Consider the following 144,179-nt stretch of genomic DNA (forward strand, 5'->3'; position numbering starts at 1 on the left):
AATGCCTTACTTCTCTCCTGCCCCTCTTTATCTTTTTAAATGTGTTACCTCCCCTTCCCCCTTTCTCTTCATTGTTGTTTTTGTTCTTGCTGTTGGAATGAACTGCCCCATTGTAGTATTTGTATATTTCAACTGTGGGACTTTTGGGGGCTCTGCTCACCCAATAAAGGCACTCATGATGCAACTATCATGCTGTAGTGTTTACACAAGTGCTTGGTAGGCATCGCATTGATGAAATTATTAAATGCATTTTATTTTTGAGAAAAATATGGACTAATCCAATAAAACTAAAGCCCCAGTTAGCAAAGTAATTTTAGCAAATTATTTTAAAATTTATTAGCAGAATAATTTTGATTAAAAAAATAAAATCAGTTCTACAGATTTAAAATTTTAAAAACATTTTTATGTCTTATTGAGGTTCTGTAATTCACAATACTGTTATTGATGGTTTCCAATGCACATCATTTCAACTCCACATCATTGTATTACCAGTTCTACAAATTTTGGACTTATTGAACCGCAGACTTTCTTTTTTGGTTTTTGGGTGACACCCAGCAGTGCTCAGGGGTTACTCCTTCCTCTATGCTCAGAAATCGCTCCATGGGGCCGGAGAGATAGCATGGAGGTAAGGCGTTTGCCTTTCATGCAGGAGGTCATCGGTTCGAATCCCGGCATCCCATATGGTCCCCCGTGCCCGCCAGGAGCAATTTCTGAGCCTGGAGCCAGGAATAACCCCTGAGCACTGCCGGGTGTGACCCAAAAACCAAAAAAAAAAAAAAGAAATCGCTCCTTGCAGGCTCGGGGGACCATATGGTATGCCAGGATTCGAACCACTGTTTTGCATGCAAGGCAAACACCCTACCTTCATGCTATCTCTCCAGCCAGATTTTCTAAAACTTAAATGGTTTTTATTCCAAATAAGAACGAAGTCATATAATGTATAGTATGACTCAGTTTACACACACACACACACACACACACACACACACACACACACACACACACACAAATAATTACAATAAATGTTCTTGTTTTTTGGTGGAAACTTGGGATCATATCTGGCCATGCTCAGGGCATATACCTGAATTTGTGCTCAAAATCGACACTGGTGTAGCCAGGGATTCATATTAAAATGTAGCGCCAGGCATTCATACTATTGTCTCAGTCACTGTTGCTATATTCAAAGCAAAAACCTTACTTCCTGCACTGCCGCTTCAATTCCTGAAGTGAAAGTTTAATGAAGTGACTCTGATTTTGTGGAGTGCTGATATTTTCTATTCTAATTTATGAAAGAAACTTACTAGACATTATTCTATTAACTTAACCGTTAAATAGTGAAGTGTGTGTGTGTGTGTGTGTGTGTGAGTGTGTTGTGTGCATGCGCATGCGCATATGCATGTATGTAAATTGCTGAGTTCATCCCTGGGATTCCAATTCCTAATTTTCACCTTTGAACTATAAGAACAGTGATTTGATGAGCATTATTCAACTTCTCTGTCACTGAACTTGAGTTTCATGATGACTCATGCAGAAGAGACACAAAGTAAGTCAGGAAGACTGGTATGTAAACAGAAATTAAATAAAAGCCCAAAGGCAGACACCAGCATAGTGAGAAGTAATGCAGCATTGGGCAGGACCAAAAACAATGATCTATGTTTATACAGAGGTCTCTAATGCTGTACGTTTTTTTTTTTTTTTTTTTTTTTTTTTTTTGCATCTTTAAGCTTAATTCTCTCATCCTGGGCACAGAAGACCCTCAGAGGGAAATAATACTGCTGCTCGAATGCCAAAATTATGGATGTACATTCAATATCCAGATCACATTTCTTCTGATTTAATAATGATGTGAATAGAAATAGTTAATAACAACAAGTAATAACTGCATGATTTTCCAGGTGATCAATATGATATTTTATTTCTTTCACAAATCAAGAAATGGAAACTTGCAAAGATTAAGTGATGCTCAAAAGCACATCATTAGGAAGTGTCATAGCTAGAACTTGGATTTCTGTCCACAGGATCCATTATGTTTACTCAATCACCATGAATTTTTGTTTTATGAAATTGGCCAGAGGCTTTGGATATGAGTGTGTTCCCTAAGAAGCAATGTCTTCCACTCATTTCAGATTTTTTTTTTTTCAGTATACTCTAGATTTTTTTTTTTTTTGTCTTTTGTTTTTGGGCCTCACCTAGAAGTGTCCAGGGTTTACTCCTGACTTCATGCTTAAGCTTCATTTTTAGTGTTCTTTGAAGGACCAGATGTGATGGTGGGATTTAACCCAGGTTAGTTGCATGTAAGACAAGTGCTTTACCCAATGAACTAGCTCTCTAGTCACCTCCATTTTAAAAATTTTGTATCCTATAATACTAGGATCTTGTAATAATATTACAAGATATTTAGAAAAACCAGACTAAAGACCTTTCTTTTAAGAACATTTTTTTCAAATAATGAGGGAAATTTAAAAATTCTCTAAAGAGAACCATCATATTTCTAATTCACTTCTACCAGCAGGCTTTATATAAGCTAATTATTATAGGTGATAAAAACCATACTTTATACTTATATTTTCAGAAAGCTTTATTTAAAAATTTTTAACAAAACAAAATATTAAAATTTGGCTTCTATATTTAAAATGCACAATAGAACATAATCATAAAGGACAGAAACTATTTAGCATCATCAATAATAATCGATGTAGACTACAGGTTTTTCCTAAATGAGAACAAACTCAGAAAAATAAATGTATGTCCAACTTTTAATCTTCTAATTATATGTCCCACTGATAGAATGAGGCTTATCATCTGTGTGGGTGGTATTTCATTATTTTATTAGAAGGAGAAGAGGCTATAAAATGGTGCAATATTTCTTCTTAATCCACAGATATGTTAAGACTGAAGTTAGTAATTATGAATAAAATTAAAATTCATTGCCTATTAGAGAAAATAATATATAAACTTAATTATATTTTCTAGGTAGCAGTTGTTAATTCTATTCCATAGCATTCATCATTAGAGAAATGAAATACTTGACAAAGCATTACATTTGAGAAGGGGAGATACTAACATAATCATAGCCCATTGAGGTTTGGTTACGTTTTAGCAGTATCACAGATTTCAATTTCGTTGTTGTATGAGTAGGGTAAAAAAAGGGGGAGAGAGAGCAAGAGAACTGAGTAATTAATTTTATAGCTCCTTTAGTGAGGTCATGGCAAATCTACCTAGAAAGGCAGCATCTCCCTGCACCCAGGCTGGAGGGCAACTTGGAATAATTTTTCAGCCTAACGTCAGATTGGGCAGATTTTGGATAAGAAAGCAAAAGCAGTCTTGATAGTAGAAATCAAGTGTCCAAATGCAAAATTATGTCCTTCCTGATAGAGTCACAAATATTTGCTTCCTTGTTTCACCTACATGTCCTGTGAAGCTCTTTAAGAACAATATATTCAGTCAACCAAATAGAGTTTCTTCTGCCACATATTATGATCAAACCTATTACTCCTCTAAATTAATAGTGAAAGGCTCAGTAATCTCAGGACAGTCTGGCAATAAGCACCATTAAGCACGGACTATTTGAAGTATGAATACCAGCCTGGAATAAAAATAAGATGCTCTCCAGGTTGATGACCTTTTCATGAATAAACAGAGTCTCTGACAGCGAATCTCAGCACATGTTTTTTCTAAACACGTGAGCCACTTGTTTTTGAAACAGAGTGACATGCTGAAAGCCTCAGGGAAAAATAGCACTTAAAACAGAAAAACACAGAAATTCCTATTGAGCAATCCAACCCCATTCACAAAGAGCCAGAACCACATGTGTTAATGGCCTACAACATACACATAAGTTTTATATGGATGAGATATGGAAAGATATCAAAGATAGCAACATCAAGCCAGTCTTTGTTCTCCCAAGAAACTCAAACTTTAACTCTCCATTGGCTTTTTTTGTTCCATAAGCACCTTCAAATAATAGCTATCTTTCTTTATAGAATATTCTTCCCTGAAAACCAGGCATCGAGCCAAGATCAATGAGTGACTTTTCCAATGATCTAGTGAGAAAGTCATTGCACCCTTTTTGCAGATAAGGTTTGGAGAGCTCTGGCATATAGACCAGGTTTATTGAAAAACCAGATCAGCCTTCAAACTACTAAACAAATAAACAGTACCATTAGTGCTGTTATTATTTCCCTTTAGAAAGAATTGATTTAAAAAAATGAGTTAGCATGTGTTTTCTCTGACAGTCTGATCAGTAGCAGAGAAATAGAAGATTCTGGAAACCTGGTCTTAATTCACAACCTCTTTCTGAGTTAAAAAAAAAAAAGTATTGAGAAAGAAGCAGCATCCTTTATTTAGCCATTTGGTTGAATGTGCTGTTATTTTATAACTAAATGTTTATGTGCTTTTTTATGTCAGAAGTGTGCTTAGTTATTGGGTGGTTTTCTGACTCTTGGATGACATAGCAGCTCTTCAACTGTTTCTGACTGATTATCTCCAGTTTATGACTGTAGAGATTAATTAATATGTACATTCCATACTGACTGAATTTAGAAAATAAAATTCTTAAAAGTTAATGGACTAGTTTTATATTTCATCAATATATCTTTAGTACAACTCTGGGCAACAACATTTCATATTATATTGCTTAGTGTAACAGAAAAGTAAAAAGAAGTTGATAGCTATAATCATTGTTTATACCCTGACTTGAAGCTTCTTTTTCTCTTTCTTGACAAGAGGTCTGAGCTTTGCAGATATCAGAATTTTGGAGGCACAGGCCAAAATGGAGGTGTGAAGTAAAGGTATTGACAAAGTAGGTAATTAGAATCTGATTGGGGAAGTTTGGCAATGGTGTTAGTCCTGAGTTTAATTTCCTGTCTTGTTCCATTTTAAAACTATTTTACCCTTGAATAACACAGAAACAGAGGACAATTCTCTTATTCTTTGAAATATTACTCAGGTGTGTCAAACAATCAAATGAACACCATAAAGATTAGTTGGAGAGAACAACATAATTAATTACATAGGTAGGGATATCTACAAAAATGAAGATTTTTGAAATCAATTGGACAAAATGAGTGCAACAAACCTAAGCAAAAAACTGGGATATTTTAGAACTTTAATGCAAAAAAAAAATGTGGGTCTCACATGATGAGAAAAAGATGATGCTTTTGGCAAAGAACTCACACTCTATAATTAGACATTTGCATTGTTATGTTGATATTTTCTCTAGTAAAGTTGTTTCTTAATTTTCCTCCTGCAAACAAACCCCTTCATTCTGGGTCATATCCTACGTTCTCATTCTCTTAGATCACGAACACAGTCTTATTTGACGTCAATTTAAAACGAGCCATGTGCCCAGGTGACATATTTTCTGAGAGTTTTATTCTTCAGCCACTTGAACGGTCTGTGTGAGTTTCCACATCTGTTGAACAGGAATCATCACATTGTGAGGTCAGAGAGGCTGAATGTGCTCAGCCTGTCCAAAACAAGAGAGAGTTCAGTAAGTGATAGTTACTAGTGGGTATGTAAAATAATTGAAAAGTGGCTTTTTCAAGTGCTGGCTTGACTTGGCCTGGCCTGCTCCAGCCTTCTCAAAGACAGCCTGGCCAAAAGCTTCTGATTGTTCTAAGGTTCTTCCTCTACCCTTCCTTCCATTGAGCTCATTGTTGAAGTGGCTTTTACAAGAATTTGCAAGGAATTATAATGTTAAATACAATCCTATTATTCAGACCTATCTTTTTTGTTTTTATTATCTTTCCTTTCCCTTTATTGTTGGTGTATGTTCTGGGGTGACAGACATGTTTGATTTCAGTCCTTGCACACTCACTGAGAGTAGCACTGGACCTCATGTGGGCAAGTGAGGTGCTTTTTGTGTGTTTATTTTGGTCAAACCTGGCAGTGCTCAGGACTTACTCCTGAACCTAGTACTCAAAATACAGCCCTGGTGGGGCTCAGAGGACCATATTGAGTGGTCGGGATCAAACTTGGGTGTAAGGCAAGCACCATATTCTCTCTATTATCTCTCTAGCCTCATTGAACCACCTTCAAGCCCTGGGCCCTCATGGTTTGTAATTTTTTACACTTGCTAGTGTTAAATTAAGCACACAGGGAATTGTGCTGTAGACATTAGATTTTATTGAATGAAAACACAGGGCAGATATGGGGCATGCCCCATATCTATGAATTGAGGATTTTACCTGTTTGAGAATGTGGAGCATCAGAAAGAGAAAGAATTGGCTCTTCCCAAGAGTGAACACAAGAAATAAGATTTAAAAAAAATCTAATACTGTTAAAAAAAAAAGAAAGTAAACTCAGTAAAAATCTTATTAACTGAACTAATATTAATTTGAAACTTGTAGAAATTTTATGTGAGTTGAACTATATTGTATTTGTTAATTCTTGGCTCTCTTCAAGAGAGTCAAGAATTTACTGCCAATTTTAAAAGTTTTATTTTATTTTATTTTAATTAAAGCTGGACTAGCTGGACTTCTTTTCGTGGTTCTGAAAATCCAAGCCATGCAGAAATTTGTAAGCACTTACTTCTGTGCTGCATCACAGCCTCTTGAATATTGACTTTATTTTTCTATATTTGACAATACCACTCAACTAAGCTCATTTGAAATTATATATATATATATATATGTATTATATAAAATGTTAAAAAGTTCTAAAGCTAAATTAATGTTTGTTTCTTTGTCTCTGGGCCACATTTGGTAGTGCTCAGGAATTACTCCTGGCTTTGTGGTCAGGGATACCTGGTGGGTAGAGAGGACCAGATGTGGTGGTGGTGATTTAGCAAGAGCTACTTACATTAACAGCATGCTACATGCCTCAATCCCAGTACCATCTCCCTGACCTAATTGTTAGGGTCCAGAGTCGAAGGACGAGACCACACAATTGAAGTAAAGCAAAACAGAACTTTATTCCATCTACCATAAACCACAAACAAACTGACTAGTCAGGGCCGTCTCCCAAAGGAGATGACCTCTGCCAAGGTCACTATCCAGTTTATATAGGGAGGGGTTTAAGAGGATTCTAGCTTCTGATAATCTTTAAGACGATTGGCTGTTGTCTAGGGTAACTTCCTACCACTCCTTTGTGTCCATTCTAGATAGACTACCTACCTAGTATGGCCAGGTAGTTTGGGGCAGTGTTAATGGAAACTTAGATTTGAGGAAGAGAAGCATAGTATGTGGTCCTTTACAAAATGACATCCCGCCTTGTTCAGAATCCAGGGCCCCATACTAATAAAGCTACATTTCTTTAAAATTCTAAAAATACCATGCTTACAAGAACTGAGATTTTCCTGTAAAAAAAGAATAGATTCTACAATACAATTGGGGCTTTCTTCCTTTCGTGCAGCCAACCAATGTTCAATTCCTGGCATCCCATTTATCCCCTAAAACCTGACAAGAGTAATCCTTGACGGGGCTGGAGCTGTAGGACAGTGGTAGGGCGTTTGCCTTGCACACAGCTGATCCAGGATGAACCTTGGTTCTATCCCCGGTGTCCCATATGGTTCCCAAGCCAGGAGCAATTTCTGAACTCATAGCCACCAGAGTAACTCCTGAGTGTCACCAGTGTGGCCCCCAAAGCAAAATAAAACAAAACAAAACAAATAAATCAAACAAAAACACCCCCCCCCTGAAAAAAAAAAGGAGTAAATTAAGTTACTTCTGAGTATGCAGCTAGGAGTAAGCCTTGAGCACAACGAGATATGGGCCTCAAACCAAAACCACCACTACAATAACCATAGCCACACAACAGAACAACAAATAAAATAAAATTTAAAAAATCAACACACTGTTGGGTAAAGTGAATGCAATAGTAATCTATAAAGTAAAACCTATAGATGAGGTAGAAGCCAGACAATTTTTCATGTTTCTGTAAAAATTATCTCAGGTGACAAACTTGACCAGAAACGTGATTTTTACTGGTTGTTGCTTTTTAGTAGTAGTCATAGGTTTAAAGATAAACTGACTCGGTAACTTCTTCATACTTTAATGAAATCTCTTGGTTTGTTATAACTGAAAATAGATTTCTTTACTCTGAAATAGTGAGCACTTCTTGCTTTAGAATTCATTTTCACTACTTGGAGAGACTTAGAAACATTTGGGTTCTTCTAGTGGCAGAGGAAAGAAATGAATAATTAAATACAGACATGGGCTTCTTAGTAAAGAATCTTATAGTATATGTTAAAATATGCAACCAATTAAAAATGTATAAATTAGTGTAAAAAAATAAATACAGACATGGTCAAAAAATTAGGTTGGGTGCGGTGCTGGAAAGGCAGAGTAAATAAAGATGATGGTATCTTATTTCTGAAGTGTATTCAAGATTTGAGTGTGGTTTTGACTGAATTCAAAGATTTCTCTTCGTCTCCTTAACAATGACCCATCAGTTTTGACTGGGCTGATCTCAAAGCCATACACAGGGTTTGGGTTTGTAGAAAGAAATCACAGGGATTTTCAGGAGGTGACCTCACCACAGAATCAAGGTATCTGATAAATAATTTAGGAATGGGAAGCAAGTTCATGGCATGAGTTCCCGTCGATATTCTTAATATTTTGTCAACAGGGCCAGACTTGCAGCTGAACGGAAGCAATGAACAAAGGCAAATGAGTTGTGAGACAGTGGATGGGTCCTGTACAGTGCAAATTTGGACTTCTCAAGGTCTCAATTTCCTCTTGACACAATGTGGCAGTTGTCTTAGCCAACATCCAAGTTTTTCCTTTCTATGTTACAGTTCTGGGTGACTAGGCCAACAGTCCTCCCAGATCTATTATGTAAGATCAAAGTTGGCCTGGGGCAGGCCCTTTGACTTTTCACCCTATGTTTGAGAAGAGAGGATGTGGGTGGAGTTGTCAACCTAGAAGCATAACAATGGACAAAATTTCAAGTTAGACTTCACCCTTCAAGTTAATGGAAGAATTTTTTCCCTTAGGATTCTTGCTTGCATAATTACATCAGAACCCCTTATCCCCTTCAAATTTACTTAATAAACAACCAATATCTATTGAGAAGCTACCAAGAACCAGAAGTGAGTTGATGAGTTTTATATGAGCTCTGTCTTATTTAATTCTCATAATCACCCTTTAAAGTTGAGACTAACAGCCTTGTTATTTTTATAAACAAATAAACAAACAAAAAATGGAGGCCTAGCATTAAAGGATAATCAAAAATAGGCAGAACTCTGATTCAAAACAAGCAGATTCAGTTTGCATTATGATTAACCACTTTCTTGTTATTGTTTGTTTGCTTGTTTTTGAGCAACACCCTTTGTGCTCAGGACTTACTCCTGGCTCTGTGTTTTGGGCTTAATTAGTATTAACTGGGATTGAGGGACCATATGTGGTGCTACATGTGGATAGAACCCAGTTGGCCCCATGCAAGGCAAGTACCCTATCCACTGTACTATCTCTTCAACTTTAGGCTGTCTTTTAAAATCTCAAGATCTGGGGCTGGAGCTATAGCACTGCAGTAGGGCATTTGCTTGCACGTGGCTGATCCAGAATGGTCCTTGTTGGATCCCTGGTATCTCATAGAGTCCCCCAAACAAGGAGCGATTTCTGAGCACATAGCCAGGAGTAACCCCTGAGTGTCACAGGGTGTGGTCTAAAAAGCAAAAAAAAAAAAAAAAAAAATCAAACAAAGAAAGATCCCTCAAGATCTAACAAAAAGCAAGTTAATTGAATGTAATAAAAGGCAAATTAATGGATATCATTACTGGATGCAGTTTCATCCCTTGTCTGGGAGGATTATGTAAGTAACAGAGAAAATGCCTTTGTTAAGTAAGAAAAAGGAGAGTGATAATAATTATATTCCTGACTCAATAAGGGTTAGAGTATAACTTGTTTTATCCAAACAAAGGACTTCCCTGCTTCTTGCTCCCTATTTAATCCCCTTTTTACATGTAAAAATAGAAAGGGGTAAATAAGGCAAAAATAGGTATGGGGGAACAATGCATGTGCAGAGGCACTTGGTAATATTTTCATGAATTGGTGGCCAGATTATGTGTGATCATTTCTCTTCCTTCTACTTTCTCTTTGGTCAAAGCTGTTTGTGTAATAAGAAACAGCATAAGGCATTTTCAAACTCCAAGGAAATGAATTTCTGGACTCATATGTTGCTTGTAAGAATTTGGTTTCCAGCAGGTTTGCTGATGAAGAGCAGAGAATGTAGTTACCTGTAACAGATGCCAAGGTGTTTTATGTCCAAGGAGCTAATCCCTATTTCTCAATATTCTCTAGTGTGCCATGTTTTGTATATATATATATCAGAAAAGGGAATCCAGTATTTGGATTACCTTGCCTTGGTTACTCCCTGTGTAAGTAGTGTGGATTTCTGACTGTCTTTTTGATTCTAGTTGAAGCTGCTTGCCACAGGCATCTCCTAGTAGATTGCTTTGTGATTTATGCAGGTCTAAAGGAGACCAAGGATCATTTATCTTCAAACCAGGAAAGAGATGAAAGCAGCTTGGTAGTAAAATTTCCTGTGGAGTTAGATGAGAGCATCAAAGGGGAAAAAATGTCATTGTTTCATGAAAAACTAGGAAATGTGAGTCAGTTTCTAATGTCACAGATATTTTCCTGTGAAGAGTTCACGTTTTTGAAAAATCTCCACCAAAGGATAAAAACAACTGAAGCGGTGAATTAGTGTGACTCAAAAGTTACTACCACAAAACACTGCCTTTTCCAGAAGGTTAAAATGAAAATATCGAATAATGTGGTGAGAATTAAAAGCTGACTTAAGCCATCTGTAATTATTTTTCCCCTGACTAAAATCTAATTTTCTGCTCTTTATGAAATATTTGAGTTATTTTAAGAGGTAAAAAGCCCCCAAAACAAAGAAAAACTACCAATCTTCCAAATGATGTATTTGTAGACCTGGAAAGTCTTTGCTCTTTCTTTCTCATTCCTTATTCTTTCTGGCTTTGGATTCATTGACTGTCTCTGTACAAATAAGGCTATTCCAACTGCACCATGTCCTCTGCTAATTTATACTGTGGCCTCTGTATTCACTAAGTGGTGAGACTTCATTCCTTTCAAATGTATTCCACAGATTCAGAGATATTTAAAATACTGTGAGGCCTGGAGAAGAAAAAAAATGTTATGATCAGGCCATTTGTCACTTGCATAGAAAAATAAGATTCCCACCAGACAGAAAAGATATTAGGGGTTTCTCTCTGGCTACTGTACATGCCATAAGTAAAACAATGATGCATGAAGTTGAGCTGACTGCCAAAAATAGATCAGGATGAAAAATGTCTCCCATGACAATTGGCTGTGATCCTAGGGATTTTCCCTTTTACTCTGAAACTTCATGTAGAGAAATATTTCTTTTTTCTCTCTCTTTGCTCTCTTCTACCCTCTCTCTTCCCACCATTCTTCCCTCCCTCCTTTCCTCTCTAGTTTAAACCCCAGTCCACTGACCTTGATTTGAATTCTCGGAAAATATAAAGCAACATCTATTGTGTGACTAACTAATCAAGTTAGTCTGAGCGCATAAGAATTGTAGCAGTCTTTCAGTGGAAATGTGCCTTTAGTTCTTAGACTTTCATTCATTCCTGATCAGAAGAATCTGGCAGCTCTGAAGTGTCATATCAGTCCTTGGAGGATGTCATCATTCAGGAAATATTAAATAACTCGGAAAAGAAAGGATTTCCTCTAAGCGAATACCTGTTAGGTAGAAATCTGATCATCACACAACCAGAACCAAACAGTTAAATTCAGACAGAAAGAACATTAATAGCACTATTGCCACTCCACTGCCACAGTATCAATGTTGTTCACCTAAACTGTGTGCTGGACATAGCAGTCATTCACAAATAACGTGGAGGATTTAGAAGTTAATCTCTTCTGTCACTGTTTAAACTAAGGTAGAAATATAGAGATTTGGGCACAGCATGGTGGTTTGTGGGTTCTAGAAGGTAAGTGAATTGAGGGAGGATCTTAATTTTGACACTCACTACTTTTGGACAGTATAGTCAACTTTTGAAAATTAGAAAAATATTTTCAGACCATGTAATGCTCAAAATTAAACCTAAACTTCTTCCTTACAGAATAAACATTCTATCTTGTTGGTCTGTCTTATTTTGTTTTGTTTTGTTTTATTTTTTATTTTTTGCCCCAAATTACACTTTTGGAACTCTTATTCTTGTTCTGAGACCCTAGAATAATTGTATTTTGCATTCTACTTTTGTTTTCCACTTGTTGTCTATCTTTGCTTTATTCCTTTCCTTTCCACTAAATTCATTGCCCTGTGAGTGAGAAGAGAACTGTGTCTTTGTTTCTCAAAGTGCATACCATGGGGCATTTTATTTAGAGTAATAGAATGTAATTAATAAATGAACTCCAGAAATAGTTTTCTGTTGTTTTCAGTTGGATTTGAAATTTATCAAAGTGGGGCCAGAGAGATAGCATGGAGGTAGGGAGTTTGCCTTGCATGCAGGACAGTTGTTCGAATCCTTGCATCCCATATGGTCCCGAGCTTGCCAGGAGCGATTTCTGAGTGTGGAGCCAGGAGTAACCTCTGAGCACTGCCGGGTGTGACTCAAAAACCAAAAAATAAATAAATAAATAAATAAATTTATCAAAGTGACTAAAGCACAGAATATAACTTGAGAGAGCAGATCAGACACCTGGTAAAGCAGTTTTTAAGACTTCAGCCTAGAGGTAAGGAAGATCAGTGATCTTTAGGGTGGGAAGTAGAGGGCATGTGTGTGTGTTGTGTGTGTATGTGAGAGGATGTTCACACATGTACATGCACATAAACATGCACTATGATAATCTAGAGAAAAGAAAGGACAGTGAGACACAGTATGAAACTAACCTGGAGTTAAGAATGTATATGGAAATTTAAGGTGATCAGGTTGGGTCATTGGTGAGAGTTGAACAGAGGCAGTCATCTGTCAAGGGTTTTCTTCTGCATTCAGGTGAGTAACCATGGGTGTGTACAGATAAGAATATTCAGAGTTCTTTCTAAGTGGCTGAGTAGAAAGAATCCAAGATAAAATGCACCAAGAAGGTGCTAAAGAGGGAAGGAGCTCAACTTGCATATGTCTGACCTGGATTAAATTTCTGACACCCTGTATGATCCCCTGAGCTCTGGTAGGAGTGTTTGCTGAGCAAAGAGTCAGGAACAAACCCTGCATAAAGCTGTATGTAGCTTACAAACAACAAAAACAACAAATTACCAGAAGTTGTAACCTGTGAGTAAAAGAAAACACTTGCTTTATTATTATAATTTTCATGTCCTTATAAAAGTAAATGGATCCCCTCACATTCAGCTCCTTTCTTTATGGGATAATTTTGGCCATACATACCTTCTTCTAGTTGAACTTTTTAAGTCTTCTATCCTGACACAGTTATGCTGCACCTGCAGAGAACTTACCTTTCAGGTTGCATTGATGAGATATTTTTTTGACCATCACATTTTTATTCATGGACATATCCATGATTGAATAAGAATTCACGAGTCCTGTTGGTGATTTGTGGATGCTTACTCTTATAGTTGAGTGTCATTTGAGTATCATCAACCCACCATGTTTCATTACTTTCATTTTTAGCAAGTGATCATGCAATATTTAATGCTTTCATTTTTTATATTAAGGTCAAACCATTTCTGCATTCATTGGCAGAAATTTTTCCACATGATTTCTTAGAGAAACATATCACCCAGGCTTTCAATTCTCATGTCAACTTATAAAGCATTATTGTTTTATATTTCACTCACTGGGAGGGTATGTTAAACTTGTCCATTCTGGAGGATTGACTTTTCTTGTAATTGTGTTCATTTTTCTATATTTTCTAGGGTAATGATTCTGAATACATGAGCCTTCTGACATTTAAGAAAAAGGTAATTGCAATGCTTGCAGCAAGATTAATAACTATGCATTATGGGGTCGGTAGCACAGATGGAAGTAACAGCTAACCAAGTATAAGAAACAGTGGGAAGGAAGAAACAGAAGCATTACGGTTGCCAGCTCTTTCCATTACAGGTAGTGCTGGGTAGTGATAATACCATATTTTCCGGCGTATAAGACGACTTTTGAAACAAACAAAAAATGTCAACCGAAAATCGGGGTCGTCTTATAAGTCGAGTATATCCCAAAAAATGTTTCAATATGCCGCTAAACAAAAATTGTTTGAATATTGGCACAAAACGAATTTTCCAACTCAATCCTGCACCAATCACTGCAAGGCTGCTGGGACCGCCTCTCTAACTCAGCCAGCCCAAGCAGGCTTTTGATGCATGCAAATTAAACAATGTTCTGGACCCGAATCTACACTGTAAAAAGCCTGCTCAGATTGACCAGAGTCAGAGAGGAAGTCTATTACAGTATAACCTTTGAACTTTTGCTTGTTGTGATTGGCTCACTGTGGTACATACAGTTGCAGCACAGGAACGTTCTGTCTGATACAGCAAATATAGGCCTAAACCTATTTTTTAACTGCAAAATTAGGGGGACGTCTTATATGCCCAATTGTTTTATACTCTAGCAGATACAGTAGTTACAGTAATTAAAATAATATAAGGAATTAAAAAAAGTTGCCTCTTCAAGTTAGGATTGGTCTATGCTGCCATGTAATGTTCACTAGGGGTAAAATCAACAAAGAGAACAACACAGAGAAATCTGGGCCTGTTTAAATAAGGGAGAATTTTTAAAAGGTTTTACTAAGAAAAAAGGGTCTTCAGGGTCTTAATGGAAAAGAAGAAAAAGCCTGTTCTGTGAATTATATAGATCATCCTGTTGATTAAAATATGAGATATTTTAGTAGTGGAATGGCTTTTAGAGTATAACAGTGACAGAATCATGGAGGATCATATGTGTGTGTGTGTGTGTGTGTGTGTGTGTGTGTGTGTGTTTGGCCTGCAAGCAATGGCTGCTGACAACTGCTAAATAACGGAAGACATGATTGGACTTATATAGAAACTATTTTGTTTTGCAATATTTAAAATGAATTAGGAAGAGCAAATGCAGGAAAGTCAATAGGCTTTGGTTGGTGTATCCCTGAACTATAATAAGCATCTGACTATAACAGTGGTAGAAATGATGAAAACAAAATAGGGATAAATATTAGTGCAATAACAGAAAGAGAATTGATAGGATTGAATAAAGAGCAGAAGGAAAACAGCAGTGAAAATGGCTGCTGGTTTTGATTTTGCTAGACTGATAAGGTGGTGGCAGTTTGAAAAAAAAAGTAATGTAGGCAGACATTGGATTTGAAGTTTTTAGCTTGGGGTTAGGGGTGTCTAGGTAGGACTGGTTGGCAGACAGCTATGAATGCAGAATAGGAACAGGGAAAGAGAGGTTGTCATTAAAAAATGAGATGGAATCATCTGTATTAAATGAGTGGCAAAGCTATGGAAGTTGATGAGATCACCTAGAGATACAATAGTGAGAGAGAAAGGTCAAAGAAAAGTACTTTGGGTCAAACATTCATTTAGTAGGCAAGGGGTAAGCTGGCAAAGGAAATTTCTTCTTTTTTATTTTTTTGCATAACACCTTAGAGAGATTTTTCTGTCTTTCTGGAAGAAAAATTTATAACTATTTGGAGAAATGATTGCTTTAAATGGTTGTGCACTTCTCTTACATGCATGGAAGTATGCATTTGTCAGAAAGGAGGATTTTGCAGGATGCATGTGCTAAAAGTAGCAAGATGTAAGAGGCCTTGTGATTAACTTGTGGAATCAAAGAGCACACCAAAAGATTTCATATAGATGTAGGAAATCAGCAAAAAGCAAAGCACATGACAAAATAGACTTTCTAAAAGATCTATATATGTAGTTGTAGCAAAGTTATCTAGGGAACATTATCAGGTGCTTATATCCAGTTTAAGTATAAATGTTTTTTTTCTTTTCCTTTTTTTTGTATATTCTAATGTCTCCTTTTCTTTTAAAGTGCCAACTTTAGAGCACTTCTAATTGTTCAAGTAACACTTTTCATATTTTTTGTACCTGAGACTTTTAGCCTATGCTATTTTTTATTTTATTATTTTTGGGCCACACTTGGTGATGCTCAGGGATTACTCCTGGCTATGCACTCAGAAATTTCTCCTGGCTTGGGGACTATATGGGACGCTGGGGATAGAACCCAGGTTCTTCCTGGGTCAGCCGCATGCAATGCAAATGCCCTATTACTGCACTATCGCTCTGGCCCCTAGCCTATGCTATTTTATTTGATCTTTTCTCACTCTTTTTTATCCACAAATCGAGGTTTGGACACAAATGGAATTTGCCAATAGTTGTGCTGGGATTAGGACTCCTGTGGTTGATCACTTTAGGTTGTTACTAAGGATGTATACTTCAGTTCCAAATCCTGGTTTAAATCCATCTTTCACAGTTCTTCTCTTCATTGCTTTTCTGTCCAAGGATCCTAATAATTCACTTTTTTCTTTCTCAGATGTATGGAATAACCATAATTTTTAATTTTGGGGGTGAGTCTGGGCCACACCCATCTGTGTTCAGGGCTTATTCTTTGCTCAAGAGGTCGCAGGTAACATTGGGTATCAAACCGGGGTCAGCTGTGAGCAATCCCCTGTACTATCTCTCAGGCCTTATGATATCTATCTGTTGTGAGAGTTAGTGATGTATACAGATAAATTGTTTATCTGCATCTTATTTTACTAGAAAAAAAAACAGATTTGAAAGGTTCAATGATAGTTTTCAAGTGGGTTGGCCACCTTGCTTAATGTTTTGCTTTCTTTGTGTTCTCTCTCCCCATCTTCCTTTCTACCACTGTCAGTAATATGCTGACTGCATAGGAGGTGCTCTGGAAATACTTTAAACACGGTTACACTTAATTAAAAAGGATGAATTAAAACCAGAATTTGCAACCATGGTTTTTGGGGTTGGAAATTTCAATGTGTGGTAGGGTAGCAGGATGAGAAGGGTCAGAGGGAGGAGGAGCTGGCTTTGTTTACATTTGCAGTAGCTATTACTGAGAAGAGGGGAAGCACTTTTATTTCCCTGGTGGACTGGCCGTTCATTTTGCTGTAGCAGCTGCTAATGGAAAATAATAAAACCCATTTTCATCAGGAAGTATCTGGAACACTTACAGGTCAATTCAGTGCTCAAAACAGATTGTTACAGAGCACATTAGTTCGTCATCAACATCCACTTTGGTCAGGGGATTTTCACCATTGGAAATTGAATTTATAGGTCATGGTCTGTTATGATTCCTGAAAATCATTGAATCTTTATAAGTTAGTGGAAGCACATAGCCAATTATTATAAATGGATACATATAGCCTTGCCATTTGTTAGAATCACAAAGATAGCAAATTAAACTGTGGAAAATTGAAAACTAGAGCAGCTGCAAAAATGTGACTTCACTAATATTAAATCCTATTCTGTCTATTAATTGAAGAATATGGTCCCAGATCTGTAATAAATTCCATCCTATAATATAATACTAGAAGGTAATGTCAGCACTATTTTTCTTAAAGAGGTAAAACCAAAGCATGAGACATAATTCAAGAGCTATTACTCCCTTTTAGACATATGCATGCATTCATTCTTCTTTGTGGATGGTTTTCTTTAAATGCAGGGTTAAATGAAATGAACTAGAATACCCCCATGGATTGACTGTTATGGTGTAAGAACTCTGCCTAGGGTGAGGAATGCTAACTTTGCTATTTGCTACTTGGATGATCTTGGAAAAGCAGTAAGGTTTTCCAAGTTTCCAGTTTCTTTGATTTAATTTTTCTAGAATTACCTATCTTCTTGCATATTACAATGGGTTGCTATAGTTTTCTTTTTTTCTTTTCTTTTCTTTTCTTTTCTTTTCTTTTCTTTTCTTTTGGGGGGACACACCTGGTGATGCTCAGGGGTCACTCCTGGATATGTACTCAGAAATTGCCCTGGCTTGGGGGACCATATGGGACACTGGGGGATTGAACTGCTGACTGTCCTGGGTTAGTATGTGTAAGGCAAATGCCCTACTGCCTGTGCCACCGCTCTGGCCCATGGTTGCTATAGTTTTCTTCTGATGATTCAAAGTAACATGTGGTGAAGAAATTTCAAGCTGAAAAGAAAAAGTAAAACTCATATGCAGTATTATGATAGGCATACAGATAACAGTTTGATGTATATTCTTTTGGCCACTATAGGTACATATATCTATATACCTATGCACTTGTAAAAGGGTATCATTTTGTATACACATAATTTTCTACCTACTTAAGTTTTTTACTCAAGAATAATGTGAAATAGCCTATTAATTTCTTTGGCATTTTTTTTAAAGGGCTATCTTCCAAAAGTGCTTGGACCAATAGTACTGACTTGACTGTTTAGTACTTGGCCCTGGAGATGCAGAGGACCACTAGGGTTAAACCTAGTGGTACTTGATGGAGTTGAGTGAGGTGCGGGGTGGGGGGGGGGAGGGGAACAATATGATGTCGGGGATCCAACTCAAGCACATGCACATAACACTTTACAAACCTCACCCTTGCTGCATCCTTCTTCAGGCGTCTTGAGAGACTGCTAGAGACGATTAGGCTTCAGCTCCCCACACACCCTTGTTATTCATATTCACATAAATATACATATAATTTCTTGTTTATGAATTATTAATCAGTTTTTCTAACCAACACCCTTTGATTAACTTGGATTTAAAAATTTTCTGCAAGCTTTCACAATATTATAATAAAATTTCTTATGGCTAAATCTCTAAACATCTTCAAATTCTAATCTTAGGGTCAATTGTCTAGAATATAAATGCTGAGGCAAAAATTAGGGCTATTCCTTAGGTGTCTAATAGCTATTTCTGAAGTCACCTGAAGTTTAAATAATATGATATTGTATTTAAATTGTATGATTTGATATTGTACTCAGGAGTTCTGAGTGTGAATACTCCCTAATTCATGTATGTATGTATGATGTGTCTGAGTTTATATATACACACACTCAAATGTTTTATTTATACACATGCATATCTATGTAGATAGTTGGATTTTTAGCCTTTATGAATGATATGGACATTGATCTGACATCATCTAGGAAAATCATCCCTACCTTCTCCAGAAAATACTATCACAAAAGGAAAGGGCACTATAGAGTTCTAAGTTTTCTAAAAGCTTCCAATACATTCATTAGACTATTTCTTGTTCCAATAGTTCACCAGAATGTATATTTTATAGTAGTACTTTCATTGAAAACTTACTGTGTGCTTAGTGATTTAGGCATTTAGCATAAAGGAGTAAAAGATTATGCAACAATGGCTGCATTCTGAAGAAGCTGTTTAATGAGGGGAATAGATACTCTAAGAATTTAGGATGGCCAATAAACTAGGGACAAAAGGAATTGAATGAGGTTTAATTTTGTTTATTTAATTTTTTTGTTATGTGTTTAGACCATACCTGGTTGTGCTCAGGGCTTACTATTGGTTCTCTCCTCAGCGATCATTCCTAGTGGGGATTCGGAGATCACATGGAGTGCCAGGGATTGAAACGCAGGTGAATTGCATGCTAGTCAAGTGCCCTGACTGTAGTACTGTCTCTCTGACCTGGAGTGAGGTTTTAGAAGACACAGTGAATTTCAATGCTTTGGTTAGCTCCTAAGTCAAAAAGCTCCCCTACTTAGTTCAACAATAGGAATGCATTAACTTGCTTCTATTATTTGTACTTCAGAAACCCTGGAATGTTTATTTTTCTCTTTTTTGTTCTCTAGGGGTTGGCTTCAACCTATCAAAATTATTAGTCATTGTCTGGAATTTGGGGTACAAACTGCTTTTGCTTTATGTTTCTCTTTCTTTCTTTCTTTCTTTCTTTCTTTCTTTCTTTCTTTCTTTCTTTCTTTCTTTCTTTCTTTCTTTCTTTCTTTCTTTCTTTCTTTCTTTCTTTCTTTTTTCTTTCTTTTCTTCTTCTTTCTTTCTTTCTTTCTTTCTTTCTTCTTCCTTCCTTCCTTCCTTCCTCCTTCCTTCCTTCCTTCCTTCCTTCCTTCCTTCCTTCCTTCCTTCCTTCCTTCCTTCCTTCCTTCCTTCCTTCCTTCCTTCCTTCCTTCCTTCCTTCCTTCCTTCTTCCTCCTTCCTTCCTTTCTCCTTCCTTCCTTCCTTCCTTCCTCCTTCCTTCCTTCCTTCCTTCCTTCCTTCCTTCCTTCCTTCCTTCCTTCCTTCCTTCCTTCCTTCCTTCCTTCCTCCCTTCCTCCTCCCTCCCTCCTCCCTCCCTCCTTCTTTCTTTCTTTCTTTCTTTCTTTCTTTCTTCTTTTTTTTCTTTCTTTCTTTCTTTCTTTCTTTCTTTCTTTCTTTCTTTCTTTCTTTCTTTCTTTCTTTTCTTTTCTTCTTTCTTCTTTCTTTCTTTCTTTCTTTCTTTCTTTCTTTCTTCCTTCTTCTTCTTCCTTCTTTCTTTCTTCTTCCTTCTCTTCCTTCCTTCCTTCCTTCCTTCCTTCCTTCCTTCCTTCCTTCCTTCCTTCCTTCCTTCCTCCTTCCTTCCTTCCTTCCTTCCTTCCTTCCTCCTTCCTTCCTTCCTTTCCTTCCTTCCTTCCTTCCTTCCTTCCTTCCTTCCTTCTCCTCCTTCCTTCCTTCCTTCCTTCCTCCTCCTTCCTTCCTTCCTTCCTTCCTTCCTTCCTTCCTCCCTTCTCCCTCCCTCCCTTCCTCCCTTCCTCCTCCCTTCCTTCTTTCTTTCTTACTCTTTCTTTCTTTCTATCTTTCTTTCTTACTCTTTCTTTCTTTCTATCTTTCTTTCTCTGTTTCTTTCTTTCTTTCTTTCTTTCTTTCTTTCTTTCTTTCTTTCTTTCTTTCTTTCTTCTTTCCTTCTTCCTTCCTTCTTTCATTCTTGTTCTCCTCCTCCTCCTCCTCCTCCTCCTCCTCCTCCTCCTTCTTCTTCTTTCTTCTTGCTTTTGGGCCAGACCAGCTGACGCTCAGGGTTTACTCCTGGCTATGCACTCAGAAATCACTCCTGGCTTGGGGACCATATGGGATGCTGGGGATAGAACCCAGGTCTGTCCTGGGTCAACTGCGTGCAAGGCAAATGTCTTACCACTGCACTATGGCTTCAGTTCCGTGCTTTATGTTTCTAAGGCCTTACATTCAGAGAGAAAAAAATGTCTCAAATCCAGTTCGAAAATTCTTAAGTGGAAATCTGGTTGGACTGTGCAGTCTACACATGGAACAACCTGGAATAGAGATAGAATATATATTTCTTCTTTGCACACCTTTTGAATGATATTTTTTGTATTGAAGAAGAGTAGAGTTGGGGGGGGGTTAAGAAATTTGCTGCACTATCAGAAAGGAAAAAACTTCTGTATTGTATAATTTGGAAGGTTATTTTTTGGACCTGTGGATATTATTAAATCAATTTATATGAAAACATTTTGTGCATTTCTAGTATCCCAAAGTAATCTGCTATATCATATCAAACAGCTTTATTTTATTTTCAGTTATGGGGAAAGCTTGAACCTTAAGAAGAGGGATCTAGGGATGTAGCTCAGTGGAATGCATGCAGAGAATAAATGAGATAATTTCCCTGTACATGTTAGCATACACACACACAAATATCAGGTAAAGGACTTCTTATATGTGGAATATGTAGAAGTTGAACTCATAAAAATAGAAAAAAGAGGGACTGGAGGACAGCTCAGTGGCAGGGCATTTGCCTTGCATGTGTTGACCTGGGACAGACCCGAGTTCAGTTCTCACCATCTGGTCTTCTGAGCCTGCCAGGAACAATTTCTGAGTGCAGAGCCAGGAGTAACCCCTGAGCATTGTTGGGTGTGGCACAAACAAAAACAAAAACAAAAAGAGAAAATAATGGTGGTAACAAAGTGTTTATAGCTAGGAGGTAGGGTAATGTGGGGGTGTTGGGTAATGTATAAGAGGAATATTTTCTAGAAATTAAATATATGGTAGCTATAGTTAAAAGTACTATATACAAAAATGTTGCTGAGAATAAGCTTTTAAATATTCTTACTCTAACAATGATCCAAAAACAAGGTGAAGGATATATTGATAAACCTTATTATAATACACATTTTGCTATATATATATATATATATATAGCCTATCAAACCTTCATATTATCATAAAATTTTAGCCCAAAACATATATAAAGTGATATCTTCATAAATTATATTTTAATATTCTGGGTAGAAAAGATGAAAAATGTATTGGGAAGATTAAACTATGATGGATATTTCAGAGAATACAGATTGATATAGATGACAAGTTGGACAGGCTAGATCAGAAACAGGTGATCAAAATACATTTTTTAAAGGAATAAGAAATTTAATAGGAGGGCATAAAACAGTTGGAAATGGTCCTTTTTGATAACTAGAATTTTACTTTATCCTTTTCATCTTCATCAAATCTTTGGGATATATGACCATATTTAGTAGATAAAATAAAAAACTAAATTAAGACTTGCTATAATAGCTAGTTATTCTAATATATTAAATAGGATTTTTACAGTCATGGTCTAGGAATCTCAGACAAGTAAAAATCAATGGGGCTGGAGAGATAGTATAGGAGTTAAGGTTCTTGCCTAGCATGTAGATGACCCTAGTTCAATCTGAGTCATCCAACATGGTCCCCTGAGCATTGCTGGACACAGCTCTGCAGGCTTCCATGATTCCTATGCTATACTTGGGATATTCTGTACCCCATACTCCCAAAATCTAAAGGATGAATTCAATAGAAAATAAACTACTGACTATACTAAACAAAATAATATAAGGATACTCAAATTTTCAATGCTGGAGCCATAGTACAGTGGGGTAGGGCATTTTCCTTGCATGTGGCCAATAGGGTTAATCCTTAGCATCAAATATGGTAACCTAAACACTGCCGCGAGTAATTACTTGAATGTAATGCCAGGAGTAACATCTGAGCATCTCTGGATGTGACCCCCAAACTAAAACAAACAATATAGAATACACAAATTTCTTTTTTTACAGTTTCTAGAATGTCACTAGACTGTATCCTTATGCCTGTTTTTGTTCTTATTCAACCTAGTCTGTAGGCCTCTGTCTTTAAATCTATGTCCCCATTTGATTGCATTTCCAAAGCACCAAAGAATTGGTCTTGAAGAGTCAAACTTTTCATATATATATTTTTTTTAATTTAATTTAATTTAATTTAATTTAATTTAATTTGTGGTTTTTGGGTCACACCCAGCAGAGCTCAGGGGTTATTCCTGGCTCCAGGCTCAGAAATTGCTCCTGGCAGGGGGACCATATGGGATGCTGGGATTCGAACCGATGACCTCCTGCATGAAAGGCAAATGCCTTACCTCCATGCTATCTCTCTGGCCCCAAGAGTCAAACTTTTCTTGCATGATCGGGAAGAAGGGATTCAAGCTAGATCCAGTTTTATGAGAGGATTGAGGAAGGCTGTTGAAAGTTCTCCGTTATAAATTTGGTTCTGACACATTTTTTTTTTTTGGAAACATGGATCTCTTCCTCAGTTCTGTGTGTTTTCTTGCCTCCATTTTTCTGGGGAGAACAGCAGAGTTAGATAGAGAGCAAAGACTAATCTGCCTTCTTGTTATCTACAAAAATTTACCATTCCTGGCTCATAGTGAAATATCAGATGACAGAGTTATTGTCTGATTTCTTCATTGTTTGCTATGCTCTACTTAGTTTTACATAGCAAAGTCTGGTATTCGGGGGTTCCTCATTGCGTACTGATAAATGTGTTTTAATGTCTAAAAGCCCAGCTGATGTTCTATTTTCTCTACTGTGTATTCTCTTAGGCTTCACAGAATTCTCTGTAAATATAGTGTTGGAGCTATAGAGACAGTAGAGCAGGCAAGTTGCTTGCCTTGTATGTGGCTGACCTGGGTTCTCTTTTCAGTACACCATGGTACTCTAAGCCTTGCCAGGAGTGATCTCTAAGCACAGAACTAAGAATAGGCCCTGAACATAGCTGCATGTGCATACATATATACATTCACACAAATATATATTTACTTAGTTTATTATATAATAATTATTTGATGATGACTTGTAGTATATTGTTACTATTTTTATTTATTTTTTTACTCATTTTCCCAATCCAGTAAATCATTGGATACCACCCAATTCACTTATGTATCTTTTCTAGTGTCCATGATGCCTTTCAGCACTTAGTAAGTAATCAGTAAACATTAAAAAAGGTAAAAAAGGGAGAAAAAGTGAATGATTTTTTCACAAGTAGCTATGTACCAAACTAGAAGCACATAACACTGACTGATTGATTAGGGAGCAGGAAAAGAATGCTGTAAGTACTTGAGTGAGGGATGACATGTTAAAATTTATGATTCAAGTGAGTAGATGTGGCAGCAAGATCTGTTATTTGAGACTTTAAGGCCTTGGAATAATTGCTGGTGTTTTGACAGTCTTCTATAGCTTTGGAGAAATAAATGGAACTAATGGGAAAGAAAATTCTTTGGGGAATTTATAAGAAGTTAACTAGTACAGAGTCAGCAAAACCAGGCTTTAGAACAGAGCCTAACATGTTACTTTATGCCCTATGACTCTGAGACTAGTTTAGAAGAAATGCTTTTTCCTGTGGTAAGCGTCGAGAATTCTTATCAGTGAAAACTTCCCCTTTGGTTTTTGATTTCCTGTACTCTGTCTTCTTTCTGTTTAATTTTTTTTTATGTATACCACTTTAACTAATGACAAGGTGTGCAATATGATCTTTACTAAATTTACAACTTATTTTTGTTGCTGGTTTTTGGGCCACACCTGTCAGTGCTCAGGGGTTACTCCTGGCTCTGTGCTCAGAGATGCTCCTGGCAGGCTAGGGGGACAAAATGGGATGCCGGGGATCAAACTTGCTTGACGACTTGCAAGGTAAAATGTCCTACCTGCTGTTCTATTGCTCCAGCCCCTACAATATTTCTTTCTTTTTTTTTTTTTTTTAGTTTTTGGGTCACACCCGGCGGTGCTCAGGGGTTACTCCTGGCTGTCTGCTCAGAAATAGCTCCTGGCAGGTACGGGGGACCATATGGGACACCGGGATTCGAACCAACCACCTTTGGTCCTGGATTGGCTGCTTGCAAGGCAAACGCCGCTGTGCTATCTCTCCGGGCCCAATATTTCTTAATAGTAATTTGGTTCTTTTCTCATAGCTTCACTTTTGACATACTCTTTTCAACCATTCTAATGAATTTAACCTGTTATTTAAAAATTAAATATTCCTGGTCTAGAGGAGTTAAATTTGGAATCTCCAAACTTGAATTCTTAGTGCCTAAGTCATCCCAACAGAAGTCCTGCCATCCACTGTCTTGGCACGTTCTATGAGCCTTTTCACATAAAACCATGAAGGCACAGTTTATAGTTGACCATATAGAGAAAACTGAGGCTCAGTGGTGTTAAATGACTGGTTAAGATACCCCAGATATAAAAACAAGATCATATTTTAAGGCTCGGAGCAGTGGCACAAGCAGTAAGGCATTTGCCTTGCACGCACTAACCTAGGATGGACCACAGTTCAATTCCCTGGCGTCCCATATGATCCCCCAAGCCAGGAGCAATTTCTGAGTGCACAGCCAGGAGTAACTCCTGAGCTTCACTGGGTGTGCCCCAAAAAAGCAAAAAAGAAAAAAATCAAAAACAAAAACAAAACATATTTCAGTAGAACTTAATAGAAGGAATACCAGTAGTTTAGGAAATGAGGTTAGATATATTGAGAGATATTTAAAAGAAAGAGGACAGAGAGATAGTTCAAAGGGTTGAAGTGAATGCTTTGCATGTGGGAATCCTGGGTTCAATCCCTGACAATGAATGGTTCTACTAACACCATTGGAAGTAGTCCCCAAACAGTGTAGGATGTAATTCCAAAACTGAATCAAATAATTTATGTTTTGTTCAATGTTTTCAGAATGACATAAACTACTGATACCATTTGAGATCTTAGAATTTGACATTTTTTTTGAGATTCTATAGGAAAAGATACAATTATTCTCCTGAGCCAGAATTTGAAGTATAGATTCAATATTTAAATATTTGAAGCACAGGTTTAATATTTAAATCATAGTTTTTTCTCAAGCCCACATGGAGCCTTCTCCAGAATAGGATTCAAATCTAATCTATTTAAGACCACAGATGTAAGGATCATTAGAAGCACCCTATCAGATCACTATGCAACCGAGGTCAAAATAGATTGCAAGAAGAAGCAATGCAGAAAAACTAAAATCTGGAGATTAAACAACATGCTATTCAACAACAGCTGGATCAAAGAGCAACTCAAGGAAGAAATAAAAAGATTCCTTGAGACAAATGATAATGAAGAGACGACTTGTCAAAAATTTGTGGGACACAGCAAAAGCAGTAATTAGGGGAAAACTCATAGCAATACAGGCCTATGTCAAGAAAGAGGAAAATGACAAAATCAATGGTTTAAAGGATCATCTCAAGGAATTAGAACAAAAGCAGCAAAGAAATCCAACCACAACCAGAAGGCAAGGAATAGTAAAAACCAGAGCAGAAATAAACAACATAGTAACTAAGAAAACAATACAAAAAATCAGTGAGGCCAGGAGTTGGTTTTTCGAAAAACAAAAACAAAACAAAAACAAAAACAAAAAAACAAGATAGACAAACCACTGGCAAAACTCACCAAAAAAATGAGGGAAAACACCCAAATCAGTAGGATCACAAATGAAAGAGGAGAGATTACAACAGAACCCCAAGAAATACAACATATCATGAGATAATATTATGAACAACTATGCTCAGTTAGGCTAGAGAACCCAGTAGAAATCGACAGGTTCCTGGAAAACTACCATCTTTCGAGACTGGAAAAGGAAGACCTAGAAAGCCTAAACAGACCAATCACTTCAGAAGAAAGTGAAGATGTAATTAAGAAACTTCCTAAGAACAAAAGCCCAGGCCCAGATGGATTTACAGGTGAATTCTATCAAACATTCCGAGAAGAGTTACTACCACTTTTCCACAGGCTCTTCCAAAACATCAAGAAAACAAAAACAAACAAACAAACAAAAGGAATCCTCCCCAACTCCTTTTATGAGGCTAATATCACACTCATTCCCAAAGATGTCAAAGACATCACCAAGAAAGAAAGCTACAGACCAATCTCATTAATAGATGCAAAGATACTCAACAAAATCTTAGCAAACCAAATCCAGCACTTCATCGAAAAGATCATACACATGACCAAGTAGGTTTTATTCCAGGAATGCAAGGTTGGTTCAACATACGCAAGTCAATCAACATCATACACCACATCAACAACAAGAAAGACAAAAACCACATGATCGTATCAATCGATTCGGAGAAGGCGTTTGACAAAATCCAACACCCTTTTATGTTGAAGACACTCAGCAAGATAGGGTTAGAAGGAACCTTCCTCAAGATAGTTACAGCTATCTATGAAAAGCCCACAACCAACATTATCCTTAATGGTGAAAAACTAGAAGCATTTCCACTAAGGTCAGGAACTAGGCAAGGCTGTCCACTCTCTCCACTCTTATTCAATATAACCTTAGAAGTCCTTGCAATAGCAATCCGACAAGAGATGGGAATCAAAGGAATCCAAATTGGGAAAGAGAAACTCAAACTATCTCTTTTTGCAGACGATATGATGATATACATCGAGAACCCTAAAGAGTCCACAGTAAAACTCCTAGAAACAATTAACCATTACAGCCAAGTGGCTGGATACAAAGTCAATACACAATGGACAGTATTGTTTTTCTATACAAATAACAAAGCTGAGGAGAGAGAGATTAAAAATATAATTCCATTTAAAATAGTATCAAAAAATAAGTACCTAGGAATCAACCTTACAAGGGAAGTGAAGGACCTATACCAGGGAAACTTCAAAACACTCCAGAAAGAAATTGAAGAGGATCTAAGGAAATGGAAGAACATCCCATGCTCATGGGTAGGTAATCAAAATGACTATCCTACCCAAACTTCTATACAGATTCAATGCAATCCCCATTCAAATCCAGGCATCATTCTTTCAAGACTTAGAACAATCAATCATTCAATGCAATCCCCATTCAAATCCAGGCATCATTCTTTCAAGACTTAGAACAATCAATCATAAAATTCATCTGGAACCACAAAAGACCCAGGATAGCCAAACAGATACTGAAAAACAAGAAGCTGGGTGGCATCTCTTTACCTAACCTGAAGCTATACTATAAAGTCATAGTGATCAAAACAGCATGGTACTGGAACAGAGACTGGACCTCAGACCAGTGGGTCAGAACAGAATTCCCAGACATAAACCCCCAGATATACAGCCAACTAATATTTGATAAAAGAGGCAAGAACCTGAAATGGAACAAAGAAATTCTCTTTAACAAATGGAGTTGGTGGGGCCGGTGAGGTGGCACTAGAGGTAAAATGTTTGCCTTGCAAGCGCTAGCCAAGGAAGGACTGCGGTTTTGATCCCCCGGTGCCCCATATGGTCCCCCCAAGCCAGGGGCAATTTCTGAGTGCATAGCCAGGAGTAACCCCTGAGCATCAAATGGGTGTGGCCCAAAAACCAAATACAAACAAACAAACAAACAAACAAAACAAATGGTGTTGGTACAACTGGAAAACCATCTGTAAGAAACTGAAAATTGACCCATACCTCACTACTTATACAAAAGTCAACTCAAAATGGATTAAAGACCTTGAAATTAGACCAGAATCTATAAAGTTTATTGAGGAAAAAATAGGCAGAACACTCAAAGACCTATATATTAAGAGTCTTCAAGGATGAAACACCAATGGCAAGGATTTTTAGCATCAAACATAAACAAATGGGATTACATCAAAGTAAGAAGCTTCTGCATGGTGCTGGAAACCCAACTTAAAACAAGAAGATAGCTAACTGAATGGGAAAAAATTTTCACACTTAACACATCAGATAAAGGGCTGATAAGCAGAATATAAAAAGCACTCAGAAAGCTGAGTCCCCCCCAAACCAAATAAAGCCATAGGAAAATGGGGAGATGAAATTAATAGACACTTCTCCTAGGAGGACCAAAAGATGGCCAAGAAACACATGAAAACATGCTCACCTTCACTCGTCATTAGGGAAATCCAAATCAAGACAACAATGAGGTACCACCGTACACCAGTGAGGATAGCTCACGTCAAAAATAGTGGGAATAATCTGTGTTGGCGGGGATGCAGTATGAAAGGCACTATCATCCACTGCTCGTGGGAATGCCCCTTAGTACAACACCTCTGGAGAACAGTCTGGAGAGTGCTCAAGGAACTCAGAATTGAGCTGCCATTTGACCCAGCACTTGCTCTCCCAGGAATCCACCCCCAAGTCAGAAAGACATTCATCCCAAAGTATGTGTGCACCACTATTTATCACAGCACTCAGCATAATAGCCAAGTCCTGGAACCAACCTCGATGTCCAACAACAGATGAGTGGATCATTAAGATGAGGTATATATACAAAATGGAATACTACATGGCAGTCAGAAATGATACAGACTTTACAGCAACATGGATGGACCTAGAACATATTATGTTAAACTAAGTTAGCCAGAAGACGAAAGATAAACACAGAATGATAGCACTATTCTGAAGTACCTAGAATATACACCAGATATACAACCAATACCCCGCAATTAAATAACGGGGTAACAGGATAGAAATCTCAAACACTGTAATAATCACCATATACTGGGGAGTAGAGCCCAAAACAAAGGGAAGAGAAACAACACAAAGCCCGATTACACATTATATCATAAAGAAACCAGCAACAGCAGAAACAGCAGCATAGAGAGAACAGGGGTTCCTGGATACAAAGGGTGAACATGCTACGGTGGTACCTCAGTGCTCAGTCACGTGCTTGAACCATAAAAATGGCCAGATAAAACTCCTTAGCATACCCTTTATCCTAGATTATGCCTTCTTTTAGGACCTGAAGCACATGACCAGCCAGATCACCGAAGCAACAACCGTGACCTACAGAGTTTTACTACAGGGCCTAAGCATCGAACACGTTCAACCAAACTAACATGCACTTGCTCTTATACCCTCTCTTCTCATTACTTCATATTTTTGTTGTGGTTGTTGTTTGACTGTTGTTTGTTTTGTTTTTCCTACTTTCTCTTCTTGTCTCCCTCTTCCTCCACTTTCTCCTCCTCACTATCATCAATTCAACTTATGTCCAATAAAAATCACATGGTTACCCCCTCTATAGGAAAGAAAAGCTGACATATAGGGCACTGTGGACAATACTGCAAAGGGTAAACACTTATATAGATAGACCTCACTAATACAATGATCAGTACCCAAGACACAAAACCTATACATATCCAAAAGTTGAACTATTAGTTTTCTTTCCTTACTTACCTATCTTTTTGTACTCAGCGCACCTCTTGCCCTCCTGACCTCTCTACATTAATATACACTTAAGCTAACTTCCATATGTTTATATTTGGGCAGGAGCACATGGAGATAGGAATCCTCCTTAAGGGACAAACCTAAACCATAAACAACCTATACCTATACCCTATATAACCCCTCCCATATACTATCCACTCTCCCTCCCCCAGAAATCTGGCTATCCCTTCACCCCTCAATCCCACCCCCGATATCCCCACCACATTATAACTCTCCACCCTCAGTTCTTAATCCATTAGGCATCAAGACTGACCTCCTACCCCAACGCGCCAGTTCCCACTACACAAGTGAAGAGACACCCATCCAAATTCTCACCTCGTTCCTGGCAAGAAAATACAACCAACACCCTGACTGATCCATGCAGTGTGGCCTCTTAATCACCTCTCCCGAATATGGACTGTGGCTTGATACCGAAACTAGCTCCAAAGGACCCCCACTGCAAGAATTCTACCCAAGACCTCCCTGCCTGGACCCCACACTTCACAAGGAAATTTCAAAAGACAATGGGGAAGCCTGTACTTTCATCATAGATATAGACATATATAACACTACCTCTTATCCTGTTTCTCCCCAAATATAATCTCCTGTATCACTTTCTCCCTTTTTCTTTGTTTTTTTTTTTTTTCCTTCTTTTTTCTTTTCTTTTTTATCCTTGTTCATTTTTTTGTTTTGTTTTGTTTTAGTTTTTGTTATTTGATTTGTTTTTGCTTCTTTTGGGTCACTCCTGGTGGCACTCAGAGGGTGCTCCTGGCTCTATGCTCGGAGATCAGCATAGACCAAATGGGATGCCGGGATTTGAGCCACCATCATTCTGCAGGAAGGACAGACGCCTTGTCTCCATGCTATCTCTCCCGGCCTCCCTTTACTCCTTTAATTACGTCTTTTATTAAATTTTTTTTTTAAAAAGAAACTCTTTTTTTCTTCAGATAGGTGTGAGCATATATATATATTCCTAGTTTTTCTCAGGTGTCTGTTTTCTTCTCTCTCCACCCCCAAATCCACCAGCAATATAATGTAGCACCACTTCTTCCTGTAAAGACATATTAAACAAAGGGGAAATTTTATGTGTAAAAACTAGCTCTTATCTACTAGGGATAAGAATTAATTCTTGTTTACAACACAGGGACATTTCCTACCCTGAACGTATGTTAATGTGGAAACAACTTAGACTCCAGGGAACTAGACACTGACCATCCAGCCTTGACTCCTGGACTCCAGACATAGAAACGACAGAGTTCTCCACAACAGCTCCAGGAGCCAAATCCCCTCCAGGGCATGCATAATGCTGCTCTGACATCAACATGTGCCAGTGCTAAATTGATAACCTGACAATGAGGAAATGGGAACAACTTGATCTAAGAGCAAGCTGTCCTTCCTCATCAGCCAACGATAAGACAAAATCAGAAAACATGTCACCCTTTGATCTGTGCAAAAGCCAAAATTGCTATATACAGATGACTGGATGTTACAACCAGGACCGGACAGTACACATCCAGGGACCAACAACAACAACAGCATCAAAAAGCTCTAGCCTAGCTTTTGGTCTACGATCTGTTCAACAAACAAGAGCTCCAATTCCAGAGGTCTGACTGAGACAACTTCAGTTGAACGCGTCTTCCGGAAACATAACGAAAGACTTTATCCCAGGCTCCTAGGAGCAACATAATGACCAAGACCACCAACTTCAGAAGATGAATTAAAATGACAGTGAAGAAGCAGAACTGCTAGAACCACAAAGAAAGACTTCAACATAAGCTCCATTCCTTGAGCTGCACAGTCATCAATATCTCTAGATACAGAGGTCTGATTTTACCATCCATGACGAAACAGAAGTCTTCCATACACCACGAAAACACCTAGGGGAGAGTAAATGATCATGCAAGGAGTCTATAGTTAATCCCATGACAGTACACTTCAGGGGGGAGAAACCTGTATCTCCTAGGCCAAGGGACCTCCTTTTATAATATACCCAATAGTTATTGTGCCTATGCATAAAGAAAAGGAAAAAAAAAGCACAAAACAATCATTTTCCACATATTTATTTATCGATTGATCGATTTTTTGACGTCTTTATATTAGTGTAGAGATTGAAGTTGATGTCTCCAGTATTATTTTATTTTATCTTATCTTTCTCTTTCTTTTTGCACTCCAGCATGAGTTGATTTCAGAACTGAGACTGTTGTGTGGTGCTTGTCTTTATTGCTGTGGTGCTCACTGGATATTTAATTTGATTTTTATTTCTGTATTGTGGTGGTGTTTCAATTGCCTTTTTTACATCCTCTCTCAAACAGAGGTTGAAATCCTCTGGAAGGACCCCACCTATTTTCAGCATATTTGACTTCTTTTTTTTTTCTCTCTTATTTTGTACTCCAATCTATTTCTTTTCTTTCCTTCAAACAAAGCCACATAACTCGATTTATCTAGCTCCACTTCTTAGATAGAGGGGGAGACAGGGGAGGGTACCAGGACTAAACAGATATATGATCACTAATAGTGAGCAGGACAAAGAGGGGACCACCTACTCTAGCAGTCTGGGGGGTGATGGTGGGGTATATGGGTTGCAGAAGGGGAAGTGGGATGGGGGGAGGACAAATTTGGTGATGGGCATTCCCCTGATTCAATGTTGATATGTACCTAAAATACTACTGTGAAAGATATGTAAGCCATTATGATCAAAATAAAAATTAAAGTAAAAATTAAAAAAAATCATAGTTTCTATGATTGGAGGTTGGGCTTTCTGTAAGTTGGTAGTTGGCTCTCTGCAAATATACAGTTTGCAACAGCTAGATTAAAACATTAACTTAGATCATGACCTGACATTCCAGTTTGACATACAATTTTATCTGAACAGTTCTGATTTATAAATATGAAAAATTCAACTTGAATAATCCATTTGTTCCAGGGAGTCTGGTTATGCTCCGGGATCTAGAAGGATCCAAAATCTTAGAGCTCACAGCTATGCAGAGGGAACTATATGAACAGTGAACAGGTAACAGTCACCCACTCTGGATATTTTGGAGATAATTGATTTGCACTAAAGAATGCATAAAGAGTTTTGTTGTCAGATGCTGGGTCTGTATCTTAGTACATGCTTGACATGTAGGAAATCCTGTGCTTTATCTCAGGTAGTGCAAAAACTAAGACAAAAACCTGAGTGCATTGAGTGAAGGAAGATGAAAAGAATAAAGGCATGGAAAAGAACATGGAGTTGTAAACAGATGTTATTTTGACATGAGTCATCAACATCAGCATTTAATATTTTATTTATCTCAAAGTAGACATTTTCATTGATTTCTAATTAAATATTTTATATGCCTATAATTTTTTTCCATCCCTCAAATATGTTGGTGCCTCTGTTGTGGCTCGTTCTTCCTTTCTTTTCTGCTCTTCATATTTAGATGTACCTTGCCAATTTCCATAGGGAGGATAGAATTACAACCAGAAAAAAGAATAAACATAGATTAAAATTTCATGCATAAAAAGAGTTTTAAGTAGGCAATTTGATTCAGAGTCACATAAATCAAAGGCATGGAAATGATGTACAGCAATCGACAATGTGAAGAGTCAACTGGAAAATGATTGAGATTAGGTTTTGATTCTAGCTGGCATTTAGTGATTTGTATTTTGTGGTCTGCCTATTTCCACAAATCTCATATTTTATAATAATTTGACCAAGACTATATTCATACAAACAGCTACAATTTAGGGAGGTTTACGGATTTTGGGTTTATATAGTTGTGAGTTACAATCAATTTTAACTTACTGCTTAAAACTTATTTTTTATTAAAGCAACATTGCACTACTAACTTGTGAATTTCAGGTTTGTATCATTGAAATTTAATTGGGAATATACTTCCCAATTATATTCATCATCGTAAGTTTATCTCCTTGGTTTCAATTTATTTGCCTTCCTTTCCCATTCCCTGTTGGTAAACACTTATTGGTCTTTCAGCTTTCTTCTATATTTTTAAAAAATGTTGTAGTCTCATTGTTTTTGATGTGCAAATCCTTCTCTTCTTTAGTTAAATTTATTCAAATTTATTAAATAATTCTTTTTGATAAAGCTACAAATGGCATTATTTTCCATATTTCTTTTTCTATTATTTTGTTATTGCATTAAGAAATGAAACAGATTTTTAATATTAATTTTGTAGCCATGTTCTTTATTATATTCATTCATTGTTGCTAATGAATTTTTTATAGGAGTCTTTGGGATTTTCTATTATTGTGTCCTCAGCAAATAGTGATGGCTTAATTTTCTTCCTTTAGAATTTAGATTTTCTTTATATTCTTTCCTTTCCTAACTGAATATGATGAGTATGGATTTGTTACACATTTCCTTTATTATGTTGAAAAATATGTTTGCTTTAATTCTATTTTGTTGGGAGTTTTATTAATCATTTTTTAATCAATAAAATTTATCTATTCTTGCTAAATGCTTTTTTGCATTTATTGAGGCAATTATATTTTTTTATCCTTCCCTTTTTGCTGTTGTGTGTTGTGCTTATTGATTTTATATGTTGAACTATCTTTGCATCCCTGGGATGAATTTCACTTGATAATTATATCTAGTTCCTTTAATATGATGTTAAATTTTATTTGTAAATATTTTGCTAAGGATTTTTGCATCTATGTTTATTAGAGGTATTAGTCTAAAGTTTTTATTTTCTTATGTGTTAATTAGAGATATCAGTCTATTGTTTTTTATTTCCTAGTGATATTCTTGTTGGATTTAAATTGACAACTATTTTTACTTTAAATTTATAAACTATTTTCTCTGAACATGAGGTTCTTATTAATAAGATGAAAAAGATTATCTAAGTGTCATTTTGGGGACAAATAAAAGTGATGTTTATTAATGGTAAGAACAACTAAGAAATAAAAGCTGCTAAATAAATGTTTCTCTTATAAATTGAGATCTCATTTCTTCAATAGTACTGCGTAGGATAGAACACATAATCATAGAGTTTCAACTTTATAGTTTGAGATACAGATTAGTACATCATCAATTCTTTTATTTGTCAATAAGAGCAAATCATTCATAAATGCAATTTGCACTCTCCATAATTTAAGTCATTCCCTGTTACATAATCAGATATTCATTTGTTTCTCAGAGACAGTCTAGCCCAATGTTTTTGTTTAATATAAAAATATATACAAAATACATATATTATATGTAGACCCCCCCCAGGTTTTATGCAGACAACACAGTGGCCACACAAGTCCTATCCTCATAATGGCAGGGAGGATCCTGTCTTAATGGAAGTTTAGAGGGGTTCTGAATACCTTTTAGGAGCTTGAGCTGATGTTTGAGCTGCAGCAGTCTTGGTTTAGGATTCACTTTCAGGCTTTGAATTTGTTGTTGGCTAGCAGAGTCTGGGTACTTGGCAAAGTCTTAGGGGGTACATGCCTTTTCTCCAAGCCTGGGGTGAGCAATGTAGGTAAGTCTATTGAGCTTGTCTGCTCCCCTTTACAATGAGCCTGATAACCTCAGCACATGTATTCATTGCCTTGGGATTGTTGTCCAACATCATCTTCAGAACCTTATTATTGTGTGTGTGTGTGTGTGTGTGTTTGTGTGTGTTTCTAAAAGCATGTTCTTGGAGTTTAGAGTTCTACTCCTTTTAGAAATTTCTGTTTGTAACCAGGCTGTTTCTCTTAATGCTATTTCAGTGCTATTTTCCAGGACTAGCTTGTGTAGTTTTTAGACTTGGGAATGAACAAGGTTCCCTAAGCACAAGAACCAGAAGCGTGGTCTGTGCCAGTAGTTGGAGATATACATGAAGTTACTTGAATTGCATGTGAATGAAGGCAATGAGGGAGGCCCTTAAACTAATGCTTGCAGCTATTTGTAGTAGCACTGTCCTTGAGTAGTTTAGAACTCTGAGTGGAAGGGGAAACTACCACTTCCTCAGTGTTTCTGGCACTTCTCTCAGTAGAAGAAAGTGATACCACCAATAACGCAAACAAACTCAGTTTTCTTCCTCACTCAATAGAACATTGTTACAATATTTTCTTTGGAGTAACATATATATATATTTCTAAGTATTATAGCAGGTATTTGACCTGCCCTCCCCATTCCGCGATCCATGACTTTCCAGAGTAGCATTCTTCAATTTAGAAGTGCGGGAAATTTTCTTAGGGAGAGAAACCAAGATCTGGAATGATGGGACCATTTGGCTACATGAAAAGGAAGTATCAGCTTCTCTTGGATAGCAAAATAATGTGGTAGGACATTTATTATTTATTTATTTAAAGAAAATACATCACATAGTTGGCATAGTTGATCATAATATATTTGTTTCCAGTAAGCAAAAACAGTGTTATTGAAAAAATAGAAAGAAAAAATCAAATGGAAAAAAGAAGAAAATATAAATAAAGAAAAAAAGAACAGTAGCAAGCACACCTGTGAAAAATCATTGTATCTTCAATGAAGTCATTAATACGATGGCAAAAAATTTAGTAAGCTCTTGTTTTTATATGTTCATTCTGTTAAATTTGGGTGTTCCTTTAGGGATGACAGCATGAAACAAATGAATTTGACCAGAAATGCAGAGCACTATTATTGATACTACAACTTTTAGGAACATGTAATCAGCTGCCATGCCTCCTGAAAGAAGGAAGAGATGGGGGTGGGTACCAGGCTCACTTCAAAAGAGCCCTGGTGATATCAGCCCCCAAAGCAGTGTGCTTGAAGGATGGTCAGATTGATGTCCTTGAAGGGAATTGTAGAGGGTCATTGATGAGGCAGGACCATTGAAAAACAGTGACTTTGGGTAATGGAGGCAGCAAGCATGTCTTTGGCAGGGTGGGGGCTTGGCCTATCCTCTCCTCCCAAAATGGCTTGCTTTCTGCTGTGTGGGGTGGTGAAGTCATAATCTTTCATGCTCGGTTTACAACTCATTCGAGAAAAGAGAGAGTCATGGAGCTTACCTGGTTCGAACATCTTGAATATTATTTATCCTGCCAGCACAATGGCTAAGATTGGGGAACTATTAGCTTCTCATTTGGCAGGTTTAGGGGACTGAGGTTGTGGTTGGTATGATATAGTATTCTTTGAACATGTCTCCCACAGAGCTTATGTTTGGGAAGCTTTTTCCTTTCTCTGGTGAAATTGATGAGGCTGGAGTTCAAGTCTTAGAGTTGACTGCAATTTATAACTCTGTTCTCATCAGAGACTTGTTTTCATGGCTACATGTGATCTTCCTGCTCTTCTGGAACGCCAGTCTATAGCGAATGACCACAGTCAAAATAACCCCTATAGATACAGGGATATAAACTATTGGCAAACTATTAGACTTAGTTTTAAAATTGGATTGTTTGATTCTGCTTTGTTAGACATTAAATTAGTAACTTAATTTCTCCCTCATCTTGATAGGCATCTGCTTGCACTCTGATCTTGTTTTCTGGATTTGTAGTAGGATTTTGGGATCAGCAATGATAACAGAACACATAGTGATTCATAATACCCTTGATAAACATCTAGAGATAAATCTCTTTGAAATTCCAGACAGTCATTTTTTCAGTATCTAATGAAAGCATACCCTTGGAATTTGACCACAAAACAGGTGACTAAGTGATTGGTGGGGGGAGGTTTGTAGCAGGGAAGAAAAAAGGCAGACTAGAAATGAAAAAGATAGCAATGGAAAGTCTGTGACAATTTGGGAAGGTAGAGGCACAGTGATTTTATTACACTTTGCATAATGTTACCACTGTTTTATGCCCAAAATATAATGTCACTACAATTATACTACATTTTGAATCTTTTTTGAAATTGAGTATCTTAATTTTTTTTTTTTTTTTTTTGGTTTTTGGGTCACAGCCGGCAGCGCTCAGTAATCACCTCCGGTAGGCACAGGGGATCATATGGGATCCTGGGATTCAAACCACCATCCTTCTGCATGTAAGGCAAATGCCTTACCTCCATGTTATCTCACCAGCCCCGAGTATCTTAATTTTTATTTAATATTTTAAATTGGATCACTGTGAAATATACAGTTACTAAATTGTTCATCACTTATATTAAATTTATTGATAAACTCTAGTTGAGGAATTTTTTTTTTTTTTTTTGGGTCACACCCGGCAGTGCTCAGGGGTTATTCCTGGCTCCATGCTCAGAAATTGCTCCTGGCAGGCACAGGGGACCATATGGGACACCGGGATTTGAACTGATGACTTTCTGCATGAAAGGCAAAAGCCTTACCTCCATGCTATCTCTCCGGCTCCTCTAGTTGAGGAATGTACAGTCTGCATCGAGAGAAAGGTGAACCTACAAATGTAACCACTGTAATAAATACTATAGCAGAAGAGAGATGGTAGTAAGAAATTTGGTCCCAGACAATCAGGGATTTTTTCCCAATGGCTATGTTATGTTACTAGCACTAGAGATAGCATGGAATAAGAGAGACTTACAGAAGTGTTGGTAACATTGCAAAACATTACAGGTTGTGTGTGTGTGTGTGTGTGTGTGTGTGTGTGTGTGTGTGTGTATGTGTGTGTGTACACGTGCCTGGAATCATAATAGTAGTACAGAAATTCTGATAAGTCCTTGCTTACTGTTTTCTAAAAATTTGATCAAGATATGATGTTGCTTTAAGAAGTATGTAAACTCAGCAAGTAGGCTTGGAGGTGAAGAATATAAATAAAACTCATGCCTGTTAGTCAATGTTCCCCAAAAGTCACTGTGTGGGATGCTCTGGGCTGGTGATAAATAAAAGTGGCCAACATGAGACTTCAGGAGAAGTAAAGGAAGAAAGTCCTCAGCATGTGAGGATAATGCTGGGGTCCCAACCTCAAAAACAAAAACAAAAATAAAACACCCATACTTTTTGAAAGTTAAACCCAGTCCCTAGGGCCTATGACATCAGTCATATCATGATTGATATCAAAATCATAGTAAAATATTCATAGAAACCAGTTTGAGGAACCTTTACAATCAGACATTTATAGTTTATAAAGCATGAAATATGGCACGGATTCTGAAGTACGTTCCACCTTGTGGTGTAATAAAAGGGGAGAATATTGGAGAGGTTGGGAATTTTAACTCCAGGAACTTAGAGTACCAGAAAACAAGTATGTACCATGTGGTCACTTTCTACATGTGCATTGCTTCTAGGTCAGATCCCTTTTCTTGATGTGGTCTAAAAAATTCTTGTTATTCTATTTCCTGCTTCTTTTTCTGATGTTTTTCTCCAAATATTCCTAATCCTTTTGTTCCTGATATCCTTATGTTTCCATACTCTTGTACTACTTAAAATGAACATTGGTAGGGTTGAAGAGATAGTACAGCATGTAGGGTATTTGCCTTGTACACAGCTGGCTGGGCTTCAATCCCTGGAATTACATATGGTCCCCTGAATCCCACTAAAAGTAATTCCTTAGTATATGACCTAGTAGTCCCTGAATACAACCGTGTATGATCCCTTAAAATAAAACTAAACAACAAATAATGAAGATGGGTGTTAGAACATTGCAAGTCTGAAACTCAACCGTCAACACCTTTTTAACTATATCTCATGGTGATTCAATAGAAGACATTAAAAGTAACAAATTATTACATGTTTACAATGTATCACATCCTGTGATAAGCATTCAGTGTAAGTGATTTATGTTTTCTGTTTCTAGTGATTTTATGAAGTTAGAGGAACCATTTAGGAATGTCATTGAGGGTCAATAACAGAATAATTTTCTTTCTTTTTTTTATTATTTTAATTATGACAACAAAGATGCAAAGAAAGAGGACAGGGTAAAGTTACAGTGGAAGCACAATCACCCATAAACAGAATTCTCGGTAGTCCCATCGGTGATATCCCAGCCTTGAACTTTCAGCCAAAGAACATTAAGAAAAACAAAACTGAACCCATGTACAATACAATTACTTTGTCCCTCAAATCCCCAGTTGTAGTACATACTATTTCTTAGCAGCACACAATATAATCTAGAGATATTAGACTTATGTAACTCCTTAAACATTGAGGGCAAAGTACATTTATCTAGTTCCATGCACATGCTTACTAGTTTAAGTTAACCTCAAAAGTTTTAGTGGGTTGTTTTTCTTAAGGATTGGAGTCAAGGGAACATAGTAAAAATGGTGTTAGAGTGGCATTTGTTTGCATAGGCCCACCAAAATATAAGGGACATGGAAAGAAAAATTATGGTCTAAATACAAGGAAAACCTACCCCTGAAGTTTCCTGGCACAGGACTGACTCTAGGCTCCAGGCAAGCTAGTTTGTCCAATCCAAGTCATCGTCTGTAGTGGCAATACACCTCCATTCCTCACATAGTCTCTGTTGTTGGTATCATGCTTCTGTATTAAAGATCCTAGAGTCTGCATATCCCATATTGCAGTCAGGATGGTGCAGAGCATCCAGAATAATTTTCTAATGGTGATTTAAAATATATGTATTGAGCCAGGTAGATAGTTCAATAGACTGAGTTCAATACTTGGCATACATGAGACCCAGGTTCAATCCCTGGTACCACATAGTCTCTTGAGCACCATCAGAAGTGACCTCCTGGTACCACATAGTCTCTTGAGCACCATCAGAAGTGACCCCGTTACTCCAGAGTGGGAGTAATCTGGAAGTAGCTCCTAAGTACTTATGTATGTATGTGTGTGTGCGTGCATAGAAAACAAATACATTTTCTACATAAGTCTAGAGAGAATAATTAAATTGGGTTTCAGTGATGTCACTGGAGATCCAGATTCTTTTTGTTTGTTTGTCCTACCATCCTTAGCCTTTGACAGTTGTTGTCATGTTTTGGTTTTATGGTCCAAAGTTGGTTCCTTACTCCTGGGCATGATGTTGACATTTTGATTCTAGTGCCTATGAGGCACCTGAGGGTGAAGGCATTTTTAGAAGTTTATAGCTCTTTTTTGTTTTTCCATAGCAACTTAAAGAAAAAATTTAGACCCTACATGATAGTCATCAGGGATCAGTTCTGGTAGTTCTTAGAATACCATATTCCAGGAATAAAAACAGAATTGACTGCATGCAAGGCAAGCACCTAATCTCTATACTTCTCTTAAGCACTCAGCTGTTTTTGGTTTTGTCTCATTGCCAGCATCTGAGGCCTATATAGCATTCCAACTGGAAGGAAGTTGGAAAATTGAGTGCTTTAACTTTCCAGTCTTCATAGTGGAGGAAGTCAAGGGTCAAACGAATTAGAAATGATTGTATGAAATTGATGCTGGTAGGGACTGGTGCTGGAATGTAGTATGAATAAAATGATTAAAATAATTAACTTTGTAAGTAAGTATCTAAAAATTTTTAAAACAAAATAATTAGTGTTGGGTCTGCTGAGAGAGCATGCAGTTATTTAGAGTACATGGAGTTTCTCTTATTGCTATTTCCAGATTAGGTGACAAAGCAATTTAGGAGTCTAAGTCTTCTTGGCATCATTGTTTTAACAGTTAGGGTATTCCAGATAGACTCAATTGTATTCAAAAGCCTGTGAGAGCTCCATTACTCTAATAGTACCTTTCTTAAGTTTTCAGATTCAAGTCAATGTAATTTATTTTTTCTGATTATCTACTTTACAAAGCTCTTTATAAGGATCACAAATGGATACTGAGGTGAACAAAACATTTTCCCAAACTACAGGAATGAATCACCCAGATAGAAAGAAAAAAAAGTGCACATATGTTATGAATTCAAGATGGATCTTAAAAACTAACATCATCAGGGTACAAATGACACAATGTGGTACATTAATATAGAAAAAGGAATTCTGTACATGAAATTCTGAAATGGAGATGGCTCCTTCAAGAGAGGTTGGATCTGAGCTTCCTTCTTTCCTCCCTCCCTCCCTCTCTCCCTTCCTTCCTTCCTTCCTTCCTTCCTTCCTTCCTTCCTTCCTTCCTTCCTTCCTTCCTCCTTCCTTCCTTCCTTCCTTCCTTCCTTCCTTCCTTCCTTCCTTCCTTCCTTCCTTCCTTCCTTCCTTCCTTCCTTCCTTCCTTCCTTCCTTCCTTCCTTCCTTCCCTCCCTTTTTAAAATGAACATTGGTCTTTTTTTTACACTATGTTCAACACATTTTATACTGAGTTACTTCAGCATTCTCCTATCTTATATCAGCTCAGAGATATACTCTTTGAAAGCAATCAGCTTATCATGATTTTAGTTTTCTAACTTCATATTTCCAAAATGCCTATAATCTTATATGTGAAACTAAAATGACATATAGTCTAGCAATATGCAGTTCATAAAGACAAATATTTCCAAATCAAAATACACAAAATATAATTTAAAAATAAACACAGCCCATTATATATTTTTTCTAAACAAGTTGAAGTGTAGGTTGCATTTTTTTAATATTCAGTTACACAGGAATAAAATGACAGATGAACTATTTTTTACCTCAACACAAAAGGTAATGTACTATTCTTTCAGTGAGAGAAAAATTAGTTATAACGAATTAGTTGAGTGAAAATGAAGTGAGAGTATTGTTAATTATAGATTTTAGTTCCCCAAATTCAAAAGATAAAGTGCAAAGAGATGATCAGAACATTCAAAAAAACATTCTAAAAATGATTAAATGCCTGTAAAAAATTGAAGTCATAGAGAAATGCAGAGGAAAACAAGACACGATTTTCTTTTTGTTAAATTAGCAAGGAGTTTAAGAGGATAAATCCACTGGCAAAAATTTTTATGGCAATCTCATATTGTTGTAGAAATTTAAAATGATATTATTTTTTCAGAAAGCAATTTAGCAAAGTATGTCAAGAACCTCAAAACATTAATTTTTTTTAATCCGGTAACTTCATTTTAGAAACAAAACCTCTCCTATGAAAATAATTTAAAAGATGCACAAAAATACTTACAACAGAATTATTTACAATAAAAAGTATAAATATATAACCATAGGGGTTTGGTGAAGCATTATAGAGTGTCTACAGGATGTAATTATCTAGGCATTATTAGAAATATTTTTATTTTTAAAACTTAATGACCTGAGGTATTTCCGATATAATGTTTCATATATAAATAGCACAATTATAATTTCAGAAAAGTCTGGAAGGAAATCTAAACGTGTTAATAGTTTTTCTGGAGCTGTGTTAATTCGATAATTTTATTGTGGTTTTTTTTTCATATTTTTTGTACTTGCTAATTGTTTTTTGTTTTTGGGCCATACCAGGCATATTTAGGCTTACTCATGCCTATTTCTGTGCTCAGAAATCACTCCTGGTGGGGATCAAAGGACATGTAATAATGGTAAGGATAAAACCAGGGTCCACTGCAAGCAAGATGATTGCCTTACCTATTGTATTCTTAAGACCTAACCTGTTAATTTTTTGAGTTTCACACATGTTTATGATAAGAACTATGAGAGAAAGCATGGCCTAACTGCAGGTAAGGCCAACTAGTATTAGTTTCTTCTCTGAGAGACATCATCATCAGCCTGGCTGCTGATCCTAATAAGATAGATGACAAGCTAGGCTCCAAGTGATCACAATTTTCTTTGGGAGAAGCAGTGTCTGTTTCAATAGTATTAGTCACTTGGCAGTATAGGATTCTTGAGGAAATTTGAAAGGACAGCATTTCAGCATTTGAAAGGACAGGCTAGTGAGCCATAGTGACCATGAATTTCACACTGTAATCAGGATGCAGGCCTGGATGCAGACAGACCACACCGGGTCTTCTAGCTCAGAGATAAAGCTGACTTGCCAGCTGTGTGCTGAGAATACAAATGTGCTGCTAGGACTGCCTGTTGCTCAAGAAGACACCTTTGTAGAGTGTCAATAGCCACACTGGGAGTGCATTAACACTTCTCTGGGCTGATAGGACTCTTGAAGACTTCTGCTTCTCACTAGCTGGTGATTCAGGGCTAGCCTTGAGCAGACTGTTATAAGGAGGACAGGATAGTTCTAGGGCTCACCAGCCCTAGGATTGTGAAAAGCTTGATCTCCCAAATCCAGATTCTAATGAAGCTTAAAAGGATCAATTTATTCATTCTTTTGAATCCACCCAGATAGTTATAAAAATGATAGTCATTCAGAAGAGATGCCAGGTTCGTCATCTACAGATTTCATTTAATTGAGTCACTGGTATAATTAGGAGATTGATATGGTGGATGAGGTAACTGGCCTAATCTGACTGAATTTCAAGAGAGCATATCAGGGTTTTGCTGTTACCTTCTGACTACCAAGTTCATCACACTGTAAATCTATATGATAGTATTTCCCAAACTTTAGTCACTTTAATTTTATTTTTTTTATTTTTTTTTTTTGGTTTTTTTTTTTTTTGGGTCACACCAGGCAGTGCTCAGGGGTTATTCCTGGCTCCAGGCTCAGAAATTGCTCCTGGCAGGCACGGGGGACCATATGGGACGCCGGGATTCAAACCGATGACCTCCTGCATGAAAGGCAAACGCTTTACCTCCACGCTATCTCTCCGGCCCCAGTCACTTTAATTTTAATGTGTCAATTTTTTTTTTTTGGTTTTTGGGCCACACCCGTTTGACGCTCAGGGGTTACTCCTAGCTATGTGCTCAGAAATCGCCCCTGGCTTGGGGGGACCATATGGGACACCGGGGGATCGAACCGCGGTCCTTCCTTGGCTAGCCTTTGCAAGGCAGACACCTTACCTCCAGCGCCACCTACCCGGCCCCTAATGTGTCAATTTTTAACCAAAGCTATATACTATCTATATCACATTGGTTGTAAATTTTTCTATAAGTCAATTGACATTTTTCAAATGCAATATACTTTGCCTCATTTCAAGCAATAATGAGGCATAAAATAATGGTTTCAACATTCTTGTATATTTTCTTTTTCTTCTTTCTCTTTCTTTCTTTCTCTTTCTTTCTTTCTTTCTTTCTTTCTTTCTTTCTTTCTTTCTTCTTTTTTTCTTTCTCTTTCTTTCTTTCTTTCTTTCTTTCTTTCTTTCTTTCTTTCTTTCTTTCTTCTCTCTCTCTCTCTCTTCTTTCTCTCTTTCTCTCTTTCTTCTTTTCTCTCTTTCTCTCTTTCTCTCTTTCTCTCTTTCTCTTTTCTCTCTCTCTTTCTTTCTTTCTTTCTTTCTTTCTTTCTTTCTTTCTTTCTTTCTTTCTTTCTTTCTTTCTTTCTTTCTTTCTTTCTTTCTTTCTTTCTTTCTTTCTTTCTTTCTTTCCCTTCTTTCCTCCCTTCCTTCCTCCCTTCCTTCCTTCCTTCCTCCCTTCCTTCCTTCCTCCCTTCCTTCCCTCCCTCCCTCCCTCCCTCCTTCCTTCCTTCCTTCCTTCCTTCTTCCTTCTTTCCTTCTTTCCTTCTTCCTTCCGCCCGTCTTCCTTCTTTCCTTCTTCCTTCCGCCCGTCTTCCTTCTTTCCTTCTTCCTTCCTCCCTCCCTCCCTCCTCCTCCTCCCTCCTTCTCTCCTTCCTTCCTTCCTTCCTTCCTTCCTTCCTTCCTTCCTTCCTTCCTTCCTCCCTCCCTTCCTTCCTTCCTCCCTTCCTTCCTCCCTTCCTTCCTCCCTCCCTCCCTCCCTCCCACAGTGACACTCAGGGGTTACTCCTGGCCATGCACTTAGAAATCACTCCTGGCTTGGGGGACCATATGGGACATTGGAGGATGGAACCACAGTTCATCCTAGGCTACGTGGGCAAGGCAGATGCCTTATCACTTGCACCACTGCTCTAGCCTCACTTGTTGTATATTTTCAAAGGCATATGTAGGTATTTAAAAAAAGCCTAAACAATAATTTAATCGTAAAGATCTAAAAAAGAAACCCACAGAAGACATGTACTACCAGTTTTGGAAAACTACATTATGTGTAGAATGGAACAAATGGCTTAGGCTCCTAATCATTTGCTATAAAAAGTGGTCTTTCTGCCTTTGGTAGATTCTGAAGATTGTTAATTGCTGCCTTTTGAATTATTTATTTCAAAGCAAATGGTCTCTCATAGGAATTCCACCTTCTATGGCCTTCTACTGAGAACAGATACCCAACATGAGTTGTCTTCTGTGGGACAAACACCTACGATTTAAAGAGCCAGTAATTGTGGGCTTAATTTTTGGTAATATAGCAGTGCCATTATTGGGAGAATTGAGAACACCTCGCACCATTTTATTTTGCTTTCTGTGTAGGAAGGATCTAGCAAGCCTGCTGGATACAGTCTATCATGAGCTAGGTCATTTTTCTGATCGAAAATGTTGGAGGAATAAAATTAATATCACTTCACTTTGTGCTATAAATGAATGACACTTTCACTATAGCAGTCTTAGATTCAGACAGTCTGAGAAAAACCTGGAAAGCAGCAAATGTGCCTTCTATTCTGAAGATTAACCTTGGGGATTGGAAGTGGGGAGGGCAGCATTTCAACTCAGCTGTCAGCTGTGCAGCTCCAGGGAAACACCATCTTTTCTGGACCTCAGTTTACTCTACTCATCTATTAACAATACCTCCTTCACAGGCCTGCTGAGATGAATCCAAGTCCACGAAACCTCTGGTCCCGTATCTGCTGGGGTGGTCACCGCACTACATTAATGTCTAAAATAAAGTGTCAGAGCAGTGAATACTTGTACTTTTCCCAGCTCTTAGATGCTATGACTGAAAAAAAGAAGGGACAGAGTGTTCTTTAGAACATCACACAGGCATGTTTGGTTAGCTGAATAAATAATATGGATGGCACCATCTTCTGATTCTATCCGATTTTAGAAATTTGTTATTTTCATTTGTTTTTGGGAAACTGCATTGTGGCAGAAATAAAAGAAAGAGAAATTACTGAACATTAAACACAGGCTAGTTTTTCTTACCCTGAGGAAAATGCAAGAACTCTATATGATCAAGATAGGAACTAACATGAGAAATTAACCACCAAATAACTACTGAATTTCCTAGTGAAAACAAAGAGATCTTTTGGTCAAAGCTATTTTATACTGGGCAGGGCTCTTGTTTTAGATGTGGCTGACCTGGGTTTGATCTCCTGGTATTTTTTTTTTATAGGGTCCCCTGATCTCTGAATGCAGAGCTAGGAGTAAGCCCTGAGTATTGTCAGGTGTTTGGCTCAAAATCCAAAAATCAATCAAGCAAACAAAACAGAACAAAGCAACAATAAAAGCAAAAAAAAAAAAAATCCTAAACATGCTGGAAAATCAGGCAGAAAGACCCAGTAATCACAATACTCAAGTTTCCTGATGAACTGGCAACGAGGAGGACTTGTCTGACCTTTAACCTATCTTTTTGTCATAATGACGTCACTCTGATACCAGATCAACAAATCCCCCAATTTAAGAAATGATGATTTTGTTAGTAGTTCTGACATTTTTCTGGCAACAGCTACATGCAGAGCATTTTAATAGGAAAATTATAATTTCAAATCCTCATTACAATACTGGAGGCAGGCCCATCACCGTGTTTTTCTATTGAGAAGAAACGAGTGGGGGAAGTTTAACTGTGTGCCCAGACCAGCTGCTTAATATGCTGTAGAACCAGGGACTCAGAATTTGATCAATGTGTCTTTTTTTTTTAATCAACATGCCTTCAAAACTGAAGCTCATTGGTATATACTACCATCCTCTTCACCCAGTGATTCTTGAGTCAGAAAGGTTAAAAACCCAACTTTTGTTGACTTGAGTGCCAGTTTCTGAGAGACTATTAAGACAAGAAAGAAAAAAATGTCATTGAGAAACTTAAAGCTTATTGCATTAGATATCATCCAAATTGGTTTTGGAAATCACTTATCTAATTAGCCATTATGATTATTAGTCAGCTGTTTCTATGGAAACCACTCTATCTTATTACTCAAAATAGACACTCATGTTTGTGCTTATGTCTGCACAGCTGACGTCAGTATCAGACATCTCTAACAATAGGAGATTCCTGTTCTATGAGAAGTCTAGGGGCCAGAGAGACAGTAGAGTGGGTAAGATGTTTGCCTTAAAAGCAGATGCCTGGCACCCTATATCACCCTCCAAGTCCTTCAGGAATGACCCCTGTGTGCAGAGCCAGGAATAAGTCCTGGACACAGGTGGGAAAAGCTATTGCTATCAGTTGGTGGGGGGTGGTGGTCTTGGGGCCACAATCGGTGATACTCAGTGTTTACATTTAGTTCTGTGCTCAGGGGACCAAATACAGTGCCTGGGATCAAACCCAGGTCAGTCATGTGAAAGGCAAGCACCTTACCCACTGTTCTATCCCTCTGACTCAAGAGTCTGTATTGCAAATACTGTCCTCAAAATGGATTTCTTCAGATTCAACCCTGAAAAATGTCATAGCTGCAAATCAGGTTCACAGGTTTAGTATATGAGCTAAGCACCAGCTGCCTTTACTTTCCTCAGGTGTCTCCAACCAACATGTAAGTCAGAGTGCCCCTGCTCTTTGTATAAACAGTGGCAACAATGTCTTCACAGGCAAGATGGTATATTCAAGCCCTGGAGAGAGCTGCTCAAACATTAGGAGTTTGTAAAAGCCCTCCAGGTCTTTCTAATATGTAACAGGTCCCAATTCACTGATTCACACCTACTAATCTTGGGAGGAGGCCTCAGGCTCCAGTTTATGATATTTATGCTACATTAATTTCCAGTAAGGTCTAATGCCTTCCACCAGACTTCTTTCTGGTTCTGACATTTAGAGTTGAATAGTGAAAAAAGTCCATTTAAATCAGCTTTTCAAGCAGCACTGGGTTGTGCATCTTGCCAACCTGAGTTACTCAATAGCCACAGAAGAGGCGATGAGAGAATCTTCAAGGGCAGGGAGGTCTAGTTTGGATGATCTATTTGGCCTTGTTTCCTATAATTCAAAGCCTTATTTCCTTCATAGAAATGAAGGGTTTAAAACAACAATAAATCAATGACCACATCATATTATATCGGAACATTGAAAGTACTCCAGCTGCTTCATAATGTAAAACAACGATGCTTGTGTTAAATTCAGCAGTAAGCAGTTATCTGTAATTTGAATTTCTTTCCATTATTTTGGCCTGATGGTGATTCTCCTTTCATCATAGGAGCTTGCCAGGTTATTCCCTCTCCCCATTCATATTGTAATAGTGCTGAGTCCACGGTGGCCCCTTCAGCATAATGAGAAAGAACTTTTCTAATGATTCAGAGATTTCTAAATTAAACCCAAACTGTTTGCTGCAGAGATGCCAGGCACACATTATGTATCACCGTTGCTATACAATAATATCATTCAGAGAGAAATTATCTTTGCAAATGGCAATCAATTTTTTTTTGCTACTACTTTTTGCTTCTTGACAATCTGGTCAGTGGGCTGTGGAAAAGTGCTTTTGCTTGATTACTTACACTGTTGATAATCATTGTGGTTTTTGGCAAAGCACAGACATTATTTCACAGACTTGCACTGCAGTGGGGAAAGGGTGTAACTTGAAAACTCTGCCAAAGTTCCTGTGGCTTTAGCCAACACCAAGGAATGTACAAGCTCAAGCACAATTCTGAGACTTCATTCTTTCAAAGTGGTTTGCAATGGGCCAGTCCACATACTGGGACAGGGCAGAAAGCTGTGTCTATCGAGATCTGACTGGGTGCCCTGTATCTTGAAGAGGCCCCTGCTATGGAGGCCTTGGGAAACAGCTTGAGAGTCTCACCTCATACCCACAACACTCATCTTTCTACTTGGAATTTTGGATTGAGAAAGAAGGAAGCATATTTTAAAAAATATTATATTTCAAAAAATACCATGCCACTATGTTATGATCCAAAGGGAAAAGATTCACTATTATAAGCAGAACATTTTGTTTGGATCCAACTGTTGCTTAAAAAAAAAATGAAAGGAATGGAGAAAAACTAAATTAAATTATTAACTGATGCCTCTCATCATTGATTGTGTGTGTGTGTGTGTGTGTGTGTATGTGTGTGTGTGTTGGTGGCAGGACACACTGGTGCTGAGCTGTGGAGTTGAAGGACAGATCATTAGACTAGAGTTAAGCCTAGGCCTCTTACAAGCAAAACATAAGCATTAGCCCTTTGAGTTCTCTTCCAGCACTAACATTAATTTTAAACTATAAATCTCTCTTCTTTCTTTTTTGGAGGGGGAATATCCAGCAATGCTCAGGGATTCCTCCTGGTTCTGCACTCAGAAATTATTACTGATAGGTTCAGGGGACCTTATGCGATGTTGGGGATTGAACCCAGGATGGCCTGGTGCAAGGCAAACACCCAACACTTTGTGCTAATCCTTCAGCTCCTCTTTTTCCTTCCTTCCTTCCTTCCTTCCTTCCTTCCTTCCTTCCTTCCTTCCTTCCTTCCTTCCTTCCTTCCTTCCTTCCTTCCTTCTTCCTTCCTTCCTTCCTTCCTTCCTTCCTTCCTTCCTCCCTCCCTTCCTCCTTCCTTCCTTCCTTCCTTCTTTCTTTCCTCCCTTTCTCCCTTCCTCCTTCCTTCCTTTCTTCCTTCCTTCCTTTCCTTTCTCCTTCCCTCCATCCTGCCTTCCTCCTATCCCTGCCTCCCTTCCTTCCCCTCCCCCTCCTTCTTTCCTCCCTTTCTTCTCTCCCTCTCTCCTTCCTTCCTTCCCTCCTTCCTTCCATTCTTTCCCCTTTCCTCCTTCCTTCCTCCCTCCCTACTTTCCTCCTTCCCTTCCTTTTTACTATCACATTTCCTTTCCTCCCTCCTTCCTACCCTCCTTTCTTCCCTCCTTCCCGTTTTTCCTCTCTATTCCCCCTTTCCTCCCGTCTTCCCTCCTTTCCTCCCTCCTTCGCTCTCCTTCCTCCCTTTCCTCCCTCTCTTCCTTCCCTCCTTCTTTCCTCCCTCCCTCCTTTCTTCCCTTCTTCCTTTCTTCCTTCCTTCCCTCCTCCCCTCCCTCCTTCCTTCCCCTCTTTCCTCCTTCCTTCCCTCCCTCCTTCATTCCCTTCTTCTCTCCTTCCTTCCCTTCCCCTTTCCCTCCCTCCCTCCTTCCTTTCTTCTTTCCTTCCCTCTCCTTTCTTTCTTCCCTCCTTCCCTCATTCTTTCCCTCCCTCCTTCCTTCTTTTTTTCTTTTTGTTTTGGGCCACACCCAGTGACACTCGGGGGTTACTCCTGGCTATGTGCTCAGAAATCGCTCCTGGCTTGGAGAATCATATGGGACGCAGGTGGATTGAACTGCGGCCCATTCTAGGTTAGCAGAGGCAAGGCAGACGCCTTACTGCTTGAGCCACTACTCCAGCCCATGCTCTCCTTCCTTTTTTCCATATTTCCCTCCTTCCCCCTTCCCTCCTTCCCTCTTTTCTTTCTTTCTTTCTTTCTTTCTTTCTTTCTTTCTTTCTTTCTTTCTTTCTTTCTTTCTTTCTTTCTTTCTTTCTTTCTTTCTTTCTTTCTTTCTTTCTTTCTTTCTTTCTTTCCTTTCTTTCTTCTTCTTCCTTCCTTCCTTCCTTCTTCTTCTTCCTTCTTCTTCTTCTTCTTTCTTTTTTCTTTCTTTCTTTCTTTCTTTCTTTCTTTCTTTCTTTCTTTCTTTCTTTCTTTCTTTCTTTCTTTCTTTCTTTCTTTCCTTCTTTCTTTCTTTCTTTTCTTTCTTTCTTCTTTCTTCTTTTCTTTCTTTCTCTTTCTTTCTTTTTTTTCTTTTTTCTTTCTTTCTTTCTTTCTTTCTTTCTTTCTTTCTTTCTTTCTTTCTTTCTTTCTTTCTTTCTTTCTTTCTTTCTTTCTTTCTTTCTTTCTTTTTCTTCTCTTTTTCTTCCTTCCTTCCTTCCTTCCTCCCTCCCGCCCTCTCTTCCTTCCTCCCTACCTCCCTCCCTCCCTCTCTTCCTTCCTCCCTTCCTCCCTCCCTCCCTCTCTTCCTTCCTTCCTTCCTTCCTTCCTTCCTTCCTTCCTTCCTTCCGTCCTTCCTTTCTTCCTTCCTTCCTTCCTTCCTTCCTTCCTTCCTTCCTTCCTTCCTTCCTTCCTTCCTTCCTTCCTTCCTTCCTTCCTTCCTTCCTTCCTTCCTTCCTTCCTTCCTTCCTTCCTTCCTTCCTTCCTTCCTTCCCTTTCTTCCTCCCCTCTTTTTCTTTACTTAATTATATTCAAGGATTACTCCTGGCTCAGTGCTCAGAGAATCACTCCTGGTGGGGCTCAGAGGACCATTTTCAATGCTGGGGATAGAACTTTATTTCGCCACATGGAAAGCAATCACTGTGTCTGCTCTACTATGGCTCTAAAAATATAAGTATTTTAAATTGATCAACATGTCATGGCTTAATGAATATTTTAAAAATATGTTAATTAACTCAAGGACCCAAACTGATTTATTTTCTTTAAAAAACAAGACATATCAAATATTTTTTTTTTATTAACAGTGATGATGCAATGGCATACCTGTCTTGCTAGACCCTGAAAAGGACTTCTAATTCATTTGGCATAAGTCAAGGAACAGCTGTTGGGTTTGGGACAAGTTTCTAGTGTTGAGTACTGTGACTTTGAGCTAGGTCCCTATTATCACTGCCCTAAACACTAAGGGAGATTCTAGCTTCATTATAGAAGCAAGCATAACACTACTGCAGTTTAAGACTGTACTAGCTCTAGCAAGTGTTCAGAATGATCAGCAGTTTTGAGTTCAAGTAGTTCTTTTCCCAGATAACTTTTGATTTGATTCTCCATTCTATTTAGCAATACTACCATTCACCAAGTCACTAAAATCAGAACTTGTCATTATCTTTTATTGATTGTGGATGATCTACCTCTTATCTGTTTTGGGAATCCACTGTCTTGTGCATTAGCTTCTTCTGATTTAAGGTTTCCATCCATTAAGCATCACCTTCCTTGAATAGCTAGGAGCCTTTTAATTCTCTCCTATACATTCATTCTTTAATTTGTTGTCATATTTCCATCCAAAGCCAGAGAACAAATAATCTCACTGTGATGTCCAAGTTCTTACAAGCCTTGTCAATGATGTCTAAGTGCCTTATGTCACTTTTTTACCTTGATGATCCATTCATTCTATCTGGCTCAGCCTCTCATTTCACATGCATACACTATTTTGGCTCCAGTTCTGCTCAGCTTCTTTTACTTCTGACATCATAAGTAGGATTCTATCTTCAACAGAGGAGGTTGCACTTGATATTCTGTGGAAAAGTCTTCCCTCTCTTTCTTCAATTATCATAGTTCAATGGTTCTTACTAGCTTATATCAAAGCCCTTCTTCTCCTACCTTATGTTTCATCACAAACAGTTTGCTTATTATTACACTTTCCCCCCATGACTCAATTTATTCCATAAATACATGTGAATTTAGGTGATTTCGCAGAATTTCCTTGGCTTCCCAGTATGTTGTGTCCATGGTAGATGCTCATTCAATGTTATAAATGATCTCATATAGTGCTAGGCATTTGCTTAATAGTTCATGGAAGTTCATTATAAACTGGGTCATGGAGATTCAACACAGTTCTCCAACAGGTGTACTATTGTCAGTAACATGGGACAATCTCTATACCCTTGAGTTCTTCATCAGACTAAAAATCGGGGGAGGAATAACCCACAGTGACCTACTGTTTCTTTCCTGCACTATCTGTTCAGACAAGCCTCTACCATTTCATCCTTTACTCCTGGTGTCCCACCTTTGTTTCTGTGTGTGTACCATCACAACCACTCCAGTGACTAGCTCCTCCATCCTTTGACTATAAGCCTTATTTTCTGGATTCTGTTCTCTGCCGAGTTTCTGTAGGAATTAAAATTTTTTTATCACTATTCATCATTTTATTACATACAATTGTACTCTTTGCTATATATACTTTACACTTGGCAAGTTTTTTTTCATGCTCAGTTCAACTGAAACTATTCTAGCATAACTTAATATTCTCTTTTAAAAACATATTTATCTATTCACCCATTTATCCATTTGTGTATCTTAAAGGAAAACACAGGAGAAATGAAAAGATTGAATCCCATTCTGGTAAGAGTTGCTAGACCAAACTTTGACTAGATATCAATATAGTATCAATTCTCATTTTTCCCACTCCCATTTTATTTATTTTTATTTTTTTATTTTATTTTTTTTGGTTTTTCAGGCCACACCCATTTGATGCTCAGGGGTTACTTCGGCTACATGCTCAGAAATCGCCCCTGGCTTAAGGGGACCATATGGGATGCCAGGGGATCAAACTGCAGTCTATCCTAGGCTAGCGCATGCAAGGCAGACGTCTTATCCCTTTTGCCACCACTCTGCCCCAGTTCCTGTTTTTAACATTAAACTATAACAATACTATATAATACTGAGATTTGTATAATACTGAGTATATACTATATATAAACTATATAATACTGAGATTTGTATCATAAATTAGCATCTATAAATTAACATTAATTTTTTGCTAAAAATTCAGGTCTGTCCCTTGTCATATAATTGATACCTTTTAAAAATATTTTTTATTAAATCTCTATGAATTACAAAGTTATTCGTAGTTGAGTTTCAGGAATACAATGTTATAGCACTAATCCCCTCATTGGTGTCTACTTCCCTCCACCAATATCCCTGGTTTCTCTTCTACCCCCCAGCCTGCCTCTATGACAAACATATTTTTATCTTTCTTCCCCCTTTCCTTCTTTTAGGTACTGTGGTTCACATAACTGTTACTGATCAGGTATCATGTATATCTCTTTACGTTCTTTTGGGACCCAGTCCTGGTTCAGAATGACTACTACCCTCTATCATTGTCATAATGATCACCTCCCTAACTTACTCTTCCCCATCCTAGTGCAAACTTCCGACTAAGGACCAATTCTCCTGATATTTGTTTCTTTTGCCTTTGGGCATTAGTATTCCTTTCTATGATTATGTATATCCCACATATGAATTAGATTATACTGTGTCTGGCCTTCTCTCTCTGCATCATTTTATTCACTTTAATACCCTCCAGATCCATCTATGTATCAGCAAATTACATGCCTTCGTCTTTCTTAAGGCTGATTAATATTCCATTTTGTATGTAATTGATCTTTTTTTATTTTACTAGATTTATACCTTCCGCTTTTTTCAAGAGAAACAATACAGTTCTTTATTGGAGGTTTTGGCTTTGTTATTCCAGATATACACCTCTAGCAACCTTTCAAAACTTGTCTAGACTTCAAGTAGAAAAAGGGTAAAAGAGCAGTGCTTCTTTATTCAAAATTTACAGCATGTTACAGAATGTACCAGAGGCAATTTATTTGAAGTTCTCTGTCCTAAGAAATCTATATCTTAGTTAAGAATAATATTAATAAAAGTTTGTTAACCTTGATTTATGATCTATCTAAAGCCTACATAAATACTGTCTGATTATTTGAAATTTTTATAGTATTTCTGAATAACTGTAGTAATGAATTTGGCAAAAGTGAAACTCCACTTGGTTCTTGGAACTATTCTTCCACATGAATGCAGAAGAACAAGGTAGGGGCCAAAATGATGATTTATTTAGTGATATCTTGATATGCAATTAAACCATAGAGTTTGTGAATTGCACTAAAATGTACACGTAGAGTGTGATTTATAAAATACTAACTAATAAACTCAGTGTATTTTGGTTCCATCATACTGAGACTATAAGGTCATAGAGATAAATCTGAGCAATTTCTTCCCAAAGATGTTACAATTTACTCTTTCCTCTTCTGAAAGAAAAATACAAATCTAGTTTCTCAACCACCTAGAAACCAAAGAATGAAATCTCTTTCTTTTCTTTTCTTTCTTCTTCTTCTTCTTCTTCTTCTTCTTCTTCTTCTTCTTCTTCTTCTTCTTCTTCTTCTTCTTCTTCTTCTTCTTCTTCTTCTTCTTCTTCTTCTTCTTCTTCTTCTTCTTCTTCTTCCTCTTCTTCTTCCTCTTCTTCTCCCTCCTCCTCTTCTTCATCATCATCATCATCATCATCATCATCATCATCATCATCATTGTGTGTGTGTGTGTGTGTCACATCCGGCAATGCTCAGAGGTTACTCCTGGATCTGCACTCAGAAATCATCCCTAGCAGGCTCAGGAGACCATATGGGATGCCGGGATTTGAACCAACATCAGTCCTGGGTTGGCTGCATGCAAGGCAAACACCCTATTGCTGTGCTATCTCTCTGGCCCAAACCATTTGTTTTAAAAGCATTCCATTGTGCTTTCTTTTTGGTGAGGGCACACCCGGTAATGCTCAGGGTTTATGGGGTTACTCCTGGCTATGCACTCAGAAATCACTCCTGGTTTGGGGGATGCTGGGGGATCAAATCATGGTCAGTCCTAGGCTAGTGCAGGCAAGGCAGACGCCTTACCCCTTGTGCCACCCCTCTGGCCCCTCCATTGTACTTTCTTAATTTGTTATTTCTCATTCTAAAAAAATCCCACTTATCATGACAAAAGTGCACTGTTGGAGGTCAGGGGAAAAACAATATAATTTTTATCTTTTACAGACTTTACTTGTTGGGCCTCAAGCCCAACTCATTTGAACATAGCTGTACCCTAAACTTACTTCACTAGTTAACGATTCCACTTTTAGGCATTCTTTTGGCTTATTTGTTTCTGAGTTTTCCATTTCCAGATGAAATATTTTATTGTGCTGTAGCAACAAATCCTAACCTAGTTAAACGACTAATTTTTCAAGACCATTTAAAGAGCCAGTAACTTATTGAAAAAACTTCACCATTTCACTGCTGGATGTGAGGCTTGTTCTATATACAATTTTAGTGTAGGTAAAGTGTTGTCATTAACCCTAAAGTTCCCCTTGCAGGGCTCTTTTTAACCTTGGGGAGTCAAATCTACAGATTTTTATCTGGTGACATGTTCTTATCCAGGTTGCTGTACTTTAAATCTCATTAAGGCATTACTAGCTCCTTATGGGTTAGCTATTTGTGTCTAAAGCTTGGATGACTCATACTTGAAAATATGTTAAGATCATAAAGAACAGAATTATATGATAGGATGACTGGGGCAAATATATTTTTATAACAGTGATTAATTTTTTTGTCTAATAATTAGGGAAATAGACTTTAATTCCTTTTCCGCCAAAGTGTATAGATCTAACCACTTGGACTTTATGTGTCTGTTAACATGTTTCCAATGACCAAGAAGCGTCTAATTGTTCACTGATCTGGAGTTATTCTTGACAAAACATAGACAGTAGGGAAGAAATAGTTTTTCCCAAAGATAAAGAGTTAAATGCTGTTATTATCAGTGCAGGGTAGTCTAGCAAGCTGGGTGGCAGTTTAGCACAGGAACACAATATTGGGGACTGTTGTGCTGGAGAGAACAGCTGCTGTGAACTGCTTTGTGTGAAAATGAGAGCACATACAGCCACTTGTTCTGCTGGTATCTGTCATTCAGTTCCTTTCATTGTTCTTCAACTTACCCATAAAAGTCAATGTAAAAGGACTGATGTCTTCCAACTTTCTCTTCTTCTAATCCTTATAGAATATAAGGACAATTTCTGTCTAGTTCACCAGATATTCCCCAGAGATAGGGGAAGGCTTGCCACTAGTGGACAATCAGGTTGGTGCTGTATGGGCAATGAGAGTCACTAAGAGAGGCATTTTCTGAGCTTCAAGTCAGGTTTCTATGTTAATGTCTATCTGAGGCCAACAGACCTGCCCAAATGCTAGGGACCTGAAGAGGAAGGGTGGTTCCTGAGACCTCATTGCTAAGATACATCACAATCCAGATTTTGTTTCATGGTCATGCTAGTACTTGTTCCTCTACCTCCATCTATCCATCTGTTCTCAGGCACACCCAACCGATGGGTAGGTCAACAGTTGAGCCTTAAGAATCTGGTAGATTTCTCGGGGATTAAAGGGCAAATTGTTCTGTGGCTATTGTGATGTTGATGCAGCCTTTGGGGTGGTCAAGCACAAGAAATTCTCTTCCACAGTAGAGTTTTGTGGAATGTTCTAATCTTAGCTCTGATGTTGGCGATTCCCTACTTAGTGATGCTTGAGAAGATAAGATGTGGTACCAAGGAGTGAGCTGGGGAGCATATAAGGTATGCACTCTATACTCTATATTATTTCCCCAATCCCATACATTTCCATTCCATAGGCACCTGCCAGAATGTACTTTTGCTATTCATTTTCAAGTGTCTAATATAATTTATTCTAATTACTTATATTTTCAATACATATAACATTTTAACTAAAAGCTTATTCTACATTTGAACCTAAATAGTCATTATGAGAGCATTGTTCTATGAACTCCAGGACTTTGGGAAATAATCCCACATATAAAACATAAAAATTTTGCTATTTCTATATATAGTATCATAGTACCTCTCTGTGTTCTCCAGAGCTTCCTAGATCATTTCAGAGAAAGAAGAAGATTGGGCATTACATGAATATTTTTATTTCCTCTTTGTTGATAGAGAAAAGAAAGGAGAACTTGGGGCCGGAAAAACAGCACAGAGGTAAGGCGTTTGCCTTGCATGCAGAAGGACGGTGGTTTGAATCTTGGCATCCCGTATAGTCCCCTGAGCCTGCCAGGAGGGATTTCTGAGCATAGAGCAAGAAGTAACCCCTGAGTGTTGCCTCATGTGACCCAACAACAAAAACAAAAAGACAAACAAACAAACAAAAAAAGAAAGGAGAACTCACTATTTGGAGATGTCTGTTTTAGAATGATAGTGATATACTTTAGAGTAATCATTTATACTTTGGGTTTTTCTAATTTACCAGGTGAGATAAGAATTCTTTCAGCCTCATGTGCCTTTTAGTGTTACAGTATTAGGCTTATTCCATTAAAATGCCAGCAAATCTGAGATCTATACAAGTATTTATAGCTGTTCTTTTGTTTTTATTTCAATTGAGATAAAATTGAGACTTGAGCATCTATGTGGTATAGTTTTTGGTATCTAAAACTAATAATTTGGCCATTGTCTATGCTAAACAGAGATGTATCCATGAAAAATGTCAGGATATTAATATAATTTCAGGCTTTGTATTCTGCAACTAGCATTTGTTAAGTGCCAATCTTCATAGCATGGAGCTGATCTCTGGGTAGAAAACGGGCTAAATGAAGTGGAATTTTTAGTGACAAAAGATAATTGTTAGTTACCATTTTTATAGTCCATATTTGTTTTATAGAGAATATATGTATATAAATATATTTATAAATATATGACTATATTTAGAATATGTATGGCATATATAGAATCACTTCATTCTTGAATTAGGGAGGAATCTCAGTTCTGGTTCTATCTGCAGGACAAAATCATTGTATGACTTGAAACATTCACTTAGTTTACGTATAGATTCTTCAAGAGGAAGATTAAATTTGTGATTGCAAGTTTTGATTTTCATCAGATGATTGTTTGGTTTCTTGATATGGTATAACTTCTTGAAAATAGGGCCATATATAATTCTTCAATTTTTATGAAAACTGTGTTCCTTGAATCAGTTGCTCAGAAGTACAGTGCACTTACAGTGGGGTTGCTAATCTAACTCATCTCATGAAGACACAAGAAAAATGCAGTTTCTTATTTTTTAATGGCTGATTAATCTTTCTCGCAAACATTTGGTCTGTTAGGTACTGAAGAATATATTAGATCTCAATTGTTGCCTAACACATTTCCCTAAAGTATGATTATTTAAAATGAGTACCTATTTTGTCATGCTTATGTCGAGTCAGAGTGTAAGCTTTGCTTGGCTCTTTGACTCAGGATTTCTCAGAAGGCTGCATTCAGTGTGCTCAACCTGAGCCTAAATTTATGGTGAGCAACCACTGGGATTGTTGGAAATGGAGTAGTAACTGAAATGTGGGACTTTCAGAGCTCTGAAAAACTGGACTTCTCAGAACTCTGGAAAAGCTCTAAAAATTGAAATTAATTGGTTACTTTGAATAGTGAATTGATTTCATTTCCAGTATTTTTTTTTTTTTTTTTTTTTTGGTTTTTGGTTTTTGGGTCACACCCAGCATCACTCAGAGATTACTCCTGGTTCTGTGCTCAGAAATCAGTCCTGGCAGGCTTGGGGGGACCATATGGCATGATGAAAATCGAACCCAGGTCCGTCCTGGGTAGGATGCGTGCAAGGCAAATGCCCTACGGTTGTGCTATCTTTCTGGTGCCCTCCAGCCTTTTTTATATTTTAATTTTTTATTTAAACACTCCAGTTATATAGTTGTTTGTAATATAGTTCTTTTTCCACACAGTTATCTGTTGTTCATAATTGAATCACAATCATACAATGCACAACATTCACCAGTGAGCATTTCCTGCCATTAATATCCCCAGTTTCCATCACACAGTTGATTGAGCAACAGTCTTCCAAGATCATCAGTACCATTGGCAGAATTAGGTCCTAAAGGAGTTTTTGGATGAAAGATTTCAGTTTCTTTATACAGATATTTCTATGGGATGGCTTATAAACCTTGATTTATAAAAGTAAGTGAAGGCAAAAGGAAGAGAGGTGAAAGGAAGCCAAAAACATAATTGTTTTCAAATTCATTCTTTAAAGTCACCTTCCGACACTCCTGTCGTATTGGATTTGTTAGAAACCAGCCACTAGAATTCAAAGCAGTTTGGAAGGAAGGGGATGGGGTCACAAAAGGGTCAGCATTACTTGGGGGAAACTCTTAGATGCTAGCTATTCTGAGAGAATATTTCACTTAACTTTCTTTCAATTTAGCTTACTTTGGTAAATACATATCATTTGGTTACTTATTGTTTTGAGCCCATTTCCTCTGCCATTTCTGAGCTTGTTTCTCAGGAGGAAGGCTCAGGAGGAAGCTGACTGATCTGGCCTTGGGAAAGAAGTGCTGGGACAACAACAGTAGTCCAGCCCTTCCATTCTCTGCTGATAAGTTTATATTCAAGTGACCAGAGAGATAGTACAATGGATAAGGTGCTTGCCTTATATGTAGCCCACCTACACCTTTTTTGATCCCTTTATCTCCAGCAGGAGTGATCTTTTGAATGCATAGCCAAAAGTGAGCACTGCCACATGTGATTCAAAACCCGAAAAAGATAAAAATATGTTTTCAAAATGCCAAAAAAAAAAACAAAACAACAACAAACCTCCCCTGTTTACACACATTTTTCATAGCTGCAGGTAACTTTCACAGCTGACCTAGTGGAGTTGAAGGTTGTGCTCAAAGACAACTAAGATGGGCTAGACTTTATTTTTTAATTTTTCTTAGTGACATTGCTATAAATCCAACTTTTATTTTTGCCAAAAGAGTAGGATTTTCAGGGGTTAAGGAATAATCATATGTATGTAAGTACATATGAGAAATAGTTAAATATATGTGTATTGAGGTGGGAGTGGGAAGGCACTTAAACAGAGAATTGGGTTCGGGACAGAGAGAACAAAAGGTAAAACACTTGCCATGTATGCAGCTAACCCAGGTTCTCTCCTCAGTATCCCATATGGTCCCCTGAGCTCACCAGAAATGATTTCTGAGAGAAGAGCTGGGAGTAACCTCTGAACATCTCTGGGTGTGACTCCAAAAGAAAACAAAGCAACAAAGGAAACAAGGATAGCTGGAGTAAAGAGGTTGGAATGCAAGCCTTGCAGGTGCCCTGCCTACTTCAATATTTGGCATCATCTGGCCTCCCAATCAAGGCCTGGTGTAGTCCTGGAGGCTACTGCAGGAATGGCTGTGGGGTTCTCTGGTATAACAGGACATAACAACATTGCATCCTTGTTCCCTAAACTGAATCACTAGTTCCATTGACCTAGTATCTCAGGGAATGACCTGCATGTCTTCTGAGGACCATTTGGAAGGGTCCCCATCTCACCCCTCAAAAATAAACAACAGCAAAAACAAAAACAAGTAAAGGAAATGTAGTATGCAGAGAGAACAGAAAAGCAAATTAAAAATACACACAGTGGAGACACAATGGTTAAATAGTTCTCCCCTCTGGAGCCTGTCTTAGCAGCTGTATCCAGGAGGGAAGTTTGCCATGGAAACACAGGAAGCGTCAGAAATCTGGAAAACAAGGGAAGCTTTTCTTATAGTATCCAAACTGGAAGTAGCTCTCTTCCCACCAAAAAGCCTGGAGCTATACAACACTTCTTTGCAGAGGCACAGGATATAGAGATTGAGGTGCTATTTCTGGCAGCAAGAAGTCAGCAATGGCAGTCTGTGGAACATATTTGGAGTTCCACCTTTGACAAATGGAACTGATGAGAAATTTGAATGAGAAGGGAGCTTTGAATAATTACTGATAGAGACAGTATTAGAAAATTGTCATTATAAGGGGCAGGAGAAAGAAGCCATTTCAGCCTAGTTGATGTGAAATTGAGAGAGCACGACTCAGCATGGAAGGCCATGCATGCACATAAGTCCAGGGCAGGGTACTTCCTCCCCACCAAAGGTTTGTTCAAAAGTCTTAGTGATAATGGCTTGTAAATTATTATCAGAGTCCATTGAATGTTATTTGTAGCTTATTCTGCTTATATTATTGGCACAGGAATTATATAGAATTATTTTTGCACTAGGTAGTCTAAGTTATCTCAATGATTAAATTTTAAAATTAAAAAAATTGGGAGATTATATGGGGCAGATAAATAGTACAGCAGATAAGGTGCATGCCTTACATGTAGCCAACCTGGGTTGGATTCCTGGCATCCCATATGGTTCCCAAGCACTGCTAGGAGTGTTACCTGAGTGCAGAGCTAGTAGTAACCCCTAAGTACTGCCCATGTGGTCCCAAAACAAAACAAAATAAAAAAATCATTTTTTTCTCCTGAGGCCTACCTAAAGACATTTTTCTGGTAATGTCACATTCTCATATTTCTCTGGGAGGATTTGAATAATAAAATTCAAGTGTCTAGAGTAAGCAAAGCAGGGTAATTGCTCTCTTAACAGAAAGCAACTCTTGCCCCTTTGTACCATAATTGACACAGAACAGAGAAAAACGGAAAGGACAAGAGAAGAGAGCAAATTACAGGGAAATAAAAGAAGAAAGAAAGTGTAGAGGAGAGGTCATATAGGGCTAGAGACAATGAACAGAGGAGAGAATCTATCAGATTGGACAGACTGAGATAAAGGGGACCACAGAAGTTCCTTTTATTTTGCATTTCTTTGCATATTTTTGCATTCTTTTGCTGAGGAAGAAAAGTGTGGTTGAAGAAGATGTTTGCTGAAGAGAATAGAAAGGCTTTGACTCCAAAGGCCAATGTGAAAGGAGAGAGAAATTGCTTGCAAAAGCAGAATATATTCTGTGTATTTGTGAACTCAGTAAAATGGTTGAAGAAAATAAGCTGGAACATGTATATTTTATTTATGAGATGTTTGACTTCTTAGAAGACAGTCTTTTCTTAGGGGAACATCTCTAACTTTAGCAGTGTTGACTATTCATATAACTTTTTGAGCTTGCCCACCAAGGTGGAACCTGGATCAGAAGCAGCAGTTCAAGGTGGGCACTGAACATGGGTTCATTTCTTTTTTCTTTTTTTAGTTTTTGGGTCACACCCAACAGCGCTCAGGGGTGACTACTGGCTCTACACTCAGAAATCGGTTCTGGCAGGCTCAGGGTCCATATGGGATGCTGAGATTCAAACCATGCATGCAAGGCAAACGCCTTACCTCCATGGTATCTCTCTGGCCACATGAGTTCATTTCTAAGAACTCATGAAATACTTCCAAATTTCTAAGGGAACTGCAAGAGGGTGTGAGAGCAATGAGCTAGAAATTTGCTTATATTTTCTTAAAGGAATATACCTCGTATCTTCCAGGCTCTGAAAGCATTCTATCATTTCCATATAAATAGTTAAGAAGCTTTGCAAAATCAAATAATATGGTGACTATCAAAACAAATATCAAAAGAGCCAAGATTTAAACCATTTTAAATGCTGGGAGATCATAGTCTTGCTACTAATATGTGCTACCTGTACTTCTACCAATACAATCTCAGAAGCAACGGTAACATGGGAACATTTAAAAATTTTTTAAAAAATTAAAAATTAAAGAAAAAAATCTGTTCTGGAATGGGAACATCCAATTCCAGTTAGGGGCTACCCCTGGCTCAGTATTTAGGAGTTATTCCTGGCTCAGGGATTATTCCTGGAGGTTCTTGAGAACCAGATATAGTGCAAGAAATCTTACTGGAGTTGACCTCATGCAAAGCAAGTTACTTAATCTCTTTACTGTTTCTCCAGACACAATGTGCAGATATTTCAATTATGTGCCCTAAGTTAAACATTGCAGTATCAGAGAAAGAGGTCTGATAAACTAGGCAGATTAAGAGCCAGAAAGACTTCTTCATAAGCTCCATTCCTTGACCTGTGCAGATACCAAGATCTCTAGATACAGAGGTCTGATTTTATCACCCATGACGGAGCAGATGTCTTCCATACACCACAAAAGGACCTAGGGGAGAGTAAATGAACATGCAAGGAGTCTGTAGTTATTCCCATGACAGTATACTTCAAGGGCGGAGAAACCCTGTATCTCTTAGAAGGCCAAAGGAATTCCCTCTCTAATTTCCCCAATATTTACTGTGCCTTTGCAGAAAAGAAAAAATAAGCAGCACAAAATAATTTTTTTATTTGTTTATTTACTTTTTATTTTATTTTTTTTGGTTTTTGGATTTGTTATTGTTGTTTTCATTTTTTTTGGGGGGGGCTCTGTTTTGTTTTTACTTCAGGACTGTGGTTATGTGGTGCTTGTTTTTAATGCTGTAGTGCTCATTGGATTTTTTGCTTGATTTTTCTTTTTGTATTGTTGTGGTGTTTCTCTTCCTTTTTCCCTTTCTTCCCTCAAACTGATGTTGAGAGCCTTTAAGGACTCTGCCCATTTTCGGCTTGTTTGATTTTCACCCCATTTTATTGCTTTTCTTTTCTTCAAACAGAACCACAAAACTTGAACCATCTTGCTCCACCTTTCAAATTGAGGGGAAAATAATGGAGGGTACCAAGACCAAACAGTTGTATGATCACTAAGTAATAATAAAAAATGATCAGACTTAAACACCAAATCCAAAACGAATGACAAAAGAATTGGTACCCAATATACAACAAGCTAGACACAGAGGGAACCACTTATACTAGCACTCTGGGGAGTGAGGGAGGGGGATATGGGATGCAAGCTGGGAACAGAGGTGGAGGGAGGACAACTTTGGTGATGGGAACCCCCTGATTCAATGTTAATGTGTACCTAAAATATTACTGTGAAAGATATGTAATCCACTTTGGTCAAAATAAAAATTATTGTAATATTAAAAAAAGAGCCAGAAAAAATAATGTTGGTCTATGTAGAGACTGAAATACTCTTGTCTTATGGAGGAGGTACTCTTTCTCTAAACAGAACTCAAATATGACTATTTTACTATGTTTTATTTTCTCATAATCCAAGTGTTTGAGACTCTCAGGAGTCAAGGGTGGGTATTGGCTCACTAGTACTGTTATCTTGTCCAAGTTGCTTAACTTTTCTGAATTCCATTTCCTATATGTAAAATAAAGAATAGAAAAGCATCTGCTTTGTTGAATTATTGTGAGAATTCGCGACAAATACACACACTCTGGCAGATTGTATTTTCCAAAGATGGCTACACCAATATAACATATCCAATTCCCAATTGTGTTTCTTAAATTGTGACTTTCTCCCATTGAACATGGCAGTATATCATTTCACTGTTAGTATCTGGACAGCCATGCCTTCTCTGATTAATTGATGTGGCAGAAATGATGCTCTGTGACTTCCAAGGCTAGGCCTAAAAAGGCTACAGCTTCCATCTGTTCACTCTTTCAGGACACATGCCCTTAGAATTCAGCTATCATGCTGTGAGGAAGTAAAAACTATATCATGTAGGGAGGTAGATGTGGAGTGTATCCAAGGCCACCAGCTGACAGCCACTACCAAACACCAGTTAGGAGTGAAGAAGATTTCAGTTAATTCCAGTTACCAGCCTTTGAGTCTTCCATCTGAGACTCCAGACATTCTAGAGCAGAGACCAGCTGTCCCAACTGATCCGATCCAAGTTCCTGACCCAGGGTATCTGTGGTCATGATTTATTGCTAGTTTATGCCAGTGAATTTGGATAATAATTTATTATGCCTCCATAGCACCTGGAACAGACTTCAATACCATGTAAACAATATAAAAGAAAAGATATGATAGTCAGAGAATTTATGTAATTTATTTCCTGTTCTGTAATTTAATATTCCTTAGTAGACTCAGTAGACACAATCAAGATTTTATTCTGTAATTTAACGATTGAGTCATTCTAGTGCCTCCAGATTTGGTCACATATATATATATATATATATATATATTTTTTTTTTTTTTTTTTTTTTTTTTTTTTTTGGTTTTTGGTTTTTGGGCCACACTCAGCGGTGCTCAGGGGATATTCCTGGCTGTATGCTCAGAAATAGCTCCTGGCAGGCACGGGGGAGCATATGGGATACCGGGATTCGAACCAACCACCTTTGGTCCTGGATCGGCTGCTTGCAAGGCAAACACCGCTGTGCTATCTCTCCGGGCCCGATTTTGTCATATTTTATCAAAAGTTGTATACAGACTCAATAGGTACTTGGTCTCTTACAGAGACCTATAGGGGAGGAAGCAAACATTTGTTATATTGGTCTTCAAGAAATGTTTCAACTGAGTGTTTATAAAATTACTTTTAACTAAAGTTCTGTTCAAGTTGAGTGGCAGTGATAGCACAGTGGTGGAGTGTTTGCCTTGCATGCAGCTGACCCAGGACGAATCTTGGTTCAATCCCTGGTGTCCCATATGGTTTCCCAAGCCAGGAGCTATTTTTTGAGCACATAGCCAGGAGTAACCCTTGAGCATCACAGGGTGTGGCCCCCAAACCAAAAAAAAAAAAAAAAAAGTTCTGTTCAAGTTCTGTTTAAGGATAATGAAACTTGTAGTAATCTATGGTCTTATATGCTTATTTGTTTTCTTATTTTAATTTTTATTTGATTTTTTTTATATTTTTATCCTTATTCTCAAGAAGGAATAATTGGTACATTTGTATAGGCTAGTGGTCCTCAAACTATGGACCATGGGCCACATATTGTATTTGTATTTGTTTTGTTTCTTCATCGCAAAATAAGATATATGCAGTGTGCATAAGAATTCGTTCATAAGTTTTGTTTTTACTATAGTCAGATCCTCCAATGGTCTGAGGGACAGTGAACTGGCCCCCTGTTTAAAAAGTTTGAGGACCCCTGGTATAGGCTTAATATGAACACAATAATATGAATGCAATAATTTGCTGTGTGCTTGCTTTTCCTTGTAGCTATTGGGATATATAAAATATAGTACATCAACTTTAGTAATAAAAAAGTAATGATATCTTTGACATCTCTATATAATCTAGTAAGAAATGCAAAAATGTGGCAAAACCCAGAAAAATAATTAATAGACTGTGGAAACTCTGATAATTACCAGAGGAGGAAAAATGGGGAGAAGGAGGAATGAGTAATTAAAATTATTGGTGATAGAATGAACTAAATTTTGGTTGTGGGGTTAATGACAATTACACACACATAGAGGTTCACATCTAAATCCTTGAGATTTTATACTATTGTAAATTGCAAGTAAGTCAGTAGAGTTGGGGGATGCCATTTTGGGATGGTACCCCGAGATGATGAAGAAGTTGCCACATGCCTAGAAGCTACACAGTCACCCCACTTGAAAAAAAGTCAATTTGATGGAAAAATTGAGTAGACAGATAAAGGTGTTTTGTAATTACCCAAGGTCTAAGATTTTTATCATGTTACAAGTGGTCAGGTTAGCTGCCAGGGTTTCAAGGAAGTGGGTAGAAATGTAGAAAGTTCTGAGTCATTGTAAAGTAAAAGTCACATGCTGTGTGTGTGTGTGTGTGTGTGTGGTGTGATCTAAAAATGTATTTAAATATGCAAAGCAAGTGCTCTCCTTTTGAGTTATATTCCTTGTCCAATCTAGGCATTTTTTGTGCACCAATTCATATGGCTGCCATGAAAAGGACAAAAGATAACTGTGAATGTGGTGGGGTTGTTAACAAGAAGAGAACCTTGCATTTGAGGAATCTAAAATATATCATGTTTAACTGCACAAAACACACTTGGGGAAGAGACAGACAGAGACAGAGTGACAGAGGCAGAGAGAGAAAAAGAGAGACCTGAGCAGTAAGCATGCTCAACTTTTATTTCACACACTAAACATGACCAATCTCTTCCAAGAGTTTGAGTAAACCTAACCCCCCTCCTTTTTTTTTCTGGAGGCAGACACACTATATTTATTTCAAGTTGATTGGTGTTACAAATATCTATGAAAAGATAGATCAGAACAAAGGGCAGTAGAAGCTCTACTTAAGCAATGTGCAGAGATATTGAGTGTGTCATAGGAAATTGTTTCTCATCAACAACCCTCACTCTTCAGAGAATCCAAAGAAATTACTAAGCAATTCTTTTTCTTGAGTGTGTGATGGTTGGTGGATGGAGAGGGTTAGACCATGGTGCTCTGGGGCTATTCCTGGTTTTGTGCTTAGGTGTGGCCTCTGCCAGTGCTTTAGGTGATTATATATAGTACTAGGAATTCAAATTGGTGTTAGCCACATACAAAGCAAGTGTCTTGCTATCCACACTGTCTCTCTTGCTCCCACAAAGCATGGGTTGCCCCGTGATTGAAGATCTGTGATACCTGGGCACATAAAGAGACAGAGATAAACGTGCTCCATAATGTGGAGTTGTAGCTTTTCCCTGGTGACTGAACATCATCTGATTCCTATTATTGGTCTAGTAGAGTAACTAAGAAAGCATGCAGTTTTCCTTTTATTCAAGCCTGTCTTCCCATATTGGTGACTAACATTGACTTAGACCAGGGTAACACACTGTGACACTGAAATAAACAGCAGATAGAAGAGGACATTTATACTATGATTGGTATAAGAGAAAGAACCCAAAGTAATAGGTTGGTAGTGGCAAGTGTCGACAAGTAGCAAGTGACAATAGTGAGATAACGTTGAGTTCCTCAAATTTTCTGGAGAAAAAGGGGGGGCTTCAAAAGGTCTGCACATCTTATAATTTAGTGAGTGTATTGTTCACTAACTGTTTCCTTTCAAGTCCTTTCTTCATTCTTTCACTGCTCTGCTCTGTGCATTCGCTATACTCCTGTGAAAGAAAAACTAGGCAAACTGTTTATTGGCCCAGGGAGATTGCAAGAAAGATTTTGACTGAACTCTTGTTGGGAAAACAGAGCAAAACCTTCTTGACAAATTAACATCTAATTATATACCCACAGGTTTTGAGTCCAGATTATACTGTCAGTATAGTTTAGAAATTACCAAACTGAAAACACATAGAAATTGAAGTCTTACTAGTGAGTTAACAATAACTGATGAAATGAAAATATATTTACATGCTAAGGCCCTTTTAGAGTTAAAATGGGAAATGATTTCAAAAATTTTGAATGCAGATGAAGTCACAGTACAAAATTATGAGACAGTAAAATTAAGATTTTTATCCTGAACAAATAATTTGATACAGAGACAATAAAATAATTTTGCTTCAAGGGCTTGAGAGATTCATGGGGCAAGAGTGCATGCTTTGCATGTCAGAGACCTTGAGTTTGATTCCTAGCATAATAGCAGGCCCCAGCATCATCAGGTATAGTCATGAAGGGCCCCACACCAATTGTCTCAGCACTGGTCCCTTTGGACAGCATAATATAGTTATCAAGAGTAGCTGGTGAGCAACCCACCCCCCAAAAACATACAAAACATTTTTTCTCTTCAAATAATTGGTGAAATTTAAAAATAGTAAAGAAATTTAAAAGACAAATAAAATTATAAGCAGTTTTGAAAATCTAATACAATAGCTTGAATTCTGCAGCTGGCAAAGAAGGCATAAATTTCTATTGGTGATTGTAACAACACGTTAGACAAAATATAAATATCAGGTTTCTGGAAAGTTTGACAAATTAGCAAAATCAGGCAGATCGAGAGAGGCAATTATAATCAGAAGAAGTGAGATATTGGAGAAATGACAGGAATTGACTCTTGCTTTACATGTGGCCAACCCTGGTTCAATTCCCAGCACAAGGCTCTGTAGCTATACAGTCTTCTAAAATATTGCCAGATTTAGTCTAGGAGGCTCTGAGCCCTGCTGAAATAGCCTGGACAATCCTTGACATCATAGTACCTGCACCCCTGAACCCTCATATTGAACTGTAGACCTGGTGATTGAGAATCACTAAGAGAGACTTTTATGACCTCTGATCATTGAGAAAATCTCTCAAATAAGATCATGGGACTCAGTGGCAAAGTATTTGCACTGTACGTATGAGGTCATGAGTTCAATCCCCTTTTGCCCCATGATGTCAATGGAGTGCAATCTTAGCATTGCTGCCCTTGTGATCCTAGCAACATAAAATGTGGGAACACTGACACCAAATGTGGACAGCACTCCCACCCACAGCCATCACAATAACAACAAAAGAAAGGGAAAGAAAGTTTCAAAGTTTTTCTAGATCTATAAAATTTTGAATATGTGAGCCATGAAAATGAATTTTCATTCATTTCCCCTTCTATTAGATTTTCTTTTCTTAATACTAAGCCAACTTATAGATCTTTAGTTATAGCTTAAACTCTATTATAAAGCACATCTTTCTGGATAAGTGGGTCAGAAAAAGGGATACAGAGATTGTATGGGGAATGTCAGAGAAACAGCTGAGAAGGGGCCTCTTAATTATATGTTTGAACCAGAACAAGTTCAAGTCTCATGATAAAATGGTGCAGACATGGGGCAGACCCAAGCCTATATATAGTAAAGCCCTTGAAAAATGAAATGATAGTAGGGTAATTGTTTAGATAAGGCGCAAAAAGACTTTCATTCAAGACTTATCTGGTTTGATTGCCTGCTAGAAAAGTAGTTCCAAATTTAAGCAGAAACAAAAATCATACATCATACTCAACACACTGATCATAAAAATTCAAAACCAAAAATCAAAACCAAAATCAAAAAACCAATAACGAAACAAACCAAAGTTATCAAGAAATGTATTTAACAGCTGGTGGGAATGCCATCTAGTCCAACCTTTATGGAAAGCAATATGGAGATTCCTCCAAAAACTGGAAATTGAGCTCCCATACGATCCAGCTATACCACTCCTAGGAATATACCCTAGGAACACAAATATACAATTCAAAAATACTTTCCTCACACCTATATTTATTGCTGCGCTATTTACAATAGCCAGACTCTGAAAACAACCAAGATGTTCTTCAACAGATGAATGGCTAAAGAAACTGTGGTACATATACACAATAAAATATTATGCAGCTGTCAGGAGAAATATTCATGAAATTTTCTGATACATGGAGGTACATGGAATTTATTATGCTGAGTGAAATAAATCAGAGGGAAAGAGATAGATGCAGTATAGTCTCCTTCATCTATGGGTCTTAAGAAAAATAAAAGACATTCTTGCAATAATCCTCAGAGACAAAGAGAGGAGGGCTGGAAGGTCCAGTTCACGACATGAAGCTCGTCACAAAGAGTGGTAAGTGCAGTTAGAGAAATAACTACACTGAGAACTATCATAGCAATGTGAATGAATGAGGGAAGTGGAAAGCCTGTCTCGAGTACAGGTGGGGTGGGGTGGGGAGTAGGGAGATTTGGGACATTGGTGGTGGGAATGTTTCACTGGTGAAGGAGGGAGTTCTTTACATGACTGAAGCCCAACTACAATCATATTTGTAATCAAGGTGTTTAAATAAAGATATTAATTAAAAAAAAGAAAATCAGTAAGAGACACTAAAAAAAGAAAAGAAATGTGTTTAATAGTAACAGGAAAAGTACTAACATAATAATCCCCAAATACTGTATGGTTTAGAGATCAAAGACTCTTAAAGGTGGTTACTATATGCTTCATATCAAGATGACAATTGAAATAAATAAGAGATACTAAGTTCTATAAGAAAGTAAAAAGAATGAAGTAGAATATTTTAATTGAAAAAATGTAAGTATCAGTAATAATTACAACAACAATAATAAAATTGTTCAGATGCAATCAGTGGCAGAATGCAGTTGGACAAAATTTTTGAATTTAAAGATATAGACCAGCAAAAATGATTAAGTCTAAACATTGGAGCAAAATAAAATAAATAAATTGAATTTATACATATCCTCAAAACCTTGGAAACAATAGAAATAATTCTGACATTTTGTTGTTTAATGTTATTTAACATTAATGTCAGAGGGAAAGATAAGTTTTGGTGCACAAAAATATTTGAAAGATGTCTGCAAATATCCTAAATTTCGCTAGAGACACAAACTTACAGATTTAAGAGGCTCAGAAAATCTGAACAGGATAAACAAAGAGAACTGAGCCCAGACACAACCAAATTGCTGAAAACTAAAAATAAAAAGGCTGATATGAGGTGTTCAGGCTTTGCCTGCTGGAGGCCTGGATTTCATCTTGGCACTGCACAGTCCCCTGAGCAACTAGGATGCTACCCCTAATACTTAACAAGACTAACCACTGAGCATTATATGCTATGACACTCCATTTTCCCCCCAAATAATAACAAAGGGGAACAGATCTTGACACAGCACATGAAATACAGCAGAAAGCTATTTGAATAAGGGTTTTTGAGATCACGAAGGTCAGAGGCAGCTGAACTATTTTTAATGTACTAAAAAATTACTGTCAAAAATTATATATTTAGGAATAATATATTATCAGGCAACCAAACAAAACTAAGAGAATCTGTTATTAGCAAAGTTTCTCTAAAAGAAATGCTAAAAGAAATACTAAAGGAAGCTTTTGAGGCTGAAAAAGTATAAAAACATCGGAAATGAAAGCTTGGCAATGAAAATGATCACTATCAGGATAAATATGAAAGACTATTTTTCCTTTTAATAATCAATAACAAGGGTTAGAGCAACCGCACAGTGGATGGGGCATTTGCATTGTATGCTACAGAGTTGGCTGTGATCTTCTGGTATCCCATCTGTCCCCCTAAGCACATCTAGGGGTAACGTCTTTGTACAGAGACAAGGTAAACCCTAAGCATCACTCGGTGTGTCACCAAAACAAAAACAAAAAAGCAAGCAAGACGATTGTCAAATGATATTTGAGAATAAAAGTAACTTTGCTTTGACACTTTACATAATCAAATAGTATTTGATTATGTAAATGTATGATTAAGAACAAAAGTAACTTTGCTTTGACACTTTACATAAGCATTGTGATAGCTGTAACAAAATGGGAAGAGACAAAATAACCTATAGAGTTGCATTCTACTTATAATAAAATATTAAGTTAAATAGACTATAAAAATCAGGTATGCATTTTGTCATCACTGGGGCAATCATGAAAAAAGTATGCAGTGATATATAACTATAATATAAATACAGAAAACTAAATAGAATACTAAAAGCATTAATAATAGTCAAAAACATTTTCTAGAATTGCAAAATACAGCTATTGAAATGGAAACCAAGCGTATGGTTCAATCAGCTGTTTAAGACAGTTAAGGGAAAAATAAACTAAATTGAAAGCTAAACATAGGAAAATTGCTCAAATGTGGCAAGACAAAAAATCAGTTCTATTGATAAGGAGAGGGCAATGTCTTTTGAAAGATTTTAAATGGTATCTAAAATAAAGTAATTGAATAATGTCATCATTCAGCAATTCTATTTAGTTTCACTGTTCACAGTTTTAAAATAACATTAGTGAAATAGATTTTTCTTTTTTATGCTTTTGTGTCTTTACATATATTAGAAAGAAAGGAAATAACATTAGGGACATTAGTGGTTAGGGTCTGCTCTGAAGTATGAAGAAAATTTGACTTGGGGACTTTTCAAGATGTCCCTATACTTGTGGGCACAAATATCCATTACTATTCATTTGAAGAAAAGTAATTTCTATATCTCCAGTTTGTAAATTGCAAAATTCCTTGGCAACAGCTTACATTCATTCAGCAGTTCAAAGGACATGAGTCATTAGACTGAGGGTAGAGTAAAACCTTGGTCGGATGATAGAAACCAGCTCACCCTTTGTCTTCTTGAGGGAATTGCCTGCTAGAAAGCAGCTGAGGTGCCCCCAGAGCAAGACTATTCCCTATGGATCTGGGTAGGGAGGCTGTGCTTAAAATATTACTGCTAACACATTTTCAATGATGGGGAACTGGTGACTTTAGAGAACAAAAATTAGTATTGCACAAACTTCTTAGGTTGCAAGGAATTCAATAAATAGGAATCTTGTAATAAGAAATATAAGTAGGTAAGCTTATTTTTGGCTCCTGTGACTACTCTCAACAGCCCGAATGAATGGCAGATGATATCTATATTTCATCATGAGGAGATTGGGGGACAAATAAAGGTGAATTCAAAATTATATGACATCTGAATATACAGTGTTATTGATTTTTTTATATCTTTATTTAAGCACCATGATTACAAACATGTTTGTAGTTGGACCTCAGTCATAGAAAGAACACCTCCCTTCACCAGTGCAAAGTCCATTTCACCACCAATATCCCTCTTCTTTATATTCCCCCACCCCTCGCCTGTATTTGAGACGGGCTTTCTACTTCTCTAACTCATCATCATTGAAATGGTAGATCTTAGTGTAGTCATTTCACTAACTGCATTCACCACTCTTTGTGGTGAGCTTCATTATCATGAGCCGGTCCTTCTGGCCCTCATCTCTATTGACTCTGGTCATTATTACAATAATGTCTTTTATTTTTCTTTTATTTTTTCCTATTTCTTCCAGGTTCTCATGTTTCATGGCATAGAGTTTCTCAAAGTAGTTTCTGATTACCCTTTGAACCTCTGTATTATCTGTAGTGATCTCCCCCTTTTCATTTCTAATCCAGTTTATTAAGTTTCACTCTCTTCCTTTCTTTGTGAGTTTTGCTAGTGGTTTATTTATCTTGTTTATTTTTTTCAAAGAACCAAAGAACTTTTGCTTTGATTGATATTTTGGATTGTTTTTGGGAGTGGCTTACACTTTATTAATTTTTGCTTTAAACTTTGTTATTTCCTTCTGCCTACTTATTTTGGGTACGTTTTGTTGATTGTTTTCTAATTTTATAAGCTGTGTCATTAAGCTATTTATGTAGGCTCTTTCTTCTTTCCTGATGTGTGCTTGCAACTTTGATTTTGAGACTGTGTTTATTCTGATTATTCAGATGTGTTTTTTGTAGACATCAGAATGTTGGATTCAGCTTTTTGATCCATTTTGCAACTCTGTGTCCCTTAACAGGTGCATTTAGTCCATTGATGTTGAGAGATAATTGTCATGGGATTTAGAGCCATCTTTGTGTAGAAGTTTGGTGTGTCTTTAGGCCTGTCTTGTCTTATAGTAGACATTTCAGTTTATCTTTTAAGGCTGGTTTAGAGTATGTAAATTTTCTAAGTTGCTGTTTATCTGTGAAGCTATGTATACTTCCTCAAAATCTGAAAGTGAGTCTGGCTCGGTGCAATATTCTAGGCAAAGCATTCGTTTTGTTGAGTTTTGTTACTATAACCCACCACTGCATTCTGGCCTTGAGGGTTTCTTGTGACAGATATGCTGTAAATCTTAAGGATGCTCCTCTGAATGTAATTTTCCTTTTTGATCCTGCTGCTTTCAGTATTCTATCTCTATCTCTGGGATTCATCATTGTGACAAGGATGTGTCTTGGGGTGCTTTTCTTAGACTCTATTTTATATGCTATTCTTCGGGCATGCAGGATTTGGTTACATGCAGTCTTTAGCTCTGGAAGTTTCTTTGTAATGATGTCCTTGACTGTTGATTCTTCCTGGGGATTTTCTTTCTGGATCTTTGGGACTCCAATGACTCTTCTGTTGTTTCTGTTGAGTTTATCAAAAACTTCTATTTTCTTCTGTTCACATTCTTTGAGTATTTTTTTTTGCTTTATGTTTTTTTTTTCCAATCTCTTCTGCTGTATGCAGTTGTTCTGCATCTCATCCTCTAGCTCACTGTCTCTGTCCTCAGCTGCTGTTACTCTGTTGGAGAGGCTTTCCATTGAGGTTTTCATTTCATCTTCTAAGTCTTTCAGTCCTCTTATTTCAGTTTTGTGGCCTGTAGAGCTCGTTCTATGATTTCTTTGGTCTCTGAACATCCATCATATTTCTACTCTAAACTACTTATGTGAGGGGCTAGCTAGGTGGTTGGTACTTTTCAGGTCATCGGAGCTGCCATCTTCATTCTCTATGCATGGTGTTGTCCTGCATTGTTTCTCCATAGTCATGCTTGTAGTGTGGTTTTTACTATGTGTTATGGTGAGGTTGGGGTTCATGGGCTAGAAGATGTGCATGGCCTTGAAGCAACATGAAGTGGCCATGCTCCTCTGGCTCCACCCTTATTGGGCAGAGACAGCTCACCCTGTGTGGGGCCCTGAAGAGATTATATTTGCTGTCTTTTTCCTGACAGCCTCATGCAGGAAAGCAGAAAAGCAGGCAGGGAGCAAGTACCTTTTATTGAACCAGTAATTTCTAAAATTCAAACACTCTGGGTCCTGTATTCTTAATTTACACAGAGTGTAAAACAAAAACTTTTCTTTTCTTTTTTCCCCTTTCACTATTAAGTTCTCTTTTTTGTTCCAGCTACTCTCCCTGGTGCTTAAAGAACTTAAAACAGTAAAACAAAAATCTTCTAACTTGTATTAGTGAGGAGCAACTGAAATCACTTCACCAGACTCACAGGTACTTATTATGTACTTCCTATATGTCAGTCATGTTATGCTTCTTCATGTTAAAGAGACCTTGGATAATACTAAATGGTAACCTTGCCATTGTCCAGCTCCAGAATTTCGCCCTCTAGTTCCCCAGCTCCAAAGTCTGCCATCCTACTCAGTCATGTCTCCACATAACACTTCCCTGGCTGTGGATTGCACAAATCCAGCAGCCAGGCTGGGGTCTGAACTCAGGCTTAGAGCTGCAGGTGGGAGAACACCTCTGGCTGCAGCAGACAATGACAAGAAGCCCAGGAGCTCTCGAGGCACCCATGGGATCAGTGTTATTGATTTAAAGTGTTTATCATATATGCATATTATATGCACATCTATAGGCATCTTTCAGTTTGATAGTCATGAAAATGGTTTCTACAAGGCATAATGCATAATGGACTCCTATCATTGTTCATGCTACAAATACACTTTGTTGGGACATTTCTTACTAAGAATTTCTTGCTCATCACAGGGGTTCTTGCACCAACTTTTGGGAGAATGGTATAGTGAGTGATATTTGTCATCCACTCTGAGAGATGTTAGTCATGCTCTATGTGTAGGCCTATTCAGGTCCAATCTATCAGAGTTAATTTTGTACATGTGTACATGTGTATATGCTCTTACATATACATACTACTTAGATTCTATGAAGTTAAAGCAATCATTAGAGTGTTTAGATGAATTATATATTCACTTAAAAGTTCTATCTACAAAATCAGCCAATACGATTCAGAAAAAAAGATCATCATAAACTTATCCCCCTCCAGAGAAAACCCAATCCTATTGAGGCCCAGTAGATAATGGATAGGACATGAGATGACCTTATGCACTAAGTAGACAGGAAGGTGATTCTGTGTTATGTTTAGGAGAGTAAAAAAAATAATCTTTTCAGCATTACATATTCCACAGAGCAAATGTTGTCCCTGTGAGACATATGTGCTGGTAATATACTAGACTCTGAATGCATAGAGCTGAAGTAAAAATTTCTGACTTTTCACCTCTTCCTATTCAATGAGAAAGGATTATGGAGCTACAACAATCAGGGTTGTATGGAAAACCTCAGGAGGACCTGATAAGCACATAATTAATGCTGTAGGGAGAGAAGGTAGGAGGAAGTCAGCAAAAGCTGTAAAAAGATATTACAGGTGGATTTAATGGCTGAGTTAGAATTTATCAGGGTTATAAGAGTACAGGTGTTACAGCCAGAGACAAGTATAGAGGTTGAGTAAACTCTGCTCTAGGGCCCCAAAAAGCTGTGGTCAGCTTTAATACAGCAATTTGGGAGATACATGAAGTATTGAGCACTGAACTAGGTAGGGTCTGTTGTGTTCAAGGGAAGTACTTTAGTCCCTATATATTTCTTGAAGAGAAAATACTTTCAAAAATTATAAAAGTGATGGAGACGGAGAGATAGCATGGAGGTAAGGCATTTGCCTTGCATGCAGCAGGACAGTGGTTCAAACCCTGGTATCCCATATGGTCCCCTGAGCCTGCCAGGAGTGATTTCTGAGCATAGAGCCAGGAGTAACTCTTGAGCACTGCAGGGTGTGACCCAAAAAATCCAAACAAATAAATAAAAGTGAAATTGTAGCTACTAGTTTAATCTAAATAGTAATTAACTATTATCTAGTAGTTATCTATCTAGTAACTGCTATCTAAATAGTAGTTACTATTTATTATATAATAAAGAATAATAATAGTACATATAGTACAATATTTAAAATTGTTTTATTGGGGCAACTCCTGGAATTGATGGAGGGACAGTGTAGTGCTAGTGGTCAAAGTCAGTGCCTTGAATATACTAGGAATGTACTTAATCTCTTGAAACACATCCTAGCTCCTATTTTAACTTTTGCATTCATATTATCTTATGTGGTAAATAGACTAAAATCTTTGATAGCCAAATGAACTAGTTCTTTTTAATTGAGAAAATACTCTCCCTCCAGGCACCGAGGAACATTCAAAATAAATTATGCCAAAAGGAGGATACTTTCAAATCAATTTTCATCTCATATTGAAAATGTGCAAACATTTCAGGCTATTTCCCCTTTTATTTAGTCTTCCTTTCTTAAAATATTTTCGTAAGGCAAACTTTAAATATTTTATCTTTTCATAATGTTTTAAAATATTTTGCCACATATAAAATTGTTAGTGATGGGTTTTCTCAATTTTATTTACTCTAGTAGAATATAAATTGATCCAGTTAAATATAGTAGCACTATCAAATGTTATCCCTATAAGTATTATATTTTAGAGAATAGCTATAAAATTTCCAGCTGAAACTTGAATGTTAATTGTGCCTTTGCCAGGTTCAGTTTCTACTTTGTAAGATTTGTTTTTAATAATCAAAATTCTATTGAAATCTGAAAAACAAGTTTTTACATATTTTCTTTATTGATACCTTGATTTAATGGTTCCAAATAATTATAAACAAATACAAACAATATTTAGAGATTGGATATTAAACTTCAATTTAATCAAAATTGATAAACATTTTGAAAGGTTCAATTGTTTTGAACAACTCATTGATTTTGACATTGTAGTAATAAAACATTTTATCATGTCTTTATCTTTAGTATTATAACACATTTTATGTAGGTGAGCTACAGATACAGACACATCAATTTTGAAGACTCTACATCGCAAATACTATTTTATTTTGAAAGATAAGTGTCTCGGGCTGTTTTGACAAACTAATGAGTTATATGTGTACTACGACCAATTGTCAGAGGAATTATAACTTCAATTGAAAAGCATATTTTTAAAGATTTTTTTGTTATGTAAGAGTTCTATTACAATTTTAAATTGTTATTGTCACAACAAAATTACTATTTTTAATATGAAAAATTAAATTGAATTTACAAGAGTATTCACAACATGTCAGATGTTTTTTTTTTTTTTTTTTTGGGTCACACCCGGCAGTGCTCAGGGGTTATTCCTGGCTCCAGACTCAGAAATTGCTCCTGGCAGGCACGGGGGACCATATGGGATGCCGGGATTCGAACCGATGACCTCCTGCATGAAAGGCAAACACCTTACCTCCATGCTATCTCTCCGGCCCCAACATGTCAGATGTTTAAACTGATTTAATTATGCCAAAATGCACTGTTCTTTTAAATTTTATTGATAAAATAATTGAAGCTCTTCGAAATTAATTGATTTCCTATTTGAAGGTATATATTCTCTCTTGTGGAAGACATGTTGTTTAGCCCCTTGAGATTTTCAAAGGTAAAAAAAATGACATGTAGAAAACTATTCCTTGGTTGTTTTACTTGAATAACTCTTGGATTAAAAAATAAGTGTTGTTTATATAGAAGAGTTTTTATGTCTAAGTGAGAAGTTGTGCTTTAAAATGTAATATGGAAGTTTGTCATCTGGGGGTATGCATCTATTAGTCATCATGTTTGAGAAAAATCTTTTATTACTTTGATGGAGCTGCTGATGTTTCTTAATAAGATTTAAGCATTCTGCTTCTCATATAACAAGTGATATTACTATCTCACACAATGGATGATGATCACCATATATTTAAAATGAGTCACTTTAAATCAACTTTTTGAGAAGCATAAATTTAGTTTTAATTTTTCATAAGCTTAAATTTTCTTTTCTGAATCACTGAATGAAATAAATTGTTTATACTAAAATAAAAATTATGCAAACAATAACATACATTTTTAAGGATTTACTCTGTTCAGCAAATGATACAATTTGGCAGTAAGAACATTTATATTGATTCTTATAATTCTGTAGCAAAAGTTCCAGATTTGATTTTTTATATTAATATTTTACTTGTAATTTTTATATTCCCAGTTGACTAGTAATTGCTTGCCTAATGGCTTTTTTTTTTAACTTAAGGGCAGAATTACCTGATTAAGAAGAGTTAACTCACACTATCTAACAGTATCAGGATGCTATTTGTTTTATGAAAAAATAACCTGTATTAATTTTCTTGGAAGGGGGAGGAGAGTTTAAATTGGATTGGAGAAACTTGTATCATCAATGATTACCTTTCATATTTAATCAAACATCAAATATATACTCACAGCACTACTTTTCTTGGAGTACTGTGAGAGTCAATGCCAGAGGTTGAAAACAGAAAGTGAGAAGGGTGCAGAAGCCATCTTGGGTCATGCTGTTTTCATCTGCCTGAGACTGGATTTCATCAGCGTTCCTGCTGGTGATCCTGCCTGCTTCAGAGGTGAATGTCAATTTTCTGGGTGACCCTGGAGACCACAGTGAAAGTTTTGGAGGCTTCAAGCTCTTTCACCTTTGTCAGTAAGAGGATGAGAAGCCCCAACCATCTGACGGGATAACCCATTTCAGACTAGAATTAAAGTTCTAAAGGATTTCTGGAAACTCAGATGCCAGCACCCCTATCTGCCTGTCTTCTGTGCTGTGGTGCACTTTTGGCCTAATTTCATCCTGTGTGTGGCTCATCTGCGGACAGCTCGCCTTCCCTGGAGGTGAGTTTACATGCCCAGAAAGGGGAAGCCACGGAACTCTGCTGGAACTCAGATGCCAGCACCCCATTCTGCCTGTCTTCTGTGCCTTGCTGCATTTTTGGCCTGATTTCATCCTGTGTGTGGCTCATTTGCAGATGGCTCACCTTCCCTGGAGGTGAGTTTACACACCCAGAAAGGAAGGAGCCAGAAGAGCGTAGCTGCTCCGCTTCGCAGCTGTGCACATTATTTAGCCAATGAATACAATCACAACACGTAGAAAAACCCACAATACAAGTGTGACAATGGGGAAACAACGCAGGCCAGTGCCAGACATAGAGAATGACGATGGCAACACTGATGACTGAACATGACCAACCAACTAGTCAGTCTCTCAGATAAGGAGTTTAGAGTCGCAATATGGAAGATGCTCAAAAAAAAACTCAAAGAAAGTATAGAAGAGAACACTAATAAGAATCAAGAGAATAGAAAGATAGAAATCAGAAAACTCCAAACTGAAATTTCAGGTCAAATATCAGGTCTGAAAAACTCAGTAGATGAATTAAAGAAAAACATGGTTGAGCTTTCTCATGGGTTAACAGCAGCTGAGGATAGAAGTAGTACACTGGAAGATGAGAGGAATACCAATTCCATACAGCAGAAGAAATTGGAAACCAAAACAAATAGGCTTAAACCACAATTGTAGACAGTCAGAAACATATGGTTTTCTTTTCTATGAAGTCATACTCTTTTTAATAAGGGTATTGTATCATTATATTATATATTATATATAGCATTGATGGGAATAATTTAGAAACTCTGCTGACATTAAGTAGTACAAATATGAGAGAAAGAATTTGTAAAGATATATCATTTTTAGGAGGCAATGATATAGTACAGCAGGTATGCATTGCATGTGAGTAACCTAGATTTTATCCCCCACACCCCAAAAGGTTCCCTGAGCATTTCCAGGAGTAATTCCTGAGCACTAGTCCAGAAATAACTCCTGAATATTGCTGGATGTTTTTCCAAAACAAAACAGAAAAACAAACAAGAAGATAGCATTTCCAATTTTGACAGTAAAAAATTTATTCTATGCTTTTACATATATTAAACTATGTATTTATAATGTGGCCAACATCATTGGAAAACTAGAGACTAGAGTTCAATAAAGATAATTGGAAAGAAGAGCACAAATTGAGACAGATGGTAGAGTATGGAGTACTCATTCTGGATTTTTATTGTGTTTTTCTTTCTTTCTTTATTTTTTTTTTTTTGAGGGACCCACACCAGTGGTGCTCAGGGTTAACTCTTAGCTCTATGTTCAGGAATTACTCTTAGAAGTGCTTAGTAAACCATGTGCAGTGCTGGGTGGGGATTGGATCCAGAGTTGGCAGTATGTAAGGCAAGAAGATTCAACTTCTGGCATCATATGCTTTCCCATACAGCCAATAGGTACCTACTCAGCACAGAGATGAGGAAGCCCCCAAACACTTATTTGGGGGCTTTTGACTTCCTCAAAATCCTCAAAACAAGTCCTAGATGACAAAAATTAGAAGTTGGGTGCTTGCATTCCCATTTGAGGGTATGGTTCACACCCTCAAAAGTGCTGAGTTTTTGTACTCAGGGATCACTTTGGGTGGGGCTCAGAGATAATATGGGTTTGGGAATTGAATCCAGGCTGACTGCTTACAAGAAAAATGCCCTATTTGCTGTAATGAACCTCCTGCCTCCCCCTTGTGTTATTTATTCATTATATTAACCCTGGAATGTTTTCTTTTTTGTTATTTTTTACTTTTTTAAAATTTTTATATAATATCTCTATTTAAACACCTTGATTACAAATATGATTGTGATTAGGTTTCAGTCATGTAAAGAACACCCCCCCCTTCACCAGTGCAACATTCCCACCACCAATGTCCCAAATCTCCCTCCATCCTACCCCACCCCCGCCTGTACTCTAGACAGACTTTCCAGTTCCCTTATTCATTCACATGGTTATGGTTGTTCTCAGTGTAGTTATTTCTCTAACTGCACTCACCACTCTTTGTGGTGAGCTTCATGTAGTGAGCTGTAAGTTCCAGCCCTCCTCTCTTTGTCTCTGAGGATTGTTACAAAAATGAATTTTATTTTTCTTAAAACCTATAGATGAGTGAGACTATTCTGCATCTCTCTCTCCCTCTGACTTATTTCACTCAGCATGATAGATTCCATGTACATCCATGTATAGGAAAATTTCATGACTTCATCTCTCCTGACGGCTGCATAATATTCCATTGTGTATATGTACCACAGTTTCTTTAGCCATTTAATTTTTGAAGGGCATCTTGGTTGTTTCCAGAGCCTGGCTATTGTGAATAGTGCTGCAATAAATATAGGTGTGAGGAAGGGTTTTTTGTATTGTATTCTTGTGTTCCTTGTTGTTGTTGTTTCTTTTTTCGGAATGCTTTCCTTCAAATTTTTTTCACATGAAAAGTAAAACTAAGTCCTAACTTGTCTAAATCACTATCATTTGCATTGTCTTATCTTGGTGGTTATCTGCAGATCTTAATTCTTTCTCACATGAGTTTATACAATCTAATGTTCACTTTTTAAAAATATCATACACAGCTTTTCTTGCTCAAATATGATTAAAACAGTTTTAGGTAAATAGGGCAGGGAAAAGTGTCTCCCACCAAAGAATGTTCAGTCCTACACCCAGTAATTTGCTTAAGGTTACATAGCTAGAAAGGGAAAAGCCCAATATGTAATTTGAAGTGGCCTCTCTCTAAATTCAGTGGCCTTGTTAAATGTGGAATTGGCACAACTCTGGTGAATAAGAGAGCAAGTTTGTTAGGGGTAGGGGAGACCATAACATGTTCATTAACTGTACTCGGTATTACAGGAAAGAGCAGCAAGATATATATATACAAATGTATAGATAAAAGTAAAAAAGTTACTTTTAAAATAATAAAATTTAATGTCTAGTCTGTTTAACATATGATCAAATAAAAAATGTCTGCTGGCAGTCAGGGCTTATTTCAATATTTTGAGATCCTAAAGCTACTCATATTAGTATATATATTGATATATGTATATCAATTTCATATCAGCATAAGCAAATAGATCTCTCACAGTTAGTTGATAGTTGTTTTTTTTTCTGTTTTCATTTTAGGGCAAGCTGAGTAGTGTTCAGGTCTTATTACTTGCTCTGTGCTCAAGGGTCACTCAGGGGACTATTGTGGAACTAAGGATTGAACCTGGCTGTATGCACTGCAAAATTCCTACCAGCTAAACTATTGCTCTGACCCTCACAGGTGAAATTCTTGAGAATGGCAGCATTGTTTATAGTGGAGTTAATATGTAGCCATATATAATTTTTTAAATCTTAAAATATTTTGAATAGGTTAAATGAATCATTTGTATAATTTCAAGTTATGCTAATTTATGTCAATAATATATTGGTCTGGAGGATCTAAGATCCGTTTTTATTTTTTCTGTTTTGAGGTCACACCTGACAGTGCTGAGGGGTTACTTCTGGCTCTGCTCAGAAATCGCTCCTGGTAGGCTTGGGGTACCATATGGTATGCCGGGATTCTAACCACTGTCTGTCCTGGGTCAGCAAATACTCTACTGCTTTGCAATCTCTCCAGCCCCTAAAGATCCTTTTAAGTAAATATTAGTTACCTCATATACAGACATTTGTAACCTTAAAATAAAGGCTAGTTTATGTTAGTATATACATTTATCTAAATACCAATTTTATTTTATTATATAACTAATTCTTTGTAATGCAAAGACAATTTTATATTTATTACCAGTTAAATATATTTTGAAGAATTTCTAAGTTTAAACTTAAGATTTTGAAAAATTTTTAAGTTTAAACTTAAGAGTTTGTTTGGAGTCAAACTTCCATGAACTCTAATGTAATCACATTTTTAATATTCTATCCTCTCGTGTGTGATGGAATCTCTGCAATTTTAATGTGTATTTCCATGATAAATACTAAATATTTCTTCATGTGCTCATTGGCTACCTGTATTTTTTGAGAAGTGTTTATTCAAAGATTGTCCATTTTAAAATTGAATTATTCTTTTATTTTGCTGAGTTGTAGGAATTTATTATACATTTTAAAAATAGAGTTATTTTTAAGTTGTTGCATTGTAGGAATTTAATATATAATCACATTTTTAATATTCTAGAAGACAATAGGAGAAATAAAACTAAAAGACATATACTGTTCAAGCCTCAACTTATTAAACATTACAGGAATTCTTTAAGGTTCTATCGAGATGCAATTTCAAAAAAATAGCAGTTGTATAAATTCAAGCTTACCTGATATATATACAACAAAATATTATGCATCTCTGAAAAAGGACAAATACATGCAGTTTTCAGCAACACATATGAAATTATATGCTTAAAGAAGTCAAACAGAGAGATAGGGATAGAAACACAATGATTTAATATGTGTGCCTTAAAGATACACTAAAAGATACACGAATGGGGAATTAATGTACACAATTGAATTGGAAGGGAGGATAAATGGTGAGACATTGGGGTTCTTGGGGGAGAGGTAAATACGTTGATAATGGGTGTAAGTTGGGAATTCTATGTTCTGAAAATCAACAATAATAGTATTGTAAATAATAGAATCTCAATTAAAATAATAGAATTAAAAAAAAGCTTACCTGATTAATAGCTCGATGACTCTCAGGAGGGCACTGAGTACTGTATTCAGTCAGTGCTTGCTCATATGGGCCAGCAAACCATGTAAAATTCACTGAAAGGGAAGAAGTAGTAAAATGAAAAAAATGAGGGACTAGACTGATAGTACAGTAGGTTTGCCTAGTAATCTGCCAATCTGGGTTTGATTCCCAGCACCCCATATGGTTTCCTAAGCACTCCAAGAGGAGTGATTCTGGAGTGCAGAGTCCAGAGTAACATCTGAGCATCACTGGATGTGGCCCGAAAACAAAGGAGGGAGGGAGGGCGGGCGGGAGGGAGGGAGGGAGGGAGGGAGGAAGGGAGGGAGGGAAGGAAGGAAGGAAGGAAGGAAGGAAGGAAGGAAGGAAGGAAGGAAGGAAGGAAGAAAGGAAGGAAGAAGGAAGGACAGAAGGAAGGAAGGCAGGCAGGCAGGAAGAAAGGAAGGAAGAAATGGAGAGAAAAAGAAGCCAATAAAGAAAGAAAGAAATGAAAAATGTCTAACTTCCAGTAGAACCAGTCTATGATAGGAAGCTTGCTACAAGTAGTGGAGCTTGCAATTAGGGTAGAGAAGGACCACTATGATAATGATAGTTGGACCCGATCTCTCTGGACAAGAACTGGATACTGAAAGGGAATAAAATGAAATGCATGGTACCCCTTCAATAGTGCAGAAATCCACAGTGTCTAAAAAGGAAAAAAGAGAGGGCAGGGAGGAAGGGTGTGTGTGTGTGTGTGTGTGTGTGTGTGTGTGTGTGTGAGAGAGAGAGAGAGAGAGAGAGAGAGAGAGAGAGAGAGAGAGAGAGGAGGGGGGAGATGGGAAAGGGGAGAGGGGAAAGAGAGAGAAGAGAGGGGAAAGAGGGGAAAGAGAGAAGGGAGAAAGAGAGGAGAGAAAGAGAGAGAAAGAGAGAGACATAAAATGACTTCCCCAAAGGCAGGCAGAGCAAGTGTGGGAGGGCAACTGGGGACATCGGTGGCAGGTAATATGTACTGGTGAAGGGTGTGTACATTGACTGAAGCTCAGTCATGAACAACTTTGTAACCACAGTATTTAAATGAAGTAATTAATTAAAAAAACAACAACATTGCAAACCACAGTGTCAAAAGGAAAAAAAGAAGAGAGAGAGAGAGTGTGTGTGTGTGAGAGAGAGAGAGAGACAGAGAGAGAGAGAGAGACAGAGAGAGAGAGACAGACAGAGAGAGAGAGAAGTAAAATATCTGCCCTAGAGGCAGGCAGAGAAGAAGATGGGAGGGAAACTAGGAACATTGGTGATAGGTAATGTAAATTAGTGAAGAGTGGCGTACATTGTATGATTGAAACTCTAACATGAACTATTTTGTAACATCAGTGCTTAAGTAAAAATATAAATAAACATTAAAAATGCTATCTGCAAAGTAAGATAACTATTACAAACTATTAAAACAATTTTTAACAATTTGCAAATTTTTAACTGTATATTTTCCCCTTGAACTGTATCACACTGTTCTTTGTGCTACCTAAAACCAGTATCCTATTTTCATTTTATTTTTTCTTGGGAGCCACATCTAGTGGTTTTTGTCATTTCTTCTAGCTTCATTGTTGGAGGATCACTTCTGGTGGTGCTAAGGGGGAAGGGACACATGGTGCCAAGGATTAAACCTTGGCCTCCTGCAAGATATGCAAGAATCACATAGACCATTAAATAATATCTCCAGTCTGGATCATTTTGAAAGAATTAAAAGCTTTTCTGGAGAAATCCAGAGCATATTAAGTTGACCATCAAGATCTTCTTGTTAAAAATACAATACAAAAATCCCTTCCTTATACCTATGTTCATTGCAGCACTATTTACCATAGCAAGACTCTGGAAACAGCCAAGATACCCTTCAACAGACGAATGGCTAAAGAAACTGTGGTATATATACACAATGGAATATTATGCAGCTACTAGGAGAGATGAAGTCATGAAATTTTTCTCTACATGGATGTACATGGAATCTATTATGCTGAGTGAAATAAGTCAGAGAGAGAGAGAGACACACACACACACACACACACAGAATGGTCTCACTCATCTATGGGTTTTAAGAAAAATGAAAGACATTCTTGCAATAATAATTTTCAGGCACAAAAGAGAAAAGAGCTAGAAGTTACAGCTCACCTCATGAAGCTTACCGCAAACAGGGATGAGTTTAGTTAGAGAAATAACTACGTTTTAAACTATCCTAATAATGAGAATGTACGAGGGAAATAGAAAGCCTGTCTAGAGTACAGGCTGGGGTTGGGTGGGAAGGAGGGAGATTTTGGACATTGGTGATGGGAATGAAGCACTGGTGATGGATGGTGTTCTTTACATGACTGAAACCCAAATACAATCATGTATGTAATAAAGTTGGTTAAATAAAAAAAAAAGATCTCGTTAAATGCTTTTTTTTTTTAAAGCATAATCACTAATTTTTCACTGAGCAAAAGGCATAAGGTTTGATGTTTCCAAAAGCTGATGTGGCCTATAGGGAAGCCCAGTTCCAGAACTTCCAGTTTCATCTATTTTTATGTGTACTCAAAAAGGTTCCATTGTGAGTTTCAATGCCTGTTAGTATTTGCAACACAGGAGACTGCTAAATCACTGCCATTACCTAATTCTAAGTTTTGCTTCTGTTATAAACAACTCTGAGAACATTATGTTTCACTGCTCTTGGGAGAGGAAGAAGTTAGTCCTAGTTCTTTTCTGAAGTTTTCCAAGGACAGTGATGGATGTCAATAATAAGAAATAGGTTATTTTTCCATTTTAGTGAAAAATTTTAAGTAGTTTTAAGAGACTAGAATTTGTACACACGCTGGTTTGGGGGAAGTGATTTTTCAAGGGAGAAAAAAGTCCTAAACCAAGACCAGAAATGTGAAAGAGGTCGCATTCTAGCTCAACCAATTGGACATGGTGAATAGCTTTTATTGAACAAGACACAGACTTGTAACGTTTGTTTCTTTATGTGGAAATCCTCAAGTTTTTGAGCTACTGTTTCTTTTTCAGGTCGGGGACTGTGTGATGTCTTTGCCATGGAATGTTCACCGAGGGCCTCTGTATTGCAACTGGTTAGTTAATCATGTAAAAAATGTGGTCGAAATACCTTAGTCCTTAGAGTTAAGGAAGCCAGGGAGGTCCTTAAGGAATTGGTAGTGATTTTATTTTTCCAGTGCCATTGTAAGGCATTTAACATGGTTCCAGTTAGGCAATCAATTGACACACAGTTCTGTTTTTAAGACCAAACAACCTAGAGGTATTTTGAACTATCTAGATGGGGGTAGTGCTTCCCAGGAGTACTGAGTTAGGAAGGAAGAAAGTCCCCATCTGAGTCTATTTCTCTGAAGTTGAGGGGAAGTGGCATTTTCAGTTCTCTGCCTTCTCGTGTCACATGATTAAATGCACAGGTGTCAGTTTCATAGCTTCAACATGAATACTTAAAGAAGTTTCAATAAAATAACTTTTTTTGATTCTCTCCTTTATTGCCTCCACCTTGTCCAAAAAAAGAAAACAGGGAACACTCTAGGCTACTGAAGGCCCGATATGATTGTAAAAGTGTGCTGTAGTTCTAACCAGATAGAGGTGAGAGAAGGAATCATGACATGGAAACTACTCTGTAGACTGTCCCAAATAGTCCCAAAGAGATGGAGTTAGCTGAGACTGATTATCTACATCCAGTCTTGTCAATACAATTTAGGGTTTTCTTTCTGTGTTCCTGTTCTCCATCTTCAATGCTTTCTCCTCCTCTACCTCCTCCTCATACTCATTCTCCTTTCTTTTATTCCTCTTCCTCTTCTTATTCCTTATCTTCTTCCTCTTCTTTTTACTTCTTCCTTTTTTTCTTTTCTTCCTCCTTTTCTTTCTTTCTTTTTTTTTTTTTTTTTTGGTTTTTGGGCCACACCCAGTAACGCTCAGGGGTTACTCCTGGCTATGTGCTCAGAAGTTGCTCCTGGCTTGGGGGACCATATGGGACACCGGGGGATCGAACCGCGGTCCGTCCAAGGTTAGCGCAGGCAAAGCAGGCACCTTACCTTTAGCGCCACCGCCCGGCCCCCCTCCTTTTCTTTCTATTCATTCCTTACCCCCCCCCCCTTTTTTTTAACTTTTGAGCTGCACCTGTTTGTTTTCAGCTACTACTTCAGTTTGGTTCTTGGAGGTCATTTTGTTAGTGCTTACAGGGGTCCTCAAACTTTTTAAACAGGGGGCCAGTTCACTGTCCTTCAGACTGTTGGAGGGCCAGATTATAGTAAAAACAAAAATTTTGAACAAATTTCTATGCACACTGCATATATCTTATTTAGAAGTGAAGAAACAAAATGGGAATAAATACAATATGTGGCCCGTGGGCTATTGTTTGAAGACCCCTGGGGAGATACCTTATTTGCTGGTGTATAAGACGACTTAAAACATAGGTTTAGGCCTATATTCGCTGTATCAGACAGAACATTCCTGTGCTGCAACTGTATGTACCACAGTGAGCCAATCACAACAAGCAAAAGTTCAAAGGTTATACTGTAATAGACTTCCTCTCTGACTGGCCAATCTGAGCAGGCTTTTTACAGTGAAGATTCGGGTCCAGAACATTGTCTAATTTGCATGCATCAAAAGCCTGCTTGGATTGGCTGAGTTAGAGAGGCGGTCCCAGCAGCCTTGCAGTGATTGGTGCAGGATCGAGTTGGAAAATTTGTCTTGTGGCAATATTCAGACAATTTTCGTTTAGCGGCATATTGAAACATTTTTTGGGATATACTGGGCGTATAAGAAGACTCCCGATTTTTCGGTTGACTTTTTTTTGTTTCAAAAGTCGTCTTATACGCCGGAAAATACGGTAATAATTCTGGGAATCCTGCATGTAAAGAAAGTACTTTAGATGGTTAAGCTGTCTTTCTGTTACTCTTTGCTATTTTTTTTTTTTTATTATTCAATGAGCTAAAAATTTTATTCTATAAGTATAATGTCAGGGAATTCTCTGGTTATTACAAAAATTGTATTGTTATTCAGTATAGTCAGAGTGGTTATCTTTAACATACTGGTAGAAATATCTCTGAAAGTCCTGAAGTCAGAGGGAAAAGCTTTGCATGTTATTGTTGTTTGTTCAGAGTTCCTTTGTGCTTAATCATCCATAATATTAAATAGTAACCACTTTATTTATAAAGCATTTAGCTTCTATAGAAAATTTGAAAACTAAAAATAATTGAGATTAAAAAAATTGAAAACTGTAAATTAAAAGAAGAAAATATAATCACTTGCTATCCTATTAGCTGGAATGACCATTTAAATATATATTGCTAAGTTTCCCCACACATTTGTCACTATAGGTTATTTAAAAAATGAAATAAAAATAGAATAACATGAAACTATTTATTTGAATACTATGTTGATATTGAGAAAAATTTCAATATCAACACCGTATGTACATTGCTGATGGATTCCTTAGCATAAATGATTTGTTCTGAATTGCAAACAAGTTATTTTGTAACAATGTATTTTTGCTAGTAACACACGATAATCCAAATTTTTCTAAGCACTTTCTTATAGGTATTACCATATATGTGTACGAATTATAACTGCTTTTATTCAATTAATTTGGTTGGATCCCAGAGCTATGCTCAGAAGGCCCAGAGCTCTTCTGGTTAACCTGGGGTGTTGGTTAGGCCTGAAGATCCAGGGGATTACTAGAGCTAGCACAGTGGTTTTTGGGAACATTTAGGTTCACACCTTACAATGTTCAAATAACCATGTGGTGCCAAGAATTGAACAGGGTTGAGGTGAATGGGAGGAAGGAATTGAAAGGAAGAGGAGATGGGGTCCTTGGGGAAGGGAGGTGGATATACTGGTGATGAGAGTGATAATGTAATTATGTACATGGGGAACCAACAATAACAGTATTGTAAGTCAAAGATCTTCAATCAACTCCCATTCACTGTTGTTGGGAATGCTGTCTAGTCCAGTCTTTCTGAAAAAAAAAAAAAAGAAAGAAAAACAATATGGATATTACTTAAAAAACTGGACATTGAGCTTCCATATGATCTAGCAATACCGCTCCTAGGACCACAAAAACACAATACAATAATGCTCTAGCACCATAAAATATCCTAGGGCCACAAAAACACAATAAATAATGCTCTCTGCACTCCTATGTTCATAGAGCACTATATACAATAGCCAGAATCTGGAAACAATGTATATGCTCTACAACTGCTGAGTGGCTAAAGAAACTGTGGTACATCTATACAATGAAATACTACACAGATGTTAGAAAAAAAGTGAAGTCATGAAATTTGCCTATACATGGATGGATATGAAGACTATTATGTTGAGTGAAATAAGTCAAAGGGAGAAGATAAATACAGAATAATCTCACTCAAATGTGGGAGTTAAGAAAAATAAGACAGTATAATAATAATAATAATAATAAATAATAATAATACCCAGAGACATTAGAGTTTAGGAAAAGAAGGACCAGTGCATGACATGAAGCTTATCACAAAGAATGGTAAATGCAGTTAGAGAACTAATCATACTAACAACTACCATGATAATGATAGAGAGAGAAATACAATTCCTGCTTCAAACATAGGCAAGGGATGGGGGAGGAGGGAAATGGGGGCAATGGTGGTGGGAAAGTTGCACAGGTGAAGGTTGTGTGTGCATTTTATGACTGAAATCCAACTAAGAACTTATTTGTAATAATGGTGCTTAAATAAAAATAAATTTTTGTTTTTGATTTTTTTGGGGGCCACACCTATTTGATGCTCAGGGGTTACTCCTGGCTAAGCACTCAGAAATTGCCCCTGACTTGGGGGGACCATGTGGGATGCCGGGGAATTGAACCACTGTCCTTCTTGGCTAGTGCTTGCAAGGCAGACACCTTACCTCTAGCGCCACCTCACCAGCCCCATTTTTAAAGAAAAATAACTTCAATAATAAAACTAATTAAAAAAGAAATATTGGACGCTAAAACCATGCCCACAAACACAATTGCCATGTTCAAACCAGACTAACTCCTTAGATTCACTCTTGATGGAGATGTAAGCTGAGCCATAAAAGATTATGGCTACACTGGCCCATGCATCACAAACCTGGCCATCTCAGGAGGAGAGGATGTGCCACGCCTCTCCCTGTTGAAGTCACGTTTACTCCTTCATCATCCAGAATCCATTTGCCCAGTGGCCTACCTTATTATTGACCCTCTATGATTCCCTGAGGAAATGCTGATCTGACCACACTTCAAGTATGTTGGTTATTGGACTGGTAGATATCACCAGAGTTTTTTTTTTGTTTTGTTTTGTTTGTATGGGCACCCTCCTCCATATCTCCTGGCAGCTGTAACCATGCCTTCAAATGCAGTCTCCATATTTGAACCAGGCCTTCTTCCAGGAAGCCTTGTAGCTGAGTATATGCCCCTAAAATTCATAACTTTGAATTTTTGGACACCTTCCTTTGTTTGATGTTGTCATCCCTAAAGCATATTCCATTTAACACAATGGGCATATAACAAGAGCTTACTAAATCTTCTGCTTTTGTATTAATGACTTCATTGCTGATATAATAATTTTCACAAATGAGCTTGCAACTGTACCTTTTTTTTCTTTCCTTTTTTTCTCCTCTCCTCTCTTCTATTTTATTTTTATTTTTTCTTTCCATTTTTTCAATTACTTTGCTTTTACTTATCTGGAAACAAATGTATTATAATTAACTATGTCAATTATGTAATGCATTTTCTTTAAATAAACAAAATAAAAGGAAGGACAAAAAAATATTGGAAATGCAAAACAAACAAAAGCATTTGCATTAAAAGAAATAATGATGTAGTTTTATGTCTTTATATTTGGTTGTTCAGTTTTTTTCATCATCATCTGTTATATGAACATGGCTCCTTTATCATAGATTGCAAGTTATTTTTTTTTGGGGGGGGACCACAACCGGTGATGCTCAGGGGTTACTCCTGGCTCTGCACTCAGATATTGCTCCTGGCTCAGGGGATCATATGGGATGCTGGGGGATCAAACCACAGTCTGTCCTGGGTAAGCCATGTGCAAGGCAAACACCCTACCACTGAGCCATCGCTCTGGCCCCAAGGATTGCATGTTAATATATATATATATATATTACATATATATGTATATTTATATATTTATTTTTGGGTTCTCTATTCCATTGGTCTGTATGCCTATTTTTGTTCCAAGATCACAGTTAAAGACTTGCCAACTTAGAAATTCAAAGCCACATATAAAATAATGATAATAAAGCGCTGTATAAGTGAAATCACCGATTAATGTTTAGTGTTCCCTGAATTTATTTGTGTAGCTGTGTGTATGAGAGAGAGAAAGAGAGAGAGAAAGTGAGTCTGTGGATCAAAGGGTAAACTTAAAATCTATTGGCAATAAAGAACAGGATTTTCAAATTAACAGTTAATTTGGATACTTAGAGAAAGGAGGAAATGCAAATTTTGGGGACGTTTAGAACCCCTATGTTCCAGATGTTGGTCACCTGGTAGACATCTCAGAGAGCGAGGAAGAGATGCTGAGTGAGTGTAGAGAAAAATATGGGTCAGGAATGAGAAATTAAAGAAAAGATATCTTATCAAATATTGGGAGCTAGAATAGAAATGGAGAGGAACACAAATGTATGAGAAGGAATGTAAGTCTGGGAGAGATGATTTAACTGGAAGTTAAAGCTGGATCAGGGTTCATGAATAGGAGGAATGTTGATGCTGTTCTGGAGACCAAGAAAGAAGCCATGACCTTTTCATCAAAACCAGTCAAGACTGGCTTAGTTAGTGTTTGGCTTTGACATCCTCTATGTGACCTTGAGCTAAGCACTGACGCTGTGAGTTTCAAATTCCTCTATTTAAAAAAGGGCTTAACAGTTTGGTTAAACCGGTCTCTAAGATTCCATGCAGCCATAAATTCTCTCCTATCTAAAATGAAAACACTGGGGGGGGGGGGAACATTGTGTAATCATGAATGTAGCTAACATTTAGATTTATGCTTTGGGGTTATTACTTCTGACAACAAATCATCACCTAGAAGTCCACTATTATGTTGAAATAACCATTCTGTGTTTTGAAATTCAAAACTGTAATGTTGCTTCAGTTTACTTGAACGAACAGGGGTGATATAATCAGCTGTGAATAACTCTTTTCTACCCAAGACATCTGACAGATTCAACTCCTGAAGGCAATTCATAAATGTGAAAGGCTGCGCCATCAAGCATTTTCATTTCTCTGTAGACCTAGTCACTAATGAGAACTTTGGTATGAGTTGAAAGGGACTGGAAATCTGAGGAAAGCCTGGGACCCAAAGCCCAGCAAATGGAAAGCAATAACTGTTTAATTTGAAGTGACACTTTTCCATGTTTGGCTTTTCCAGCATTGTGAGTTGGGCTGTTTGCCACTGGAAAGTCAAAAATCCTACAAAAACAAATGTCCCATTTAAAAATATCTGGTCTGTATCATTTATTTTTAATACTAAATGTGACATAGGATAATGTTTTATCGATTAAATTAAACTGCACGGGTGAGGGAGATAGAATTTCAATCGAATTCATAGATGAAAAATGAACTGCTTGTCCCAGCTTCCTGGTGATTGTTGAACATCCTGATACATACTGGCTACCTCCACAGAAACAGTTGGAATGTAGGAATATTGCAGCTGTCAAACTGTGTCCACACTAGTGGTGCACCCCCACTCCCCAATTTGGAAGAAAAAAAAGGTCTGGGGTCTATAAAGAGAACAAGTATTTCCTTATTAGTGGGAGCTTTTGTGCTATTTTTTTCTTCTTCAGATGATTGACATTTTAAAGATAACTTTTTTGGTGAAGTCATGATATATGACACAACTACAATGTATGTTTAGAAGAGGTACTTTGCATTTATTTCTTCCACCCTTCTCAACTGTCTATAAAAAAAGAAAGCCTCTTTATATTTTGCTTGGCCGTTTATATAAACTTCATATATTTGAGCCTAGAGTAATCCAACTATCGTAATGCAGAAAGGTATTAATGAACTTCCAGATCATAAGGAAACTTTTCTGGAGGCATGACAGCAAATCAAAGAGGAGAAACTTTTCTGCATTTGCATAATTAATTTTGTTTTTATCACCACAATGCAAGAGTAATCACTTTTATTTTTTTGGTATTTACTATATACACACATTTATAATTATTTTTACCCAACCTCTCTCTATATGTATATATATAAATATATATAAACACTAATACTAATATATATATAAACTTACTAATACTGTAAGCTTTATTCTTACAGAGCTTCTGCACCTAAATGCCAGGATCCCATCACCATTATCTCAAATTTCTTTCTCCTTTCAGCATTCTTACATCACAGTTTTATTAGGAAAAAATGTTTTTAGAGCTCAGAGATATGGTTCAGTGACAGAGCTCCTGCCTTGCAGTCATAAGATTCCATCTCCCTTCACATGCTGAGCGTTGATCACCAGTGGCAAAATAAAGTGTGCAACCTTTAGCATCACAATCAAATGTGTAGGAAGATCTTAACTAAATGTGAGACCTCTAATGAGCAGCAAAACAAGTGTACAAGCATTATAAGCAATTGTGTATGACCACAGTGATCAAAACAACAGTAACAATAACAGACAGAAAGAGAAATCTTTTTAAAAACAAGAAAAAAAATTACAACAGATTTCTATTTCTGCACAAGGAAGTGTGAAGGTAGGGTGAATATCTCCTGGGTAAATTTTAGTTTAGAAAATCTTCTTTAAAGGAAACTTAGGACAAGACTAAATTTCCTCTGCAATATGATGAAACCTGGCAGACAGAGACTTTGAAAAATATGAGTGGATGAAGTCACTCTGGGTGGAATGGTTCCAGCAAATGTAGTTCAATTGAACTCAAATATTGCAACCTTGTGAGCCAGTGTGCATTTTTCTAGAGAATGCTCAAGGTCTGTGGGCCATCATCCATTTGGGACAGAAGGATAAAGAGAAATGCAGCCTAAGAATTCGACCCTATAATGCCACAGATGAAGGTATAATGATAAAAGCCAAGTAGATGGCAGATGTCTCTAGAGATTGAACAATTGGTTGTATCATTGGGGTTCAGCACTCGGCATAACAAACTTGGATTCTAAGGAAAAGATGATAGGAAGAGAAAACCACAAAATAAGCTATGTGATATAAGAATACATAGTATTAGAAAAACTATGATGTACTTTAAAATATACATTGGGGGCTAAAGCAATAAAAGTAGGGAGGAAAAATGAGCATCCAATAGTGATCCCTGAGTGTAGAACCAGGAATAAGTCCTGAGCACTGCCAGGTAGTGGCTAACTAAACGTAGCCACTACTCCAAAAATGAAATGTATATTAATTCATAAATTTTCATATGAATGACAAGAAGATTTTGAGTTAGATCATTATGTGGTAGGTATATGCTATGATCTATTTGTAAGACAATGAGAATTTATATAGGTGTGTGTATAAATGAGTGTGTAAATATACTTATGTATATTTTATTTTTAAATATATTTTTATTTTTAATATAATAGTTTATATTTATATATACACTAGTTAATTTTATATATGGTGTTAATAACCACTAATAGTATTTTATTCTAGGAGTCAAGTGGGAGGGTCAAGTTAATCTAGGAGAGGATAGGGAAAAACAGAAAAATTTAACTTGTCTCTATGTACAATTTACTGTTTTTTCTTTCTTTCTTTCTTTTCCTTCCTTCCCTCCCTCCTTCCTTCCCTCCCTCCCTCCCTCCTTCCTTCCTTCCTTCCTTCCTTCCTTCCTTCCTTCCTTCCTTCCTTCCTTCCTTCCTTCTCTCCTTCCTTCATTCCTTCCTTCTCTCCTTCCTTCCTTCTTCCTTCCTTCCTTCTTCCTTCCTTCCTTCCTTCCTTCCTTCCTTCCTTCCTTCCTTCCTCTCTCCTTCCTTCCTTCCTTCCTTCTCTCCTTCCTTCCTTCTTCCTTCCTTCCTTCCTTCCTTCCTTCCTTCCTTCCTTCCTTCCATCTTCCTCCCCTTCCTTCCTTCCTTCCTTCTTTCTCTCTCTCTTTCTCTCTCTCTCTTTCTTTCTTTCTTTTTCTTTCTTCTTCTTTCTTTCTTTCTTTCTTCTTTCTTTTTCTTCTTTTCTTTCTTTTCTTTCTTTCTTTCTTCTTTCTTTCTCTTTTTTCTTCTCTTTTTCTTTCTTTCTTCTTTCTTCTTCTTCTTCTTCTTCTCTTCTTTCTTCCTCTTCTTCTTCTTCTTTCTCTTTCTTCTTTCTTCTTTTTCTTTCTTTCTTCTCTTCTTTTCTTTTCTTTCTTCTTTCTTTCTTTCTTATTCTTTCTTCTTTCTTTCTTTCTTTTTCTTTCTTTCTTTCTTTTCTTTCTTTTTTCTTTTCTTTCTTCTTTCTTTCTCTTTCTTTCTTTTCCTTTTCTTTCTTTTTCTTCTTCTTCTTTCTTTCTTTCTTTCTTTTCTTTTTCTTTCTTTCTTTCTTTCTTTCTTTCTTTCTTCTCTCTTCTTTATTTCTTTTTCTTTCTTTCATTCCTTCTTTCTTCTTTTCAACAGAATGGACAACCATGTATGGATAGCGGAAATAATGATGCTGATGACAGCAACAATAAATCACAAAGGGTGACAACTAGCACATTGCAGATTTATTTCTACTGTAGTCAAAGGAAGCCAAAGGAACACAGTATGGTGGGAGGTGATACACTCAGAGGGTGCTGCTGATTAAAATGTGCTAGCGATGAGGCCGGAGTTATAGCACAGAGGAAAGGCATTTGTCTTGCACAAGGCCAACCAAGGACAGACCCCAGTTTGATTCTCGGCATCCTATATGGTCTCCTGAGCCTGCTAGTAGTGATTTCTGAGTGCAGAGCCAGGAATAACACCTGACCCCTCTCCCCCAAAAAAGTGCAAGGGAGGGTCCTGAGAGATAATGTAATGGGTAGGGAGTTTGCCTTTTAGGCAGACAATCCAGGTTCTATTTCTAGTGTTTCATATAGCCCCCCTGAGCCCACCAGGTGTAATTCCTGAATGTATAGCCAAGAATCCTGAGAATCTTTGGATGTGACCCCCAAATAAAAATAAATAAATATAATATGTTAGAGAGCGGAATCAATTCAGTTTTAAGTATGACTCAGTGTTGCCTCCTCAGTAAACCCTTTTATTTTTCAAATACTAAGAGGGCCTTCTAAGTGAAGCCAGGCAAATACCTAAACCCAGTTGACACTGGTCAATCTTCTGCCTAATACTGTGGTCCTAGGGGGACCTTGTTGATTTTATTTAGTGTATTTTTGGTCACAGAGTCCAAGCACACACTATTTGGCTGAGCAGAGTCTGCCTATGGTCTGGTTCCTCAGGTCAGTCAGTCTGATTGTTGGGTCATGAAGGAGAGGGTGTTGCTGACTCAGTAGCGCCCGGAAATGGTATGGGACACATTGGAATGCTGGCAGGCCTCTTATCTTTCCGATGCAGGAACATCTCATTCAATACATCAATGGACCTGAGTCTCTCCTTCAAGCGTTAGGAGCACGAACTACTTACATAGCCTCTTAGGCAGGCAGGAGGGAGGCACTTCTTAAAGCTATTACTGAAGCGTCCTCTTATGATTATAAGGGAGGACGCTGGCTGAGGATGGGGGCGGATAACATTCTTCAGCTCCTGACTGGGCTGCTAGCCCAAAAAGATTTTTTTTCCTTTCCCTATGCCATATGGATAGAGGAAAAATATAAAGGATGTGTTCCCTGCCCTTGAGGAATTTATAATCTGGCTGGGGGGCAGCCAAATTGCTTTTGGGTAGCCTTGGTTCAATGCAACATGAGCTGGTGAGGAGACACCTGCACAGTCCCAGCAGGACCCAGCTGTTCCTCCTCCTGGGGGTCCAGGCCTGAGCCAGGCCTCAGGCCACAGGGCAGTGAGTTACAGGGAGAGGCAATAACTCATTTCTTTTGTTTTGGAACGTGGGATTTGGCCACCAATTGGTTATAAGAGTTTTTCAAGTTAGAAATTCTGGTGTTACAGTCCCAGATTCAATTAATAAAGACTAATCATTGATAAATGGATTTAGAAAATCTTTCTTTTGTCAAAGAAAATGCAGGTTCACACACACACATTTATATGTATGCACACACAACTATAAAACTCATCTCTTTCGTGGTTAAAGAATTTTCAGGATTAAAAAACAGTAGACAATATAAAGTTAAGCACTGCCATTCCCCGAGCCTGCCAGGAGCGATTTCTGAACGTAGAGCCAGGCGAAAACCCCTGAGTGCCACCGGGTGTGACCCATGAAAGAAAGAAGAAAGAAAGAAAGAAAGAAAGAAAGAAAGAAAGAAGAAAGAAAGAAGGAAGAAAGAAGAAAAGAAGAAAGAAATAAAAGAAAGAAGAAAGAAAGAAGAAAGAAAGAAAGGAATGAAGAAAGAAAAAGAAAGGAAGGAAGAAGGAAGAAAGAAAAAGAAAGATAGAAAGAAAGAAAGAAAAGAAAAAAAAGAAAGGAAAAAGAAAGAAAGAACAAAAAAGAAAGAAAGAGAGAGAAGGAAAGAGAGAAAGAAAGAAAGAAAAAGGAAGGAAGGAAGGAAAGAAAGAAAGAAAAAGAAAGAAAGAAGAAAGAAAGAAAAGCACATATTCCATTAATAGCAGTTCTTCAGTAAATAGACCATCTTTTCCGATTTCTTAACCACTCTTCATCTAGAGTAGAATTTGGGTTGTCTGTTAATGCAGACTGTTAGTGTGTTTTATTTCAGTGTATTTCCAGAAATAGCAGGGCCAAATTTCAAAGTGATATTTTCATTTTTACTTTATTATGTGACAAATGTCAACATGAACAGCTGGGAAATAAACAGTGAATTAATATCACTGTGTTTGTGTCTTTTTCAGGTAGAAAGTAGAGATATGATGTGCTGAATCAAGGATGGACATGGGCACCTAGAGATGAGTATAGAAAATAGATTAGTTAGAGAATAGATAACTTGCTCCATTAGAGCAAGTTAGGATTTTCCAAGGGCTTGTATGTAGAAAAAAATCAAGATCACTCAGGAATGTAAGCATAAGTGGAAGATGGTAGGCGATGGTACAGGAACCTGTCATGAAGAGTTCCAGCAAGATTCTATTGTTGCATACAAGACAGAGACATAACTAGGGGAAATTAAAGCAAGTTCCCCAATACTGAAATGGGCTGCTGAGGTTAGGACTTAGTAACAAGTAGCAAGACAGAATTTCAAAATCGTAATGTCTTTACCTGAATTAACAGTCGGACTGGCATGACATTGAATCTAGAATCTATCAGCCTAGGATTATTTCTCTATTTGGATAGGTTCTGATGAGTAAGGTTTAAGCCAGCAGTTTCAGGGAATTAGGGTGGTTTAGGAGGTGGTGGAAGGAGCCATGTCCAGACACTGGAAGTTGAATGCATTCAGGCATCCTAAAATTTCAATTCAAAAGGGATCAGATGTAATCAAAGAACAATATTGAGACTGTTCTGGCAATCTTCTTTATATTAATATTTATGTAGAGTTGCTGGAGAGATAGTACAGCTGGCTCTTCTTTGCCTTGCATATGACCATCCTGTCCTTGATCTCTGGCATCACATATTGTCCCCTGATCCCTGTCAGGTTTGATCCTTTAGTGAAGAATCAGGAGTGAGCCCTGAGCACAGACATTTATGACTCCCAAACTCCCCCAAAATATAGTAAATGAAAATAAAATTTCTGTAGAAGTTATTAGTAAGAATAGTGTTAGTAGATGTATAAAAAAAATAGAAGAACTGAGTTCAGAGGCAAAAGTGACAGTGTCTGACCAAGTATACTACTCAGGGCAAGGAAAAGCATATTATAGACTGGTTTGGGCTTCACAAACCAGTAGGACTTTAATAAGCTTTAAAATATTTGAATTGTAAAACTTCCTCTCTTACATTCTTCTGGTTCCATGTTTTCCTTACAACTTGAGGCCATCTAGAATCAGGATACACTAATAAACAATAAACAGTTACTCATTCAAATGACAACCATTTATATTCTGAATTAATTAAGTTAATTTATGATTTATACATTGTATTAAAAATGAATTATGGGACTGGAAAGATCATACAGGGTTTAAAGTCTTTGCCATGTGTTCAGTCAAACCTAGTTCTATCCCTAAAACCACATATAGTTTCCTAAGCACTGCTAGGAATAATCTTTGGGTACAGAGCCAGGAATAAAACCTGTGCACAGTTGGGTGTCTTCCCCACAAAAAGCGAAATTATTTTAATATGACATAAATACCTACTTTTGTAATGTTGAGGATCAGTCTCTGATCAATACAAAATCCTGTATGGGCGCTATTACCTTTGGATGCAGATAAAGGCTGTAAATGGGCATACATTCTTACTTGGTGATAGCAGTAAAGGCACATTTAAAATGGGTGATATTTAATGTATTTACCTAAGGAGTTCTAAAGAGTGGGAAGAGTGCTGTAAGGAAGAACTGGAAAATTTTATTGAAGAGGGGTAAGTGGGAAGTGTAAGGATAAATTTCAGAAGAATTAAAAAGTGCTTCAAATGCTTGAGATATAGAATAGGGAGTAAGAAACTTGCCTAGTTCAAAGCTAATCCTAGATTGATCCCAAGCACCAAATACTGCTAAGTGTCACTCCTGAATACAAAAGCAGGAATAACCTCCGAGTACAACTAGACACGGACCAATGTCCCCTACCCCTTTCCGTGGCAGTGGTGGTGTGGTATAGTAACTGGGTATGTCAAAATTATAAACATTAGCATTATGATAAACATGTGACCTAAATTATATTACATTAAGTATATATTTTAAAATCAGAGTACAATAGCAAAAACAACAGCAAAAGTTCTTTCATAGTTAGAGCAATAGTATAGTAAGTAGGTCATGGATGTGTCTTGTGCACTATGACAATGCCATGTACACTGGTTCAATTTTTAGCACCCTATGTGGAGTAAACCCTGAGTGAATAGCCAGGAGTAAATCCTGAGCACCACTGGCTATGGCTCCAAAACGAACCAAACCAAACAAGTCTTTTCATAAACATGACTCTGAAGAGGAAGTAGAACCAAATGTTTGGCTTTTAATATAAAGGACATTCAGCTTCACTTAAATGCTTAACTCCACTGATGGATTGGAGAATAGGTTTGTATCCTCAATTTTGGGAGTATCATCTGCTGGTTTCTCCAACAAGAGAAGTGGAGTATCTACAGACTGTTTCACATCCTTTAAAGCTCAATATATATATTTTTTAACTTTTCTCTAGCTCTTTTCCTTTGTCACTAAGTGTCTTTCAGCACTTATTAGATATGGTGAATGATTATTCTGGTTGCTAACTAAGTGAAAAACATGTTTTTTTCTCTCTTCTCAAATAAAAAAATAAAGACCTAATTTGAATAGTTTAGTAAAAGGGTGTTTCTCTTTTGTATTACTCTAGAATCATGTAGAGTATGTAAATAGAATGTTGTTATTGCATGCTCTTCGTTGAAAGCAGTCAGTCAGTGAAGGACACATAGAATCAATGAATGATATGGGGGAAGAAAAAAAATCATAAGGGGTGCCTGAAAAAAATCTCAGCACCTCATCTTCTTCCTTTCTGTGGAGATTCTAAAACTCCCGAGTATCATTTCACAAGTGGGGGCCATATAGCCCTTTGTGGGTCCCTAGGATATTTTAAGAGGACTAGAGGGCAAATTTGTAAAAACAAAGAACCAAACATAGAGCTTAGGGGTCCCACAGGTTGGATGGGGGCCCCAGAAAGAAAACAAGGTTGGAAGGGGCCAACTTCAGGAAGTTCTTAAGAAACATTGGTCTAGATGCTAAATGTTTTTGTTTGGCTCATCAAACTTTCCATTTTTTGCAATCATACACAGCTTATACTCTATGATGTAGTTGGGTGATAATGAGATAACAACCTTAGAAACTCTCTAAGAATGATCACAGAGAAACTGCTGTTCTTAAAGCTGGTGATAAAGAACCCCATATCTTTTTTTTTTCCAGCATAACATTGACAGATATACCGTCAAGGAAATTAACATTCCTGTTTCTACTGATTCATGGGATGGGAACAATCAGTTCACACACCCATGTGTGTGCTAACCCACATGGCCTTATCTACCCAGAATTAAGAGTATGTTTTCCCCCATATGCTAAAAAGTGATGGGAAGGAAGTCATTCTCCCTAATCCACCCCTCCTCCACTTTAAGCTATCAATTGTGTTTTAGGCATCTTGCATTTTGGGAGTTAAGGATGCATTGCATGTTGCAGTGACAGAAAGACAGAGAGGAGAGACTGAAGGGAAAGAAAGTGGGAAGGAGTTGGGAAACATTTTATAATTCAACTTGTTCTGTGCAAAGTTCACAGACTAAGTCAAGGCAGAACATTTCCCATCGCAGTGGCAATTATTAGATGCTTCAAAGTGAAAAATAGAAAAAAGGGAAGGTTTTGAACCCATTTGCATAGGGATAAATATGAAAATGGTGGGTTATTTATTCACATTCACCTTTTATGAAATGCCATTTAGAACCCATCAGAGGTTATTCCATTTATAGTGAGCAATTCGCCAGGTAAAATCAGCAAGCCTGGGCCAGCTTGTATCATTAACAAGAATAAAAACGATGTCTTTATCTATAACATTTCATTTCTGGAAATGGAAATATTTTGCTTTCCAAATTTTATTTATTAATTATTCTATTTCAACAAATTAAATAGTCAATTGCTTTAAGATGTAGGTGGCTTGTTTACCAATGGCCTCTCTTTCTTTCATTTAAAGGACAGATGTAATTTAAAACGAAGATTAGAAATATCTGCTCTGAAATCCATGTAATTCTGGTTTAGCTTCTGGTAAAGGTTATTGTATAATTAACTGGTTCAAAATGCACTGTATGTATCATAGCATAAAACAGAACCCTTTGGAAACAAATGACAGATGATATACAAATAGATAGCCTCACAATGTAAACAGTAGTAGAGGGAATTCATTAAGAGCCTGCTAAAAGCATTTGATTTAATTTTGCCTATCTGTTGTCATATTTTTCCATTTATAAACCAAAATGACAAATGATAATTATCTTGAAGACATGTGGCATAATGAATTTGAAAATTTGTAATGTGCTTTCTTATTTTTTTTTTTTAAGAATTTTAGATATTTTTCCAGCTGATTTGTTACTTTACAAAAAGCTCATGATTTTTCACCCACAGTTCATCTCCTGGGAAGGACCATAATTAAGGCTTTAGGAATTAAATAGGCTGGCACAAGCTTCAAATGACAATGAGACATCCAGGGGTTGGGACATCAATAAAAAGTATTGGTTTTGAAAATTGTCATGTTTATTTACAATTTGCCATTTCACTTGTACAAAACTGAGATTACTTTATGATGGGGTTATTTCTAGCCAATCTAGCTTATGTTCCAAGATTTTTAATATTCTGTATCATTTGATATGTATTGTCATAAAGCTTTTAGCTTTCTCAAACACTTCAGCAGTTTTATGCATTGAGTTTGTTATTAAATGTCATTGTGTCACTTTATGGGATCCTATTTAACAGAAGTTAGCAGCTAGGGAAAGAGATGAGAAACATTTATAAATTGACCCCAACTAAACTCAAGGGCATTATGTGACTTAGTAAAGAAAATGTATAAATATCTCAAGTGTTCACCATAAGAACAAAAAGAAAACACAAAATGAAAACAAGTCAAATGAAAAATAGATAATAGATATATATGTATATAATAGATATATTATAGATAATAGATTTAATAAATATAAAGTTCTAGACCAGAAATCATGTTATAAAAACAATCTTCCTTGCATTTTATAATGATTTACATTTATTTTAAAATAATTTATTAATACTTTTTTGTGTTTTGGGTCATGCTTAGTTCTCAGAATTTACTGTCAACTGTGCTCTGAGATTATTCCTAGAGAGACTTCAGAGACTTATATGGTGTGAAGATTGAACTCAAGTAAGTGAAATGCAAAGCAAGTACCTTATGCACTATATTATATCTTCTGCCTGATTTTGCAAGCATGTATAACTTAATTTATGTGGCCCTTTCTCTATCTCATGGGTAGCATACATAACCACCATACTATAGCATTTTGTTCATGCACATGTGTTCTCATACCTAGGTATTTAGTTAGTTTTTCATATGCTTGACAACTACTCAGACAAGGATTCAGGATAAAACAATATTTCAACCTCTTTCCAGTTGTGGCCCCCAACTGATCTTATTTCCTTTTGTGTTTCCCCTTTTTCTGCCGGTTGGAACCATAGTCTTTTTAGAACAAATGCGGTCCCATAAAGGACCATATTGATCCTGATTGAGAAACATTGATTTGAACAAGGACTTGGCTTTATAGCAAGACTAAAAGACTGGCACATATGAAAGTATAATCTGTATATTTGTTTGCTTTGGGGTCATTCCTTAGTGACCTAAGGGCCAGTTTCTGGCTCTGCACTCAGAAATTATTCCTGGCAGGCTCAGTGCCAGAGAGTGAATCCAGGTCAGCCATATGCAAGGCAAACGCCGTACCTGCAGTGCTATCACTCCGGCCCCAATCTTTATTTAAAAAATAAAAGGCTTCACGCTGGTCTCAGAACACTCCGCATGCCAGGATTTCTGGGGTGTTTGACTGGTATGTTGGGGGCTCTGGGCAGGACAGCTAGCCATAGGCCCCCTGGGCTGACCACTTAGTCCAGGGGAACAAGATTCCCCCCACACCAGGCGGGTCTTCAGGGCCACACCTGGTTAATCGGGCCCTGGGGGGAGGGGGTGAGAAATTCCTCCCTAGGCATCCAAAAAACTACACAACCGCGCGGGGGCTCATGCCCCGCGCGTACTTCATGTTTTTAGAGTATTTTAGAGTATTTCTTATTCTTATGTTATGTTTTGCATATACAGAATGTTCATTTTGTATTCTGCCCTTTCTCACACCCCTATGAAGCTCCTTTTTACTCCTTAACTCTCTAACCCCCTCCCAAACGTCACTAACCTACATTACTCTTTTTAACTTCAGTAGTGTACAATCCTAATCACAGTCCAAAGCTGTGCATTGTGTATGACAACCCCAAACTGTTTCAAGATACATAAAATGGACACGTATTTCTTTAGAATATTTTGTGTTTTTTCTCTGACAGCTATAATTCTTACTAAATGTTGTCTTATACAGTGACAATTCTAACCACTTTATATCTTCTCTTTTTGTGCTGTTTAACAAGGAATTTTGGTGAAAGAGTCCCCCAGTTTAATGCTTATGATTGAACCATATCATGGGAATCATTGGAATTGTTCTTATGGCCCCCATATGCGACAATAACACCACGTGGCATTGCTTCTTATTTGCATAGGCACATTAAAATGGAAAAATACTATACATACAAATAAGATCCTATCTAATAGAGATGGGAACACACAAATCTTGTAGTGCAAAGGGACCTTACACCCTGAACATTGACATAACGACCTGGCACAGACCTCAGAAGAAAGGGCATTTTCCATTCTCCCCTGAACCAGGGAAGCCATCCACAAAACATCCAGGCTGGTCTATAACATCACCTGGAAGCAATCCTCTACCACGGAAGACCCTACACTGCTCAGACATCGACCTGCTCAAAAGAGACTTCCCTTAACACTGAGAAGACTTAACAACAATAACGACCTGCTTACAGGACAGGGCTCCCTGCATTGCCCTTTGATTGTGAGGTGAAAAGAGAGGATGCTCCACATCCTGACTTCAATGTAGGATATGCAGATTCCAGGATCTTTAATACAGAAACATGATACCAACAACAGAGACTGTGAAAAATAAAAGTGTGTTGGCACTACAGACAATGTCTTGGATTGGACGATCTAGCTTGCCTGGAGCCTAGAGTTGGTCTTGTGCCAGGAAACCTCAGGGGTCGGGTCTCTTTGTATTTAGGCCAAGGTTATTTCTTTCCATGTCCCTCATATTTTGGTGGGCCTATGCAAACAACAATTGCCACTCTAACACCATTTTTACTGTGCTCCTTTGACTCTAATCCTTAAAAAGAACTCACTTAAAATTTGAGGTTAACTTAAGCTAATATGCATGTATATGGAAATATAAGAAAATACTATGCCTGTAATGTTTAAGGAGTTACGTAAGTTTTATGGCTTTAGATTGCCTTGTGTGCTGTTAAGAAATATTATAATGTGTTACAATCTGGGGACTTGAGGGACAAAGTAATTGTACATGGATTCTGTCTTATTTATCTTAATGTTCTTTGGCTGAAATTTCAAAGTTAAGATATCAGCAAGGGGACTTCTGAGAATTATGTTATGGGTGATTGTCCTTCCACTGTAACTTTACCTTGTCCTCTTTCTTTGCATCCTTATTCTCATAATTAAAAATAAAAATTAAAAAAAAATCAACTCAAAACTTCTTAAAAAGCAAAAAAAATAAAATAAAAAAATAAAAGGCTTAATTAAATAAAATACAAAACAAAAATTGTTAGCATCATGGCTCTATTAAGAATAGTGTTATAGATGATATGATGCCGAATTTGTTGCACCATGGATAGAACCAGTAGATATCCTGTTAAATGAATTAAGTCAAAAGAAGAACAAGCACATGATGTGGTATGTGGAAAAACTGGACAAGAAATCTAATGTAGTAAGGAGGTACTGCCTAGATTACCCTTGACCCCAGAGGATAAAAGAAATCAAGGGAGGTGATTAAGAAGAGACAGAGGGAAGTAATGGGAGGCAAAGATCAAAGACCTCAGGTACATTGGTAGGGAAAAGGAGTAACCCCTGAGCATCACCTGCTGTGGCCCAAAAAAACAAAACAAAACAAAAATGTGTACCAGTATACCAGTTACAACTGCTTTAAAAAATAATGGCTGAAAATATCGGGGAAACAAAAGTTTCCATGTAAAAAGTTGGTTTTTGGGCCACACCAGGTGATGCTCAGGGATTACTCCTGGTTATGCGCTCAGAAATTGCTCCTGGCTTGGGGGACCACATGAGATGCATGCAAAGCAAATGCCCTACTGCTTGCTCCACAGCTCCTGCACTTAAGAGGCCAGTTGAACAATCCCTTAAGTTGAGACTTGGGCTATGTCAGCATTCACTATCATGTTTTGCAGTTCCCAAAATTCTAACATATGCCTTATCCTAAATATTTTCCTAAAACATAGTGTTTTGTGGTAACTTTAAGGTTATAACAAAAAAGGTCTTGAATATTTCAGGATATTTTGTCAACACTCACAAAGCAATTAGTTCTGGTTTACAAGTGTGGTTTTTTCTACAATCAATTGATTGATTTCTTCTTGAAAGCACCCTTGGAGCTTTGATTCTCAACTCATCCTAAACTTGAAGCAGCTAAGAGAGAGAGAGAGAAACTTGGGACTGGAGAGATAGTACCCGGCACACCAATGAATTGGGTTTGATCTACAGCCCACATGGTGCCCTAAGTTCTCCAGAAATGAATTCCTGAGAGCAGAACCTGAAAGTAATCCCTGAACACTGCCGGGTGTGTTGCTTTAAAAAAAAAGGAAGAGACCAGCTTTCTCAATAGAAAAATTAAAAGATTTGACAACACTGAGCTTTTGCTTGCACTTGGCTGCATTCAACTGACACTTTTGATGGGAGCACACACTTTAGTTAACCCCATTCCCATAGCTCCCTAGTCTCTGACCCTCAGTGTGCCTCAATAAATCTTCAGGACTATTCTAAACATTTGGATTAATAGTCTCTGCATATCTTTCTTTTTTTTTTTTTTTTTTTTTTTTTTTTTGTGGTTTTTGGGTCACACCCGGCAGTGCTCAGGGATTATTCCTGGCTCCAGGCTCAGAAATTGTTCCTGGCAGGCACGGGGGACCATATGGGACGCCGGGATTCGAACCGATGATCTCCTGCATGAAAGGCAAACGCCTTACCTCCATGCTATCTCTCCGGCCCAATAGTCTCTGCATATCTTTCACCTATACAACACATTTTTAGAATAGTTATACTATCCATATATGCCATTTTTAAAATAACACTGACCCTATCACTTATTGAAAATGAGATGATCAGTTCTTGTGCTTGACAGGAAGAACAGATTCTTTGATTGTTGCTTCTTTTTTTTACAAAAGGAACAGTAGAGACACAGATGATATCCAGTTGACAACTATTCATGAAGATTACACAGTTTTTTTTACTTGGTTGGGCAAAGTCAAAACCACAGATAGAAATAGGTTGAGTAAGTTGTGAAAAGATGGAAACTCCATAGAGTGTTTGGGGATGGCATCTTGATGGCCTTGGATCTTCTTGTGGGCTTTCATGCTCCTAATGATGCTTCTGAACCAGAGAGCAACTAGAGTCAGTGACTCAAAGCTTCTCTTTTACACTTTCCTCCAAAAAGAATGATGATAAAAAAATTAGTGGGGGTATACATGCTAGTTAATTTTATTTTTGAAGTCTCACTTTAATTTTGGAAGGTTGTCAATCTGCATCTATACATGCATATCACTTTTATTTTATAAATGGATTATTATGAAGAAAATATATAGATCAGTATTCTACTTTTATTTAATTTTAATAATTCTTGATATTTAAAAAGGTTAACAATGTAGCTTTATTTTTCCTTTTTTATGGGTGACTTATCAAGAAGTATCTAGGGGCCCCCAGAAAATAGTCCTGGTGATTCTTGTCCAACTGGGTCTGTGTCTCATTGCTGGGTTTAAAGATGTAATACATTTCAGGTTCTGTAGTGCCAAGGATTACCAGGAATGCCATCAGTGTGCAGTTGATAATTCTCAGGGGACAATGTGGTGGCAGGGATCAAACCAAACTGAGGTCAACTGCATACAAAACAAGTGCCCTGATCCCTGTACTCTCTCATATGCCATGTTAAATTGCCCCCCTTGAATAAAGATATGCTTTAGCAGTGACAAAAGACAAAATGATTTAACATTTGAAAAATAACATTCTGAACTCTTTTAAGCACTGCTAAAATTGTCTTTGAAATGTATTCATTTTGCTAATGTTGAATGATCCCCCCACCCCCCAAAAGCACATAAGTGTCTTGAGGGAGATTTGCAGTATTTTTGAGGAGGACTTCTAACCACAACTTAGAAATTTTGGGGTGACTAAGACAACTTGGCTAAACCTTTAAATACTCAAGTCAGAAATGATATGCTCTTTGGGTCTTGAAATGCTGGGAACCATCAAGGCTAAACCTAGCTGTGTTTGTGGAATGTGCTGTGCTGGGGATTGTGTATGCAGGGCATTAGCCCTGACTTCTGAACTATCTCCACAGTCCTGAGATTGGCCATTTTTAAGTCAATTTCTTTGCAATTAAAACATAGTTATGAACACAGGGAGAAGCTCAAAAGTTCAGGTGTGATTAAACTACATTGCTTTTCATACCTTGTTTTACATGATATTGATACATTTTATGAGGATGGGTAATCTAGTCTGATTATTGAAAGAAAAACTAACATGTTGGGCTGGAGAGATAGCACGGTGATAGGGCATTTGCCTTGCATGCATAAGGATGGTGGTTCAAATCCCAGCATCCCATATGGTCCCTGCCCCCAGCCTGCCTGGGGCGATTTCTCAGTTTAGAGCCAGGAGTAACCCCTGAGCACTATTGGGTGTGACCCAAAAGCCAAAAACAAAACAAAACAAAACAAAACAAAACAAAACAAAACAAAAAACCACTAATATATGATTAGAAAAGATACTATGTCTGAGAAAATTTGTGAATATGACCAAAGAAAAGGTCACAGGACTTCAGGCATCTTTGTGATAGCAAGTTGTGTCTGTGGTAAACAGAGTGAGCAGATGTTGTTTATTTATTTATGAAAATAATTTCTTTATTTAAATACCATGGTTATGAACATATTCTTAATTGGTTTCAGCCATAACATGCTCACCCCACCTCACCAGTGCAACTTTACTGCCACCAATGTCCCTCATTTCTCTTCTCCTCCATCCCCTGCCTGTCTTGGAGATAGGCATTGTATTTTTCTATCATTGTCAGGCAGTTGTTAGTGTAGTTATTTCTATAACTGTGCTTACCACTCTTTGATGGTAAGCTTCATATCATGGGCTGGTTCTTCTGGCCCTCAGCTCTATTGTCTCTGGGTATTATTACTATACTGTCTTTTATTTTTCTTAAGTCCCACAGATGAGTGAGACTATTCTGTATTTATCTCTCTCCCTTGGACCTATTTCAGGCAACATAATAGTCTCCATATCCATCCATGTGTAGGCAAATTTTGTGATTTCATTTTTTTTCCAACAGCTGTGTAGTATTTCACAATTTCTTTAGCCACTCATCTGTTGTAGAGACTCTGGGTTGTTTCTAGATAATGGTTATTGTAAATAGCACTGCTATGAACATAGGAGTGCAGAGAGCATTGCTGTATTGTGTTTTTGTTGTTCTAGGATATACCCCTAGGAGTAGTATTACTAAATCATAGGGGAGTTAAATTTCTAGTATTTTGAGGAATATCCATATTCTTTTCCAGAAAGATTGGACTAGAAGGCATTCCCCCCCAGCAGTGACTGAAAGTTCTTTTCTCCCCACATCCATGCCAGCAGTGGTTGTTTATTTTATTTTATTTTTTTGTGATGTGTCCCAGTCTCTGTCTCACTGTTGTTCTGATTTGCATCTCCCTGATGATTAGTGATGTGGAGCATTTTTTTTCACGTGCATTTTGGCTATCTGTATTTTTTCTTTGAGGAAATGTCTGTTCATTCTTTTCCCCATTTATTGAAGGGGTTAGACGATGTTTTTCTCTTGTTAAGTTCTGTCAGTACCTTGTATATCTTAGATATTAGTCCCTTATCTGATGAGTATTGGGTGAATAATTTCTTCCATTCTGTGGGTGACCTTTTTACCCTAGTCGCTGTTTCCTTTGAAGTGCAGAAGCTTCTCAGTTTGATGTAATCCGATTTGTTTATCCCTGTGAGCAGAGTTTTGATGGGAGAAGGTTGTGAGTATTGTCTGGTTTCCCAAAAGTCTGGACAGAAAAGGACAGTGGAGTTGAAAGGATAAACACAGACTTTTATTTTGTTGTTTTCCTAAGGAAAAATTGAGTATCTGTTACAGAGCTCTTGTGTCAGATATATAGGCAATGATGGTGATAAAAAGGAATGAGGAGTATTGGGAGTGGGAAATCACGGTTAGGGCATCAAGGGGAAATGCTTTAGGTGCCTCAGCGGAGTCTTGTACCTTTTTACAAAACAATTATGCTATAAAACACTGAAAATGATTAGTTTAGTCAATTTTTTTTATTTTTCTTTCTAAATTGCACTTTTCCTTGTTGTAAAAGCAGTTTTTAATTTTTTGGATGGTAAAATTGGAAGTACAAGTAAAGAAAAATCCTTTTTATAAGAGTTAAGCATCACCAACACTTTGAGGGTAGATGTGTACTTCTCCCCCAATATTGCTTTTGTATGTTTTGGACATGCAATCTAGTTATTTTGTATCTTTTTTGCTTTTATTTTATTATTATTATTAATTTTTTTGGTATTTTCTGGCTTCATGATTCAGTCACTTTGCAACTATTGTTTAGCATATGGATATGAACTCTTTTGCTGAGATTTCTTTATAAACTTGAAATGGAGTTACTAACGGAAGTAAAAACCTTCCCAGCTGTGAACTGCAGGGAACAGAGCCGGGTTCAATAGGCTCTTTTTTAATTTGTTGCCTACAGAATTTAGAAAATGTGATACAAACTCTTATATTGAACAAGTGTTCACAGACCCCTGGTCAGGGCAAAAAGTTTGGCTAGAAGGTCATCCATTCACCTAGGAAATTTGACTTGGATGGTAATTAAAAAAACAATAGTTATTAACTTTATCTGACCCACAACTATTAGCTCCAAAGCAAAAACCCAGTTAAAAATTGGCGTATTTGTTCTTCATTCAAAAGCAAGTGTCTGACCGGAGAGATAGCATGGAGGTAAGGTGTTTGCCTCGCATGCAGAAGGTAGTTGGTTCAAATCCTGCCTCCCCTTATGGTCCCCTGAGCCTGCCAGGAGCGATTTCTGAGCATAGAGCCAGGAGTAACCCCTGAGCACTGCCGGGTGTGACCCCAAAACAAATAAAAACAAAAACAAACAAAAAAAAGCAAGTGTCTTTTTGGAAATTTCCAGGCAGATATTTGGGAATATCAGTGCTTAATCATGCAGACAAATGTTAGGAGCATTATTTGTTATCCTCTCTGGTTAAAGTAGTCTTATACTCAATGCTATTTGAATCAAAGAACTCTCACTTTTCTAGATGAAAGGAGAACTAAGAGAAGGAGAATTTCTTCTGGGCTTTATGCTTTGTAACTGTGTCTTCTCTCCTCAGTGACTTTCACCTTGATCCAGGCTTTCATTCCTCTGTTTGGGAATTACTTTTTCAGTCTCTTATTTCTGGGTTTCTCAATAAACCAGTCTGCCCTTTGACTAGCTTCTTCATTAATAAAGCACTCATTAATGTAACACCCTATTTTGATAGTTTCATATTGTTTATAACAGAATGTTCAGTCTCATACTGAAGGAATGGAAAAAAAAAAATAAAAAAAGCTTAGAACGCCTGCTTGCCTGGTAGATTCACTGTTTGAGCCTGCCAGCTCTATGGTCTTTTATCTCTGTTGCCTCAGGTGATTTCTGGTAACACTGCCCTGTTGTGGGAAAGCACCACAAAGGGATGTGACGCCTGGAAGGCTTTAGAAATGCCACTGCTGGCAAGCACATGTACAAGCACCTCAATGAGAGGAATAAAAACTTTAGAGAGAACTGTGGTGGAGTATTCAAGCACCCCAGTGTGATGTGTGAACCCTGGTGAGTGCCACAACCAATGTGAGAGGTCTACAGTTAAACATCTCTGGAAGCTCCTGGGCTTGGTAACGATGTCAACAACCAGGAAGGGGATGAGCAAAATGAATTTAATTTTAAATTCTGTTCAATGTGCAAAACAAAACAAAACAAAACAAAACAAAAACCCAAAAAACTTTTCTGTGACATTCCAGGGTGTCCCAAGTTTGTTCTATGGTCCTTTAACAATTTTAATCATTTACTTTATAACATAATTTAAAATGGAATTTACATTCATTTTTATGGTTTTCATTTTTTTTAATGAAACAAAGTTATTCATAGTTGAGATGTACTATGTTTTATACCATTCTCACCACCGATGTTAACTTCTCTTCTTCAGGGTTCCCAGGTTTCATTCCATCCTCCACCTGCCAGTCTGTTTCCTTCAGAGGCACCTTTTTAAGTTTGATTGTTTTGGTTTGGATTTTCTACTTCTGGCTTAAAATTGCTTAGGGAAGATCTGGGGAGAAATAACAAGGCACTTGCCTTGTCCTTTTTTCCATGAGATGCCAAACACTCCCTCTCTTGGCAGAGGGTCCACATACTGCCTTGCACTGTTATAATTTCTGAATCTGTACTTAATTTTTTAATCCATCGGTAAGCTCTGAAAGCATAAGGCATTTATTATTTATTTATCTTTTCTTCCTGTAGAAATAAAGGATATTAAATAGGAAATTATAAGAACATGTAAATCTGGGGTGAAACTGAGGCTCTTACAATTTATAAATTGCACAAACCTAGGTAAGTCATTTACCTTCTTCAGTTTCTTTGCCTATAAAATGACAATAATACTCACTCAGATATTCATTTGGAGTCCAGCCAAATCTGTCTATAGTTGACTATTTTGTGCATGGCACAAAACTAAGTGCTTTATTAAGTCTTACAATGTATGCAACTAGAATATTGCTCTAGCTCATTCAGTGTATAATATGAAACTCCAAGATATATGGTTTGTGGGCCCGGAGAGATAGCACAGCAGCGTTTGCCTTGCAAGCAGCCGATCCAGGACCTAAGGTGGTTGGTTTGAATCCCGGTGTCCCATATGGTCCCCCGTGCCTGCCAGGAGCTATTTCTGAGCAGACACACAGGAGTAACCCCTGCTGGGTGTGGCCCAAAAAACAAAAACAAAAACAAAAGATATATGGTTTGTGAGTTAAAGAAAAATGTTTACTCTGCATAAAATCAACCCATGTTCAAACCCCCCACATCACCTTTGGTCCTTGAGCACCTCAAGGGTGCTCAGAGCCAGGAATAACCCGGGTACCACTGACAATGCCCCAACAAAAAGTCACCTCAACCCCCCAATATTCAGTTATTTAGTAACTGAAATAGCAATTGTTCTCTTAAGTATATCAGTAGTTGTATTGTAGTGAACTTGTATTTTTCCATGAACTTTCTGTGAGCATGTACTTTCTATGTTTATCAGTAGTTGTATTATAGTGAACTTGTATTTTTCCATGAACTTTCCATGAGCATGTACTTTCCATGTTTATCATTGCAGATAGTGATAGTTTAGAAAACGAAAATTTAGCTTAGAAAACTAAATAACATGAGAACATATCTTATTTCTTTATTCTTTTCTTCTTTATATAGATTGTCCAATTTTATTCTTTTTCCCATGTTCCTTTTGTGTTGGGATATTAATAGTAAAGCCTATTCTAAATTTTGAGTAGGAAATGAATGTAAGCAGCCAACAGCTCTATAGAATTTTCTGCAAGCCTATCTGATAGAGACACTTCTGCCTGCATTTCCCATGGGAAGTGAACTCAACCTCAGAAAGGATCAGGCTTTTCTAAAGCCCCAGAGAAATAACAGCTCAGGTAGAAATAGACACAGGTCTCCTGATGCAACTTCATTATATAATGAAGCTGAGCAAAACACCTCCAACCAATTTATTCTCTTTTGAAAAACAAGAAGAACTTGTTAAAAAAAAAAACATCCACCACTTTCACTGTTGGTGGGGAAAAGTCTGGTCCTGTGTCTTGTGAACACATAAAAGGCCATGGTATGGGAACAGTGATCCTGCTAGAATTTCTGTCATAGAGTTAGGAGAGACAGTAATGGGATCAAAATCTGACTGTGGGACTCACAGTTAATGCCATACTTAGAGTTTGGGAGCCAGCTGGGAAAGGATCAACTCCAATCCCTTAACTTAAAAATGAGAAGTTAATTGCAGGGTGAAAATACAATTGCCTTCTTTTGGTAGTAAACTTAATGTAGTATATAGAAACACTAATTTTTAAATGATGCATACCTGAATTATATACTATAATACAATATTTCTTTAATAGGAAGGAGAGAGGAGACAGAGGAGAAAGAGAGAAGAGAGGTGGAGAGAGAGGGAGGGAAAGAGAGGTAGAGGAAGAGAGAGAGAGAGAGTGGGAGAGAAGAGCAGAGCAGGGAGCAGAGAGCAAAGAGCAGAGAGCAGTAAGAATAGGGGTTATGCTGCCAACCAGTTTACCAAATTGCAATGTGTGTTTGAGCTCTGCAGCTCTGGGTACAGAGCTGGAGGCTGACTCTTGATAACCTGGTTTCCTTACATTTAACAAAGGATACTAATACTACTTTGCAGACTTTGAATAAGGCTACATGAGTTAAGGTGCATAGAATTTAGGTCAATCTATAGAGATAAACAGTAGGAGGAGGAGAGGGACAAGAGCCTGACACTGTTTAAGCCAGAAGAGAGGAGGAAGGATTATCATTAGTGCTTGGAGAAATGATGTTGGGAAATACATTAAGGTGAGGAGCCAAGCAAGGCAAGGCATGGGTATGGTAGACTGGAGGTGTTGCTGAAAATGGGTCTAAAGTGTTGCTTATAGTGTGCTTTCATGATTCTTATCAAAATCTTTCTGGTGCGACTGTCCTTAAAATAATACTTTATGCATTCTCTCTTTGGGTCATTGATGGGCCTTTCTTTTTAGTTCTCATTAAAAATGAAGACATGTGCTTAGGAATAACATCAAGACATTATCACATTAATACAAATCCTGAATAGTTTACTCAAGGCTTTCAAAGTTTGAATCTTACTTCTCTGGGCAGGTGCTGGTTGTTAAAGAATACAGTGAATAAGTCCACCTTTGATTCATCTCAATTTTGATTACCTGCCTTGCAGAGCTGGGAGGGCATACTGAGAGCAAAGTCGCCTCTTAGTTCCTAGAATTTGCGTTTCTTTTAAAAAATGAAAACAGGGCTTATTCCTGGCTCTGCATTCAGGGCTCACAGGTGGTACTCTGAGACCAAGTGAGGTGCTGAGGATTCAACCAGGTTGAATAGCATGCAAGGCAAGAATCCTACTCACTGAAATATTGCTCTGGCCCTAGGAGTGACTTTGACTAATGCTTTTACAGACCTCTTTGTCTGTAAGTCTTTGAGGTTGAATATCCACTTACACTTTGTAGCTGAGAAAGTGATTATAACTCCTAAAGCCCAGGTATAGTGGGTCTTGCAAGGCAGAAAAACCTCCCTGTGGTTTGGGGCAATGTAGCCTTTTACTTTTACTTTGCTTGTGACCATTGTGAAATCTGAAAAAAATATCATATTGCTTCTTTATAGCACAAAACATGTTATTTTGGCTACCACAAAAAATGACTCTTCTTATTTGTTCTTAGAATAAATTTAAAATAGTTAAGTTAATGCATACAAAAAAGACTCCTAGAATTAAATTCTGTATGTCAGACTTTATCAAGAATTAGAATCATGCGGAGTGATTGAGAAACATCTGGTAATGTGTTATTAATAAGCTAGCAGGAATGAACCAACAATTTCAACTGAGAAATATTAATTTGCATGAGACACTCAATAAAAAAGAATACATAATATGCTTTTCTCATCATTTATAGTAATCGAGCAATCCAAACATTTTAAAATATAGGAATCAACAGAACATTTTAACCTTGTTGCAGATAATACATTTATAAATGTTGAAAAATATATTTTAAAAGCATTGGTATTATATTTTGCAAACGAACCACAATATTAACTGTAGACAAACAAGGACAGATAACAGAAATACATTATTTTGAGTCTTTTTAAGGTAAAGTAATTGTTCCCTTCCACTAATAAAAAATTAAGATGGATGCCTAGCTGAAAATGAAGTTTAGATTTCTATTAAAATATTTATATTAAAATAGAAAATCTGAGTTTTGAAAATAAATTGTGACTTTTGAGTAATACGCATACACTTTCTTTGTATTCCAAAATGGTATTGGGTTGCAGAAGTAGAAAAACATGAATACAAAAACATCGTATGTAGTAGCCAGGTGTATGAATGATTCACTTTATAGAAACCACCTGTATTCAGGCACACTGTATGAGGGATAGCCTTCACTAAATTGCAAGAGCCAGTGTGTGCATTTCTTCCCAAGTTCATTTGGTAGTGACAGATGAAAAATTTAACTTGGCTATAGTGAAAGGATTTAAACCAAAGAGAATTACCACAATACTCACTGGAATTTAAAAACCTATATTCTCTGTGATCATGGAAACATTGCTAAACGTCTATGTTCCCTTATTTCTTTCTCTTTACAATGAAGGAAAATATTTTGAACTTTTATGGATTTGACAATGCTTAAATTTTATTGTTTGTGTAATTTCCTTAAAAATCATCTAGCACTTGGTTCTTGATCAGTGCTAGAGTTAGTATTTAGGATCATCAAGATAAAATATCATCTAGTGGAGAAACCTCTAGATATTATCAGTCTTTTTCTAGTTAAAGAGGATTGCAATTTGCTATGTGCTGGATAATTCTAAGAACAGTCTATGTTAATCTCCTTCCTGGTTTAATGAGAGATATGCTCATTTTTAAAAGCTGAAGAGATAGGACAATGGATAAGGCCATTCTGGAGTAAAGAGCCAGGTGTAAGCGCTAAGCACTGCCTAATATGACCCTAAATAAAAACAAGCAACCAATAAGGGGAAGAGCTCATTTTATCCCCCCCCTTTTTTTTTAAATGATCAAACTGAGTAAGGCTGAGTAAGCAATTTACCCAAGGACATAAATAATACATTGTAAATCTGGGATATGAATCCATGGACAGTGAATCCTATGCTTTATAATACTGAATTTCAGTAAAACCTAGTAAAACATTAGAAAAGGACAGATTTATAGGCCAGTGGGCTTGTGCTTTGTTTTGACATGACTGAAGTGAGACACATAGTAAAAGACAATTTGTCCAAGGTCACATACAAGCTTTTGTGCTTTCTGAATTCAGTTTAGTTTAGCTTACAACCCCAATCCCCCCCCCCCCAAAAAAAAAAAAAACAAGGGGCCGCAGAGATAACATGGAGTTAAGGATGGTAGTTCGAATCCCTACATCCCATATGGTCTCCTGAGCCTGACAGAAGAGATTTCTGAGCCAGGAATAACCCCTGAGCACTGCAGAGAGTGTTCCAAAAAAAACAAAAACAAAACAAAACAATGTTTTTTTCTTGTAAAGTTCTGTCAGTGCCTTGTATATTTTGGAGATTAGCCCCTTCTCTGATGGGCATTGGGTGAATAGTTTATCCCACTCAGTGGGGAGCTCTTGTATCTTGGGCACTATTTCTTTTGAGGTACAGAAGCTTCTCAGTTAATATATTCCCATCTGTTAATCTCTGCTTTCACTTGCTTGGAGAGTGCAGTTTCCTGCTTGAAATGCCTTTAGTCTCAATGTCCTGGAGAGTTTTACCTACGTGTTGTTCTATGTATCTTATGGTTTCGAGTCTGATATCGAGGGCTTTCATCCATTTGGATTTAACCTTCGGACATGATGTTAGCTGGGGGTCTACGTTCAATTTTTTGCAAGTGGCTAGCCAGTTGTGCCAACACCTTGTTGAAGAGACTTTCTTTGCTCCATTTAGGATTTCTTGTTCCTTTATCAAAAATTAGGTGCTTGTTATATCTGGGGAACATTCTCTGAGTATTCAAGCCTATTCCACTGATCTGAAGGCCTGTCTTTATTCCAATACTATGCTGTTTTTGATAACTATTGCTTTGTAGTTTAAAGTTGGGGAAAGTAATTCCTCCCATATTCTTTTTCCCAATGATTGCTTTAGCTATTCTAGGGTGTTTATTGTTCCAAATGAATTTCAAAAGTGCCTGATCCACTTCTTTGAAGAATGTCATAGGTATCTTTAGAGGGATCACATTAAATCTGTACAATACTTTGGGGAGTATTGCCTTTTTAATGATGTTAATCCTGCCAATCCATGAACAGGGTATGTGCTTCCATTTCCGCGTGTCCTCTCTTATTTCTTGCAACAGAGTTTTATGGTTTTCTTTGTATAGGTCCTTCACATTTTTAGTCAAGTTGATTCCAAGATATTTGAGTTTGTGTGGCACTGTTGTGAATGGGGTTGTTTTCTTAATGTCCATTTCTTCCTTATTACTATTGGTGTATAGAAAGGCCATTGATTTTTGTGTGTTAATTTTGTAGCCTGCCACCTTGCTATATGAGTCTATTGTTTCTAGAAGCTTTTTGGTAGAGACTTTAGGGTTTTCTAGGTAGAGTATCATGTCATCTGCAAACAGTGAGAGCTTGACTTCTTTCTTTCCTATCTGGATTCCCTTGATATCTTTGTCTTGCCTAATCGCTATAGCAAGTACTTCCAGTGCTATGTTGAATAGGAGTGGTGAGAGAGGTCAGCCTTGTCTTGTGCTAGAATTTAGAGGAAAGCCTTTCAATTTTTTTCCATTGAGGACAGTATTTGCCTCTGGCTTGTGGTACATGGCCTTCACTATATTGATAAAGGTTCCTTCCATTCCCATCTTGCTGAGAGTTTTGATCAAGAATGGGTGTTGGACCTTATCAAATGCTTTCTCTGCATCTATTGATATGATCATGTGATTTCTATTTTTCTTGTTGTTGATATTGTGTATTATGTTGATATATTTATGGATGTTAAACCAGCCTTGCATTCCTGGGATGAAACTTACTTGATCGTAGTGGATGATCTTCTTAATGAGGCATTGAATCCTATTTGCCAGGATTTTGTTGAGGATCTTTGCATCTGTATTCATCAGCGATATTGGTCTGTAATTTACTTTTTGGTAGCATTTCTGTCTGGTTTAGGTATCAAGGTGATGTTGGTTTCATAAAAGCTATTTGGAAGTGTTCTTGTTTTTTTAATTTCACGAAAGAGTCTTGCCAGGATTGCTAGTAGTTCCTCTTGAAAGGTTAGAAAGAATTTACTAGTAAATCCATCTGGGCCTGGGCTTTTGTTTTTGGGCAGACATTTGATTACTGTCTTAATTTCCTCAATAGTGATGGGTGTGTTTAGATATGCTACATCCTCTTCATTCAACCGTAGAAGATTATAAGAGTCCAAAAATTTATCCATTTCTTCCAGGTTTTCATTTTTAGTGGCATAGAGGTTCTCAAAGTAGTTTCTGATTACCCTTTCAATCTCTACCATATCAGTAGTGATCTCTCCTTTTTCATTCCTAATACAAGTTATCAAGTTTCTCTCTCTTTTTCTTGTTAGTTTTGCCAGTGGTCTATCAATCTTGTTTATTTTTTCAAAGAACCAACTTCTGCTTTCGTTGATAGCAACAGGATAGCATCTTTTAATTTTTTTTCTTTTTACAAATAAAATCCTTCACATTTCTTAATAAACCTAATCCCTTTGTCTTCTACTTCTTATTCTTTTTTTTTTTTTAAATTTTTATTGTGACCAAAGTGCATTACAAATCTTTCACTGCATCATTTATGGTACATAGTGACAATGAATGAGGGGCATTCCCACCACCAGTGCTGTCCTCCCTCTGCCCCGTTCCCAGTATGCATCCCATATCTCCCTCCTTTACCCCCCAGAATATTAGTGCAACTGGTCTGCACTTTACAGCTTGTTGTAGATTGAGCATCCATTCCACTGTCATTGGAGATAAAAAGAATAAGAAAAAAGGGAGAAAAAATGGGTGACATCTACCAAAAAAAGAAAGAAGAGAGAGAAAAAAGGAAAAGAAAATGGAAGAAAAGAAATGGAAGAAAAAAAATGGACCTGGCAAATAAAAATAAAAATTAATCTGTAAATAATAACCACAAGTGTGGTCCACCAGGGACCCTGACCAGCGGGTAAAGCTGGGGACCACGTCAGTAATTCGCAGTTCTCGAAGAGGAATCCAGCCTGAAATAGAAGAGGGACTGGGAAAATAAAGGACTCGAGATGAAGGGTTCCGATCAGGAGTCCATTTTATAAAGGGAAAAACAGACCTTTTATAGACAATGCAAAACAAAGAGAGCAGGGGCGAGGCGCAATAGGAATGGCTGTAACTTCCCACGGGAACATCTTGATTTTCCAAGGTTAATAAGATTATCATCAGCCAAGAGATCCACATTATCTTTGAGCAACAAAATACAAAATCTAATCTCAGCTTGGGCCTTTTGACCCTGTCTTTACAAGGACATCTTGGAGCCTAGTGACTCCCTAGCTCTAGGCTATTTCTATTTCTTTGGGTTCAAGGGCAAAAAGGCCACATCTACTTAAGCACTTTGGCTCAGACTTTCAGAGACTCCATTTTGATTAGTGAGAGGGCTTTTTAATTATTCCAAACAGTCCCCAACACACAAGAGTGAAAAAGAAAGAGAAAAGTGGAAGAAAAAAGAGAAGGAAAATAAAGTAAAAAACTAACGAATCAAAACAAAACAAGAAAATGTATGGGTGCTGGAGTGGCAGGGTTTGGCGTTCCCCCCACTTCTTTTTTTTTTTTTTTTTTTTTGCATAGGCACAGTAAGCATTGGGGGAAGAAAAGGAATTCCTGTGGCCTAAGAGATTCAGGGTTTCTCCATCCTTGAAGCATACCATCATGGGATCAACCTCTGGCTCCATATATACTCATTACCCCATCCCAAAGGCTTTTTTGTGATGCCAGGAAAGTTTCCTCTCGGTTGTATGTGAGAAAATCAAGCCACTGTAGCTAGCGATCTTGGTATTTGCGCAGGTTATAGGTCAAGGTCTAGGATAGTCTCTCTAGGTTCTAGAATCTAGAGGTTCCTATCTATCGTTGTTGCTGTGTTCAGTCTTCTGTAACACTTGCTCCCTATTTTCATTCAGTCCCTAAGCCGAAGCCTAAGATATTATGGGTCCAAAGGTTCTGCTCAGTCTCTGTTGTCCAAGTTGGACCTCTGCAATAAGACATCTTGTTGTTGTTGTTGTTGTTGTTGTTTATGTGTCCTGGGCTACAGCCTAGGGTAGGGTTTTCCTTATTAGTCCCAAGGTAGGTTCTGTTCAGTCACGGTTGTCAAAGTCAGTTTTCTGTTTTTGGTGCTCTTATTTTTCACAGTTCAAAGGATGATATCTCTTCTGATTTCCATTTAGTGTTAGGTGATGTGATAGGACAGACAGCCTGGTCTTAGGTCAAATTTTTCTTTCCTCATTGTCATATCAAAACTGGCACAATTTGGTGCCAGAGCAGTGTTGTAAATCTCCCAATTGAGCTTAGTTCCTGGTGGTGTTGCCCGGAGCTGTATCATTTCTACATCTGGGACTGGGATTTGGGATTGGACTAACACTGTCCAATCTCCTGGAGATTGCGTTGTATCCACATGACACATGTTCAGGATGGGAGGCACCCTTCTGCTATAAAAAGTGAGTTCTTATCCCTAGAAGATAAGATCTTGTTTCTGTGCCTATGGTTTCCCCTTTTTTTACTGTGCCCATACAAAAACGTATGGTGTCATACTGTGTTGCTGGTGCTATTCTGGGTAAGGATGACAGGCTGCACACACAGTCTCTGCCGTCGGGTTTTGTTCTGAGCTTTTATCCCAGTCAAGGGTTTTTGTACCAAGCAGCACCAAAAATGGTAAGGATAGAGAAATATGTATATATTAAAATAGAACAAATAAATAAAACTGAGTTAAAAATAAAATAAATAAAACAAGTGGTGTAGGAGGCTACTTGTATATTTAGGAATACACATCTTAAGAAATATTGTTATACAGGTATTGAGCTTTCATATGTAATATAAGACTCCCAATTAAGTCTTTTGATATATTCTTGTGGGGAGTAAAAGCCAAGGTACTTTTCAATTCACAGGCCTTAAAATTGAGTTTGAGAGATGCTTTGCTGCATTACGAGACCATATAGTGTCTTTGAGCTGGGAGTTTTGCTGAGGCCGATTCCTGTATCACGCAACAGTCCACGATTTGGTGGGGGGTGAGAGGGGTCATCAAGCATGAGTCAGCAGGTGTACTGGTTGTAGTTCTTTGCCAAGGCATGATAACGGGGACCCAGAGGGTGTCTTTCACTGAGGAGCTGGAAGGTGGTCTGTTGGGGCAGGAGGTCAATCTTGGTGCCTACCGAGTTAGGAACTGAGGGTAAAGAGGGTTAAATTAGGGGAAGATAATGGATCAGGATTGGGAGATGAGGGGCTAGAAGAGACACAGGGGTAGGGGAGAGGCAATACATGACAGGGGCTATATACAACATATATCCATACATATATATATATGGATATATATATGGATACACACACACATATGAATTGTTTGTGATTTCAGCTTGGAGTCAGTACAGAAAGTCACGTCCACATAAAGATTGGCTTTAAAGATCTATTTGCCAAATCTTTGGCATTCTGTTTCCTTTCCTATGATCCGTCTAGAATAACGAACATTTTTAGATAATGCTTAAAAAGTATATTTGATGCGCGGGCACAAATGTACCCTTGTGCCCGCGTGGTTATGAAAATGAGTATTAGTAAGAAAACACACCGCTGCAGGGGGTCCAGTATGAATAGGGGAGGAGTTTCCCTCCTCCCCCTCCCCCCAAAGCCCAGTTGCCAGACCTGGCCCTGAAGACCAGTCTGGCATGGGGGGATCTCGGTCTCCTGGACTATGTGGTCAGCCCAGGAGGCCATTGGCCAGCTGTCTGCCCAGATTCCCAGCCATACCCGCCTACCTGTAGGAGTGGAGCAGGAATCCTGGCATGTGGGTCTTCTGGGTCCAGCTGCAGCCTCCCTCTCCAGTATGAAAAAGCATGGGGGACTACTTGGGTAAAAATTATTTTCTGAGTTATTTTACTTTGTATACTATTCAAGCTTGTTCCATTTTGCTGAGAAATTTTGCTTTTTTTTTTCCTTTTAGCAATCATATCCAGCAGTGAGCAGTGAGTGGCTATTTTTTTAATTAAATATATTTTTTATTTAAGTAACATGATCATATTTGGGTTACAGTCATAACCAGAACACCCCCCTTCACCAGTGCAACATTACCCCCTCTCCCCTCCCATCCCCTGCTTATATTCGATACAAGCCTTCTACTACAGTAATTTGTTTTTAAGTTCAGTAAGTTGTATTTTTTTCCTTAAAGGATAAGAGTAAAAAAATATAGTAAAGGTGTGATAGTGGCAATCGCCAATGTTTGCATAGGTCCAGAAAAATGGAGAAAATGGAAAAAAAATCCTTGACCTGATTACAAAAAGGCCTCACCCCAGAAGTTTATTGGCATAAGACAGACTCTGGGTTCCAGGCATACCAGTCTATCCAACTCCAGTCATTCTCAAGGTCCCGGTGAAATTTTTTCACACTTTAGCTATAGTTGGTATCAGACTTTTATATTTAAAGACTCTGGATTCTGTGCATTTCTTTCATTGATGTTAGGCTGATGTGGAGCATCCTCTAGTTTCAGCATATCATTAAATGCAGAGTGATCTGCCCTGCATGCAGACTGTTGCTGAGTCTCCTGGGTGTTGGGATTACTCTTTGGAGTAAGTCAATGTCAAAGCAGTGGTAGGTCTTCTCTGGTAGAGGCTTGGATCCTGGGAATGTTAAAGACAATTGTGGTTGTTTCCATAGTTCAGGTGTGTGTGGGCGATGCCCATTCTTCTGAGGCCTGGGCCAAATCATTATGCCAATGTTCAGGGTAAAAGACCTAATTACATTACCAAATTTGTGTTCCCATCTCTATTAGATAAGAACTTGTTTGCATATGTTTTATTTTCCCATTTTAATGTGCCTATGCAAAAGAGAAGCAATGCCACAAGATATTGTTGGTGCATCTGGGGGCCAACGAATAAAGTCCAACATTTCCCGTAACTTGGTATAAACGTGAAATCTATACAGAGTTACTCTTCTACCAGTATTGCTTATAAAACAGATCCAGCAGTGAGCAGGTCTTACTCCTGAGTAAACAAGTGCCTTAATCCCTATTCTCTTCCTTCCTTCCTTCCTTCCTTCCTTCCTTCCTTCCTTCCTTCCTTCCTTCCTTCCTTCCTTCCTTCCTTCCTTCCTTCCTTCCTTCCTTCCTTCCTCCCTCCCTCCCTCCCTCCCTCCCTCCCTCCCTCCCTCCCTCCTTTCTTTCTTTCTTTTTCTTTCTTTCTTTCTTTCTTTCTTTCTTTCTTTCTTTCTTTCTTTCTTTCTTTCTTTCTTTCTTTCTTTCTTTCTTTCTTTCTTTCTTTCTTTCTTTCTTTCTTTCTTTCTTTCTTTCTTTCTTTCTTTCTTTCTTTCTTCCTTCCTTCCTTCCTTCCTTCCTTCCTTCCTTCCTTCCTTCCTTTCTTTCTTTCTTTCTTTCTTTCTTTCTTTCTTTCTTTCTTTCTTTCTTCTTTCTTTCTTTCTTTCTTTTCTTTCTTTCTTTTCTTTCTTTCTCTCTCTCTCTCTTTCTTTCTTTCTTTCTTTCTTTCTTTCTTTCTTTCTTTCTTTCTTTCTTTCTTTCTTTCTTTCTTTCTTTCTTTCTTTCTTTCTTTCTTTCTTTCTCTCTCTCTTTCTTTCTCTCTCTCTCTTTCTCTCTCTCTCTTTCTTCTTTCTTTCTTTCTTTCTTTCTTTCTTTCTTTCTTTCTTTCTTTCTTTCTTTCTTTCTTTCTTTCTTTCTTTCTTTCTTTCTTTCTTTCTTTCTTTCTTTCTTTCTTTCTTTCTTTCTTTCTTTCTTTCCCTTTCATTTCCTTTCCTTTCTTTTCCTTTCCTTTCTTTTCCTTTCCTTTCTTTTCCTTTCCTTTCTTTTCTTTCAAGTTGGTGGTGATTAGAACATGCTTTTTGTTCTGTGCTCAAGGATCACACCTGGAGTGCTTGAGGAACTATATGGTGTGCTGGGGATCAAACCCAGATCTCTCACATGCAAGGCAAGAGCCATACCTTCTGTACTAACACTCTAGCCCTGTGTCCCAAATTCTATCTTTCCTAATAACAAAATAGCATTTCATTATACAAATATTATATGTTACACATTTTGTTAAACAAAAAGTTCCTTTGTCTCCATGCTTTCTGCAACAGCTGTGGTGGGTGAAGTTTTTATTATAGCAAGACTCAGAAGCTAGCCAATGGGCTTTGCATAAGTGTTTATGTTCACTCAGTATAGCATCCAAAGTATGTTAGCTAATAAATGCATTGCAGTGCAGCAATTTTTCTTGAAGTGGAAATTTTTCAAGTGTTCAAAGCCAGTCTTCATGCCTTCTTTTGTGTACATTTAGCAGAATTGCTATGTGGCTGTGCACACACACTGGCATGTATGTGATCAGATGCCCTCAGGTTTCTGCAATTAGAATTGTGTACTAACCCCAGGGTTAAGGAAATAGAGATTGTGATATAATATCAAAATTTTGCTCACAGTCAACCTTTGGGATGAATGCTATTAATCGTTATAGGCAAATTTCCCAGAATCAAATAATCTTACTAATTTAAACAAGGTCTTGCCTGATTTTTTGGGTCCTATGGGACTAGAATGATGTATAAGATTTACTAAATAAAGGCATGTTTATTCTTTTTAATTAATAAGTTATGGATACCCAAAAGAAAAAAAGTCCTAGAAATTTTGGATGTTACTTCTCAGAAAAATGGTAATGTTATGAGTAGTTTACATTTCAATTGTCAACAAAAACACTGCTTGGTGACTGAAAAGAGAAGTGGTGCAGGATCGTCAATGAACTGAAAGATCTAGTTGAGGAGAAGTATTCTAGATTAGATGGAAATCCTGGATCTAGAAGACCAACTAAAATTATTGTCTTACTTCCTAGAATCAGAATCAGAAGCAGGTTTTCTTGTGTGCAATTTGTTAAGGTGCTTTCAAGAGTAGCAAGGAAGCTGGAGGCCAAAAAGAAAGCTAAAGGATGTGGCCACAATTATAAGTAGCCTCAAATAGCAAATGACAGTCCAGAAATGGTTGCCTGTTAAAAAAAGGGCCATCCTTTAATGTCCAAGAGAGACCATCATTGACCTCTGATGTAATATCTAAGTTTAGGCAGTACCATTTGATCTAGACCATTTCTCACAAGATTAGCATAATAATGCAACCCTCACATTCTATAATAATTATAGTCAAGGGCAGTATATTAACCTAGTGCAATTATATGGACAAATCCTTACCCAGGCACTAACCTTCATCTAATAACTCAGGAAAGCATGTATGTATGCAATATAAATTATGCTAAGAAAAGGAACATAAGGGAACTCACTGAAAATTCAGTCACTGAACAGACAAGTTTCAGAGCTGACTGCCACCACTGGAATTCATTAACCTCTGACACAGGAACTGAATCACCAGGATGCAGGGAGAGAATGGCCTGGATGACTCTAGAGTTGGAGATTACCTACCTTGTTCCAGTTAAGGAAGTGCTGACTGAGAAACCTTCTCAAGGGATCATTGCTATTTTGGGATATGAGCATTTTTTCATTCTCTCATGTTGAAGGGCAAGTTGAGGGTAGAGTGGAAGGTAGAGGGAAACTCTTAGGGATATAGTAGTTCTGTGAAGATGAACAGAGGGGAAGGTGGAATTCTGCCTCAGCACTCGACAGTCTAGCCCTTCATGGTTGTCATAAAGAAGCTTATTCCCCCAAAGCTGCATCCAAGAAAGGCCTGAAACCACTACTCAACTCTCTGTGTCTTTTTTCAAGCAATAAAATGAGGTTGGTAATATTTATTTATCACAGTTATGTGAGGATTCTATAATGTACCTGAAATATTTTGCCTGTAATTAGTCCCAGTATGTTATGTTATTTTATTTAGATGCTAATGGAGTTTGTTACCCAGTGAAAACTTGCATCAATCTCAATCCCTACCTTTATTATTCTTTTCATAAGTAATATACTTTAAATGTGTTCAGATTGTAGTTTAATATCTAAGCATAGGGGAAAATAGAAAAAAGAATTTGGAATGTCACAAAAGAGCAGATTCTAACATACATTTTTCTGCATATGTTCTTACTATTTAGTGTGGGTGATTTTTTTCCCCACTAGGCACACTTACACTTTTGAAATGATTTTAGGGTGGTTAGAGCCTAAGAGATAAAACAGAGCATAAGTAAAACTCCATAGTAACCATGTAAAGGATTGGCAAATTTGACTTTGAATTAGCCAAATTACAATAAGCTTGTATTTTAATAACATAACAATAATACTGTTTTGGGCCATTAAGAAGTGGAGATTTTCTTAAATTACTACTATTGGGGGGGGGGAGCTGTGATCAGAATAATAAGAATTTTACTATCCATGGCATATTCTATGAATTCTGCTTTCTTTTGAGAAATACTCTTTGTGTCTTGAGTCTTTTATGATTGTTGTGCCATTCTGGGACCAACTGAATCTTTTGTGCTATTCTATTGTCAGCCATAATGAAATAATTGGGTTGACAATTATTTGCTTGTTTAGTTTCAAAAGTTTTCTGTGTTCAATTCCTTTTATTGTCTGTCTCATGGTACCATGGCATGATATGTCATGCCTGCCTAAATTTCAAGAACAAATAAAACATGCTTTATTTCAGAGGTGTGTCTCCTTAAACACTGAGTTTAATGGAGAGCTATTAAAAGTATTAGAGTGAGCATTAAAAATAATTGCAGTCATCCATAACTCAAATAGTTTAAACATACCAAGAGGGTAGGTGAGGTCATTGTCTCCCCTGGGATTCAGCCATCTAATTTTATGAACCACAAATCCAAGTAGACCAACAATGAGAGAACGCTAGGAATGAGAAAAGTCAAGGGAATAGACAAAGGGCCACCGGTCACACCAAGTAAAGGTGGATCTGTAGTTTATCATTGTGAGTTAGATGCCGAGGGCTGTGGTTATTTTGTCAAGGTTACTTCAGTTTTCTTTCTACCCCAATTTTTGTTAGAATTAACTAGGTGAAGGTTTGGAGTTACACTGCATAGTTGCAATTGGCACCCTCTTTCCAATCTTTCTAGGAGGGGCTTATTTAGACTGTGCCCTAGGTCTGTAATGATTTGCTCTGAAAAGCTCCTCAAATATGGCCAGTCTAGATACCATCTGGATAAGACAGTGGAACTTCATTATGAAAAGATGTAATTTGTAACAATGTGAATGAATGAGTGAAATAGAAAGCCTGTCTCAAATATAGAGGGTGGGGTGGGGTGGGGAGTGGGGAGGAGGGAGATTTGGGACATTGGTGATGGGAATGTTGCATTGGTGAAGGTGGGTGTTTTTTATATGATTGAAACTCAACTACAATCATATTTGTAATCAAGGTGCTTAAATAAAGATATTAATAAAAAAAAGATGCAGTTTGACTTTACACATCTTCAAAAGCAAAAATAACCCCTTCCTAGCTGAATTATCTGGAGTCCTGTGACTTGTTGAGAGGAAAGGGAAGGAAATAGCATTCTTACTTCATAGAGTTTTGATGAGAATCAAAATATAATAACATAGATAAAGATAAACATGTGTATAAACTATGTTGCATACATAAAATATGTACTTTGTAAAAACTAGTTCAATGTTCTTTTGTAATTCTCTCAACCCCAGAACTTTTTAGGACACTAATGCTGGTAGTCTTATCTATCAGCACTTGTGTGTGCTCAGGGCAGATTGGGCCCTGGAGGACAGAGAATAGGAGTGGCCTATTTCTCAGCTTTTCCAGGGCTGACCTCTGATGGGTCTGTCACCTACTTCTGCTGGTTGGAGGGGCACAAAGCAAGAAATCCATGGACTGTTATAAGTGTCCTGTAAGGGAAGAGACTGACATGCAATTTTACTTACATAGCTACTTAAATTTGTTCTTGTAGAAACACATGTGCATATGTAAACATGTGCATACACTATGCACATTTACATGTACAGCTCAGAGTGTCTATTGGAGAACAAAATATCTTGATGAAAATGAATAATTCAGCTCATCACCCAGATGTTTTATCACTATGGTGTCACACAGCTGGGGGATCTGAAACTGCTTGGTGCCTTGCACATCGAGAACGTAGATAATAGAATCTTTTTTCTTTTTCTCTTCAAGATTTTTGTCATTTCTTAGACTTAATCTAAATTATATGGCAGCATATGGTAAAATCTTTCACTTTCAAAAGCATGCAAGCAGCTAGCTAACACTTTCTACTACAAATTTTGCTTGTAGGTATTCTGATGAATCTAAAATTTTTCCAAAGTACATCATTTGAAAGAAATATGGCAGCAAAACAAACTGTGGCATTCAAGGCAGAGATATTGAAAAGTGTCAAGCAAACATATTTAACCTCAGATTTGCTTGCAGTCTGGTCAAGATAAAATAGATTGTTTTTTATAGAAGTGCTTTTAAGCAGTCTAAAATACAAAGATTTAGTGTTTGTAGAAAATCTTTCAGGTTCATTTAACAAGGTTCAAAAATTTCATCATTGGGTTTTATTATTCTTGTAAGTTAGCAGTGCTTTGTTTGAAGGAAGCAGCTTAATGCTATGCTTTGAAATTAATTACTGTAGAAAGTCTATGCAAATGTGACTGTAAAACTTAATTGTACCAGAAGCAAAGTGAATGGGCAGGAAGCTAAAGTAAACATCATGGTGACATATGAGGGTAGAAGGTGGGTAGTTATTTAAGAGTCTTTAGATCATAGTGTGTTAGTTTCAATTTCTAGATTAGAGTTTAAAAGCACTATTCTCCAATTAATGAGGTGGTTAGTAAGAAAAGAACTTATTGTGCTGAAATTCTTATTCCAAATGCAGAACGTTAGAGCATTAGGGAGCCTGGGCACAGAGAGGGATGTTTTAGAAAAGTTAACTGGGGTGATAATTGTCACATCAATGAGATCAGTGATTCTTGTGAGTAAAGAAGGGCAAAACATTAATATATGGGTCACTTTTGAGATAGTACCAGGGAAGGCCCATCCCAACATTTTGGCAAAGTCTAGAGCATAAATCTTATGTTATGGTTCCAAAATGTTAAGATTTTGATCATTTGATGATCAAACTATTCTGGTTTATGACTTTTACTTTGGTCTATACAACTTACATATTTATTTGTTGTCAATGCAGATATTAAACCTAGGGTTTACATTTGCCAAGCAAGTGCTCTATCATTGTCATCTCCTAGGATGCAAATGCTTGCCCATCTTCTGAATGCAAAAGCTGGATCCAAAGGCAGGGAGCAACTTAGTGAAGTTTCAAAGATAAGCAATAGCCTTGATACTTGAATGTCAATATCTGCATCTTATCTGATGTTCTTCTTCCACACACATTCTACACATACAAGGACTTGTTATGTAAATTCTATGGAATTTTTAACATGTCAGTCATTTAATTAAACTCTTGTATACCACTATTTCATTAAAATAATTATTTAGGGGCCGAAGAGGTGGCGCTAGAGGTAAGCTGTCTGCCTTGCAAGTGCTAGCATAGGACAGACTGCAGTTCAATCCCTTAGTGTCTCATATGATTCCCCCAAGCCAGGGGTGATTTCTGAGCGCATAGCCAAGAGTAACCCCTGAGCATCAAATGGTTGTGTCCCAAAACCCCAAAAAAACAAAACAAAATAAAATAAATGCTTTAAAAATAATTTAGTCTATAAAATGTGCATTATTAGTCATTGAAGTGATATCTAATTTTTTATTTTCATTTTTCTTCACCTGTATTTAACATTTTATCTTTTCTTCATTGAGAAATATTTCCATAGTCTTTTCATTTCATTTATGATGATTTATCTTTAGTTCTGTATTTGACTTTTACCTTACAAACAAGGTCTAAAAATATCTGTAATAAATTATATATATTTTATTTATTTATTTGTTTGTTTTTGGGCCATACCCGATGATGCTCAGGGCTTACTCTTTGCTATGCACTCAGAAATCGCTCCTGGCTTGGGGGACCATATGGGATGCTGGGTGATCAAACCGCGGTTTGTCTTAGGCTAGCGCACACAAGACAGACGCCTTATGGCTTGTGCCACTGCTCTGGCCCCATGAATTATGTTTTATTATATGCTGCTTTGCAATAATTTGGGGGAATAAAATATACATTTAAAAACCTGTATATTAGGCTAATTGGAACCAATTCAGAAAATTTATTTTTTTGAAGGATGACTTTTTTATATTTACAAGATGTGATTCCAAAATAATATTGATGTACAAAATAAGGAGAATCTATTCCTGTGAAGACAGAGGTGAAATCCAGTAAGGGGTCTTTTTCCATCAGACTTCCGCCACATTTACTATAGTATCAGAGGAGGTACTATGCCATGTACTATTGCTATAGTTTCCTATATTTAGATGACTTCTAAAGGTTCAAAAGGACTTCTAATAAAATTCCTGGGAAGGAGATGGCTACACCCAGTGGTGCTCAGGACTTACTCCTCACCCTGTGCTCAAGGATCACTTCTGGTAGTGCTGGTAGTGCGTGGGGGACCATATGTAGTGCTCAGGATAAAACTGGAGTCACGACAACAGAATCAATATCCAATCTACAACGAGCTAGACACAGAAGACACCACTTCTACAAGCAGCCTGGGGGGGGCGCAAAAAAGGGGGATATGGGATGCATGCTGGGAACAGGGGTGGAGGTAGGACAACATTGGTGGTGGGAATGCCCCTGATTCAACATCATTATGTGCCTAAAATATTACTGTGAAAGATTTGTAATCCACTTTGGTCAAAATAAAAATTATTATTAAAAAAAAACAAAAATGAAAACAAAAAACACTCTTAGGATGCTTCTTTCTATATCAAACCAAACACATTTTCTCTTCCTATTAAATCCATGTTCATAACTTAAAAAAACAACAACAACAACAAAAAAAAAACTGGAGTCAGACCAAAGGAGTTTCCATGATATCTTCATTTTTTTAAAGAGAAGTTGAGACTCTGAGAGGGTAAGTGACTTTCTCAAAGTCTCCCAACCAATCAACTGGAGTGCTCTTTCTATGGAGCCTCTCTTTTTCTTTTTAAGATGCACTCTCCTGTATATCTCTGTTTTCCTTTCCTTCATTACTATTATTAGCTGGCCAAGAATTGCACATCTGGTTGTAGTACTCAGGGTTGCACTCCTTTTGTTACAGTGCTTGGACATATGTACAATGGAGGTAGTTCTCATTTAATTATGAAGCTTGAGCATTGTTACAGTACTCAATATATGCTGCTATTGAGCACATGGGGTTACATATAATAACTATGGTATTCACAATACACCTAGAGAGCAAACTGTTTTGGCCTGGGATAGTGGGTAGTATCCCAGATAGTAGAGCTGTGTGCTTGGTGCAAGTGGGTGCCACTGAAGATTGAACACTTTTAAGGCAGATTCTTTCACCAGTGAGTCATCCACAGGTCCCCATCATAACTTGAGGGCTGCTCTAACTGTTCTATGAATCACCATGATGGTCACTATTAAATACCCTGCTGGGATAATTTTGCAAATTATTCTATGCCAGATAGTTGATGCTAGGAAGAAAATGACTATACATGGACACAATTAAAATATGAATTGAACACCACTAACTCTCAGGAACTCTGTTATTTGTACATGAGGGCTATTATGTGGCAGAAAATAAGACATATTTTCCTGCCTGGGACTCTTATATTAGTAAATTAGCCATTTCAACTTAAAATTTATATAGTTACTAATGGGAGTTAGAATTTGTGTTCTGTACTGTGCAGATGTTAAGTAGCGATTGTCTGATTATGGAATCTGAAGACATTTTACTTTATGAAAGAAAGAAGCAGCTTGTGATGCCTCAGGAGGAGCTTTCTTATCTAATAATTATGCTTTGAGGCATTGATATCGCTTAAATGCTGACCCAGTGGCAGACTTGGAAAGAATCACAGAGAAAGCAGCTCTGTTCAGGCTTTTTCCACAACTAGATTTAAAAAACGAATGTCTTTAGAGCAAAGCACCTAAGAGGAGAGACAGCAAAGAGGCAGGTTATTAAAGCATTTGTCACGAACTTACAGTCAGACCAGGAAGGATCCTTGTCCTCCCAGCAAGGCTTCCTTGCTGAAAAGTTCTTGTAACTTATTAGAAGTTCTTCAAAGTAGTCTCTAGACAGAAGAAAACAAAGGGCAAAATTGCTCCCTGGTAACTCTAGTTGTAATAGTTTTTGAACAGTGGCTTCAGAAACCTGTCAAGAAAAGCATCAGTTACATTAGAATCTCGAATTTGGGTAGAAGACTGGATATTTGGGATTGCTATAGTAATGGTTGCTGGTGCAAAAGTATATTTGCTGATTGTCTCTAGACATTTTATGAATGAAAACTACACCCATATAATAAAGATGCTTTTCTTGTGATAGAATAGAGCAAATTCTTTTGTACTTATAGATTCACATTTTACTTTCAATCTGATTGAATTTTTCTGTAATTTCTTTCAGTTCATAATATGCTAAATAATAATACAGTAACAATAATACAGTGATTAGGGCATTTGCCTTGCATTCGATAGAACTGAATTTGTTCATATGGTCTCTGCCAGGAGTAATCACTTAGTGCAGAGCCAGGAGTAATCCTTTGGACATTACTGAGTGTGGCCACCAAACATGATGTGCAAACATTTACTTCAACGTCAGTATAGTAGTTGGATAAATTGTCTATTTCAGTATAACGTTGGTCTTGGCCATGATCTTTAGAGGCTAAATAAACAAAAGTCCCACTTCAGTTTGATTGATCTGGCCTTTGAATTTGGAATAATCAATACCTGAGAAATCATATTAATTATCATTATGAGTACCAGCATTAAAAAATCAATTCTTGAAACAAAGTATTCCCAGTAATAATTATAAAAATATGGATAAATATTCTAATGCCTTGCCTCTGTCCCTTTAAATATATATTTATTATTGCAAGTCAAATTGTTTAATTATTGACAATTATGAGTATTGATGACTTTTGGGAAAAAAGCCAAGATTTACAGTAATATTGATGTTCATGGGTACTAAATTGGCTACACAACTATAAGTATAATTATATCCTTTTGAACTATAAATATTTATAGACAAATAGTATAAAATCTTACAACTTGGTATAATAAATATAGAAAATAGTGTTATGTGTATGGTATAAAATATTATAAATTTGGGGGCTGAAGAGATAGCATGGAGATAAGGCATTTGCCTTTCATGCAGAAGAACGGTGGTTTGAATCCCGGCATCCCATATGGTCCCCCGAGCCTGCCAGGGGTGATTTCTGAGCATGGAGCCAGGAGTAACCCCTGAGCACTGCTGAGTGTGACCCAGAAACCAAAAAATAATATATAAACATAACAATAGTATCAAAATATTCATAGTTGTCTATCTATATTCATGAGAAATTAGTTACAGGACTGCTCTAGATACGAACATTGAGGGATGTTCAATTTCTTCCATAAAATGCTCAATTATTTGCATATAACCTTCACAATCTTTCTATATACTCTAAATCATCTCAAGATTACTTATAATAGCTAATATAATGTAAATGCTATGTAAATAGTTATAATGCTGCATTGTTTAGGGATTAATGATAAGAAAATTCTGTATTTTTAGTTCAGCTATAACTATCAGAGGTTTATCTAGTCAGAACTTATTTTCCATCCAGGATGTGAAAACCACAAAGGGTCAACTCTGTGTCACAATTGCTCTCTCTGTCGAATTGCTTGCTTTCATTGAAAAAAAAAGTATAACTTTAAGAATGTTATTTATTTTTTAGTAATTTAATTCCAAGCAAATGCATTTTCCAAGAAAAGTCCTATTTAAGAAATTCTTTAAAAATATAGCATTATTTATACTGAAATAAAATTACAATTAGTAAGATTTTTTTGGTAGGAATATTTGGAACACCTAGCAATTGGCAGTGGGGGGGTGGGGAGATACTCTTGATTTTGATCTGCTAATGAATTTTGTGTCTGGGACCAAAATTAGGCCCACCTACAAAGCATGTACTCTTCTAGTCTTTGAACCATCTCCCTTATCCCTGACTAGGAATATCTTTTAAAGTGATATTTATTTTTATTTTTTGTTTTTTTGGCCACACCCTGTGATGCTCAGGTGTTACTCCTGGCTATGTGCTCAGAAATTGCTCCTGGCTTGGGGGACCAAATGGGACGCTGGGGGATTGAGCCGCTGTCTGTCCTAGGTCAGCCACATGCAAGGCAAACGCCCTACCCACTGCACCACTGCTCCAGCCCCTTAAAGTCATATTTTGAAGCATTATTTATATGCATGAAAGTCACCTCTTGTATATTTGTAATTTTAAATTTTGACTTATGTATATAATCACGTAATCACCATCACAAACGATATGTAGAATATATCTGTATTTGTTTTCCAAGGTTGATATTGCAAAACACCACATAGTGAGTTAAAGCCAGAGAAATTAATTTTCTAAGTTCTGGACATTGTGAATGCAACATCAAGTTATCAGCTAACTTACTTTGATACTTGTTCTGAGACTTTTCTCCTTGGATTGTGGAAAGTATTTTTCTTTTGTCTCTCATCTGTTTTTTCTTCTGTGTTGATGACTCCTCCATGAAATATCTCTGGAGTCCAAATTTCTTTTTTGTATGTAGATTGCAGGTAGACTGGATTAGGTGCCACCTTCAAGGCCTTGTTTTAATGTTATTGTCTCTATTTGTTATAATTATTTTAGATTCCTGGGGAAATTTTGGGGGTGCCAGCTCTATTTATTGGTCTTGGGATTATTCCTGAGAGTTCTTGGAAGACCTTTAATCTTCCTGGTGATTAGGAACAGGGGTGGTTGCATGCAATGCAAGTGCCTTAAACTGCTGTACTCTTTCCCCCACCCTTTCATTGAGTCGTTAAAAGTCCTATGTCCAAAATTAGCTATATTCTGAGGTATTAAGTATTAAATCTTCAATTTATTTGTTGTGATATCATAATAATTTCATAACTACATAAAGTTTCTCATGCCACTTTGTTCTCCTTGTCTTTCTTTGACCTCAATTCCTGACAACCTTAATATTTCCCAAGGATTATGATAAGGAAAAAATGGGGGAGGTCAGACGATAATGACAATAATTAATAATCATAGAATAATTTCCTTCCATTATTTTCTAAAACATAATACAACTGTCAATATTTAAGACTCATGATTTTATGATTCTTTCAGTTAGAGCTCTATTTGACCTTTCCTTTCTAAAAAATTTTATGCTGATGTCAATTCACAGAATCACAGTCCTCTCAAACTGTAAGATAATAGAAAAAAAATCAAAGTTAAAATATTTCAGAGAGAAATACCTGAACTATGAGGACATAAAGTTAATTTTTATTTTAAGAAACAAAGAAGCTAAGGTCAGGAAAATTTAAGTAACTTGATCAGATTCACAGAAATGGATTACTTGATGCCAAGTTCTCAATTTACTGTCTGCTCTGCCTCTAACTTGACTCTCAGTAGTTATATCATGTGACATCCACACCACTAGACTGGCAATTTTTTTTCTGGTCAAGGCAGTGTTTATGAGATTAATTATATGGTCCAAGTCTAATATGTTTGAAATTATGAGCTGTGCTAATCAGGATTTTTAATGCACAAAAATGATTATTGACATCTGCCCTTGAGAAGGTAGAGATAGCAGCAACCATCCTTGCCAGATCCAGGCTTAGGCATTGCCATTCCTGGAGGAAATATATATTTTTAAGAATCTTCTTTAGGAACAATGTATCATCATTAATAATTTACCAAAATTAGAAATAAATTTGAAGATCAACAAGTCGCATTAATCTGGTGCTTGAAAGTGTGCACAGAGGGCAGACTTAGTGAGCAAGTTGAAGAAGTTACGGTTTGTGGGATTGGGCAGCTAGGCAAAATCAGTGGTAGTATGAGGGTCTTAGATAGCTAGAGCAGAGCTGTGACTAGCACCAATAGGTACAAAGACTTTCAAATTTGGATTTGGGAAGACCAATTGTTTTAGTTTATTTGAGATGCAAGGTGTTCAGTAATAGAACAGAAACAGTTCTGGGCAATCTGGAAGTATCAACAACCCTCAAAGGCACTAGCAATTTTACATTTCATATTTTTGTTCAAGCAAGTTGTACCATTGGTTAGTGTATTGATTGCTACAAAATGCTACAAAATAGGGACTGGTTGATAGATCAGTAGTTAGGGAGTATGTAATTCTGTCACTACATGTTCCCCCTGAGAATCACCAAAATTATTCAAAATTATTGGGGGTGGGATTTGCTTTGCATGCGGCTAACCTGGGACTGACTTGGGCTTGATCCTCAGCATCCCATATGGTCCACTGAGCTTGCCAGGAACAATTTCTGCGTTCAGAGCCAAGCATCACTGGGTGTGGCCCAAAAACAAACAAACAAACAAATAAGAATAACAAAACCATTTGGTGTGGTCCTGGAAGCTGCCAGCATTGGCAAGATGGCCAGAGCATCCCCCAGCATAATGGTGCCTTGGCATTGAATTGCCTGCTTGGTTGTCCAAGAATTACCAGTGGAACCTTTTGGTCTCCTGGGAACCATTTAGGAGCATTCCCTTAATAATGCTGCTGAATAAAATAACCATAACTCTTTTTGTTTGTTTGTTTGTTTGTTTTGTTTTTGGGCCACACCCAGCAGTGCTCAGGGGTCACTCCTGGCTGTCTGCTCAGAAATAGCTCCTGGCAGGCACGGGGGACCATATGGGACACCAAGATTCAAACCAACCACCTTTGGTCCTGGATCGGCTGCTTGCAAGGCTATCTCTCCGGGCCCAGATAACCATAACTCTTAGTGGCTAAAAATCATAAACACTTATTTGGGTTTGTAGATCTGCTATGATTTGGCTGCTCAAGGTAGGCTCAGTTAAATTCTAGTTTAAGAACTGAATACAAGGGGCTGGAGAGATAGCATGGAGGTAGAGCATTTGCCTTGCATGCAGGAGAACCGTGGTTCGAATCCCGGCATCCCATATGGTTCCCCGAGTCTGCCAGGAGTGATTTATGAACATAGAGCCTGGAGTGACCCTTGAGTGCTGACCCAATAACCAAAAAAAAAAAAAAAAACCAGAACTGAATACAAGTCTGCACATATGTTTTGCTATTCTACTTAGACCAATGTATTTAGAATGATTTTTTCTAAAAATAATGAAGGCTGGAATGATAGTACAGTGAGCAAGGTTCTTGCCTTGTATGTAGCTGATTTGAGTTTGATCCTTAGCCTACCATATAATCCTTTGATCACCATCAAGACACCGAGTATAGCATCAGAAGTAACCCTTGAGTATCACTGTGACCCAAAAATCAAAATGAAACAAAACAGAAATGATGAGTAACAGAGGCCACAGGGATCTTGGAAATTGAATCTTATCACGTGCATTAACATTCCATAAAGTTAAGCAAGTCATGTGGTCAAACCAACAAAATTGTAAATTAAATTCACTTTTTTTAGACACCATATTCCTGTCATATCCCAGGTAATAGGGAAAATTTCTATAGGGATATTCTCCTTAACGGAAGATGAGAGCAGTAGGAACAATAATCTATAAAATGAGAAACTAATTTGAGTGTATGGATTCAAACAAATACATTTGGGTATTTCTGCTACCTGACATGTCATATATATATTTATATATATAAAACTAATAAATGAATAAATGATTCAAAAATTGTATTTTTTATAATAAAGTAGTTTTAGTTCCATAAAATATAATTTGTCTTTTTGTCATTTGATAGTAGGAGCTTATGAGGAATTCTGAAGACCTCAGGCCAAAATGGCTATTAGGATAGTACAAAGTGATAGTACTGTGGGTTGAGTTCTTTCTCTGCATGTGGCTGATATAGGTTCAATCCACAGCATTCTATATAGTTCTCAAAGCATCACCAGGAATAATTCTTGAGAGCAAAGCCAGGAGTAATCCCTGAGCATTTCTAGGTATGATCCAAAAGCCAAAACAATGTTTATTAGGACTTTTTTTTCTTCTGATCTACTATTATTCTTTGTTTTCTCTGAGCTTTGTAGATTACTTTTCATTTTATTTTATATCTCTTTTTCATCCTCCAGCTAGATACCAGAGTCCTGGCAGGCTGGAGAAATATGAGAGATGCCTTATGGTCTTTCTGAGATAAGAAGATTTAGAGTGTGCATATTCCAGAGACGGATGGACATTGCCTTTATTTTTTTTGTTTCTCTCTTGCTCTGGTACTTACCTAGTCATTGGCACTTGGTGTTCCAGGAAGAGTTTCTTTCTGGTTTTCGCAAGGGGTGTAGAACCCATATTCTTGGTCCTCAGGAGTTACTCCTGACTCTGTGTTTAAGATTACTCTCTGTAATACTTAGAGGACCATATATGGGATCTAGCCAGCTAACAAGGGTCAACTGCATGCTAGGCAATTTGGCACCAGTGCTATTTCTATGAAATGAAATAATCATTTTTATTTGTTCCCTACCAGTTTATAAACATGAAAAATAGATATGTGAATTTAGAATTTTTCTGCCTCCCCCCCCAAAAGGGTGCAGTTTGAGTCACACTGGGCTCAGGACTTATTCTTGGCTCTGCAATCAGGGATCATTCCTGGTAGGATTAGAAAGCCATATGTAGTGCATAGGATCAAATCCAGGTAAACTATATTCAAGAAAAAAACTTTACCCAATGTACTATTACTCTGATCTTGAATCCAGTTGTTTATATTGGAATTATATAGATATCCTTGCTACCTGTCCTTCCCTTACCCCTCTGTCACTATGGTTAGTATAAATGTGTATTAGTGAACAAATTTTATTAAATAGTTCTGAGTATTTTCTATGATACAAGCATTGTATTATTTTAATTTTGATGCTTTTGCTTTTTTAATTCAGCAATAAAAGGGACAACTAGAGGTGACAAAAAAGAGAAATTAGCTTGATTATAGATGGATTTTATAAAAAATAAAGTGTCTATGGCACATAAAGTAATTTAGTTGCCTTCGGAAGAACTTGGGGTTTCTTTTTATACTTAGTCTAACATACACAGGAAAGAGTCAAGACTTCAAGCACTTCAGGTCAAACTTAGTTTTCAGCTCTAAAGACTTCAAAAAAAAAAAAAAAAGAAAGATAGAAAAAAAAAGAAAGAAAAAAAAAAAGAAAAGAAAAGTTTGAGCTAGTGGCATACCAGAAGCCACAGTTTCCTTTCAAGCTAGGACATTTATTTAGAAACTCAAAATAAATTGTCTAGACCTAACCAAATGTTCTCTCCTATAAGCACAATGTACTACTCTTCTATACAAAAAATTGAAGAAACTCAACTGAATACAGGTGTCTCTCCTTATTTAAAATAAAAATGTTCTTGGATTTAACTAATCAACTTTGTCATCTAAACATAATAATTCACTGAATGCAATGAAACAGTGAACAATACTGTCTAATAATTTTAAAAAATCTTTTCATTAGCAATGTTATATTTCATGATGCCTATAATACAATTAAAAATCGACTTTTAAATGCTGGATCTCCTCAGGACAAATCCCATGCTCTCAATCCCCCCCAGAGTTTTTTTTAGTGCCTCCATTTCCCACTTTTTAAAAAAATCTATGAACACACATAAGCCATTCTCTATTTTGTTTTTATTATTGGCTGATAAACTTGATCATTTATTTTGCCTCAGTTTCTCCAATTTGAGGGAAACATACTAAATTTTGCTTAACCAGTTTATCAGACACAGCAATTGGAAAGGGATATCAGGTATTATTTGAGTTGTTATTGGGACTAAGGGTATAGGGTGACTGGCGAGAGGTGAAGGGAATGCAAAACATTCTGCAATGCACAAGACTATCCCGTACAGTACTGATCTGTTCCACTTAAAATGAGGAATAGCATAAATAGACTGAACATTCTGTAAAAAGTCTGGAGTGCCCATCGAGTGCCAAGGAGAACATAGTTGATGATACGACTATGACTCTAGGGACTATTTTGATTCTGTGGAAAGCTTCTACCATGTGACAGGACTGACCTCAGGCAGATTCTGACCCCTCTTCAAGATAGTGACACATGCTTGCCTCTTGAGACCGGTAAGTTCATTTTTCTATTCATGGAAAAAAAAAAAAAGGATGAGCTCGGGAGTAATAGTTAAAAAAAAAATACCAGGAATCATCACAATAAAAATAACTTCTCTTAAAAGAGTTCTTTCCATTCTTTCGATATAAAGCCATAATTTTTTTGTGCATTTCTGATTGATTCTTCACAACAAATCTTGGAGCAGATTGCACAATTATCCAGAAGAGAGAGGAGGATGTTTGGTTTGCCAAACCTTGCTAACTTAAATTTGAATTAAGAACCAGTGCTTGCAGGCTGTGGAGAGGAGTGGCTAATTGCCTTGGAAACAGAGTGGGTGTCCTCCACTCCTTTTGCTTCTCCTGGTCTTTCCTTTTTTCAAGACAGAAATTAAATAAATGAATCAGGAAAACAAAAGTGTCAAGTCATTTTTTGAGGTAATATCATTTTATGGCATTATATAAGATGCAGGAATTTAAATGTACAAATTTGACATCTGTGTACACTACATCATGATTCATGATTCATT

This window comes from Suncus etruscus, chromosome 6 (genome assembly GCF_024139225.1).
Source record: "Suncus etruscus isolate mSunEtr1 chromosome 6, mSunEtr1.pri.cur, whole genome shotgun sequence".
Classification (NCBI taxonomy): domain Eukaryota; kingdom Metazoa; phylum Chordata; class Mammalia; order Eulipotyphla; family Soricidae; genus Suncus; species Suncus etruscus.